Source organism: Gorilla gorilla, chromosome 2 (genome assembly GCF_029281585.2).
Source record: "Gorilla gorilla gorilla isolate KB3781 chromosome 2, NHGRI_mGorGor1-v2.1_pri, whole genome shotgun sequence".
Lineage (NCBI taxonomy): Eukaryota > Metazoa > Chordata > Mammalia > Primates > Hominidae > Gorilla > Gorilla gorilla.
The window spans coordinates 198,747,947-198,892,125 of NC_086017.1; the positions used below are offsets into that span (position 1 = coordinate 198,747,947).

The 144,179-nt window shown below is 43.3% G+C and overlaps 3 protein-coding genes and 1 long non-coding RNA gene across 7 annotated transcripts; 1 reads left to right on the top strand and 3 right to left on the bottom strand.

Moving 5' to 3' along the window:
* Positions 1-4,638: 4,638 nt before the first annotated feature.
* Positions 4,639-6,318, bottom strand: SST (somatostatin). Its single transcript, XM_004038187.5, has 2 exons — positions 5,890-6,318; positions 4,639-5,004 (listed from the first exon to the last, which is right to left on the bottom strand). Exons 1-2 carry the CDS (start codon positions 6,025-6,027, stop codon positions 4,792-4,794), a joined length of 351 nt encoding a protein of 116 aa, XP_004038235.1. The 5' UTR covers positions 6,028-6,318; the 3' UTR covers positions 4,639-4,791.
* A 27,724-nt stretch (positions 6,319-34,042) lies between these two features.
* On the bottom strand, positions 34,043-38,385 carry RTP2 (receptor transporter protein 2). The gene is made up of 2 exons (XM_004038189.5): positions 37,793-38,385; positions 34,043-34,795 (listed from the first exon to the last, which is right to left on the bottom strand). The coding sequence occupies exons 1-2, from the start codon at positions 37,954-37,956 to the stop codon at positions 34,282-34,284; spliced, it is 678 nt and encodes a 225-aa protein (XP_004038237.1). The 5' UTR covers positions 37,957-38,385; the 3' UTR covers positions 34,043-34,281.
* LOC134758123 (uncharacterized) lies at positions 38,195-68,402 on the top strand. Its single transcript, XR_010133026.1, has 3 exons — positions 38,195-38,367; positions 51,344-51,462; positions 68,358-68,402. It is a non-coding gene; the product is annotated as an uncharacterized lncRNA (long non-coding RNA).
* On the bottom strand, positions 57,099-81,503 carry BCL6 (BCL6 transcription repressor). Of its 4 annotated transcripts, none has more exons than XM_004038190.5 (10): positions 81,361-81,501; positions 70,853-70,891; positions 69,514-69,684; positions 67,694-67,915; positions 65,031-66,002; positions 64,319-64,503; positions 62,690-62,857; positions 61,457-61,587; positions 60,751-60,888; positions 57,099-58,320 (listed from the first exon to the last, which is right to left on the bottom strand). In XM_004038190.5, exons 3-10 carry the CDS (start codon positions 69,672-69,674, stop codon positions 58,177-58,179), a joined length of 2,121 nt encoding a protein of 706 aa, XP_004038238.1. In that variant the 5' UTR covers positions 69,675-69,684; positions 70,853-70,891; positions 81,361-81,501; the 3' UTR covers positions 57,099-58,176. The 4 variants fall into 4 exon arrangements, with proteins under 4 accessions (XP_004038238.1, XP_018879714.1, XP_018879713.1 ...); XM_019024169.4 differs by lacking the exon at positions 81,361-81,501 and adding an exon at positions 73,531-77,138; XM_019024168.4 differs by lacking the exon at positions 81,361-81,501 and adding an exon at positions 72,076-73,524.
* Between the last annotated feature and the right edge of the window lie 62,676 nt (positions 81,504-144,179).

A 144,179-nucleotide genomic window follows, 5' to 3' on the forward strand; every position in this document is an offset into this window, starting at 1 on the left:
TGCTTAAAACCAGAGGTCACTGATTTTATTTTTTATTTGTTTATCCATTCATTCATTTAGTAAAGTTAAAGCTATGACGTTGAATATATGAGAAGAAAGGTTACAAACAATTTCTTGGAAATAATGCCCCTAATAAAGTCACAAAATTAAATCCAAATCCCAGAGCCTAAATCACTTTCTCCTCTAACAATAATAGAGTAGTAATACCCATTTGGATTATAAACTGAAGAGCTAAGTTAGATGGCCTAGAGCTGACCTATTCTTAATTTGCCCAGCAAGTTACAATTTTCCTTTAACTCTCCTCTTTTCCCTAAGATACAGTAGGAAGAGCACTGGATTGGAAATCAGATGACCTGGTTTCATCTCTACCTTTAAGCAGCTGGGGACATCTTTGGCAAGTTACTTAAACTCTTTGATTCTCAGCTTCTTCATATGCAAAAGAGAAATATTAACTCATTTCAAGCTAATGTAGATTATGTTATCAAAGTGTATACTACACCATTATACCTATAACTTATTCATTTCATCCAGAATAAAACCACTTAGCCTTCTAAAACATAATTAAAAACTAATAAGAAGAATAGTTTAGCGAGAGAGAGAGAGGAGTCATTGACAGCTTTTCCTAGCTCCTATAGGAGTCATTTCCTAGCACTCTGTACAAACCTCCATTATAGCATTTGGTTATTTTTTATGAATGTGTGTTACCTATTAGACTCAACTTCCTGAAAGCAGGGTCCTTGACATATAAACTTTGTTTCCCAGTTTCCAGCACATCGTTGACACTGAGGCACATTTTAGGTAATAAAAAGCAGAACCCCTGGAATTAAAGCATTCATTCTCATTTACTAAACAGTCAGAGGTGTGATCATCAAAGCGTTTCCTTCTTAGTTTTGTGGTTGTGAACCATGACTGATTTGAAGACTACCTCTCAAGGCACTACTCTTTATTTTAAAAATTTTCTATTTTCTGGGACAGCCCCATTTTTTCCACTCCAGGACAGAAGCATCCTTTATTTCTTGGGTCTAATCTAGTGAAAGACAGTGCCTTGAGTTTCTTTTCTTCCTATTCAATGCCTTTACCACTTCTTCCTAATGTACAAGTTATTTTGTACCAATTGTCTTGTCCCCTTTCAGAAGAAAACAGATTGTTTAGTGGAGGGTAAGGAATATCCAGGAACAAAATTAGTATTCACATCAGACTAATAAAACATAGTAGTTATCCAGAATCGTAGATTCCTTGAGGGGCAGTGTAGTGGAATAATCAAAATAACCCTGAGACAGGAGAGGGAGAGTCTAGCTTTGTTCAAACTCTGTGTCAACTTACTGTTATCTTAGACAGATACCTTAGTCTCTCCAAGTCACCTTGCAGTAACATAAGTGGTGAGGACAATATCATTGCTGAGCCTCCTTTCATATTGGATACTTAGAATTAAAGGTATACGTTGTGTCACTATAAAACTGAATTGTCGGTATGTTGAGAATAGTTTCAGCCAAGGCCAAGAAAATTGGCCATGTATTAGGGTCAAAAATGGATCTACATGATCTTGAAATAAACAAATGTGAGAAAAGGGTTAGTGAATCTAATTTTCTATAACAGTGAGCCCCATAGTTGGTGGACAGTTAAGCAGCCCTACCGAGGGCTTTGTACCATGGTTAAGGAAAATTGAACTTGTTGAAGCTTCCAAAATGACTGAGTCTGCTAACCACATGCTTCAGTGGTTATTAAAATCATAACCATGTGCTATTTCTGTCATGACACTAGCATCACATAGAATGGCCACTAATGTCGTTTTCCTATGCCAACTAAAGCAGTAAGAATGTTGCCTCCTAGTAAACAGAGGTTTATTTCACTAGACACTGTAAGTTCATAGATCATTCATTCACTTTTTCAATGAGCACTGAGACACTATTATACATAAGACACTATATGAGATACTGAGTGGACCATACATATGAATCAGACACATATCTATTCAAAGTAAGTTTACACACAAACACTCACTCACTCTCCTGCATGCATTCATACAATGATCATGAATGGTTCAAAGTGATAAGTAAGCAACATGAAAGAGACACAAATTAAGACACATATCAGAGAAGGCAGATATTCCATCTGAGGGTATAAAGCAAGAATTTTATGGGCAAGAAGTATGTAATATGGACCTTCCAGGCTAGATTAGGTTTGTCCTGTGGAAACAGCAGGAAGTAGCAAAGGCAAAGAAACAGAGGCTGGAAAGCATCCCACGTATGAGAAAAAAGTTGACATCAGTTTTAACATCTAACATTTATTTACTGTTCAGCATGTACTAAGAACTTTAAATACATGGTCTCAGTGAATCCTCATAAATGCAAGGGATTAGTTCTGCTGTATGCCTATTTTCAGGTGGGAAAAGTAAGGTCCAGGAGTAAAGAATACCTAACCCATTTTTTTCCATTAAAAGAAATACCAGGCTGCTCAGGATGACTGAAGCACATGGTTGTGGCATGGAAGAAGGAAAATATATAGATGATTCACTCTGGATGGATAATAAACAGGCTAGAATGCTAGACTCTTTCAGTGAATCAGAGTTAAAAGGAACTTAAATGAACTAAATAGGAAGTAAGAAGTAAGACCCTCTGTATATGTAAAATAAAACAAAGCAAAACAAAGCTATACTCTACATATTAATTAAAACAGCCCAAGATCAGCAATCCTTGAGCACCCTTTTCAATGTCAAAGCACAAAGTGGCAGTCCTCAGTCACAGCTGAAAGAGATGTGAGTGCCTTTTCTAATACAACCCTCTGCTTACAGAAGTGGGCAAACTGAGGCTGAAAGATAGTTGATTATGTTCAGATGTTTTACTCAATTTAAGATTTAAATTAAAAATATGTATATATGTGAGCATATGACTACATAATTCTTGCCAATTATTTTCTTTTTTTTTCTCTTTTTTTTCTTTTTTTTTTTTTGAGAAGGAGTCTCACTCTGTCACCCAGGCTGGAGTGCAGGGGCGCGATCTCTGCTCACTGCAAGCTCCGCCTCCCGGGTTCACACCATTCTCCTGCCTCAGCCTCCCGAGTAGCTGGGACTACAGGCGCCCGCCACCACGCCAGGCTAATTTTTTGTATTTTTTTTGGTAGAGACGGGGTTTCACCCTGTTAGCCAGGATGGTCTCGATCTCTTGACCACGTGATGCACCCACCTCAGCCTCCCAAGCCAATTATTTTCATACTACTATTGAGAAGTGACAGCAAAGATGGTACTAAAAACTCGAAATCCCCTGACACTCATACACAGCCCAGAAAATCATTAAGTCGTGTTCTCATCTGTGCTGTAATTATAATATGATGCTGTTACTCCACTGAGTTTTTTGGTAGCCAGATGTACATGAGGCCTTTGGTACAGACAGATCCCATAAGTGGACATGCATTAATCCCCACACCTAAATGTCTTGTAAATAAAAGGTATACCAGAACATCAAAGGATGTTCTGTTTTCACAGAGATTAGTAAAGTGGCTTGGCTTTTTTTCTTTTGTTTGATCAGCTGTTAGAAATTAACTTCCTCTAAGCCAGCCACATTCAAATGTGTATTATCTAACACAAATATTTTCTATAAAATATTAAGCTCCTCTTAAATGTTTATATAATACTGTCAGTTAGTTTATACTTCAAGGATTTATATTGAGCATACATATTTATGTTTGGTTTTTATTCCAGTAGCTATGCAGAAATGCAGTTGATAGCTAAAACACACATCCCCCAAAGGATATCTCTTTAGGTCTCAGGAAGTTAAATTAGCAATGTTTTCATTCTGTCTTGAGTGATCCCATTTAGCATGTTGTTACAAGACTATCACCTTTACTAAGTGTTTAAGAATAATTTTTGTGTTTTTATTTGACTCCCATATTGATAGAATTAAGAGAAGACTTGAGATATCTCCTTCAGCTATTTCGTAATTATGATTTTGAGCTCCAATACCTGCAATATAGATAGCACTCAGTGAGGTAAGCCAATATGGATTTCTTGCAACCTATAGTACTTCCAGAAGGAATCTTATAATAAAAGTGATATTTCTCCCTGAGAAAAAATATCTTAAAAGCTTGCTTTTAAAACAGTCATTTAGCACTGTTCAATTAGAGAGGATTGTCAAAGAAGACACAAAAGCAATGGTATTTCTCTAGATAAATGTTTACAAACTAGAAACAAATTCAGAACCTCATTTTAGCTATTTAAGTCAGATTTTTTCTCAACCACTAAATGACTTTTTTCCTTCCATCTTTTCATGTTATGTATTTTACATATCAACCTGGTAGATAGTTGGATTTTTCAGCCTAACTATTCATACACACTCATTTCAATAGTCCAACATATAATTTAGGTGTATTTAATATGTAATTAATGTTTATGTCAGCCTCTCCCAGTAATTATCATTGAATTAAAGTTTGAATGCATAGAGTTATGTGAAATTATTTCTGTTTAAAATGACTCATGTTATAATAGTTATCATTTAAAATGTAAACTTTATTGCCACTGAGAATTTTAAATAGATGTTTGTGAACATTGGAGTGCCTATCTCAAATAACTTTACTGAAACCGCCACTCAAGCTTATTATGAATTATTGAACAAAAAGATTTACTCAATAGAAATCAAATTCACATTTTTCATAATTTCACCATAATTTTATTTTGTATTTACAGTTTTCAATTTCTAATGCAAGGGTCTCGCTGAAGATTTGGAGGATTAGGAAAGAGAGATGGGGTGTGGGGGCGAGGGATCAGAGGTCTGATATGGACAATACTAGTTAAGAAAGCTAACAGGATGTGAAAGTCTTCCAGAAGAAATTCTTGCAGCCAGCTTTGCGTTCTCGGGGTGCCATAGCCGGGTTTGAGTTAGCAGATCTCTGCAGCTCAAGCCTCATTTCATCCTGCTCAGCAGCCTGGGACAGATCTTCAGGTTCCAGGGCATCATTCTCCGTCTGGTTGGGTTCAGACAGCAGCTCTGCCAAGAAGTACTTGGCCAGTTCCTGTATAGGGCAGAAGGGATAGAAAAAGAGAGAAAGAGAAGTGGGGAGGACAATGGAAAAAATTTGAAAAGCCTAAATTAAAGAACAGATTTGGTCACACACAAAATCCAGTTTTTACAGCTGCGCATTTTTTGTCACATTTAAAATCAATCAAGGATATAAAAATAAGGGTAGTTGCTATAATTACCAAGTTACACAAAAAGGCTTTAAGAGCTCAAATGTTTCTGCAACCTTTCTGTCCCTGTAGACTTAACACACACACACACACACACACACACACACACACACACACACACACACACACACACACAAAGACCGTTCTGGTAAGATAAAGTGTGTGCCAACAGTTTAATTCAATTTTCACATCACGAGCTACAAAGTAGAATTGTTTTACCATTTTTACCAAGTAAACTGTAGGGGAACGAGAATTCTCACAATCTCAAACCTACGGCGTTCGGTCTTTAGATTGCCCCTTTGCCCTAGTCCCGACGTTTGGAAGTGAGGTACGCTAAGAGGTAGCAGCTTCAGAGGTCTGCCTTTCAGCACCTGGGTCAGCGCTTCCCAGGGTCAGCACCAGGGATAGACGCCATTGTCGCTTCGTGCCCAGACAACTACCCAGATTTTGTAATTTTCTTGAATGCCAAGTATGCCAAGTAAGAACTCACCTGAACTGTGACCGACTGCGCTTATCATGGGGGAAAAAAAGAGTTAGAAGGGGCTTCTAGCCTTTGATAGTTTTCTCAAGAGCTTCGGGAGCTGAGGGACCCAGAAAAGCACCAAAACTCTTTAGAAGGACTGAGCATCCCTTCCGTCCAAACCAATGGGGCGGGAGCAAGGCTTAGGGAGGGCTGGAGAATCCGGGAGACGTCGAGGGAGTCTCCTTACCTGCTTCCCCGCGGCAGCAGCCAGGGACTTCTGCAGAAACTGACGGAGTCTGGGGTCCGAGGGAGCGCCGGTGACACCGCCCAGGGCCAGGACGATGGACAGCGCAGCCAGCGCGCACTGGAGGCGGCAGGACAGCATCTCGGCGGCGCCGGGAAAGCCGAGCTGGAGAGTGGCTGGTCAAACTCTAGGCGCGGATCAGCAGGCAGCAGCGATGGCTCCGAACCTCGCTCCTAAAGCGGCCTGTGTGCTCTCAACCGTCTCCCTCTGTTTTAAACTCTCTCTCTGACGTCAGGCTAGGAGGCGCCCCCAGATCTCACCAGCCCTTTTACGCACCATTAGCCTCGCAAAATCAATCACAGAAGACAGGGGAGGCGACAAGATCTAAAGTGGCTTACTTAAAAAAAAAATACTGCACACGCACAGGCACACACAATTCCACATGCCCCACGATTTATACAATCTTTTATTGGCACTCAGTGCTATGAGCATACACATTCCGCAATTTCACTCCCACACATGCACACTCAATTACACACAAACAGAGGCTCAAACACTCAGCTCTTAAAGAGCAAATACACTATCACCGTTAAATGCACACAAATGTACCCAGACAACTCCATCTGTCATCATACTCTAACATTTTAGGAAGGCCCAACAAGCAAAAGGGCATGTGTATGGTAGGTGGAGATCAGAATCATTCCTCTAATAACAGATTTGAGAATGAAATATGGACAGTAGAAGGACTGAGCCCTCTTTATTTCCTCCATTATCTCATAAAAAGCCTTGAAGATGTAACGGGGCTCTAAAACAACTTCACTTTTCTCTACAATGGGGGAGAAGGTACCTCTGGCTCACCCTCCCTCCCTCTTTCTCAGCAACTGAGACTTCTGATCTACCTGCCTTTCTATTGTGACCATATATATGTATGAGTGTGTGTATATGTACGGGAGGGAAAGAGAGAGAGAGAGAGAGATTGAAATAGACTTCATTTTGGTGCTGAGAAATTTAGAGCTGGGAGGCAATCTAAGAAATTATTCAATAAACCTCAGAATTTGAATCAGTAAGGCAGAGTAATGGTCAGTAAATTGTTCTCCTTCACATACTGCACACTTTGAGCAAAACCAGACCTCCACATTCCAAAGCCAGTGTTCCTTCTACTGAGCTCTGAGTTTTCTAACAGATTCCTGGCAGGTAAGCATAGTTTTATGTCAGGAAGCCCCAGTTTAGACATATAAGGTCTAGGAACTCCCAGAACATATGTGACCACTATTGTATATCTATATGTGGAAAGGATCAAAAGATTCTTGGTTAAATTCAGCTCTGCCTGATCTCCTAGAAACAAAGAAAGTTTAAGAAAACCTGTCCTTGAATTCCGATTGAACTCTGGTTAAATGTTTACTGTTCAGGCCAGAGTTCTGACTGCTTTTATCTAAATAGTTCCTTACTGAGGAAGGACCAGCTAATTTCCTAGCATGGACGAGATGATCCCTACAGGATCTTTAAGAGCTGTTATCTTATGAGCTTCAAAAAAGCCAATATTAGCCAAAAAGATATGCTGCATCTCTGGAAACCATGCGAAGCTCACATTAGGTATTAAAATATTCTCAGTACTTAGTCCTGAACCACAGGGTTGAGAGGCAGAAGGGTTTGGGAAGTATCCTGAATGGCTTGAATAATTGTCACTATTTCCTTTTGTGCCTGTAATCCAAGGCAAAGAGGAAATGCACAGCAAGAAGTGTTAAAATTTCCAGATCTTGACAAGGCCAGCCAAGACCAAGCACAAAGTGGGGCATTAAAAAGTCATTCACATGTGTTGGAGTAGTCTAAGAGATCAATGAATCTGGAGCTGTGGAACCCAGTCCTAGGAAATACATGTTATATTCTCTAAATCTTGCAACTCTCTCTGGCCTCTGACTAAGGACTCAGAGTTTAGTTCTATCACTGTGACTGTCTCTAGGTACCTCCAAATGATCTCATATCTCCTGTACCCAGGATGTGGTCTTTGGCATACCCACTGAGTAGGAAACGAGGATTTTTCCAAAGCAGGAGCCAGCCGAAGAACAAATAGCAGCTCCCCATCTTTCCCTGTGCTCTAGGATCTCTTCTGTCTCCTTCCCCAGACGCTTGCTCCCCTCCTTCCACATCCTTGTCCTCTCCCTCTACACTTTCTCCTCCTTCTTATTCCTCCTTTTCCTTAACCTTTCTGCAAATTTATGTTTCAGGATTTTCCTCACTCAATCCTTCTTTTGTCTCCTCTCTTGACTCTGTATCCTCCTTCCTTTGTTTTTCTTGCTCTTAATCATTTTCTGACTTTGGTCTGGGTCAGCCCGGCTCTTTCCCTGCTTTCTCACCCTGCTTAGCCAGTGCCTATCCCAGTCTCTGCCTCAAGACATCTCTCCCTCTCTTGTCTCTCCTCTTCTCTTTCTTCTTCCCTCCTCAACTGCTTCTCACCAAAAACAAACAAACAAAAAAAAAACCTCATGATCTCTATCTGTTTAAGTAGCTACTTATGAAGAGTAAACAGTTGCTTCCCTCATACCCTGCTGAAGAGCTGAAGCTGTAAATGAGATGACTTAAGGATTTTGCTTTTGTTGTTTTATAACTCCTGGAGAGTTATGAGTCTGAGAACTACTTATCAGAGAAGCCAGGACAAAAAGGGACATAAATTCTCCCTTAAGCCCTCCATGGCCAGTTATAGCTTAAAGGTTGGTTTAGCATGAAGCACTTCAAACTTTCCCAACCTGAGCCTTCTGTAATCAACCCCCAGGGCATCTCTCCCAAGTCTCAAAGCTGGAAGGGAAAAGTGTTTTGTGGTTGTATTGGGGACCCTATTGCCCAGACCAACCAAACTCACTAGGAATCCTTACCCAGTCCTCTGTTGCTCAGAAAACACTTTCTCATCCAACACTTCAGGGCATGCTATTCCCACCTCACAGAGGAGGAAACTGAGGTCCTGAGACCTTCAGTGCCTTACACGAGGGCACACAGGCAGGAAGTGGCATGGTCACAGGGAGAATGTTACTTCACTTGAGAAAGCTTCATGATTCCCTGACTCAGAGATGCCAGAGATTCCCAGCTGAGCAGTCTGCAGCCAGGATACATGCACCTCTAGAAGGCATCCAGGCCTCTTTCATGTGCAGCTTTTTCTGGACAGGATATGATTTCCCACCTCCCTTGTGGAATGTACATTTTGGAGTGACTACCTGCCAATATAAGGAGTAGAAACTTATTTTAATAAAAAGCAACATAATCTGTGAATAGACATAGACATTCAATGTTAAGCAATGCAAGGAAGGAGAAAGTGTCTGTACTGGGAGTCAAGAGACCTGGGCTCTAGCCTGATTCTGCCACAACCAACTGTGGGACATCTTCTCTGGGCCTTGGTTCTTTATTTGCAAAATAAAACTTGGCAGGTCATCTTTGTGGTTCCCTCCAGCTCTGATAATTAATGAGTATAAATTTGAGGAAATAAAAAGGCAAAGTAGAATATACTATTATGTTAAGATGTTATTATTCTCTCAAGATGAGAATTTTATATTGGAAAAGAACCTGGTTTTTACGTAATATCAGAAAGGAGGCTGAGTGCAGAGGACATTTCCCAGGCCTACTAGGAGATGTATTCTTGACTCTTGCTTCTGCTACTGACCTGCATTTCTCACTCTGGACCTCAGTTTCTCCATCCATAAAATTGATTCACTCAACATCTTTCTACAGCTAACTCCAGAGAAAATTTGCTAGACAGATGCCGATGATATAGCAGTGAACTGGATAGACAGAGTCCTCATGAGAAAGACAAAGAATAAACATGTTAATCAACATGTATTAGGGTTAAAGCAAAGTATAGAGCATAATAGTAGGGGAAGATACTTCTGAGGAGGAGCTCTTTGAACAGAGCTCTCTGAGGCAAGGGAGCTAGCCATGCAAATATCTGAATAAAGATATCTCCAACTCAGGTGGAAGGATGATCAATGCAAAGACCTGAGGCAGAAGTATGCTTGGTAGATGCAAAGTGCAGCAACAAGGCAAGGACTTGAACAGAGTGGTTAAAGCAGAGAGGGTTAGGAGATGAGGTCAGCAAGGCAGACCAGGAGCAGATCACAGGAAGCCTTGAAGGCTGTGGCAGGGAAACCATTTTTGAGCAAGAAAACTGACCTGATTTGATTCTTTTAAAAAAAGCCTTCTGCTTAGTGGGGAATTAATTGTAGGAGGGCAAGAGTTCAAGAAAGGAGATAAGCTAAGAGTCTAAGAAGTGTTTAAGAGAGAAGAGGAGCCAGGGCAAAAGGAACACAGATTTTCTTTGAAATGTCTCATGGCCAACTGTGTGGATTTGCATAAAGGGACTTTGAAACTTCCCAATACAAGCCCTTTGCTCCCAACCCTCAGGGCCCATCTCAATTCCCAAGTTCCAAAAGCTGGGAGCAGGGAGGTGTTTTGTGTTTTTTTTTACTGGGGATCCTGTGCTCTAGACCTAGTTCTGGTGACATAAGATGATGTTTGGGGCTAAGGTGGTAGCCATGAAGAAGGTGAGGACTGGTTAGACTTAAAGCTCATTTTGAAGTATAGTAAGCAGGATACAATGATGGTTTATTTGGATATCGAGTTAAGGAAATGAGAAGAGCCATCAGCAATGCCTAGAGAGTCATCCAGATGCTCTCTCAAATGCCTTCAAGTTTAACAAATTCTAGAGAGGTCAGGAAGTGGGTTTATGCTAAAAACTTCTCCTGGACATTTTGCAAATAGAGAACCATTTGATTTTCCAGACAGAATAAAGTGAGGAAAAAAGTCAGTGGGGAGAACAACATGGAACAGCAAAAACAGCCACGGGCTGGGAGTCTGAGGCTCCAGGCTTAAGTACTCAGTTTGTATCTGCCTAAAATGGACCTGATTCTCCTCTGTTTTTCTGAAACAAGATTTGAGAACCAAATAAGACAATGTAAGTGAAAATGCTTAGCAGTCCATAAAATGTCACAGGTTTTATTATTGCTGCTCAGATGGAGGCAACCAGTCCTAAGCCGAAGGTGATTCCAATGAACCAGTCAATCACTTTGGGAGCTGGAGACCCTGCTGAGGCTCTGACCCAAGAAGCATGCAGGCCTTTCTCACTGGGAATGTATAGGGTGTGATTTAAAGGTCTAGGAAGATCTCACAGAAATGCAGCAGATGGGTGGGGAAATCCCTCCATTAGAAAATAGTCTCTTCTTCCTTACATATACTTACCTTGGAGATATAACACATTAAAACTTAGTAACTATTAACATTTTAATGTGGATTCATTTGTTGAATTGTCTTCTAGATTTATAGCTGGCTAGTGGAAGGTTTGATTTAAGTAAGCTGGGAGAAGGAGATCAATTTGGGGCAAGAAACCATGCAACAGAGGGCAGATTGCACGAGATGAGCTGTTGGGGATGGCGGGAGGCTATGAGCATATAGATTCTTCAAGGGTGCTTGGATGAAAATCACATAGGGACCTTTTCTTCTAAGCAACCCCACCATCATGGAGCACAAGAATTAAAACTTGCAACCCTCCAAGGGCTTCCATTCAGCTGGAAAATTCCCAGCTTAAGCCCCTGGAACTGCTGATTGTAGAAGAGCCAGACTTCCCTGCCAAATTGACTTTCACCAACTTCCACAAAGCCTAGGCCGAAGTGATTGCTTTAGGTAATAAAGGGCAAGAGACCTGTAAGGTTACCTGTTCCTTGGAGACGGATGGGTGGTGACATCTCAGGCTCATTTCTTGCAGCAGTCTCCTATCCTGTCACTTTCTAGCTCAAAAGCTGTAAATGAGTCCCCAGTGCGAACGTGTTCAAATGCGCACACAGCAGCCTGACAGTTGTGTTTCCTTTGTGACTTTCCTATGAGTCTGCCTCTTCATGGTTCCTTGTCTGCCAGCCCTCCTAATCCCTCTAACCACTCACTCTTCCCTGTACCCTCCCACCTCCATTTGCACATGCCGTTTCCTCTCCTGGAATATCTTTAACCTGTCTCTAACTAATAAGATAATGTAGCCTATTCTAAGATGTTTCTGAGGGCTTCTCACTTAGAATCAACGGGGCCCACTCCTGTGTCCAAAAGTGTGGCTTTTGTGCCCCTAGTAGAGACCCTGACATATTTCTGTTCCTTGGGACTCTGTATGTCTCATCTAAAAGTGTCAAGGCTCTTGGGAGGCTGAGGCGGGTGGATCACTTGAGGTCAGGAGTTTGAGACTAGCCTGGCCAACATGGTGAAACTCGTCTGTACTAAAAATTTTTTAAATACACAAAAATTAGCCAGGCATGGTGGAAGGTGCCTATAATCCCAGCTACTTCGGAGGCTGAGGCAGGAGTATCACTTGAACCCAGGAGCAAGACGCTGCAGTGAGTCGAGATCATGCCATTGCACTCCAGCCCAGGCAACAGAGCAAAAACTCCATTTCAAAAAATAAAAAATAAAAATAAAAGTCTCGATGCTCACTGAAGGTAGAACCCTTGTCTCAGCTATCTTTACTTCCTCCTCAGTGACTATGAAAATGTTAAGCACAGAGTATTTGTTGAAAAATGATGGTTGAGTTGAAGACAAATTTCTCTGTCCTTATTTGTGGGTCTCTGTGGATTCTGTGAGTAGGACAAGCCTAATGAAAGGCAGCTAACTGAGGTCTGTATTACTTGACACACACAAACACACATAACCCCCAACCCTAGGTGGCTGATACTTTCAGGAACACATATCTACTGATCCCTTAGTCATCTCTGAGCTTCAGAAAGAATAAAAGCTCAGTGTAAATGTTCCTATATATTAAGAACTAACTGAATTTGTCATGTGAGTATGCTAACATAGTCACTGAAAGCATAAGAGTTTTCATATTGATTGGAAGGCCGAGGGAGGAAAGATCTATTTACCACTGAAATAGGCACATGTTCCTGGTGCCATAGAAGTGAACAACAGTGCTAACTCACCTCTGTGTAGTATTTCACAACTGCTTAAGTGTGTTAATAACATAATGAACCCAATCAGGCAAGGAAATGGAGGCCTAAGTTACATAGCTAGTGTGCAGCTGGGCTGATGTCTAAGCCCTCATTTTTGCTCCAGCATTTCCTTTCTCAGATGAAAGGTAAGGTATGTAAGGAAGTTTTGTTCCTAATTCTCTCAGCTTCCCTTTCTCTTTGTGGGTCCATTGGACTCTTCAGAAGCTTCTCACTTGTTGCTCTGATTTCTGCTCAGGGCTTCCCAATTAAATAAAATCGAACAGTGTTCCACCCCACTATGCCACCCAGAGAATATCTCCCACTTTACTTGACCTATTTTCCTTCCTAAAACCAGGCATTAAAACTGAGGTTTTCAAATGAGCCTTCCCAGGGCAGTCAACAGGGGTGGTGCTATCTTGGTCAGTGCAGGGTCTGGGAAATGAGGCCAGAAATCAATCGCCCCTTCCCCTGGAACAGTGGAAAATACATGGCAAAGTTTCCTTTTAAGATGATCCAGAAACCTCTATTTTGAAAAAGTATGATAGAAGCCACATAAACACAAAAATCCCCCATGGAATGAAAGTATCTCTGCAACAGTTCCAATTTTCTCACACCCAAATTTATTAGTACTACTCTAGACAGGTGGTTCCTAACCTTGGCTTCACACCAGGATTGCCTGAGAAACATTTATAAACCATAGATGCTTGGATCCCAACTGAAGTGATTCTGATTCACAGGTCTGGGCTGGGCTCAGATATCTGTATCTTTTAAAAGCTTAATTCTAGTCTGAAACTGGATTTTTACCGTCCTAGAAAACTATTAGGTCATAAACCACTGCCCACTGTCATTCCTTTCTTATCTCACTCAGTTCTGTTCCTTCTTCCCTCTCCCTGTCATCTTTCTCTTATATTTGTCTCTATTTTCTTCCTTTTTTTGCTTTGCTCTTGTCCCAGTCAATCCTCTGTCTCATTTTTCTTTTTTTTTTTTTTTTCTGGCTCCTATTTGTCTCTTCTTACTCAACTACTACTCCCCTTTTCCCTCTTGAGAACAGCAAGGGCGATGAGGTTGGCTTTGCCTTGTTGAGGTTAAAGCACCTGCTTCATTGACTTTCCTGTTATTACCCCTAGAGTTGAGGGCAGGGGCAGGACTGAAGCCAGAAATGGATCCACCTACTGACCAGAAACTAAAAAATGATCTAGTCCCACCCCTCAGTTTACATATGGAAAAACCAAAGCCAAGAGAAGGTAAAGGGCCCTCTCGAGGCCACATAACTAGTTTCAGAATCAGAACCTCTGTTTTTTGTTTGTTTGTTTGTTTTTGTTTTGTTTTTGTTTTTGTTTTTGAGATGGAGTCTTGCTCTGTCACCCAGGCTGGAGTGAAGTGGTGTGATCTTGGCTCACTGCAACCTCTGCCTGCAGGGTTCAAGCGATTCTCCTGCCTCAGCCTCCCAAGTAGTTGGGAGTACAGGGGAGCGCCATCACGCCCAGCTAATTTTTGTATTTTTAGTAGAGACGGGGTTTTACCACATTCACCAGGATGGTCTCAATCTCTTGACCTTGTGATCCACACGCCTCGGTCTCCCAAATTGCTGTGAGCCACAGCGCCCAGCCGAACCTCTGATTTTTAATTCTATCTTCTCTCCTTGACACAAGTACACTGTGAGGTTCCTTGAATCTCTCTGATCAAGTGGTTGAAATACTCTTGCAAGACTGGCAATTCTTGTCCTGTTCTCTATGTATCCGACAGTCAGCCAAATCCCATTCCCTGATAAGGGTATTATTCTACAGAGAAGGCTCTGGGGGTTCGTGTGCAGAGATTTGGAGATCCCCAGGTTGGACCTTCATGCTTTGTGTCTTTATCCTTTTCTGGCTGTGCATTTCCTAATCTTACAAAACAACCAGACCTGTCCTTTATCGCATGCTTCTGGGATGCTTCCGCCCACCAGAGAGAATGCTGTTGTTAAGCTGAGTTCTCCTGCCCTCTGCTGGCTTGACTGATAGAAGGCGCCATCTAAAATTTTAGGGCAGGATTTCATTCATTCTTTTATTTACTCCACCAACTTTCTAAGAGTGTTCACTATTGAAAAGGGTGCTCACTATGCACTATGTTATTGGTGGTGCAGTTGCAGAGAAGCATGCAAAATAAACTCTTCCTTCAAACATTCAATTATTAAACACTTTGTGCCAGTGTCTGGGCTGGTCATTCAGAGACTTGGCTTCAAAAAGAAGTCAAGATTTGGTAGCTTTTATAGATTTTTGTTCTGAGTCATAAAATCAAAGAATCAGCACTAACAGGGACTACAGATACCTTCTAATCCAGTGTATTCATTATAGCTCCTCTAATTAGGTCTAGAGTTCTCTGCACACAGTCCTCGGAGACTGTCAACATGGGGAGGACACCTGTCACAGGGATATTATTTCATTGATTAGGATTCTGCATAAAATCTCACAGAAACAAAGGGTTTCAAGGGGAAACAATGTTCGAAAATTGCAGATTGAATACAAACCCTCGTTTTGCATGTAATCCGAAAGCTTCCCAGCCTCACAAACCTGTACTTACAATCGATGTCACATTTTTAACTGATCTCACTGTTTACTGGCCTAATCCCTTTTTTTTTTCACCCATATCTCACTTTCTTTGCAAGGTCACCTTCTGGCCATGAGGCGGGGAGAGCTCCAAAGGAGGTTTCACATGAGTTGAGCGCTCCCTCTTGTGGCTGTCCAGGACATTGCTTCTGTGCCTGGCCAGAGCTCCCTTGGTCCCAGGTCAATCCCAATGCTATGACCAGAACTGAGGACAATTCCCTGATCCACAGCCCTCTTCATGCTGCTGTAAAGTGCCAGGGTGGAGTCTCATACACCGGTGGCTTTCAAACTTTTTGATGGGAACTTATGTGGGAAAGACATTTTACATCATGACCCAGTGCACTCATGCATGCCCACACATACATTTCTCAAAACAATATTTACTTTTATTTCTTACAATAAACTATGCTATTCCAATTATTTTCTATTTTGTTTATTTTTCTGTTTAATGCAGGTTGTAACTGGGTCATTAAGTGTGTGATCCACTCCTGAGTCACCAACATGAGTTTGGAATGCACTGCCTTGAGCCATGACCCACCTGCATGCACTCGGCTGGCACTTGGAACTTCTAGGCTGCCATTCTCTCCATGGCTACTCATTCCTAAAGAGTCACATGACAACAGTCCTTGCTGCCCTGGGATGCTGGAACTCCCCTCTTCTCTTATTTCTCTCTTCTGCCTTCCATCTTTTTAGACGGTCTCACCGCAGAGCTGCTTATGTCCCTGGTTGTTAAGACAGCGGTGTTTACCAAGAGCAGTGGGCTGAATGGTGGCCCACAAAAGACATGTCCACATTTTAACTCCAGGAAACTGTGAATGCAACTTTATTTAGGAAGAAAACAAAAGGATCTGTGCAGATATAAGTAAGTTGAGGATCTTCAGATAAGAGCATCCTGGATTATCCAGGTAGATCCTAAATCCAAAGATAAGGATACTTACAAGAGACAGAGGAGAAGACACAGACATAGAGACGAAGGCCATATGAAGTCAGACACAGAGTGAAGGGACACAACCACAAGCCAAGGAATGCCTGGAGCCACCAGGAGCAAGAAGACACAAGGAATAATTCTATTCTATAGGGTAAAATTGGAAAGAGTGTGGCCTTGCTGACACCTCAATTTCAGATTTCTGTCCCCCAGAACTGCAAGAGAATATATTTGCCTTGTTTTAAGCTACTGGTTTGTGGCAATTTATTACAGCAGCCACAGGAAACACATATAGCCACACCTATCATTTCCCCAAGCTCCAAGGGGATCAGACAGAGCTGGATTTGAGTCTGTTCCACACCATACCCGGGACCACTGCTCCTTTCCAAACCCCAAGCTTTTACATAGAGTCCGGCCCATTCTACCAAACACCTTCTTCTTAAATATTAGATTAGACTAAGAAGCCCTAGAGTCTGCTCTTGTGATGTTGCTCCTATTGCAAGACCCCACTTCACCACCCTCCCTTCTGGAAGACATGCTTCAGTCAGCTAAACCCCAACTGTGGACACGTTGGAATTTTTTCTCCCAAAGTTTCCTCAGATGTTATGCACATCAGTTTTTAAGGCTGGAAAGCAGGTGTAGCATGTCAGTAGGGATGGTGGGTTAAGTGTGAAGATAAAAGCCCAGAAGAGGGAAATGATTTGCCCAAAGCTGCACAGTAAATATGTGGCAGGTGGATGCTTTCTCTGAATGCTAACAACATAAATAAGGAGAGTTTCAGGGGTTTTTCTCCCTTCCCACTGCATTAAAGGTAAGGTAAGATCAAGCCTACCTTTCTCAGGTATATTTTGCCTCAACTCAGCTTTTGACCTGTTTATATCACCAACTGCTTCGCTTGCTTAAGGGAAATCACTGCTCTCTCCTGTTTACCTCAGCTCTGCAGTTCCTTGCCATAAAAACTTTCTGATAAATTGGTGAACCAATGCCATGCCTTAGAGGAAAATAATAATAAACTATTGGCATAGCCGCATTTGAAAGCAGGAGTCACAGGGAAACAGATGTCAGCCTTGGGTTCTTAACAAGAGAACTAGTTCAGCAGAAAAACTGTGTTCTTAGAACCAGGGAGAGGCAAGATAAACTCTAGTCAGAAAAGATTCCCACAATGAGCAATGAGCGCAGGAGAAAACTTCCCAATCTCCTCCAGTCCTTAGATTCCATGTCTGTCTAGAGCTGTTCCTTCAGACCCTAATCCTCATTTTCTTCTTTAAGAGGCCGGGCCAGGTGCGGTGGCTTACGCCTGTAATCCCAGCACTTTGGGAGGCCGAGGTGGGCAGATCACCTGAAGTCAGGAGCTCAAGACAAGCCTGCCCCACATGGCGAAACCCCATCTCTACTAAACATACAAAAAATTAGCTGGGCATGGTGGCCCATGCCTATAATCCCAGCTACTCAGGAGGCTGAGGCAGGAGAATTGCTTGAACCCCGGAGGTGGAGCTTGCAGTGAGCCGAGATCGTGCCACTGCACTTCAGCCTGGGTGACAAGAGTAAAACTCCGTCTCAAAAAAAAAAAAAAAAAAAAAAGAGGCTGGACCTTTCTGCACACTTTTCACAACTGCAGAGGAGATTGATGCAAAAAACATACACCATCTTCCTAGAACCTACAACATAGGTTCCCACAACTAAATAATTCTGAAACGAGACAAGCTCCTTGTGGTTTGTTGTTGTTTGCTTGCTTATTGCAGCAATTATCTTATTGTCTGTCAATAGCATGTTTGCGAGTCTGGTTCCTTGCAAAAGGCTTTGTTGTAAAAAGACTTTCCTCAACAACAAAAACTGTGCCTTCTGACCAGGAGCTGTGACTCACGCCTATAATCCCAACACTTTGTGTGGCCAAAGTGAGAGGATCATCTGAGCTCGAGAGTTTGAGACCAGCCTGGCAAACACAGTGAGTCTCTGTCTCCATACACACAAAAAATGTTTTAAAATTTAGTTGGGCATGTTGGCATGCACCTGTAAGTTCTAGCTACTTGGGAGGCTGAGGTGGAAAGATCACTTGAGCCAGGGAGATAGAGGCTGCAGTGAGCCATGATTGCACCACTGCACTCCAGCGTGGGTGACAGAGTAAGACCCTGCCAGAAACAAAAACAAAAACAAACATCAAAAATAACTTGTCTCCTGGCACTTTGGGAGGCCGAGGCAGGCGGATCACGAGGTCAGGAGATCGAGACCATCCTGGCTAACATGGTGAAACCCCGTCTCTACTAAAAATACAAAAAATTAGCCAGGCGTGGTGGTGGGCGCCTATAGTCCCAGCTACTCGGGAGGCTGAGGCAGGAGAATGGCATAAACCCAGGAGGCGGAGCTTGCAGTGAGCAGAGATCGCGCCACTGCACTCCAACCTGGGCAGAGACAACCTGAGACAGAGTGAGACTCTGTCTCAAAAAAAAAAAAGAACTTGCCTTCCTGTCATGGCTTCCCTAAAAAATTGTCTGGAAAATACCAATGCAAAATACTTGTGAGACATTGAAGGCGTGTTGACTCTAACCTCTGTTCTTACCATTGTCTGTCCTTCCTTTTTGAAGCCACATCTTACTACTCACTTCTTGTAAATTCTTCTTTAGGTGTGTGTTTCTTCTTAGTATCTCTCCATTGTCATCATAATGGACTACCACTCTAATCCAGGACCATATTAGGTCTCCTGTAAACTATTTTAAAATCTTCCTAACTAGCTTTCTCATCATCGGTCCAACCCTTCCCTCTGCTCTCATTAGCTGCCACTAACTGCTAACCTAGTCTCTTCCAATTTATTCTATACTGTACGGTCTGAGTCCTATTCCGAATACATATCTGATCATATCATTGTCTCCCTTCAAAACTTCAAATACAAATCACTGTTTCCAAAAAAATACCCACACTCCTTATGCAGGTTTTTGAAGCCCTTAAGAATGTAGTTCCAACTTCTCCTTCAGTTTTATTTCCCACTGATGCTTCACCCTTCAGAAAACATATGTGCTCACCATTTTCTAAAATGTTCCACATATTTTAGTCTCAAACTGCTTGTCTTGTTCCATCTGTATGCAATACATTCATGACCATCTCCTTCTATCAAAGTCTACTTGCTCCTTAGGGAGCATTTCCAACTTCATATCCTCCTGGAAGAAGTGGATCCTGATATTTGGAGACCTGGAACTTATACAATTTGGTATGGAGTAGGGAGCTCTTCAGGAAAAAAAAAATACAAAATTATGAATAAAAAAACTCTTCATAGAGGAAGTTTAATAGAGATTCATAGAACAAAAATGTTTAAACATATTGAACACCAAGACTCTGAGATAAATGCACTGGAAAACAGCGAAGCAGGATGATTGTAAAGATAAGTGTAAAATGTTCCTTACCCTCAAGAAATTTATAATAAAGCAGGAGTTTTGGAGACATGATAACAGCTATCATACAGAACAGGATGAGTTCATTAAGTACAGACTCCAGAAACAGGTTGTGGCAACATGCCAGATGATGTTCCGACATCCTTAATTAATGTTGTCTCGGGGTGTCAAAGACTACTTCCTAAAGAATGGCATTTATTGTGGGACTTAAATAAAGGGAATAAGTCAACTTTTGGTGAAGATTGGGAGCCCAAGAATTGAAAGCTTGGAGATCCATGTGTCTAAGGAGAGGGAACAGTAAAAATGCTCAGTGTGTTTCAAAACAACACATGGTGCTGTGTGACCAATGCCCTGTGACTGCTTCTATGTTGGACCACAGTGCCAGCGTACAAGTTGATGACCCAGGAGACAAGCCTGATATATTAGTTGTGATTAGTTTCAGCTTAAAATGACAAATAAATAACCATGGCTTTGAAAGCAGAGAAGTTTATTTCTCTCTCACATAAAATTTCAGGCTGATGGTTCAGGGCTAATAAGGCATGACAGTAGTTACCAAGGTAACTACTATTTTGTTCCTCTCTTCTGTGTGGTTTTGACCATGATCAAAGATGGTAACATCTGTGTTGAGGCAGTAGGATAGGAAAAATAAAGAATAAAGATGAAAGTGAAACACATGGTCATCATCTATGGGAGGTGGTATTTTCCAGTGATGATTATAGTGATGTTCTTACAATATGATTTTGACATATCTTCTATTGAAAGGTAGGGTCTTTGCTCCCAGTCTTTAAAACTAGGCAGATTTTATGACTGTTCTGATTAATAGGCTATATTAGGATTGACACTATGTGAGTTCCAAGCTAAGTCATAAAATAAAATTTTACTTCTGCTTTCCTCACTGAAATATTCATTCTTATTGCCTTCAGCCACTAGAGCAGCTTAATTGCCCCAAGGTGGCCATGCTGTGAGGAAGTCCAAGAGCCCATATGGAGAGAAGACCTGGAGAAGTCTCAAGACCACATGAAGGAAGAGAGTTACCCAGCCAGCCCTAAACGCTGGCTGCAACTGCAGCCACTGTCTGACTGTAATTCCACAAAATACCCACAATCAGAACACCTTCTCATGTTTCTGACTCACAGAAACCACAAGAGGTAAGAAAATGAATACTGTCATTTTATGTTACTAAATTTTGGGATGGTTGGTTAAACAGCAATAGATGACCTAAACATTGTTTGTTTAAAAAGTTTTTCTAAAATTTTTCACATATAACTTCTGTGTAATTTATATTCCATTGGCCAGAATTCAGTCACATAGCCATACCAAGCTGCAAAGGAGTCTGGGAAAAGTAGTCTTTATTCTACAAGGCCATGTGCTCAGCTAAAATCTTATTACTGTGGGGAAAAGGGACTACAGATAGTATGAGACAACTAGTGGTCTTCCACAGCTAGAAAAGTACCTCTTTTAAAAACCAGAAATGTATGAGTACAAAATACTAATTTAGAAAAAAAAACAATTATTTAAATATCACCTAATATGCATCTAAATCTGTATCTGTTATTTATTTCTAATCATCTTGTTTGTTGTGGGAAGTCAGGGACCTTGAATGGAAGGACTGGCTGGAGCCAAGGCAGAAGAACATAAATTGTGAAGATTTTATGGACATTTATCAGTTCCCAAAGTTAACACTTTTATAATTTCTTATGCCTCTCTTTACTGCAATCTCTGAACATAAATTGTGAAGATCTCATGGACATTTATCACTTCCCTAATAATACTCTTGTAATTTCTTATGCTTGTCTTTACTTTAATCTCTTAATCCTGTTGTCTTCATAAGCTGAGAATGTACGTCACCTCAGGACAATCACCTCAGGACAACTATTATACAAATTGGTTGAGAACATGTGTGTTTGAACAATATGAAATCTGATTGTAAAACATATGTATTTGAACAATATGAAATCAGTGCACCCTGAAAAAGAACAGAATAACAGCAATTTTCAGGGAACAAGGGAAGATAACCATAAGGTCTGACTGCCTGCGGGGTCAGGCAGAATACAGCCATATTTCTCTTCTTGCAGAAAGCCTATAGACAGATGTGTGAGTGAAGAAATATCGTTGAATTCTTTCCCCAGCAAGGAATAACCCTGGGGAAAGAATGCATTCCTGGGGGTAGGTCTATAGATGGCCGCTCTGGAAGTGTCTTGTCTTATGTGATTGAGATAAGGACTGAAATATGCCCTGGTCTCCTGCAGTACCCTCAGGCTTACTAGGATTGGGAAATTCCAGCCTGGTAAATTCTAGTCCCCAGTTCTCTGCTCTCGAACCCTCTTTCCTATTAAGATGTTTATCAAGACAATGTGTGCACAGCAGGACGTAGACCTTCATCAGTAATTCTAATTTTGCCTTTGACTTGTGATCTGTATTGCCCTTTGAAGCATGTGATCCTCGTGACCTACTCCCTGTTTGTACACCCCCTCCCCTTTTAAAACTCCTAATAAAAACTTGCTGGTTTTGTGGCTCAGAGTCACCATCATCGTCCTACCAATATGTAATGACACCCCCGGAGGCCCAGCTGTAAAATTTCTCTCTTTGTACTCTTTCTCTTTATTTCTCAGACTGGCTGACACTTAGGGAAAATAGAAAGTACCTACATTGAAATATTGGGGGCTGGTTCCCCTGATACTTGTTTAGTTAAGATTTAAATTGGTTTAAAGGAGTAGATTTTTAACAGGCAAATTAGAAGTAGTAACTTCAGGTTCGAGATAGGGAACTCCGCCCAAGCACCTACTATCCAAACCTCCCAAATGTTCCAAATTCTCTGTGGTGCGATGATAAAAATGCAAAGTAGGGAGAGATCTGTATTTACTGGAAGCCACAGATGCTCAATAGCAAATTTCTCAAATGTTTGGATATGTATGTACTATATAGTGGCAGTCATGATAGGATTGATTTTGGACCAATCTGTGCATCTCCATATGCAAAGGAAAAGCTCCTTATAGGAATAAAAGAAAAAGACCATTTCTTCCAACCCTAGAACAAAAGCACTAACTAATGTTTCCAAGCTGGGAGCGGCAGGGTTTGATATTGTGAAATACATGTTTGGCTTTGTCTCCATTTTCTGATATATATCTCCAAAAATCCTTGGAACCTCTGGAGTAATAAGAGTGTCTTTTGCATGCAAATGAGATGACTGATGGCTGGCAACCCCTAGGTAACTTCAGGATGGAGGTTAGTCACCAGAAAGCCCAAGGTGAGGTTAGAGAGTTGGAATTTTTAGCTCTATCCACCCAACTTCTGGGAGAGGAGAGGGGCTGAAGGTTGAGTTAATCACCAATGGCCAATAATCCAATCAATCAGGCCTACACAGTAAAGCTTCTGTTAAAACTCAAAGAAGGTTGGGCACGGTGGCTCACATCTGTAATCCCAGCACTTTGGGAGGCTGAGGTGGGTGGATCACAAGGTCAGGAGGTCGAGACCAGCTTTCCCAACATGGTGAAAACCCATCTCTACTAAGAATACAAAAATTAGCCAGGCATGGTGGTGCATGCCTGTATCCCAACTACTTGGAAGGCTGAGGCAGAAGAATTGCTTGAACCCGGGAGATGGAGGTTGCAGTGAGCCAAGATTGTGCCACTACACTCCAGCCTGGGTGACTGAGCAAGATGCTGTCTTGGAAAAAAAAAATCAAAGAAACAGGATTTAGAGAGCTTCTGGATAGCTGAACATGTGGAGGTTCCTGGAGAGTGGCGTGTCTAAAGAGGGCATGGGAGCTCTGCCACCCTCCTCCATGCCTCAACCTATGCATCTCTTCATCTGTATCCTTGTAATATCCTTTGTAAGAACCTGGTAAATGTAAGTGTTTCCCTGAGTTCTGTGAGCCACTCTAGCAAATTAATCAAACTCTAGGAGGGAGTCATAGAAACTCCCTTTTATAGCCAGTCACCAAAGTTGCAGGCCACAACCCGTGCTTGTAACTGACATCTGAAGTGGGGGACAGTCTTGTGGGGTTGAGCCCACAACCTGTGGGTCTGAAGCTATCTCCTCCTGGCAGAAAGTGTCAGAATTGAACTGAGCAAGAGGACACCCAGCTGGTGCCCACTAGAGAATCAGCTGCAGATCTGCTGGAGACTCAATTGACTATTGGTGGGGAGAAATCCCCACACATTTTAGTGACCAGAAGTTGTTGTACTCAGAGGAGAAAATAGATTGTTTCCCCTTTATCATCAGACAGGATCTGGAGATGAAGACAGGTGGAAGGACAGTCGATGGGGGCAAATCTCTCTCTGCCTCTAGAACTGCACCAGGTCCCCACACTCAGAGCATCTGGTCACTGCGCTGACTTCCAGATTAAATTCTCATGTAATATAAAGACGAAGCTTCCAAAGTCAGTTCCTAATGAGAGTCTTCATGCCAGTCAGTGAGAGAAGCAGTATCCCCACAACTTGTTCTGCCACAAAACATGAAAAGAAAATGCTTTGCCATGTTCCTATAGTCATGGAGAGAGGCTGCATCTGGGTGAAGCCCCCTCTCTACCACCCCCTTGGCCAGCCCTCTCAAAATTTGGGCAAAATTGGCATTTTCCTTCTCCCTTTGTCTGAGACCAAATAATTTGAAGACATACCACATAATCTCTAAAAGAACTCCCCCAGTTCCACGTCCCCATAAAAATCAGCAGAGAAACTTCATTAAGCATATGAAAAATTATAGTTCAAATACATAAAAACAATCAGAATCAGAGGAAATGTCTCTTTCTTTCTCCTATGGACAAAGTTACTGTAAGAAACAATAAAACAAGAAAAAAACCTTAGAAACTCTCCAGTTTATATTCTTTACAAGCTATGTGAAGCTATTGCACATGTTTGTGTGTGTGTGCATGTGTGTGTGTGTGTGTGTGTGTGTGTGTATCATTACATCAGGCAAAGTGGAAAAAAAAAGAACATTAGGTTGATACCAGAATTTTACTCTGCCACAATAAATTCCAGAGACGTTGAAATAGTGCCTTCTAAGTTTTGAGAGGAAAAGAAGTTAAAAGTGTGATAAAAGAATGTAATGGTTGGCCGTGCCATTTTTTACAGGTAAGAGCTACAGAAAGCCACTCCTAGAGAAGCATACCACCTATGTACCCTCTCTGAAAATGTTACTCACCAAAGTACTTTAAGTAAAATGAAGAAAATAAGCAAAATAAAGAACTCAAAAGTAAAGTGGACTGGTATAAAAATGATGAGGACAAAGAAACCTGTTAAGTTTAAAGGTTCATTACTAAATGTCTTATCAATATTATGGAATATAATGCATTTGTCTAACATAATTTGTGAAAGAGAATGTATAAGCTGTATTCTATGAATTTAATTATAAAATAGTAGATTATTTTGACAAAATTGGGAATCCAGGTTGGCAGAGAAGAAAGTATGTTAAATTCCTTCCCACTTACCAAAAGAATTCATAGCTTATGTAACTATTTGAAATAAACATAAGAATATAGGTTAACATATACATTTGTTTTACAACTTTCTATAGGAAAATTATTTTTTAAAGTCTAACAATTCTGTAAAATAAATTTTTAAAAGATTAAGAAACAGCAAAACAAAGTATTTTTACATGTAGGATTTTCCTTCTCCTTAATTTCTAGATCAGCCACAAATATATTTTGTTTCATTTTAATCCAAATTTTAAAACATGCTTTTAAAATTTCCAGACACTCTAATTTCATTTTATTTTAGTTTGGTTAATTTTTTTGTTTTGATTTCTCTGTTAAATATATTACAGTCAAAAACATTTTTTCTGCATAATTTTATTTCATTTAGGTTCATTGAGACATCTGAGTGCCTCACAGACACTAGAAAAAGAAATATAGCATCCCTTTGTCAATGTCCTTAAGCCAAAGACCACCAGGAACATACCCGTCACTGAACACAGCTGAGTTTTTTTGACTCTTTGCTACAAGTGAGGATGCCCACAAGAACCATGAAGCATTTCAGTAAGAGCGTATTAAAATATACTGTGGCATTTGAGCATATGTTAGGTGGTTTGGGGAAGGTTCACCTAAGCGGGGCTTTGTTCTGAACTGGTTGCTGTCAAAAAGTGAGGATCACTCTATGATTGGGTATCTTAATGAATCTTCCCTAGAAGGTGAGAAGAAGAGCATGAGGCTAAAGCTGTGATTGGTAAAGAAATAGCCACTCATACTGGCCAAGATGCAGGGCTGTTTAGTCATATCGTGGTTTGGACAGTGTTCACGTTTCTATCTGAATTCAGACGTGACTATATAAGGGGGCCTCAGGCTTGCCTTGATCTGTCGTCATCACAGAGTGGCCTTACATGAGGTTGGTGTTCTGTGGAATTGCTCATGTACAACAGGAGAGACCTGCAGCCTGGCTGTGAGGGCCAGGCCATCCCAGGTGTCAGAGCCTGCTACTCTCTTTCCCATCTTTTATATACACACTCTGATAAGTGAGTACAAACACATATTCATATATAGTCATAGGTTTTATATACTTTATTTTCTCTTATTAGGAACATTTAACCTTGCTTAATGAATCTACTTATATAATGTATATGCATATATATATCTCTAAAGAGGTAATTCATTTTTATTGTAGAAACAAACAAAAGGAAACAAAAAAGCAAAAGGGAAGTCATCAATATTATAATTTTCTCAATTGAATTCAACATCTGTGAACAGTTGGGACCAGAAACAAATTGTTTGGTTAGACTGGTTATTAAATTAGTTGGTTGACTTTATTTTTAGCATTAAATAAGCAAAGCTTTATGTTATTTGACCAAAGTTATTAGTTTTGTGATTTGGAGCCCAGATTACCGCTCCCCACAGAGCACTTAAAGAGATCATTTATTTCTGTACCTAAAGATGAGAACTGAAACGATTCTCAGCTATGTGAGTGAGAAACAAAGATGGATGGGAAAAGATCAGAATGGAGGGACTGTTGAATTCTTGCATTAATACATGCATAGTGCCTAGTACAAAATATATGGTCCTTCAAATGTTTGTAGAGGGCACAACGATAAAGTTGTTCAGCACATTATTTTTGGCTTTTAAAGTTCTAAAAATGATGATAAAAGGTCTATCAAAAATTAATGCCCACAGAGTGAATTTACTCCTTTTTTTGAGCCAAAAGACCTATCTTCACCCAACTCCAGCCTACCTTGATGTTTTGCTCTATTTCTAGCCAATGCTTCCAGACTCACAAGCCCCGACTCCGTGGCTCTCGCCCTCCATCCTCCTGCCCTCCTCTGGTACTCGCTTGCTTATTGCTCCTTGAACGTAAATAAACTCTGCCTCTAAGTCTTCCTTCTTCTCCACTTGGCCTGGGATGCACTTAGCTCCCTGTCAGACCAGGAATGACCTCCCAACCTACTCCTCTTCCTCCTTCAAACTGTACCCTTTCCTGAGAAACCATTTCTTTTTTTTTTTTTTTTTTTTTGAGACTGACTCTTCCTCTGTCGCCAGGCTGGACTGCAGTGGCGCAATCTCAGTTAACTGCAACCTCCACATCCTGGGTTCAAGGAATTCTCCTGCCTCAGCCTCCCAAGTAGCTAGGTTTACAGGCGCCCGCCACCACACCCGGCTAATTGTTGTATTTTTGTAGAGATGGGGTTTCACCATGTTGGCCAGGATGGTCTCGATCTCCTGACCTCGTGGTCCACCTCAGCCTCCCAAAGTGCTGGGATTACAGGCGTGAGCCACCACGCCTGGCCCTGAGACACCATTTCTAACACCACATCCCCAGGTTATGATCAGGTTCACCCCTTTCCTGGCGCAGCACTGACTAGCACACATTGGATCCCACTCCACCCACTATAGTCCCTCTAAGTCAGGAACTATGTCTGCTTATCTTTGTGGTCCTGAAACTTAGGACAAGCCAAGAATAAAATAGTCCAGAATAGATATATGTTGAACTATGAATGAAAATTAAGGAAATACAGCTGTATCTTTAGGACATACTCCCTGTCTTGTTTTTCCAAGGTTGGTAATGGGTTCGTCATCCTCATTCCACTGTCCTGTTGTACTGGTGCTCTGATTTGCAGACTACCAGCACAGCATACTTTTGTGTATTTTACTGTCCTCTTCAGGTACTCTGCAAACGACTGCCAACCAGTAATCAGTGAAAACCATATTTTCTTACTCAACGGTGCAAAATCAGCACAAAGATTCACAAGGGGGTTATTAAGCACTGTAACACCTACAATATAGATATAGTTACATGATATAGACAGAAACAAAAATAAATAAGAAGCCACTCTTGACAGGTCACACAAGCCTCATAAGAGGTGGGGAACAAATATCTATTCCATCTTAAAGCAACAAAGGTATATTATCACTGGGTTAATTTCACACCAAATATCTACAAGAGTTCTCTTCTAAACTTTTTTTTTTGAGACAGGGTCTGGCTTTGCTGTCTAGGCTGGAGTGTAGTGGTACAATCTCAGCTCATTGCAACCTCCGCCCCTTGGGTTCAAGGGATCCTTCCCACCTCAGCCTCTCAAGTAGCTGGGAATACAGGCACACACTACCATGCCTAGCTAATTTTTGTATTTTTTTGTAGAGACAGGGTTTCACCATGTTGCCCAGGCTGGTCTTGAACTCCTGTGATCAAGTGATCTGCCCAACTTGGCTTCATCAAGTGCTGAGATTACAGGCATGAGCCACCATGCCAAGCTTCTCCTGGACTTCTTGTCAACTATTGTAGCAAACAATGTTTGCGCATTTCTCAGAAACCTCTGTATCTAGATTTCTAGAAGTCTAACTTCCTTTTCTTGTCTTTGGATATTGGGCTTAAGTCCAGTTGTCATCCAGATATTAGTGGGTAACTCTGCCCTCCAGGCAAGGTGCCATGATCCTTGCCTACTGTCTGAGCTACATCTCCATACATGTTCTTGTTGCTCAAATAGGTTAATTTAGGTGGTTCATGCCTGTAATCCCAGCACTTTGGGAGGCCAAGGTGGGCAGATTGCTCGAGCTCAGGAGTTCGAGACCAGCCTGGGCAACGTGGTGAAACCTCGTCTCTATAAAAAATACAAAAAATAGCTGGGTGTGGTGGGGTGTGCCTGTAGTGCCAGCTACTTGGGATGCTGAGGAGGGAGGGTCATTTGAGCCCAGGAGGCGGAGGTTGCAGTGAGCCGAGATTGCACCATTGCACTCTAGCCTGGGTGACAGAGCAAGACCCTGTATCAGAAAAAAGAAAAATAGATTTATTTAATTTTTTATTTCTCAGCAGTCTGGGCTCCTGTATCAGGTTTAAACTAATTAGCTCACTAGCCTTACAAAACTCGACATCTCACAAAACCTCAGTTTCCCCTCTGTAAGTGTGAATAATTATAGTGTGTATGTCATGGGTTTTTATTAAAGGGAAATTAAACATAATAGCTAGCACAGAGCCAACATTTCCTTCCCGTCCAGCTTGGGGGTATGAGGTATTGCAGTGCATGAAATATATACAACATTGTTCTTAGGGGGAGGAAGGATGTAATAGGGAACATTGCATCTAACAAGACAAGAATTTGGTCAGTGAGCAATTCTGATTAAACAGTTACTCTAGGCCAGGTTCTGGGGATAGAAAGATAAAAAAAAAAAAAAACTGACAGTGATGGGAAGATACACCTGCAAACAAGTAATGACAACACAGCATGCCAAGGGCAGTAGCAGAGGTAGCCTCAGGTGGTGAAATCCCAACACTGCCTGGGGCTGTGAAAGAAGGCTCACAGGGAAGCTAATGCTCAAACCAAGCAAGAGTGAAGGAAAAACGTTTGGAAACCAGTGGGGTAAGATGTTCCAGGGAAAGGGAACAGCAGAATTTGAAGGGCACTGGCTTAACTGCAGTAGCAGGATGGCACAGTGGTTGAAAACTCACGTTTTGGGGTCACAGCAATCCTGGATTTCAACATTAGCACTGAGACTTACTCACTAGGTCACCATGAGCCAGTTTCTTACCTTCTCTAAGCCTCAGCCATAAAACAGGGATAAAATAGTACCTGCCTCAAAGGGTTGTTTTCAGAATTCAGTGAGGTAATGCACATAAAAGTGCTTAGTACAGCACCTCATGCACAGTAAATAATTGCAATAGCAAATATTTATGGGGCTCCTTCTCAACGAATGTTATTTTTTATTATTATCTGGAAATGAAGTGTGCCTGGCTAATGAGACTAAGTTTTGTCCAATGGCAGGAGGGAGCTCTGGAAGAGTCCAAGCACAGGACTGTGTGAATCATACCTGATAATTAGAAAATCACCCTAGGATGGTGGCAGATTGGAAAGTGGATTGTAAGGGAAGAGGTTATAGGCATAAAGATTATTGAGGAGGCTACTAAGGCAAGAGACACTAAATGACTGTGTTTGGGCAGCAGCAGAGGGAAGGAGAGAAAGGAGAGCAATCCCAGAGGTACTTGGGAAGAACAATCAACAGGACATGGGACATGGTGACCAATTATTGTGGGGTGGGGTAGGGCCATGAAAGAGGATCAGGGGACAGTATCCAGGTTTCTGAGAAGTAAGAGAAATGGGTTTGGATGGCAAAGGGACAAGCCCAGCTTTAGTCATGCTGCCTTTGATGGGAGCACTCCGTGAACAGGCCAATTGGTCTGTGGGCCTGGAGCTCCACGGAAATGCTTAGAGAAGCCATGAAGACCAGGAGTTCCTATGGGGTGAACATGATGGAAATTATGAGTGAGTATGTTACTGAGGAAACATGAGCAGAGTGAGACGAGACTCCCAGGATGGGTGAGGGAAAAGCTCCCACAAAGAATATTACAGTGGAGAGAAAAATGAAAGAGCAGATGGAGGAGCAAGTACTGACATGGAATCTTCAAGGAGGGAGTATAAAATGCAGTGGACACATCAAGTAAGATGACTACAGACAAGTGGCCAATGGTTTGTCTCTATCTTAGAATGCCTGTGGTCATTCAGGTGTCTATCATTAGATTGTCTGAGGTCACCCAGGTGTCCCTATCATTAGAATGCCCAGTGTCAGCCAGGAGTGTCTCCCATTAGAATGCCTGTGGTAGGCCATGAGTCTCTATTTTTAGAATTCATGCGGTCGCCCTGTTGCTTCTCTCCTTAGAATTCCGGGGATTGCACAGATGTCACTATCATTAGAATGCCTGGGGTCAACCAGGAGTCTCTTTGACCACAGACAAGTGGCCAATGGTTTGGCAATGGAGTGTTTAGTGACTGTTTCAGAAACATGAAAATGAGATTTCCATGGGTTCAGGAGTAAATAAAGAGATGGAGATAAATGTAATCTACTCCTTTGAGAAACTTGATTTTGAAAGAATTTTCTTTTTAATGAAATGGCAATAGTCCAAGGGGAATGTGGAATCACAGCAGTGTCATTCTAGTTAACTATAGAAAAGACACAGCTGTACTTATATACTGAGAAAATGAGCTGGTAGAGAAGGAGAAGTAGCATATGTTTATCTTTCATTTTCCCAGACCCCGTTTCTTTTCATCTGTTCTAGCCCCCTTGTCCTCACTTCCATTTTCAGTGGCTCATCATCCCCCAACTCACAGTCCTCAACTCAGATGCCCCAGCCTTGCTGACCCTCTGAGGCATGACCTCTCCTTTGACACAATCTTGGCTGTTTAGCCCTACCCCCATGAACCACAACTTCAGTAACAGATGCTGCTGACGCCACTTCATCCCAATCCCGTCCCTTCGTGTTCCTTAAGATTCCCAGGGTTGGCCAAGTTCTCTGGAGATCACTTGACTCCTGGGCTCCTTGACATCCATTTTCCCAGAAACACCATGCATCCACAGCTAGGCAATGGCCCCGAGGGTCACACACCCTGCACCGGCCCTGCTGAGCACCATCTGCAGCTGACGAAAGTGAATCCAGAACCTCATGTTCCTGCTAATTTACAACCACTCCAGCCTGATGCTCTTCTTGTACTCTTTTGCTGAACCCAACCAAATAAAGGCAGAGGTTCTTCCAGATTGCCTAGTTCTTTGCTCTTGCAGGTCCACAGAGAAATCTGACAAGCCACCAGGATTTCTTTGCCAGTGCTGAGTAAAGCCAGCCTGCGGAGACAGACAGCAGGTGGGGCGCAGTGCTCAAAGCTGCCCCTCTCTGAGAACACATCTAACCAAACACTCCATCCCTGAACCTCACCTTCAGCTCTCAGGCCCCACTTGGGGGCTCTAAAGGTGGGCTATAGAAAGATGTGAATGTCGGGACAATTGAGGGTGTGAATAGGAGAATTTCTGTTTCCAGTTCCAGACAGTGATCAACACAGTGTCATCTGAACCCAGCTCATGAGTCAAACTGCCCGCCTCACAGCTATGCCTGAGGGAATGGGAACAGCAAATGCATTTACCCTGAAGGGGTGGTCCCATGGACTAGCCAGAGGGGAAGGTGCTGGGGGACAGGTGCTGTCTGCCTCCACTTGCTCACACCTCCCCTTGGGCATGACCTCCCCTGCATGGAGACACACAACCCTGCTCTCACCTGGAAGATCCACATCTGCAGATCTGCCTCATCTGCCCCTTCTCTCACCATCGCCAGGAACTAAGATGGCTATCAAATTTGCCACAATGTATTTTCATACATAATGAAAGAGGAGCATCTCCCTGCATCATGGGTAGCTAGTGTGTCCTACCACATCTCTGCTGAGCACAGGAATGTATAAACACACTTTAAAACATGTGTATGGGTTATGGGTGGTGGCTCACGTCTGTAATCCCAGCACTTTGGGAGGCCAAGGTGGGCGAATTGCTTGAAGTCAGGAGTTCAAGACCAGCCTGGCCAACAGGGTGAAACCCTGTTTCTACTAAAAACACAAAAAATTAGCCAGGCATGGTGGCGCACACCTGTAGTCCCAGCTACTCTGGAGACTGAGGCAGGAGAATCACTTGAACCTGGGAGGTGGAGGTTGCAGTGAGTCGAGATCGTGCCACTGCACCAAAAAAAAAAAAAAAAAAAAAAAAATGTGTGTATGATCCACCGCTTGTGAGGCTGAGGTGAGGGATCACTTGAGCCTGAGAGTTCAAAGCTGCAGTTAGCTGTGATGGCGCTACTGAACTCCAGCCTGAGCAACAGAACGAGACCATGTCTTAAAAAAAAAAAAAAGACACAACTGTGGCATTTAAGGTCTCTGAACCCTAAAAAGGGGCTGTAAGCAACTGGCAATTGGCACCCCAGCCCTATGGTCTACTTTCTTTCCCAGACCCAGTTGACCAGACCCACTTTCTTCCCCCACCCCCGCTGCTAAGACAGAGTCTTGCTCTGTCACCCAGGCTGGAGTGCAGTGGCACGATCTTGGCTCACTACAATCTCCGCCTCCCAGGTTCAAGCAATTCTCCTGCCTCAGTCTCCCAGGTAGCTGGGACTACAGGTGTGCACCACCACGCCCAGCTAATTTCTGTATTTTTAGTAGAGATGGGGTTTCACCATGATGGCCATCATGCCCAACTAATTTTTGTGTTTTTAGTAGAGGCAGGGTTTCACCATGTTGGCCAAGATGGTCTCTATCTCCTGACCTCGTGATCTGCCTGCCTCAGCCTCCCAAAGTGCTGGGATTACAGGCGTGAGTCGCCGCACCCAGCCCAGACCCACTTTCCATATCCTCTCAGGAAATAAGGTAAGACAACACTAGGACCTGCAGATGCTACTCAAGAGAGGCAGGAGCACAGAGATAATCTATTTATGGTATTTATCTACCTTTACCGCACCCCACACCACCTTTACCTGCCCCAGATGGCTTCATGCTGCACCTTTAAACCTGCACCCACCTCTTGGTGGTATAAGTCCACATACATTTAAGTGGGAATTTCAAGTTCTGGACTGGAGTTCACCAACAGAAATTTCTGTAATGACGTTCTGTATCTGTACATTGCAATATGTTAGCCACTGGCCACATAAGGGTACTGTGCACTTGATATGTGGCTGGTGTGACTGAGGAACTGAATTGTTAATGTTATTCCATTCTAATTAATTTAAATTGAAATATCCACATATGGCTAGTGGCCAACATATTGGACAGTGCAGCTCCAGACAATTCCAGCCAAGCAGACCCTAGCACCAGAGTAAAAAAACTAAGTTTCAGAATGACGGGAGCAGGCTCTCCAGGAGAGGACCAGGTACCTTGTCCCTAAGCATTGAATGGGGCCACTGCCCTCTCCAAAAGAAGCAAGGCAGGATGGGCAGAGGCAGCTGAAGGTGAGCTTAAGGACGAGGCAGGATTAACACAGAACCTAATGGGGTTATAATGGGGGATGATATACGGAAATGAAGCATAAGGAGAGGTAGAGATGGAGGTGGAGGAGGGAAAGGAAGCAGGTCCCTCCCTGTTGACTTAGTACTAGCACCAAGCCTGGCAAGCTCTAAAACCTTTATTACACCCTTTTCCCCTTCCCCCCATTATTGTCACATCCAGTGAAAGAATCATTACATATCTTCTAATGCAATCCTCTCATTCTGCAGATGCATAAACTGAGTCTCAGAGAGGTGACCGGATTGTCCAGTCATATGTTGAATCTGTAGCAGGATCAAGTCCAGACTGTGTCATCCCCACTCTCAAGCCCATGTGCCCTCTCCCACCCTTAACCAGCTCCACTAAAAGAAGACAGGACTGCGGAAGGAGAACTGCAGGTAGACAACGAGCAGGCAGAGAGAGGCCCAGAAGAGGCACCAGCGAAGAGACAAGAAGTTGTAGCCGGATCCCGCCTGGGCCCTCGGCTTGGAGGCTTCAGAGGTGTAGGTAGTCACCTCCTCCACCAGCAGCTTCTCGCTGGGCTTCCAGTGCACGATGCCCTCCTGGCAGGCCTCACAGAACTCTGCACGATGCGGCCCGCTGTCCGGGCGGCTGGCCACGTGGATGCGGTACTGGCCACCATCCTCCTCGTAGCACTGCTCGCGCAGGCTGGTGATGAGGTTGTCCACCAGGCCCTCGATGTTCTCCTCCAGCATGCTGGACTCGTCCAGCCGCGCCGTGCCGCACTCATAGCACAGCTGCTTGAAGACGCGCATGCGCACCGAGCCCATCCGCCGGGCACGGTCCAGATGCATATGGAAGAGGATGACCACGTGGGCAGACTGCCAGGTGTGCCAGCACCAGGAGCAGTGGAACCTGCCGGGAGGAGAAGGAGGGGTGGAGAAGGTGGGCATCCCAGAGAAGCCTGCCCTGAGAAGCTCTGAGAGGGAAAAAAAAGCCTGTGTGCCCGTGCTTGGAGATGGAGGCAGTGTTTACTGCCCTGTGGATTCATTAGCACTCCAAGGCCGGCCTGCTCTCGCCTCCTCCTGGTGAGCATCCCTGGGACCCGAGCAGCATCCTCAGGAGCCAGTGCCAGAGCCATCTGGCATCCAGCAGTGCTCTAGAGCGTGCCTCCTGCGGTCTCAGCTGTCCCCCAGCCCGATGCACTCAAGGCTTGCACCTGGGCGCTGTGCAGGGTCATTCCCCCCTCTCTGGGCTTCATTTCTCATTTGTGAAATGTAGTGTGTTGGGGTCCAGTAAGGGTCCTTCCTCTGTGACCTCCTGCGACTCTAATAAGAAGGATGACATACACCATCTAACTCATGCATCTTGCTTACTCTGGGGAGAAGAGACGCCTCTAACTGTGCCAAGCACAGACTCTGGCACACTGCAGGTCCTCAGTAAACCACTGAGAATGATGGGATGGACAGACCGGTAGATGGGTAGGATCAACTGGCTTTTAGGAGGAACTAGCAAGTTTAGTTACTACATCTTCACAAAGAACACTCCCCAGTCTCTTGACAAGTGTTCTCTAGATCCCACTCTAGCCCTGCAGTGGGGACTGGAAAAGAGGGTACTCATTCCCATTGCCACTCCACACACACACACACACACACACACACACACACACACACACACACACATTTTCTCTCTCTCTCTTACATGCACAGAGGCCACTTGGCGTGACCTGGGCTTTCTAGAGTCCCAGCCTCAGGAAGTATGGTGGGTGGTAGCCTGGGGCTCATCTAGGCAAGCCCCACTCACTCCACCCCCACCACTAGGTAGGGCTCATCTAGGCAAGCCCCACTCACTCCACCCCCACCACTGCCTGCACACCTTCAGTGATGCAGCGCTCCCGACCTCCAGGGCAGTTCTTTCCTTCCCTGAGATGAGCCTCTTCCAGGCCTCTGTTATAGAGGCTTCACAGGCAGTCAGATGTCCACTGGGCTGACCCTGCCCTCATCACTGGCCCTTTCTGGATCCATTGTATGATGGCCTTGAAGGACTTCTGATTAGGAACTCAATTCAATCCAACAGACACCATTCAACACCTCCCATATGCCAAGCACCACTCAACCCAGGCTGTGGGATAGAGGTGAGGCCAAGCCTGGCTCTGACCCCTGAAAGCCTGATCACATGAGCATAGAACAGTACCCAGAATGGCCCAAGGTGGGGTTGGCAGGTCAGAGGAACCTAGTTGGTACTGAACCAGGAGAGGTTCCCCGCCCCCAGTGCTGGGTGAGAGCTGCAGGGCATCTGCCTGTTTAGAGACTGAGTGAGCCTGTGCACAAATAAGCTCATGGGCAGCAGTTCTTCAGCTCTTCCTGAGGCCAGCTGGGAGCCACAAGTCACCAGCCAGGAGTAAGAGGAGCTGACCCCTGAAGCAAGAGGAGACATGAGCTTGCTGAGCTCAGGCCCGAAACTCTGGATCCTGGGCACTCAAGTTTCCAGGCGTCTGCACCTCTTCCACCAGGCAGTTCAAATGCTTTATGTTTTCAGTCTCCTTCTACACCTTTTCACATCAAGCCAACCCAGAATTGCTTCACCTACATCAAGTTAGGCCTCACATCTTAAATTCAAAAATATCAGATCTGGGGGCAGGCGAGCTTAAGAAGCATCTAGTCAGCCCTTTATTTCACTGAGAAGAGACAGAAGCACAGATAGTAAGAGAGGCATCCATGTACACACAGCTAGTTAGAGGCAGAGCCAGTGCTCAGCACATAACAGGTACCCAATAGATGCTTCTTGAGTTGATGGAACTGACATGAATAAGCCAACCTCTGGTTTTCTGTCTTTTTTTCACAAGGCAGGTTTACTCCAATAATTCCAGGTCTTGGGACAAGAGTACAAACGTAAGCTCCCTACCCACATCTTGCCTCCTCTGTTCCCACCCTCAGCACCATTCTGCACCATGAGAAGCTTCACACACATACACGTGAACAACCCAGCCTTTGTGTCCATGTTCTGGCTACATCTCCAGAGCACAGCCACTTACTGGCCTCTCTTGAATCCAAGGACACAGGAAAAAGGCCTGCACAGACCCTACAGATGGACTTGAGGTAGTTTGGGGAGGGCTTTCTGTAGTCCCAGTCCCCAGTCATGATCTAAAAGGAGGAAAGGCATGTGGACTTAGACGGCCTCGTCCCCTAGGCCTCGAGGACTCTTTGCCCTGTGGTAGATGTGCAGCTCCTATAAAGAGTGGGACCCTTGGCTCTAAGTTCCTAAAGAAAGTTTTGCTCAAAGTTAAATCTTTCTATCACAGGTACATAGATAATAGAGCTAGAGTGGATTGGATCGATTATCTAAGACCAACCTCCTCATTTTGTAAATATAAAAACTGAGAGCCAGAAAGGGAAACAGACTTGCCAAGTTTACAGGGCTACTTAGCTATATAAAGCCAGTTCATAGCACATAGCAGGCGGTCAATAAATGTTTATGTATTCAGATCAAATTGGATTAATTCACTAAACATATCTAGGACCAGAGCATAGCTGTACCCCCCACATCCCCCCAACTCCTAGATTAAAACTTTCCCCAATGGATCTCATGGCCTCCTTCCTTCAGTTCCAACTCACCCTAAATGTCAGAGATTGCAGGGACGTAGATGATATTAGAGCTCTTCATTTAATGTGGACAACTAAGACCCAAAGATGGAACATAACTTGCTCAGGGTCACCCAGGGAGTTAGTGGTATTGCTAGGATTAAAAGCAAGAACTCTGTGACCCAGCCGGCTGTTCTTTGTCTTTTTCCCCATCTGAGCTGACACCAGAATAAGCCTGCCCCCGGGACTGGGCTCTGTCTCTCCTTGGAAAGTACCCCACAGCTGTGACCCAGGGGCTGTCTGCAAGGTCCCTCCCCACTGAGCCTCTCACCTGCCTGAGGCGTGCTGCTCCAGGTACTGCTTCCAGCCGGGGGCCAGCTCACTGGGCTTGAGCTTGGGGTCTATGATGAGCTCCCAGCTGTCCGCTGGCTTTGCCACCTCCATCTTCTCATAGAAGACTTTCTTCCACTCACAAGTAGTCAAGCTGGTACACATGGTCCTGCTGGCAGAGGTGGCAGTTCGAGCTCAGCCCCGGTGAGAACACAGAAAGAGCACGGATAGGTGCGGGACAATTCAGTGTCTACGGTCAGAATCCTCATCGGCAGGACTGGGAGGAAACAGGACCCAGCTCCCTCCTCTGTTACCCTGGAACCTGTTACCATGGTAGCCAGGCAGGGCACCAAGAGCGAGGACTGGGGAGAAGGGAAGCCCCAAGGGGGAGTTTCAGGGCCCGGAGTTAGGCTTCAGAGGCAGCGCTGGGTAGGCCTGAGAGGAGCAAGCACAGTGGGAGGCCCAACCTCAGACCACACTCATCTGGATTTCCAGAGGTCTCCAGGAGGCAAGGACTATTTTGTGGCCCTGCTTCACCCAACTGCTCTTCTAGCATTCTCCACATCATGTGCTATGGTAACTACGACACCCTAGGAAGTCAAGGAGAAATGAGGGACAGGGAAAGGCAGAGCCTGCTGCTTCCACACCCTCTGATATGCTGTGACCATCACTTATCATGTGCCTAGCACAAACTGCTTGACCCGTGTGCTGGCCAAGGCAGATCAGATCAGGAAACTGAATTTTATGCAACCCCTAAGTGGCTCATCCAAGATTCAGATCTAGGCCTTCTGAAACCAAGCTCATTTGTTTATTTATTTTAGTACTATTGTGCTCCTAACAGGGAATTGAGTGAGAAGTAACATCTCTTTGCCCAGGGCAATCTTAGACCAGTTGGTGAGCTAGAATGTAATTTCATATGCCATGCAAAACACAGTAATAACATTTCAGATTCATAGCGTCATAGAACTGTTAGAGCCCATATTCAGTTCCTGGTCCCAAGCCAGGCTAAGGTGGCTGCTGGGGTAATGAGTTTGTTCTGTGCTGCAGGCTCCTGCTGCCTCCATTGCTGCTGAGCTGGAGAAAGAGAGCATCTGTAGCTCTGTGATGCCCAATTCAAATTCTTTAGAAACCAGAGGGGAATCTGACTTCAAATTTGATAATCCAAGTGAAGACACGGTTACCTGAAGGGAGGCTGCCTTGAGCATGAAAAAGACCAGGCATATGGCTGCTTACCCTACCTTTGGTCCAACTTCCAGCTGTAATCATCTTACGATTCTTTAACCCGGAAGTCTGGATCCCTAGACATGCAGAGTTCCAACAGTAAAGAGCTTCAAGAAGTGAAACAGGTTGCTAAGAACCGGAAGCTCTTGGTGTTGAGTTGCCAAGTGGTTTTCAGGAAGTGTGAAGTCAGGGACAATGTCACTGGATTCTCTCTTTAAATGAAAGTGTTACTCTAGTGGCTTTGTGCTAAAGACCTCAGAAAGGACACAATTGTCTTTGAAGCATTGACTGATAGCTCTAGAAGATCTCTTTTATTTTTAAAAATCTGGTTTATTTCTTGAACTCTTCATTTCTTAACCAAAATTTCTTGACATTGAATTAAAACAACTGAGGCCTGGAAATGGAAAATTACTGGCCCAGGCTCTCAGGATAGGGTAGCTCAAACCTCACTGGGGATTCCCTTAGAAGCCAGTTACCAGACCAGGTGAGACAGAGGGATCCATGAATGGCCAGGAAATGAACGAAGCTAAGATGAGCTTATGGCCTGGCCTAGACCCTCGTGCCAGGAAAGAACCTCTGAGAAATAGTATACCCTTGTTCCCAGAACAAATGGCAATAAAGGAAAAACAGAAAGAGGATGAGAATTGTCAGGGTTTACCTGTATTTTTTTTTTTCCTCAAATGATGCAATCCCCTTAGGCCTAGTATCAGGTTTAATTTAGCATAGCAGCTTTCTAAGCAGAGACCAGTAGAATTCATCTTTCTGTATAACAGCACTGTTTTCACTTTTCATACAATCGGTAAGCACAATAACTACTTCAGTTTTCCGCGAATGAAACTATCTTATTCCAGAACCCACGATTTAAGAGCTCACAAATGTATACTGTGTACAGCTGTGGCCACATCACAGTCTGGCAGCTTCATTATACATATTTTGTCTAGGCAATACTTTTTCAAATAAAGAAATTGTTATTTCTTTATAAAATAAAATACTGAGCACCTGTATTCTGCAAACAAATCAGCAAGGGGGAGGGGATGGAAAAAAGAATCACTTCTCCCCTTCAATTTGGAATGCAGGTTAATGAAGAGCTTTGTAAAATATTTATTATTCAATTTTACTTATTAGAGTAATGTAAGAAATGCCAGTGTGGAGCTTAAAATGACAAAGTAATGAAGAGTTGAAAAGGTGTGTACATCAAAATCACCTGGGGAGTTCTGAAAACTGTATACACCCCTGCCTCAGAGATTTCAATACATGTTCTTGAGGAGACAAATTTGCTCTCCACCTACTCCAGTCCTGGGAAGAATCCCTTCTATTGCCAGCCATTGTTACTGATGGGATATGTTGTCCCACAGGCTACTGGAGGCCAAAAATGAAAAACAAAAAAAGAAGGTCGAGTAAAATGAGCTAGTGGTTTGTAGTATTTCTTTACCAGGAAATAGATCCAGGACAAATGCAAGGTGTGTCCTATCTTCTCCTGTGTCTCCTCAATTCAAAGAACCATAGACGATGCTATAGGGCGAATCCAAGATCCCCTGGGGAGTATTTTCAAGAGATATTAGGAAGGCCTCTCCATCCCCGGGATGTAGCACTTGGCGACAGCATGGTCCAAGCTCCCACTCTTTGGGTGGGAGCTGACCTCTGAATCTCAGGGGAGGCCACACAGAGCAGTCCATGGCTCTCTAGTAGTGGCACATAGTGGAATCTTCCCAGGAAGATTTCACGCTGCCCTTTTATTAATTGGCAGCAACCAGAGCAACTGCAGGCAAGTGACATTCTGTTTCTGCTGGTGTCCAAGGGCCCAAATTCGGTGCACCGTGCTTCCCAGCACCCCAAAGGCTCTGGAATCTGTATTAAGAGTGACCATATCTACTTATCCTTTTTTTCCGGGCCTTATGATCCTAGGTGGAGATTTGGTGACGAATCTCTTATGGGATGTAAATAAATAAAAAGACAGATGGAAATAGGGTGTGCTCCATGCAAGGGAGGAAAAAAAAAGATGGGGGTTGAGTTAGGAAGGAAGAATATAGAGGGTCTGGGGACACTTTCAGCAGGTACAGCCTATGCTGCTTCTGTCCAAGAGGCTGAGGGCCTTCATCAGAGTTCCTTAGCTATACTCAGAGAACCTGCTAGTTTCTGTTGAGCTGAGGCTCAACACACACAAAAACAGCCATGACTCCTCTCTGGGACACTCCTAGCCATCAAGGCAGGGTGAAAAGGGAGCATGGGATAGATTGTGCTGGCTTTTAAAGCATCCATTCTAAAAATGACAAGGCTGGGGTCAATATCCTGGGCAGACTTTTAAAAATATATATCTTTCCTTTTAAACACACATTTACCCAGTAGAACATTTGTAGTTCCAGGGCTTTCCAGGAGACACCAATTCACACAAGGAAAGGACCCATTAAAGCTGAGTCCATTCCTGAGGCAAGTCTCTCACGATAAATAGAACGAATTTTACCTTGAGTATCTATCTTTAGGAAACAGGTCACCTTCCAAAGACTGACAGGGATTCCTTGATGAGCAGTCAGAAAGGCTGTTTGGCCCCAACACTTAGCTCAGTTAACTTCCTTGGAGACTACATTCCCAGAATTGACTATGTACTTCAATTTACATGGGAGTGAGAAGGGAAAGGACTAATACACTCGTTAGTATTGTATTTACCCTTAAGGCTGGATACTGACTTTACCCTTTTTCTTATCCAAAAATCAAGATAAAATTGTTCAAGTGCATAAAATTGGACAAACATTACATAGATATTGCATAAACGGGCAGTTAAAAGCCCCCAGTAAAGATTTAAACAGACCACTTAGCTCTGACATTGGAACCAGAAGATACACAGTCAATAGGAGTCACAGGCCCAAAATGATCAGGCTTTGCTTAGAGTTAAGTTAAATATGCTAGAAACACTTCAATTTATTTCCTCAGTTGTCAAACAATTGGAAAGAGCAGATCTACACACCATAAAAATGCTTTCTTACTCCCAAGGATAAGGCAGGTAGGTTTTATAGTAAAACAAAGCATATGAGATGCAGATCTTACATGAGATGTAAAACAAATATGTTAAACGAAGATGTTTTACATGAGATGTAAAACAAAGCATATGAGATGCAGATCTTTATATTTCTCAGTAAATTTGAGCTTTCTTGATATATGCTTATTGACACTATAGTTAAAAAACTACATTTCTTGCAAAGTCCCAAGGTAAATATAAGTAAAGCTTGGGAAGAGAGAATTCTACAAGAAAACCCACTGACCAGAATAAAAAGAATTTTAAAACAGAAAGATCCCTTGTTAGTGAAACAAGAAAATGGCCACAACTACAAGCCAGAACAATTATAGTTAAATTTGGATATAGAGTGGGAGCACATGAAGAACCAATGCATGCCTCACTTCATCTCACGCAGAGTGAATATTTCTTTTCTTTTTTTTTCTTGGGACAGAGTCTCACTATGTCAAGCAAGCTGGAGTGCAATGGCGTGATCTCGGCTCACTGCAGCCTCTGTCTCCTGATTTCAAGCGATTCTCCTGCCTCAGCCTCCTGAGTAGCTGGGATCACAGACGTGCACCAGCACACCTGGCTAATTTTTGTATTTTTAGTAGAGATGGGGTTTCGCCATGTTGGCCAGGCTGGTCTCGAATTCCTGACGTCGTGATCCACCCACGTCAGCCTCCCCAAGTGCTGGGATTACAGGCATGAGCCACTGTGCCTGGCCAGAGTGAATATTTCTTTAAACATGACCCACCCCAGTAACAATGAGCACACCTACCACACACATCTGGGTTCCTAATACCATTCTCCAATTAAAACAACAACAAACTAGGTCTTCTTGGAAAAATTATATGAAGGCTCATTCATTCCTATGTCTGGAGGTTGATGCTGCCTGTGAGATGGGACCACAGCTAGGTCTATGGGCCAAAACATCTACACACGGCCTTTCTATGGAGCCTGGGCTTCCTCACAGGATGCTGGCTGAGTTCCAAGGGCTGGTGTCACAAGAGAATCAGGCAGAAGCTGGGCTTCCTTTTATGAGCTACCCTCAAAAGTCACAAGGCAACACTTTCACCATTGCCCAGATTCAAGGTAAAGGAGCATAGACCCCACATTTGGTTAGGAGGAAAGTCAAAGCTATGTTGTAAGAAGATGCAAGTCGGGAGATACCAATGTGATCGTCTTTGGAAAACATGCATTGTCACAGCAGGTAGGGAAGTCAATAAGGCTTCCACAGAAGGAGTGGTATGTGAATAAACCCTTACAGGATGACCAATTGGCAGCTAAATAAAAAAAAATTTTTAAAGGGATGCTTTTCCCTAAGGAGGGGAAAGCATGGGCAAAGACTTAGAAAATGAAATGACATAGAATCATTCTTGAGACCCCATATCATTTAGGACATCTGGATCACACAGAAGAGTGATGGAAGTTGAGGCCTGAAAGATACATGGGACCTGGATTATGGAGTTTTTAACACCCTGGCAAAGTTGAGGTTTTGCCTTAGAGGGGATGTGAAATTACTAAATCGTTTTAGGCCTGAACTACATAATCCTATTTGCATATCAACAATGTGCTATTTAAACGCAATGCTCTCTCTTCCTTTTCCCCATAAATTGGCTGATGTCTAAAAATGCTGTTTCCATGACACACTTGCCGTGAATTCTAATCTGCTTAGCTCCTTGCAAATCTAGATCCCTCTGTAGGAGGTGTGAAAAGGACCTTCACTCCATTATCCAAAAGTGTTCTCTAGGGAGAACACTCCATTGAGTATTCTTTTGTACACTCCCAATTGAAACCTACTGGATTAAGTGTGATGAGAAGATGGAGAAATAGTTTACAATGTTTTATATTGAAAAGTTATTAAGAGTTGGAATATTAAATTTTTAATGAGTTTTTATTGTCAGTAAAGCTTCTATGGACTATTTTCCCTAATGAAGGTACATGTGAACAAGAAATAGATACATTGATGCTTATAAGTCTCCAGTAGTACATCAGCATGTGACAAATGATCACAGACACCTACGGGCTATATCTACCAAATTGCCTTAAATCTCCTACCTAGATTTTTCATGCTATAGGAAGATAGAAAAATCTTAATGTGGATTTATGCTGGTAAGCAGGGGGAAAAAAGGAGTTTGAAAATAATTTACAGTAAAGAGTAAACTCTGTGATGATAAAGTAGAAACTGCTGGTGCCGGTGCCATAACAGTTACTTAATCTGTGTCATGACCTGAAAGGCAATTAAATGAAGTCTGAGTGGGTGAAGAAACTCTTAAGATTCAGTCCAAAATGGTTTCCATGTCCAAGGGGACCCATTGATGGAAGCTGGTCAGGGGACAACACCAAACTCATTCTATCCAGAGAATTTGTATGATGCAAGAAATAGCAAAAGCTTCAAGCTGATTCTCAAGGCATCAGAAGCTGGGCAAAGAAATAGCAGACTAGTTCCTCATCTTAAATACTAGTTGCAGGAGCGGACCTTAATTTAATATACCTTAATTATAATAAAAGGTAATAGTGATAAAGTCCTCACTATGCACTATGAGTTTTTCTAAGTACTTTACATATATTAATTCATTTAAGTACACACAAGAACCCTATGAGGTGGATACTATAATTATTTTCCCCATTTTACATAAGAGGAAACTGGGACTCAGAAAGGTTGAGTGATTTACTGGAGGTCATATAATTAATAAGTGACAGTTCTGGGATTTGGACTCATACAATCTGGCTTACTGGCTATGCATATTTGTCCACTAAGCTATTCCCTAGGCCCAGTTTTTTTTTTTTCCTTTTTTTTTTTTCCTGTCTTCCCTGGAGTAGAACCTAGGCACAGTTTTTAAAGTAATAATCTCATTGTAAAATTTCAAAAGATACAAAAATATATTAACTATTAAATGAAAATTCCATATCCTCTTCGCCCCACTCTCCCTGCCCTTCATTTTTTCCAAGTTACTATTGTTAAACATTTAGAATTTATTTGATTAAAGAATGTATTTGATTTTTTAAAACATTGCAGTGTTTTATAGCATCTCTAATGTTTAAAAAAAGTTATATGGCATTGACATCTTCCAAATTTGGTGCACAATGGCTTGTGAGACACAGATTCGGAGCTTGTTTGTGAGCCTCTATTAGCTCATGAGTGCCCCTATCTGAAACCTGCATCAGCACCTCACCGTGGCTTGCATGTTCCACTGCACAGGCAGTACCTTGGGAATTTATTAAAATACTGTCTCTGGCGGGCACGCCTGTAATCCCAGCACTTTTGGAGGCCGAGGTGGGCAGATCATGAAGTCAGGATTTCCAGACCAGTCTGGCCAACATAGTGAAACCCCATCTCTACTAAAAATGCAAAAAATTGGCCAGGCATGGTGGTATGCCCTTGTAATCCCAGCTACTCAGGAGGCTGAAGCAGGAGAATCGTGTGAACCCGGGAGGCAGAGGTTGCAGTGAGCCAAGATCACACCATTGCACTCCAGCCTGGGTGACACTGTGAGATTCTGTTTCAAAATAAATAAATAAACAAATAAAATACTGTCTCTGTGTGAAATGTTTATCTAAAGAGGGAGGAAACATCATTAAAATTTGAAAAAAATGTTAACATGATGTGAGGACATGCATTGGCAACATATGTATAATGAATAATTTCATATGTCAACTTCGCTTGACCAAGGGGTGCTCAAATATCTGCTTGGACACCGTTTCTGGATGTGTCTGTGAGGGTGTTTTTGGAAGAGATCAGCTATTTGAACTGGTGAATTGAGGAAAGCAGATGGCCCTCCCCACGTGGATGGGCATCATCCAATCCATTAAGGGCCTGAATAGAACAAAAAGACAATGCAGGAAGGTTGAATTCACTCTCTGCCTGACTTTTGAGCTGAGACATTGATCTCCTCCTGCCCTCAACTCCTGATTCTCAGGCCTTGAGACTCAGGCTGGAATCTACAAGATCAGCTCTCTGGCTCTCAGGCCTTCAAACTGTACCACTGGCTTTCCTGGGTCTTCAGCTTGTAGTTGGCAAGACTGCGGGACTTTTCAACCTCTGCAATCACATGAGTGAATTCCTCATAATAAATGTCTTCCTAAATATCCATATATATATATATATATATATATATCATATATTATATGTGAGTATGTGTATATCCTATACAAGCACACACACATAAATATCTATCTTATTGGTCCTGTTTCTCTGAAGAACCTGGGAACCATATGATATGTATGGTTCTCCATATATTTAGGTGTGTATGTATATATATATATACACATGTGTGTATACGATATACATATACATATGTGTATATGTGTGTATATATTACCTAAATATATGGAGAACCATACAAATACACATACACACACACAAACACATATACACACCCCACATATAGAACTTATCAATTCCATTTCTCTGGACAACCCGGATTAATACACCATGATTCTCTCTAAATGGGATTTCAGTAAAAGCCCGAAAACCTTTGCAAACATTTCTGGGTTTTCGACTGGAGGATTCCTGAAAGCGTAGGCAAAAATTCTCTGGCAATGTCAAGGGTCCACTCTGTTGGCACAAAGTTCTCTATGGGGAGTCAGGAGACCTAGATTCTTATCTCAAACTTGTAACAACCCTAGATAAATCAGTTTAGTACCCTGAGCATCAATTTTCTAGGTGCCAAATTAGAAATTTCAAAGGTGCTGACCTCTGAAGCCCCATTCTCTGCTGAGATTTTGGATGTCTAAAGGCACCATGTAAAGCAAAGTGCTCTCACTGATCCTAACACGCATAGCCACCCCTTTTGCTGTTTCTATGCATCTCTATCTTGGTTTCAGTGTGCTTTTGATTCCAATGGCTCAAAGAGTCTTCCAGCTTTGTCTGCGCTTTAGGATCCAAGGGAATATAGGCAGTGTCCAGGGGGGTCTATTTTTAAATGCATTCAGTAAGCATTTATTAACACCTTGTGAGGTGAGGCTCTGAGGCTATCGGCATGACTGAAACATGGTCCCCGCCCTCATGGATTCAGTCTGGGGAAGAGATAGTATTACCTTTATTTGTTTTCAGCCTTGAAACAATCAACACCTGCACCGTGCACTATGTCATTAGGGAACCCACTGCTCTGCTGTTAGAAGTAAACTCTCGGCTTTCCTTGTTTGACCCATGAGTTGTTTTGAAGGAATTTTTTAAAAATGTATAAACAAGTGGAATTTTTCCAGTTCCCTTTTTGTTGTTGATTTCTAACTTAATTGTACTGTTCTTAGAGAATGTGGTCTGTATGGCACCAATCCACTGAAGTTTTCTAAGGCTACTGTTGATCTTTCTTAATTATGCTTTTCTGTATTTAATTTTTAAACATTTATGCTGACTCAATTTAGAGAGATAATATGATAATTACTACCTCAGAGTCTAGAGCCAGATCTTGATTTTCCTCTCAGCTCTGCCAGTGACTGGCTGCATAAAATTGGGTGATGATCTCAGTCTCCACATCTGTAAAGTAAGAATAATAAAAGAGACGATTACAGTGGGTTCCGAAGAGGATCAAATAAGCTTATACTTGCACAGAATCAAAAACAGTTCTTGGCACATAGTGAGTGCTCAGTAAATGTTATTTAATATTATTTTTCTACTTGTATATTCCACTTATAGAACATTCTCAAAAAGACAAAATTATAGAGGTGGAGAACAGACCAGCGGTTGCCAGAGGTTAGAGATGAAGGGAGGGAAACAGGATGACGATAAAAGGGTAGCACAAATGGTCTTCGAGATGATGGAACTGCTGTATATCTTGATTGTGGTGGTGGCCATGTGAATCTACACATACAACAAAATTGCATACAAACACACACACACACATACGCACATACACATACACACGAGTGCATGTAAAACGAGGTAAGTCTGAATAAGGTCTGTGGATTATACCCACTGTGTCAACTTCCTGGCTTGGATATTGTGCTATCGTTAGGTAAGACCTTACCATTGAGGGAAACTTGCAGAAGGGTACACAGGACCTCTCTGCACTATTTTTTGTAACTTTTTGTGAGTCCATAATTATTTAAAAATTTAAAAAACTTTTAAATGCTCCTAGTATATGGTTAATGTCTAATAAATGTTATTTATTATGTTTTGTCATAGCTGTTTTTCAAGTTTGTATGTATATTTAACATATTTTAATTTTGAAATTAAATTCAGAACAATAGATACTATTTTAAAAAAGACAAAGTGTGTCTCAGCAAAGTTCCATATTGTTACATGTAGAGGAACTTTGAGCCCCTTGTGAGCTGAAAAATGGATTAGAATTTCTGATAACTAGTGTCTTTTTGTTAGCCCCTTTTGAATTGTGAAAATATCAGGAGGCATGAATAAGAAAACTCTAAGTCCCGAGTCCATGCATGTTGGTCTCCTGGATGCAGGAAAACTTGGGAACAATAGATGAGAAAGGGCTGGCCCCGAGCAATTAGAACTCTGCGGCCTCAACGAATGATTTATATTCCCGGAACACCCCTAGTGAGAGCAATCTCCTACCTCCATCACTCAGTTACTTTGACCAGAAAAGTCCTTGTCACTGTTTCCAAAAGGGGTCCTGAAGATTATCCTACATAGTCTTTGCATTTGCAATCAGAAGCTGAGGCTGAGGGACGGTAAGTTTCCTGACCAAGGCCAGTAGCTGGTCAACAGCAGAGCCTGGTCTTCAATCAAGGCGAAAGCTGTTTGCTCTGGGTCTCACTGTGGCAGGGCCCAGGACAGCAGGGATTTGATGCTGTCTCCCACCCACAACCACCCAGAGTCATTGAGTGTAATCAGGAGACCAGTGCTTAAGGGGCACCTCCTCAGGCCCTCAGCACTGAAGGGGAGCAGGGAGGAGATTGAGATGCACCCAGCCCACAGCCTAGGCACCAGCCGTCCAGGGACATGGGCCTACACTGTGATGCAGGTGGTGGGTGCCATGGCATGTCCCAGTGGCTTCCTCTCTGTCTACTCCCAGAATTTACAATTTTGACCCTAAGAGAATACCAACCCTAAAAGCCTAAATTTTCTCCTTACACTGTTGTGAGTTGAAAAAGCTGTGCTCAAGGGTACACAAATGTTACCAGTGGAGGGTGTCCAGGTTCTTGGCATTTTGAACAAAGAATTGGACAAAATGCACAAACAAAGCTATGAAAGAATAAAGCAAAGAGAGCATAGATTTATTGAAACGAAAGTATACTCCACAGAGTGGCAGTGGGCTTGAGCAAGCACCCCAAGAACGCTGGTTACAGAATTTTCTGGGCTTTAGATACCCTCTAGAAGCTTCCCGTTGATTACTTGGTTCACACCCTATGTAAATGAAGTAGTGGCTCACAACCAATCTGATTGGACATGGAAGGTGACCAATCAGAGGCTAACGTGAAATTACAAAGTTACACCCCTATGCAAGTGAAGACTAGGCCTACAATCAGTCTGATTGGTTGCAGGAGGGGACCAATCAGAGGTACTTTCATTTTTAATTTGCAAGGCAGAAAAGCAGGAGGGGTGGGGGGAGCAAGTTGCAAAGGGAGTAGCCTCGGATCCTTTTGTTACTTGGGTGTGGAGAGATGGGGTTTTCCTTTTTATTCAGTTCTAGGAAACCAGTGCAAATTGGCCTTAGGTTCTCTGTCTCCAGACCCTATTCTCCTGCCTCACAAAGATAGGTGTACCTTTTTGTTAATTCACCCACTGACACACAAAGTTACTGCCTGTGCTAGCTGAGTGTCTGACAGCAAGTCAGAAGGCAAATGGTCTGTTCTCGGCCCTCACCCACTAGCCAGATGTTCTTAGGCTCTCCTTTCCGAACCTCAGTTTTGTCACTTGCCAAATGGGATATCTTGCTTCCTTAACTGGCGAGATTGTGGTGAGGATTAAGTGAACCCTTGGAGATGAAAGCCTTTTGTGATTTGTAAAGTTTGTTATACTAGACACTAGATTAGTGTCATACCATAAATCCCTGCCTCTCTCCACAGTTCTACTAGGAATTGGCCTCTTTTGCCCAAGAATTGAGATGTAACCCCTTACCTTTTCGAGAAGAGCTAGAAATTCCTGATCCCCAAAGGAATGATTCAGAGTGGAACTTTACACACATTCAAGTAGATCTCCGAAAGAAAGATTTTGGGGCCAGAGTCCCTCAGTCAGTTCTGTTAAATGGCTATGCTGAGATGACGAAGAGAATTTAGAAAGAGAATAGGTACAAAGGCATAGGAGACCAACTCAAAAAATAGCACTGGCCCCGTTTATACCTTCCTGCTTCCCTGGAGCCAGAAAAAGTGGCACCTGCAGCCTTCACTGCTTGGTCTACCCTGCCACCTTGTGGCTATTTGCTAGAATGCACCAGTAGAACAGCCTCAGAGAAAGCAGGGACCAGCAGGAACCCTTAATCACGCACTCACTCCTTTACTCCGTCACTCAGCAAACCTGTACAGGTGCTCACAGTTGTTCAGGCTGAAGAAATTCACAGGCTGGAAGAAGAGAGGGACTGAAGGGAGGGTAAATGGAGAAAAGAGACTTGCTAGGCAGGGGTCTTGGTGTTTGCAAAGACACTGAAGCCTCACAGGTTTGGGAAATGGTGAGCTTCTCCATGTGACTGAAGAATAGGGTGCACCAGGTAGAAATGATGGGAGATAGATTATAGCCTCACTATTAGAAAATGATATGTATGAAACTGTAAGCCTCTGTACGTTAGGGGAAAAAAACACAAACAAAAAACAAAGAAAGACACAACTTGGTCCCTGGAGTGCAGGGCAATTCAGGTTACAGGTCACAGGTTACAGGTTACAACCCCCCGCAAATGGCCCCCAGACTTCCATGGCCCTGCTGTCCTGAGACTCCTAGGAGGAAACACACACTCTGAATCCCTCGCCATGATTAAAATCAGTTTCTAAATGGGGTAGGATCTTGTGTAATCTCAAGTTTGAAAGGGACCTTAGAGTCATTTAATCCAACCCTCCCTGCAAGCCAAGATTGCTGCCAACTCACCACACATCTTAAGCTTAAATCACCTTCAGTGGTGAGTTCAGATGCTCATCCAAAGCCCGTTTCATCTTTAGACACAGGAAATCCTTTATTCTATCAAGCTGAGTTCTTCCTGTTTATAATTCCTGTTCATTGATATAAGGTTCCCCCCGCCAGGGTTCTGTCAAAGAAGTAATCAGATACATGAATGTATATGAAGAAGGTAACCATTTAGTGGCAGCACTGAGGTTTCTGGAAATAGGAAATCATGGTAGTATTATTTCCAAGGAACTAATACTGGCATAGGCCTTGGGGGAGCTGTGTCCTAGTCCTTATAGAATTTCTTTGCTTAATGTCACTTGGCTTCCTTTCCTTTATGATAGAGTTGGATTCGATCAGAATTCTTACCACTGGTTCTAAGTCAGAATCATCTGGAGAGCAAGGAGCAGAATGTCTGAAAGCTCCCTATGGTACAGAACTGCTGGATGAGACCATCAGTGGGGTAAGCTCAAATACTCCATGATAATTCAAGACATGATTAACTATAATAGTCTCCAGTTCTTGTTAAGAGGTTTTTATCAAGCCCATGATGGTCTGGTATGTAAGTTCTTGGTGATTCCTATTTCTTAAAGACCTACCTAGATCTACAGCTTTCTCCCATCTGCATGATCAAAGTGTGTCATTCACAGAGCACAATTATTTTGTTCTGTCATGCTCTTTTGGACAGAGACCCACCAGTGACATAAAAGACAAAACTAGCTAGAGAAGAAAAAAGAGACGTATTGCCTGATCTTAGCCGAGTGCCATGACCTTCTTGTTCCCCATTCACCTCATCTGTAAAGAGGGAAGACAAACCCACTTCAGTGAGTTGTCATGAGGGTAATTGAGACCATGAGTGTAAAGCCTACTGGCAATGAGAAGGCTCTCCAAATCTCAATTCCCTGAGTCTCTGACAGCGAGAAGAAAGTGAAAACGAGAAGCTAGGGTGGTGCCTTTTCTGAGAGCATTTTTCCTCATCTTTCTTCCCATAAACAGCCTCTGTTGAATTGTATCATGTCCCCACAAAATTCATACGTTGAAGTCCTAACTTCTAGTACCTTAGAATGTGACCTTATTTGGAAACAGGGTCGTTGCAGATATAATTAGTTAAGTTGAGATCATTAGAGTAGGCCTTCATCTAACACAAGTGATGACCTCATAAAAAGGGAAGAACTTTGGATACAGAGACACAAACACAGAAACACCATGTGAAGATGAAAAGATTGAGGTGATGCTTCTACCAGCCAAAGAGTGCCAGATTGCCAGGAAATGACCAGAAGGTAGGAGAGAAGGCTGGAACAGATTCTTCCTTACAGCCCTCAAAAGAAACCAACAGTGCCAACACCTTGATCTCGGACTTCCAGCCTTCAGAACCATGAGGCAATAACATTCTATGGTTTAAGCCATTTCAGCTGGTGGTACTTTGTTTCAGCAGCCTTGGCAAACTAATTACACCGCTAGAGGTGACTCCTACTGGTGACATCAAAGGACAGCTCTGTCCAGATGGAAGGAGGCACTGAAGTTCCACAGAACAAATGGGTGACACATGAGAACCCTGAGAGAGCCTCTCCATGGGCCACCAGCTCAACATGGCTGTCCACCTTGTACTGCCGTGAATGGACAATTTGCCATTCTGAACATGCCCCTTCTCAAGATATGCAGAATCCATAGGAACGTCAGTTTTTTAGTATACCTTAAGTTCTGGGATACATATGCAGAGTGAGCAGCTTTGTTATATGGGTATACATGTGCCATGGTGGTTTGCTGCACCCACCAACCTATCATCTACATTAGGTATTTCTCCTAATGCTATCCCTCCCCGAGCCCCCAGCTCCCGACAGGACCCAGTGTGTGATGTTTCCCTCCCTGTGCCTATATGTTTTCATTGAGGAACATCATTTATTAGCCATAGTTTTATATATTTTGGTGTTTCCTTGTAATTTTCCTTCCATATATGTCTATGTTTTGTTTTGTGATTTTGACTACGAACCTTTGAGGGCTGGAACCACGTTACAAACCTTACTGGGAGTCAGGTGATGTTTGATAAGAATTCTTGGTGTGACCTTAAGCATGTCACCTTTCTTTTCAGGCCTGGTTTCCTTGCCTATGGAAGAATTATTATCACTAAGCTCTCTCCAGTTACAATATTCTGTGATCCCAACTCCATATGTATGTACATAACCAACCTGCCTTCTTGGGGTCCTAAAGGGAAAGAAAGACCCAGGAAACTCATCTCTTAGATATGTTGAGCAGCTGTCATCTGGGGTTAAATGAGTCAGCCTCATTTAATAAGGGGCTAGACCCCAAAGGTTTGGGAGCAATGTAGTACTCAGGAGCTGTAAACCCCACTAGGTCTCTTTCCTAGACTCCAAAGTCCTCCTGCCTGGGCATCTGTCTTTCTAGAAGGCCACTTTTTTGTGTTAATCTTTTTTCTTTTTTTCTCCCATGAATCATAGGGAATGAGAGAAGGCCACTTTCTTAGTGAGTGCTGAAGCTTTCTCTTCTTTGGAGGCAGGCCCTGGATGCTATATTTCATGTAATGGGCAGCTTTCCCATGGTAGGGCTGGGCTTCTGTGTACTGTTTTGAAGCTTCCTATCTCTGCTCTGGGATGGGAGGAACATTCACTTTCCAACTGGGTACAGTATTTTGGGTAAATGACATTTTGTTTCTTACCTTGGAGGGATTACAGCATGCCTTGGCCTCCACTACAGAGAAGCTTGGGCCTAGTCAAAGAAGTGTAAGGGTCCTTCTAATGGCAAACTCCCCAGAAGCATGGCTATCTGTGAAGCGTAAGGGTCCTTCTAATGGCAGACTCCCCAGAAGCACGGCTATCTGTGAAATGTAAGGGTCCTTCTAATGGCAGACTCCCCAGAAGCATGGGTATCTGTGAAGCGTAAGGGTCCTTCTAATGGCAGACTCCCCAGAAGCATGGCTATCTGTGTGTAAATTATGCTCCTTTGGTTCCAGGAAATAGACTCATACAAGCCAGTCCAAGTAACGGCAGTGGTGTAGAAATGAAGGCAGTGACCCCATTATACAGTGGTTATAAGAGGGATGGGTTATCCTAGAAATCTAAGACTAGAAACCCCCACACAATTATAAGCTTCATAGAACTAGATCCTGAAAGGTCACCCTAGTTCTGCAGACCTCATTCTGGAGCTTTGCCGTTAATGTGGCCCAACTACTCTTCAGGGGTCAGCTTTTCTCTGCTCCTATTCGTCATTCTAATTCTCTTAGTGCTTACCAATGCATGTCTCTGATAGAATACATGACAACTTATTATTATTATTAATTTTTTTTTTGAAACAGAGTCTCACTCTGTTGCCCAGGCTAGAGTGCAGTGGCACGATCTTGGCTCATTGTAACCTCCACCCCCTGGGTTCAAGCAATTCTCCTGCCTCAGCCTCCCTAGTAGCTGGGATTACAGGCATGCGCTACCAAGCCTAATTTTTGTATTTTTAGTAGAGACAGGGTTTCGCCATGTTGGCCAGGCTGGTCTCGAACTCCTGACCTCAAGTCATCCATCTGCCTCGGCCTCCCAAAGTGCTGGGATTACAGGGGTGAGCCACCGTGACCAGCCTTATTATTAATTATTACTATGAGTGAGACAGAGAGAGAAAATGGAAACCCAGATTTCAAAGAGAATAGCTCATTTCTCCAAGAAGCCTGAGGCCTAACAATTGGATTGAACTGATTAAAGTTCTAATGACAACCATTGTGCGAACTCAGCCTACCCGGACACCTTTAGCTGCGGGACCTTGGACTAGTTCCTGCCTCCATTTCCCCATGTCTAAAACGGAACATTTGCAACCAGGCATGGTGGTGTGCCCCTGTAGTTCCAGCTACTCTGGAGGCTGAGGCAGGAGGATTGCTTGAGCTCAGGAGTTCAAGTGAGCTATGACGGTGCCATTGCCGCACCCCAGCCTGAGTGACAGAGCAAGACTCCATCTCTAAGAAAAATAAAATAATAATAAATAAATAAATATTAAAAATTAAAATGGAACATTTGCCTCTGGTTTTCCTTCCCTTAGGGTTGTGTAAAGAGCAGGAGCCTGTTCTCCACTCTCCACCCCAGGCTCTGGGCGGCAATAGGAAAATGCCTTCACCCCTCCTGCCTCAATCCTTTCATGGGTCAGATGCAAGATTTGAGCTGGGTGATCTTACCACCCCATCCCTTCCAACTACTAAATAGCTCTGCATAATTCTAACCACCCCGCTTCTCTGGGATTACCCCTTACACATCCTCATCACACTGATCCTCAGAAACCTATCCTCTAAAAAATCCCACAGTGCAGAACATCACGCATATTCCATGTATGGGCGAAAAGCTGCATTTACATCTTGCTTTTTAGTAAACATTTTATATTCCCTTTGCCCTGGCTTATCTGCTTAGAGACTTTTCTTTTTAGTTATTATTGATTGTCAATTGGCTGCAGTTACTCACTCTTTGATCTTCCCTTTTGTTTAAATGGCCACCCACGCTATCTGCCCTCGCCCCTCCATCTCTCTATTAAACAGTAATGAAATGCAAACAAACTTGGAGGTACTCTGGGAGCAAAGGGACCCTGGGGCCAGCTTCCCTTAGGCCTGTGAATTGTCATTCCTGAAGCTGTCTGTTTTGTAAGTTCTCCTGCCAAGTTTCTATGGGAGCAGAGGGATCATTTTCTCCCTTTTCAAAGAGCAGGGTGAGTTGAGGCCTCGAGCTGGCAAGTCCTTTAAAGTCATTTTCAAAGGAAACCTGAGCTGAAAGGCCATGCAGCTGGCAGAGGGTGCTGTGCCTTTCTGAGGCTCTCTGTGGGGTGCTGGGTGGTCAGCTCCCATGGCTTCCCAGCACGTGCTCGGAGCCTGCTGCAAAGGCACTGCCAAGGGACACGGCTGCCCAACAAGTGGGCCCATGGCCCTGGGGACAGGCTCAACTCCACATGCTCTCCCCACTGCCACCCAGGAACAGGAAGGGGGGTGTGCAGGCTTCTCCTCTGGGCCAGTGACCAGAACCACACTTGTCCTCACTGTTCTCAGGTCAAACTTGATCCTTGGGGTTTTTTGAGGTAAAATAAAACTAGGTGCCAAAGTAAGCTAGGGTGAACTTGCATCTGAATCAGGGAATCATAAATGGTGTAGTTCACTCTCATGGACAGGTTGGAAAGAGAACCAGAGGGAAAGTGCTTGTCCCAGGTCACACTAGAGGAGGTGGCTGAGTTCTACCGCAGGGCTCTTGGGACAGGGCACCTCTGCAGGGATGGAGGTTTGCTTGGCCACTAACCATTCATAAAGCTTCTGAGTCTGCAGATGTCTGCCAATCACCCAGCAGACACCAAAAAGCCCCAGATGCACTCAGGCTGAGAAATATATGTCTGGGGCCACATGCCTTCATACTGCCCCATGAGCCGAGGAGAGAGAAATTGTTCGTGAAGCCAGAAAGCAAGATGGGCCTTCTCACTTCCAAAACTGGGCAAACTGAGGTCCAGAGGAAGAAGAGATGCCTATCTATGTGTCAGCAGAGCTAGGAGGGAAGTCATTAAATGCTTAGCCTAGGCCAGGCATGGTGGCTCACATCTGTAATCCAAACACTTTGGGAGGCTGAGGCAGGCAGATCACCTGAGGTCAGGAGTTCGAGACCAGCCTGGCCCACATGGCAAAACCCCTTCTCTATTAAAAGTACAAAAAATTAGCTGGGCATGGTGGCGTGCACCTGTAATGCCAGCTACTTGGGAGGCTGAGGCAGGAGAATCACTGGAACCCAGGAGGCGGAGGTTGCAGTGAGCTGAGATCTGAGTCTCTGTCTCAAAAAACAAAAAACAAAACAAAACAAAAGTGCTTAGCCTAGAGCTGAGTGGGAGGTCCTTCCAAAATCTCCCACCTGAGCTCTTCAGAAAGGGCCTGGAGTCCGCAGTCCCTCCTGGTGCTGGGATCCAAATGTGCGTTCATGCCAAGGTACCAGGAACCTAGCCTCATCTCAAAAGACGCTCGTTTTTGAGAACGCAGCAGTCAGCAGCCCCTTCCCTCCAAGAGCCTTTTCCACTAGGTTAGGAGCTGAGGGAGTCAGACGCAGGCCAGGCCCCATTCCAACGCAAGAAAAGCCCTCCAGACCAAGCCAGTTTGACTTTTCAACATTTTATTCTTATATTTGTACAGCTATATTTTACAACGCGGTAATGCAGTTTAGACACAGCCAAACCCTGTCTCCGGAGTAGTTATAACACAAGCATGACGCAGAATGGGATGAGACAAACATTCCCAAAGAGAGTTTAGTTAGTAACAACTTCAAGTCCCTGTGTCTGCCTACACTTCACAAAGGGATGGCGCACGCTCGCCCATCATTGAAAACTTCCGTGAAAAAAGGCACCGTGAGGACACGTTGTACGGGTATATACAAACTGAAAACTAGAACAAAATTACACATTTTTCCTTCTGCAGATTTTTTTGTTCTTTTTGTTTTTTTTTAATACACACTTTGTAAATTGTAAACCTTCACTTGCAAAAAAATACAAATACACTGAGGCATTTTAGACAAAATATTTTCTTACTTATACAGATGCAATACTTAAAATATTCTCTTAAGTGCTCTTTCTCAATAAAGATTCTCAGATCCGTGTCTGCCTGCAGATACAAAATCGAGCCTTTAACGCAGTTTTATATTTTTAATATATCTTTTTTAGGTTTATATATATTTATTTTATATATATATATATTTATATATTTACAACTCTGCCATATATTCCTTCACCTTTGGTTAAAAAAATTAAAGCCCTCTCTTTGATAACATACTGAAGTCTTGTCTTTTAAAAGAATGCACATTTACATACAAAAGAAACATCTGTTCCCACAAAACATATACATTCCTCATTTTGCAGACTAAAGTCAAGTCAGAACTTTTGCATACTCCCCTGCTTTGACATATAAAATGATTTTGCTTTTTGCTGACATGGTTCACCTTACACATAGGAGAAGAAGCAATATGATTTTCTTAATGTTTTATGGCAGTGGGGGAGGGGGAGCTGCTGCGGCTCCCAGTCCCCCAGGCCCCGACCCCCACCACCCCCCACCCCCAGCTATGATTTGCACTAGTGGATGAAAGAGGCACTACATCATGGGATGAACATTGTAAAGTGTTACAGTATCCTTTGGGTAGATTCTGAGAAGGGGCTGGAGACGAAAGCATCAACACTCCATGCTTCAGCAGGCTTTGGGGAGCTCCGGAGGCAGGTCAGTGGCTGACACGCGGTATTGCACCTTGGTGTTGGTGATGGCGCCATGCTTCTGGCGCAAGTGAAGTCGCAGCTGGCTTTTGTGACGGAAATGCAGGTTACACTTCTCACACTGCAGGGATATCAGAGGCAAACTGTTAGCTGTCATCAACCCAAGAAAGGTGTCATTGCTCAAAGACCCAGAGAGGAAGATTCTCCCTACGAGGGACTGGGGCAGCTCTTGCCTCTCCAAGGCCAGGTGAAGAACCCATATGCATCCGGGCTTCTGCCGACAGATAAGCTAGCGTTGTGCAAATGTCCGTTCCCTGCTTTCCCAAGTGTTGTTTCTGTCTCTCCCTTGCTAGAGACGTCCTTCCCTGTCTTAACTCCACAAGTTCAAGTCCTATCCAAAAGTGCAGTTAGATGCAAACTCCTCTAATGATTAAGGCATTTCTGAATCTCTCAAGGATGAAAATAATCCCTGTTTTCCTTTGAGCCTCTAAGATTTCTACCTTTACCACACAGCCCTCCGTGTGCATGGATCCTTCTTCAGTGGGTAACACTTTGAGGGCAGTGGCTATTTTTTCCTAAACTTTATAATCTTCCTAGGACCTCACAGAATATACCTCTTATTCAAATTATGCAATTAATCTGAACACATCTGGACAAATGGACTAGATCAGTCTGAATTCATGGAAATTCTGGAGTCTAGGGTAAATTTTTTTAAATGCAGTTATATTCTTTCCTAGGGTATATATCTCAGATGAGCTAACTAAACATTAGCAAGTGGAGCCGTTTCTTGATTTAATTCAATGAATGGGTAATAAGCGCTTTAGTTTAGATAAAAGTTACTTAAAAGTAAAATGGATGACTAAATGTAATGGGGTAATCTAGATGAGATCTTGAAAGAGAAAGGACATTCTTAGATAAAAACAAAGAAAATGTAAGTAAAGTACGAACTTTAGCTTATAATTATATTATCAGTATTGGTTCATTAGTTGTGACAGATGTACGGAACTAACGTAAGATGTTAACAATAGGATAAAATGGGTGCGGGTAGGAGCCCTCAGTACACTCTTTGCAACTTTTCTATAAATCTAAAACTATTCTAAAACAAAAAGGGTAATAAAATATGTTCAGATAGAGTATATGTTTTCAAGTGAAAATGGAACTAGATGAAGACAAATAAAAAATGAGCAGAGCCATGTGTAAAATCTCTGGTCTTGGGAGACATAGGGTCTACTGTATCTATGCCATTCACCGCTGTGTGTCCCCAGCATGTCATTTCTCTCTCTGGGCCTTGGATCTCCCTTCTGAATGGCCTGGGTCAATACAGGCTGAAAGTCATTCTCAACTCTGATATCCTAGGCATCTAAAATTCTAGCAAATCATTATAGCAGATATTTATTTTACTATTACTATGTGCATGTGCTATCCTCAACACTTTAATCATTAGTTAATACTACAACTCCATGAAGTAGATACTATTTTCAAACTCACTTTACAGATTAGGAAATTAAGGTACTAAGAGGATAACGAATTTGCCCTAACAGCAAGTAAGAAGATATTCACTCACAGCTTGATCAACAAGTGAACAAAAATAACCATGTTTTGCAGGTTAACCTCCGGTATGTAGGTTAACCATTCATTGATTACTTCTTGTCCCCATCACCACCTAGAAGGATGTCATCAACTCCTCAAAGCAACCATAGGCAAAACGTACACAGATGAGCGTGGCTGTGTTCCAATAACCTTTTACTTAGGGACAATGAAATTTAAATTTCATATAATTTGCATATGGCACAAAATATTCTTTTACTTTTTAATTGTAAAAACCATTCCTAGTTCATGGAATGTTCAAACATTGGCACACAGGCTATAGCTGCCGAGACCCCGCCCTAGAACACTCCAATCCCAGTGAACCTATCCACAGTGTCGTGCTGCACGGCTGGCCACCTCTTCTTTCTTAAAAGGACCTTCTTTATGTTTTTTTTTCAATTTTTTCTTGTAACATCATTAATTCTTATAACATTCTTTTTGTTCTCCTCCTCCTAAGACTGTTCCTTCTCAAACACCTTAGCTCCTCTTAAATGTGCATCTAGCCCAGTATGGGGTGTCCAGGAGGCAATCAATAAGTATTTGTGAAATGAATGAATCTAGGTGGAGTGAATCAAGTCTATGTATCCACAGTCTAGACTCCTCTCCTAAGGCCCAGATCACCTAGTCCAATACCTTCATTTTAAAGATGAGTCCCCTAATGCTTGGGCCAAGGTCAAGCGGGGTGTCTGGCCATCGGGCCCAGATCTAGGTCTTCCAACCATTAGCGTAGTGGTTGCCCCACTGTGTGCTTGAGATGGGAGCAAACAGTTCCACTGCCTCCCTGCTCCACCTCCTTCCCTGCGCTCCACCTCCTTCCCTGCGCTCCACCTCCTTCCCTGCGCTCCACCTCCTTCCCTGCGCTCCACCTCCTTCCCTGCGCTCCACCTCCTTCCCTGCGCTCCACCTCCTTCCCTGCGCTCCACATCCCCGCAGGCCAGAGAGCGGCCTCAAGAGGCTTACGTACATGGTAAGGTTTCTCTCCTGTGTGGATTCGCAGGTGGCTCTTCAGAGTCTGAAGGTGCCGGAAACGGGTGCCACAGATTTCACAGGGATAGGGCTTCTCACCAGTGTGGATAAGCACGTGGGCACGGAGGTGGGCCACCTGAACGAAGAAGAAAGCATGAGAGGTCTTCTGGGGTGGGCTGCAGGCCTCTGGGCAGCCCCTCATTAGCACACAGCCAGTGAGTGGGCCTTTCTCCAGGCCGCTCTGCTCACCTGCACACTCTGCTCACCTGCCCACTCTGCTCACCTGCACACAGGGACTGAGTGGGCCTTTCTCCTGCCCACTCTGCTCACCTTCACACGGGGACAGAGTGGGCCTTTCTCCAGGCCACTCTGCTCACCTGCACACTCTGCTCACCTGCCCACTCTGCTCACCTGCACATGGGGACTGAGTGGGCCTTTCTCCTTCCCACTCCGCTCGCCCGCCTGCTCCGCTCGCCCGCCCGCCCGCTCCTCAGCTCACCCGCCAGCTCCTCAGCTCACCCGCCCGCTCCGCTCGCCCGCCCGCTCCTCTGCTCGCCCGCCCGCTCCTCTGCTCGCCCGCCCGCTCCTCTGCTCGCCCGCCCGCTCCTCTGCTCGCCCGCCCGCTCTGCTCTCCCGCCCGCTCCTCTGCTCGCCCGCCCGCTCCGCTCGCCCGCCCGCTCCGCTCGCCCGCCCGCTCCGCTCACCTGTACAAATCTGGCTCCGCAGGTTTCGCATTTGTAGGGCTTCTCTCCAGAGTGAATTCGAGTGTGGGTTTTCAGGTTGGCTGGCCGGTTGAACTGGGCCCCACAGATGTTGCAACGATAGGGTTTCTCACCTATTACCAAGAAAAAGGGAAAAAGAAAAGCCATATTCAATAAGGAAGGTCTCTGCAGTCCCTGGCTCCTGGATTTCTAAGCAGCCTGCTCCTCCCTGAGGCCACTTGTGTTTTCCTTTCCCTTAGGGAATGTGAGAGAGAGAATCCAGGGGCCTGCCCCCACGCCTGCCAGCCCTCTCTCACACACACACCTGCATACCTCGCAGGGGACCAGGGCCAAGAAACAAGTGGTGGCATGGAGTAGCAACAATGCCAGGTGTGGGGTAGGAGAGGGGGGAGATTCCAGGAAGCCTGGGCTTTAGAACCAGCTTTGTCATTAGGATTATCTGCCTGTGGAACCTGGACAAGTCACTCTCCTTCTCTGGGCCTCAGTTTCCCTCTCTGGAACCTGAGGGGCTACTTCAGATTACCTGGGAAGGTTCTTCTAGCTTTTCCCTTGGATAAGACAGATTCACTCATCAACTCATTCACCAGGGAGACACAATCAGGCTGCTCTAGTTTCTCTCTTTTAGAACAAACAGATTTTTCCGCTTGTGGCAACTACAGCTGGATTCCATTTGCAAGAGGGGTGGGGCTTGGGTCTGAGTAGATGCTCAGCAGAGGAAACCAATAGAATGGCTGAACCTTCCTTCATGGGAAGTTTTTGGGATAATAGGGCCATTTACGGTACTAAGAGAGTAGATTTTAAACAACAATCAGGTCATGAGAAGCTACCTGGTAAAGGAATGTGAGTTGATAAGGAACAAGTCATTGAAACAAATCAACAGGCTTTTTTTTCTGGCTTTACAAAAATCGAATCTATTTGTCTTTCCCAGACTTAGTCTCTTCACCTGTACAGTGGGATTAACACTTCTGACCCCAGCAAAGGCAGAAAAGCAGGATAGAGCATCTCAGAGGAAAGACAAAGGATACAGGGAGTGGATGAGTCAAGTCACTAAGCAAAGACAAGACAGGGTTAGACCCCTCGTTCAGGCCAGGATGGGGCCTGCCTCCTGCCTTGCCCCACCAGGTCTCCAGGCCCCACACAGCTTTCTCTAGGATCCTCTCCCTGTCCTGCCCCAATAATTGTGGAGAGTTCGGGTCGTGTGGGGCAGGGCCATACCGGTATGGACGGTCTTGTGGCTGGCGAGGTTGCCCTTGTAGCGGAAGGAGGCCTGGCAGCGGTCACACTTGTAGGGTTTGTCACTGTGGGTCTGCAGCGTGTGCCTCTTGAGTGAGGCCTCCTCAGAGAAGCGGCAGTCACACTCATTGCAGAAGAAGGCCCCGTTCTCTGTTGGAGGGTGGTAGGGGGACACCAAAGTCAGCACGAGGAAGGGAGGTAGGGCTCTAAGGCCGCTCTCCTCTGTAGCTACCCCTTGTGCCAAACTGAACTCTCAGTCCCTCACTCACCCACCCGACATTCATGGGAGCTCGGAGCAAAGGATCTGTGGGGACTTTATTTTTCTTATCATTCAGAGTCTTAGCCATAGAGAAGGGAGAAAGGAGATGGGCTGAATTAAGGTACAGAAGGGAAGCTCAAACCAACAGGTGCTCAGAGGGCCTGCGCCAGTTTGAGGAAAGCTCAACAGAGATTTTCTTTCCCCAAGAGCTCTGAGAATTGATTTTTAAAAATAAGTTTACAGTTTTATTTACATTTATACACAGAAGCCCTAGGGCAAGACCCTTTACCTCTGAGCCTCTCTCTGTATCTCTGCCTTCAAAGTCAGATAATAAATCCCTGTCCTGCCTACCTCACAGGAGGATATTATATTACACAAAATAAAACACAAAGCATTCCAGGAATGTAAGATATAGGTCAAATTCAATTCTACTTTGAGGTCACTGAAGGAGGAATCAATGACGAACACTCTGTGGTCACCCTTGCACCTATTTGGATTTCATGTCTCCAAATCCTCCTGTGAGATGGGGAGACCAAAGCTGATGGTGGAAGTGGGAACAGAGGCCCAGAGAAAAAGAACTGGAGTGCAGAGCAAAGGCAAACTAGCCAGGGTGCAGGAGGGGACAGTCCCCGCTCTCCCATCTATGGGTCCATGACCCTGTGCCAAATCTCTTGGTGTAAGCAGCTGATTTATTTTTTCATTTGTTGTAACAATTTGAAAATGAGAAGTCACGCTGATTTTTCCCTGATTAGGTACTACTGGGCTCTATTACTGTAGCCAGAGCTGGGTGAAGAATTAGACTTTTTTTGTCTGGTAAAAACTGGGAATGCCAACCACCAACTATCCAGAAACTGCAATTTAATAATTCTCTTCAACTCTTTTAACTCAACTAATATTACTGAGTTCCTACCCCATGCTAGGGACTTACTACTACCTATGGGGATGTGAGAATGAATAAGGTCAGATGCTTCTCCTTACAGAATGTACAGCCTGGCAGAGAATAACATGCACACAGGTCAGTCTTAGTCATTTTGGTATTGAGGAATGGAGAAAGCTCTGGGAGTTACAGCCAGCCCCACAAGCTACTTTTGCTGGCGTGAAGCTAAAAAGACTGTATGGTAAGTCTTGATTACCCCAGATCAACTCTAAAACCCCATTCCTTGCTTTGGTTAACCCAGTTCCCTAAGAAGCGAAGCGTGGGATGAACGGCTGGTGACTTGGAGTGCCAGTGGACTTCCAATTGAGGACTGCTCCAATCAGAGACAACAGCATAAGTAAAATGGAGCACAAAACCTATGGAGCAGAGGGGCCTTCCTTCTCCCTGACAAGAGGAGGGAGGGAAAAGGACTCACCACAGCTAGAATCTGAGTACTCAGACTGGGTCTCTCCCATCTCCTCAGGGAACGTGGGGCCAGCGGTGTGGAGGCACATCTCTGCATGCTGTGGGGACTGAGAGCCGCAGGACGTGCACTTTGGGGGGTGCATGTAGAGTGGTGAGTGACTCTCGCTGCTGCTGCGGGGAGAGCCCGTCATGGACCTATGGACAGGAGTAAAGACAGCCTCAGCACCTTGGGCAGGGCCTCAAGACCACCCTCTCCTCCCTATGTGTAGGCAAGCCCAGAGGCCAGAGCTGGGCTGCCCACTCAAGCTCTGAGACCCCAGAGTTGTCCTCAAGTTTATCTCCAAACAGTATCTGTGGAAAGATCACTGACCAGGGTCAAACTGAGCCAGAGCTTCCCTGCAGCCCACAATCTCTCTCAGTCCAAGGGTAGTAGGATGGTCCCCTGCTACACCAAGACCACAGGAAGTGCCTGTGGGATTTACAGAATGCTATTCTGCCCCACAAGGGAATTATCTCTCTTGCTATGAAAAAATATACACTACTTAAGTGTAATATACTTCCTTACTTAGACTAACTCAATCTATAGGCACTGATTCCACACCTCTAATAGGCTCAGCAATTCAGGCAAGAAAAGAAGAAACCCCTGCACCCATCAGAAGAAATGACATGGAACCCTGCCCAGGTAACCCCTGACCTCAGACCCAGACAGTCTCTGAAATCACCTGTTAACGATGTTATTGAGCCGGCTGGCTTGTGGGATGGTGGAGTCCTCCCCGCTGGCACTGAGCTTGGTTGGGGACTGGAGGTCAAGGTTCTCAGGCTCCATGGGTGGCTGGCAGGCAGGTGGGGCCGTGTAGGCTCGTGGGGAAAGGCGGCCCAGCTCAGCCTGCTCAGGCCCCTCTGGTTTGGCATTCTGGTTGAGGCTGTTGAGCACGATGAACTTGTATTTCTTCCAGTTGCAGGCTTTGGGGTCAGTGGGGCTCTTGGCTGGAGGGGAGCCAGAAGCCTGGAGGATGCAGGCATTCTTACTGCTGCAGGACTCTGTGGGCGAGTTGGGCTGGCAGTCAGATTTCTGGGGGCTCTGTGGACTAACCAGACCCTTCCGGTTCAGGGGTGCATTGGGGGGCTCGAAATGCAGGGCAATCTCATCTTCCGAGGAGGGTCTCTCTTCTTCTTTGCTGGCCTTGTCACAAGGGAAGTAGGGGGCATTTCGGGCTGAGGGGGCAGCAGGCTTGAGGCCCTCAGCCACACTGTAGTGCATATCACTTCGTGCCTCTTCTGGGACTGTTTCCTTGGGTGAATAGATATTGCTGTGGCACACATTGGGGGACACCTCCAAAGTCGGCCGGCTGTACTCACCAGGAACTGGCCTGGCACTATCACATGGGAGTGCCCGCTCCTTGGGGAAGGGGTTGGCCACAGGCATCCGGACATCCCGAAACTCCTCATCGGAGAAGAGGAGGCTGCTGACAGGGAGGTGGCTGTACATGGAATAAGAGGCTGGCGGTGTGGACAGGCCACTGTACAGGCTGGGGGCAAAGGCTCTGCTCTCACACCCAGGGGCGCTCCTCAGTGGCAGGTTGTTCTCCACCACCTCACGACCCCGATAGGCCATGATGTCTTGGGGCATCAGCATCCGGCTGTTGAGGAACTCTTCACGAGGGGGCTTGATGGCAGGAACCATCTCTGCTTCACTGTGAAAGAAAAAAAGAGGAAAGACACCGGCCCCAAATCAGAACTGTTAAATAGATGACCTTCCAGTGACACTTATATAACCACATCTGTGTTTGAATTAGCTAGACATAGGTGACATGGCTCTGGAGCAGGGAACCACAATTACAATGCATTTATGCTAGAAGCCTGGAAATCCAGCCTGAAATTGGGAAGACTGAGGCCCAGAGAAGAGAAGTGAGTTACCGGCATGATCTATGCCTGATTAGACATAATCTTGTATGTTTAAGGCACATATCTATGCATGTGTGTGAATCTATAGCTCTTCTGATGTTATGAAATTTTATAGCTCACATAAAACTTTCAAAGCCCTTATCTCACTTCACCCATGCAAAATCCTGAAAGGAAGGAAAGGTGGTTATTATTATCTCCATTTTACACATAGGGAAACAGGAAAAGAATTTATACAATGTTGGTATGACACTTTTGGAGGATCATACACAAACGAGTAACCTACTGAAGAAAGAACTTGTCCCAGATGCTGATGAAAGTTTACACAGAGAACAGGCAGCAAATGCCAACGCATGAATCCCTGGTCTAGAGCAGCCAGACCTGGTTTGCAAACCTAGCTGTGCCACTTAGCAGCTGGTGACATGGAGCCAGTTACTCAGCCATTCTAAGCACAAGGCCTGAGCCACTGAAAGTACTTGTAAATGACAGCAATGATGATCTTGCCACCGTCATCACTCACAGGAGACAAAGAACTCTAGCTGTATATACCTGAAGGAATGTCATGTGGGTGAAATAAATAGGCAAGCTCACCATGATCACAGTTAACGGAGCTAGAACCCATGAGAAGGTTAAAGAGAAGCCAAAAAGAGAAGCTTTCTAACTGTCCAAGGTATGCTGTGTGGTTCTGGGAACACTGAGTTCCTGGCTCCTGGAGGTTTTCAAACACAGCCTGGAAAACCCTTCTGTTTGAGCGAGGATGCAATCACCCTAGCTAGAATGGCTGGATCAAAAGGTTCTAAAGAAGTTAAGCTCTGAGTCTCTGTTGCACTTAGTGAAGCTCTTCACTTCTTTGGATCTCAAGTTCCTCACCTTTAAATGAAGGTCATGTCTTATCACCCCTCAGGTAGGAGATTAAACTCAGTGAACTCCATTCAATTCAATAAATGTCCTGCCTAGTAGGAGCAGCGTGACATAAAAGGTGAGTAAGATAGCCCCTATAACCTTGAGCAGTTCACAGTCTGGTAGGGAACTAAGGCACATATGTAAATAGTTATAATAGAAGTCTAAAGGAGAACTAAAATACATATGCAAATATTAAAATAGAAGGAAAGTTTAAAGCACCGGCAAAATGCTTCACAACACAGAGGAAGAGCTGAGGGAGGAAAAGTGTTAATCAGAAAAACTTCCATGGAAGAGCTGGCATCCAAGATTAGCCTTGCAGGATGGGTGGGAGGAGAGGGTATATTAAGTGAATGGAAGAAAGCAAGATGCGGTAATGCATAGGACATACCTGTATAGCCACAGGAGTTAAGTCTGCCTGGGGCACAAGAGTTAAGAAGAGCAGAAGTGTGCAACAAGAGTGGAAATGTGGGTTGCAGCATATCATAGAGGAATATTTTTCCTGTATGCATGAACTATCAAAGGTTTCCGATCGGGGACTATCTCTTCCATCTCCGAGGCTTCCACCCAGGTAGCAACTCACCTGGCCTTGATAAACTTCCGGCAAGTGTCCACAACATGCTCCATCTGCAGGTACATAGCCGTGGCCATCACAGCCATGATGTTGCCCTCCCGCAAATTGAGCCGAGATGTGTACATAAAGTCCAGGAGGATGCAGAACCCCTCAGGGTTGATCTCAGGATCTAGATTGATCACACTAAGGTTGCATTTCAACTGGTCTGTAAAGATGCTATAGAACAGGCCACTGTAAAACAAACAAATGTCCCACTATAGTAGACATATAGAATCTGTGATCCCTTACAGTCAGCACTGATACTCAGCCCCTTTCCCCTGGGCCTACCTCCAGAACTTCTATGGTAATTAATAATAGCTGCTATTTATGGAGAGCTTACCAAATGTCAGGAGTCATTAAGCACCTTACATACATTATCCTTTGCTCCTTACAACCCTGCAAGTTAGGTACTATCATTCTCTGCCTTTACAAATAGGGGAACTAAGATCAGAGGGGTTAAGTGAATATTCTTAAAGTCACAGGGCCTGTTTTCCTTTTAGTCTTAACTGTACGGATTACCAGAGTTAAATTTAGCCCCCACTTGCAGTAACTATACTTAGTCTACCTTTGTCATAAGCATTCCCTCTTGTTCCATTGCATTTATACTTATTTTTAAAATTCTATCTCTTTTTAGAATTTGGGTATGAATGACAAATAAATAAAAATATGCCTACATCTATACTCTACTGCTTTTATCAAAGTCCATAGATTAACAGAGGGTCTGTTATTCCTTGAAGACCCAAGTCAAACCCCAAGCAATGCCTCCAGGTGCCATGCTGTCTGGTGGTGGAAAGAGTACTCAATTGTAAAGAAGAATTCTGGGCTATCATCTTGATTCTTGATTCTACTTTTTCTGAGTGGGTTGCCAGAAGTGAGCCAGACTTCCACCAAGTAGCTATGCAACTTTGGGTAAGATATTTAGCTTCTCTGCATCTTGCTTTACTCATCTTCAAAGTAGGAGGAACAATCATGTCTACCTTATAGTGTTGTGGCAAGAATAAAAATGTAAAGGATATAGAATGATGCCTGGCATATAGTAAGCATTCACTAAACATTATCTATTATATCTCCATAAGCCTCTGTTATTTCCACTATTAAAAATCAGGTGCTTAGAGTAGTTGTTGGATAAGTTTTCAAATAGCAATAGAGATCCCTGATTCTGCATCATTTAACCTCCCTGTGCTTTCCTTTTACCATCTATAAAATGAAGGCAATAGTGTAATGCATAACACTGAAGACTACTAAAAAGATCCAGGGAGATGATATCATGTAATATAAAATTGCTCTGAAAACTCGAAATACTTGATAAACATGAAGAATCAGCTAGTTCACTCTCACTAACTCTCGCATATACTCTGAACACCCATGGAAATTCAGTTGTAGCATAAAATAAATACATTTATAGCATAAAAGAGCAAAACATTTCAAATTAACTTGCTTAAGCTACTTAAAGACAAAGAAAGTTCATTTGAAATCTTTTCTCATTTTTTCACTGGTTGACTGAAGTTATTCTCCATGTCTGCCCCAAACACATCCTTTCTTGGGGCAGTATATAATTTTTCTCCCTCTATGCCCACGGAACATGGCTCTTTCTTTTCTAAAAGTGCATTCATCCATTCATTCATTCATTCACTTGGGAGCCTACTGTGCCACGCCATGGTGCTGAGATCTGGAGACAAAGCGAGACGTCATCCCAGATGCAGTAAAAGGCCCACATGTTCTGCCTTGCTTGGCTGCCAGCACCATCACCCCACTTTGACTCACCCACCCTTTCCTTTCAGATCCCTCACCTGCAGGCCATGAGGACCGTTTTATGGGCTCTAAACTGCTCACGGCTCACAACAATGACAACATCAGTCAAGATGTCTCGACTCCGGAGACGATTAAGGTTGAGAAGAACATCACTGGCATGGCGGGTGAACTGGATACAGCTGTCAGCCGGCGAGGCCATTTTGTCTTCACTTGAAAAAAGAGGCCAAAATCCTGTTAGTCCTCCAGAACCTGTTTCCTACTTGCCACGGGTATCAGAGCAGGTGGCTCAGCCTGCTAAGGTACAGAACGCAACTCAGTTCCCTTGTGTTTGATCTTTGAACAATTCATAGTCCAACTCTGGCCATTATTCTTCATAGTTTTAAAATAGGGAGAATAACTTTTATCCAACAAGTTGGGATAGAAAGCCCTTTAGGGGAAAAGCAAAGGGAATGAATATTTGTTGAGTGTTTTTCCCACATACCAAATACTCTGCCAAGCACTGACAGGCAGTGAGTATGTTGCAATGGAGAGACACTGTGTTTTTTGTTTTTGTTTTTGTTTTTTGAGACGGAGTCTCACACTGTCACCCAGGCTGAAGTGCAATAGTGCAATCTCAGCTCACTGCAAGCTCCGCCTTCCCGGGTTCAAGTGATTCTCCTGCCTCGGTCTCCTGAGTAGCTGGGATTATAGGTGCCTGCCACCATGCCCAGCTAATTTTTTTGTATTTTTAGTAGAGATAGTGTTTCACTATGTTGGCCAGGCTGGGTCTCAAACTCCTGACCTCGTGATCTGCCCAACTTGGCCTCCCAAAGTGCTGGGATTACAGGCATGAGCCACCACGCCCGGTCGAGACACTGTGTTTTAAGATTATCAGGCTAGACTTGCCTTTTGCTAGCTGTGGGACTTTAAGCAGGTTGTTTACTGGTTTGGGGCTTTGGTTTCCCCAAATGGAAGTAGTAATACCTATGTGGTTATAAAAGTTAGAAAGATATTCCTCGTTCATAGGAGGTTCTCAAAACTCACAGCTATTCTCATAGGTATCTTATTTCATCATCTCAGTCACCATTGGTCTCTCTCTACTGCTAGGCTTTAGAGTTGCTTGACTTTTGTACCTCGAGGAGTTAGCATATTGTTGGTGCACATTAGCTGGCTAAATTAGTTTGTACAAAGAAAGAGTAACATAATGATTGACCATGCAAGTGTTAAGACAGTCTAATACAGAGGTGAAGGGTGAGGACTAGGAGTGATGTAGAGGGAACTGGTCATCCTTGTCTCATATAATGAACAGTGGCAAAGTTCACAGAGACACATGTATTGGCAAATTCAAAAGAAACAGTTTGTCCCAACATTTTAAAGCATATAATTTTATTTACTTACCCAATGCCTTGCTTCACAGTCCAAAATTTTGCTCAAAACCTACAGAGAAGAGAAGAAAGCAAACAGAAATTGATTTAACGAATGTAAGATTGTCCACTATAGTCTTATTTTAGGACATACACATTTAGTTTTGCTTTGATAGTTGCAGCTTGCCAGCTGGTGTGGTTTTACCACAAGCTAACAAACATTTTCCAGCTCTGCTCTTACGGAAACAACAGGCACCCGAAGCTATGAGATAATAATGTTTTTATCCGGAGTACTGGGAGTACAATTGCATACATTAATTAGTTATACATACATACATACATATATTTCCTTCTTCAAAGAAAAAATTTATACCATCCAAAGGCCACTAGAGTTTATGGGAAAGAAAAAATAAGAAAAATGGTTCTGTCAACATTAACAATAACGATTCGTCCGTGGCCTAAAACCACTGGACGTCATTCAAAACCTGCTAAAATATTATCTTTCAAGTCTTAGAATGATTCCGCAAGGACGATAGGGCCAATATCTTTATCCTTATTTCACTGGCGATGAAACTGAGACTTAGGGGTTCAAGTGGCTTGCTCAAGACATACAGCTAGGCAGTGTTTCCTGCCCATCTGAAACATTAAGACTGAATATAGACTCTGCAGAACACAGCCTGAGATGTCATGTCTACGTATTCCTTGAAAACCTTTGTCTTCTTTTTCAAAGTGTTCTCTCCCTTCCCTACTGGGTCTAAGACCAGACAGAATGCCATTGCTTCTAAGTTTGTGCTTCTCCCTGCTGGTAAAAGACTTAACTATGTGATTTAGCTGAGAACTGGCCAGGGGGCACTAAACCTTAAAGAGATTTAATGAAATATGTACCTCCTTCCAAACCGGCTTCTCTAAAACAGAATCATTAAAAGCACAGGTGTAAGACCCTCATTTATGATCCAATGTGGGCTGCAAAATAAAACAATATTTGAACTGTCTTCCCCCTTAAAAAAAAAAAAAAAAGCAGAACCTTTTAGAGCTATTTTCTGGGTAAAGAGGCCTGAGGCCAACAAGGTCATGTTGGGCCATGTACATGGTTGGTGACCCGGCCCTAGGTCTTCTGGCTCAAATTCCTGTCCCCTTTCCAAATCAGCCTACGTGCTGTAGAACATGCAAGACAGCACCCTGATGTGGGTGAATCTCATTTTTAAGTTCCTTCCCCCACACAAACACTTTGCCCCATTCCAGGCTGCTGAGTCTTACCAAATGAGCACTCTAAAATGAGAGGTTTCCTTGAGTCTGTAACCAAACACTCTGACATTTCTCTGTGGTCCCAAGTGCCAGTCACTCAATCCCATCGGCTCCAAGGTTAGTGTGTGCATGTGAGTGAGTGGGGACTGGAGGGAAGGAAGTGGGGAAGGGAGAAGACAGAAAAAGACAAAAGAACCTATCTCCTCCTCTCCCCAGCCCAACTCGAGATAGGCAAAGAGAGATAGACTAACTTGGTCTTTACCAAACTTCAAGGATTTTCTCCTTTGCAAAAGAAAGCTGAAGACACATGGGAGGTTTACTTATAAGCTTTCCTCTCTTCCTTCATGGAAGGGATCCTCAAACACTTCTGGAATACCTAGGCTGTTCTTTAACCAGCTTCAACCACCAGCTCACTTGTGGATTTCCAGTCGCAGGCTTCTGGAACCACAGGAAGCCCAGATTTGCCATTTCACCATGACAAGTGGCAATGACTCACTCCAGATGCGGATTGAAACAAACAAACAAATTCCCCTGTGTCCACTGTCAGCTGGGCCTTGGGCTTTTCACCATAAGCCTCTGCCTGGCCAAAAACAAAGGTACGTACACGAGGCGCAGGTCCTTCTCAAGTTCACTCCTTTGCAAGCCAACTCGTCTTAAGAACCAGCCCCCCCAACTCCTGAGTGTGGGCAATATTGTCACCACCCCCACCCCAAATGCCGCAGGTGTGGAAGCACCACCAGCATTTGGTTTGTATTTTTACAGAGCTCTTAGTCCTTTCCCACCTCCTCACGATTGCATCTTATCCTTATAACAGCCCTGCTTTATTAGGGAGGGAACTGAGGCTCCGGGTGAGAGGCCTTGCCCAAAATCTCAAAACCAATTTCCAGCAAGTTCTGGACATGCCGCGTCTCCTAGATTCAGCCATTCCACCAATGCCACACAAAAGACTACCCACAAAAACAATCTCCAAGGAGCAGGGCTGTCAATGAGAAACTGACAACTGCTGGCTGCCCCCAGACCTGGACTTCCCATCCCAATCTCCCCGCACCCACGCTGGGTCAGTAACCACCATGGGAGAGTTAAATGTTTTCTCTTCCCTTCCTCACTTTAGCTCTTTTGGCGCTTTCCTTGTGCATAGCCAACTAGGCTCCTTGAGAAGACAGTTCCTTTAAAAGAGCTTTCCATTGAAGAAGAAGACAGGAACCAAAAAAAAAAGCAAAGAGAGAGAGAAGACAGCAGAAACGACAGAAAGAGAGAGAGAGAGAGAAAATGAGAGAAGAGGGAGAGGCGAGGTTAAGAGCCAGAGAGCAAGCCAATACATAAGACCCCATCCTTTTCCTCCCTCCTCCCCTGGGCTGGCACCAGGAAGCCCCATTTTCTCGCTCACACATAAGAGCACAAACACCAGCCCTGCGCGCCGGGGCAAGCCTAGGCAGACTTCGCTACCCCACCCCGACCACTCCGTACCTGTCTTCCAGGGACTGCCCGCCCCTGGGCGATCCACCTCGAAGCCCCCCGCAAGGCGCGACGGAGGCTTTGTGGTATGACCGTGGCGGCCCTTAATTTAGTTACATTCAAATAAAACTTTTCGTGCACCTCGGTAGCTAACATTGTGTGCATGCCTTTTTTTTTTTTTTTTTTTTTTTTTTCCTGTTACGCCGTCAAGGCAGCAAGCAATGAGGGGAATGACACAGCCCTCTCATTCCCGGAACGTAGTCAATCTCGGCTCTGCGGATTTCACAGAACACACTTTGCCTATCGCCGGCTCCAACAAGAAGTAACTTTCCAGGAAGCTGCCGGGCCCCGGCAGCCGCCAGGATCGCTGCCTGCGCTGCGCTGGCCGCCGGGGATTCACCCGGGGAGGCGGGGCCGCTGGGGAAGGCTCGCGGGGAATACAGCACACTTTCCCCTAAATCCCTCGTCCGCGCCGAGTGCAGGGCTCTCAGAGTTCACCTAGTCCAACCTCTCACCCGCAACAGTTTATAAATGGGGAAGGTCAGACAAGTTAGTAGCAGAGCTGGGTCTAGAACCCAGGAGTTCGAATACAATCCGAGGCTCATATCCAGACTTTAAGTTGTCCGATTCCGAAGTTTATTTGCTTTTTTCCCTCTTTTTGCCTTCCATTCTCCCTCACCCCCGTTCTTTTAGGGGAATGTTTGAGCGAGACTTCAAGGTCAAAAGATGGAGTCCCTAGGGGCTGAGTGTCTCCATCATAGGCGCCCCAGGCAAGGTTGGAGAAAAACTAAACAGAAAGCCCCTTCCGCCTACGTTGGCAAGAACGGGAACCCAGCTCCACTTGGTTTCCGCCCAAAGTCTTTAGAATAGGAGCTGCCAAGCCGTAAGGATTTCCGAATCCGATTTCCCCGAAACCGTAGAGACACAGCTTGGACTCGGCAAAGGCCGGGGCCCCGACCCCTGCGCGCGCACTGGCACTCTCCAAAGTTGCCTCGCCTTCCTGTGGCCCTCCCGGGAATTATAACCCCCGGGTGCCATGTCCTAATTGGTCTCGGTAGCAGGCTCCGGGGTGCGCTTTCGGGGGCTAGGGGACAGCGAAAGACTCAGCCACAAAGGCCGCAGTCTGGTCCTAAAACTAGCCAGTGGCGTCACACTGCGCCGCTCATCCCTTCTGCGGCAAGCGGAAGGGTCAGAGTCGGTCTGCAAAGACCGAGCCTTTGGCCTCAAAATCCTACATTGAGGCTTTCTCACCCGTTCGCCCGGTGGGATAAAGGTGAAAGAGACGGTTGGGATTTAATATGGGGTAGGGATGAGAATCTGGGAAGTTAAAATGAAGTAAATGCATTTATTGGAAATTAGGAGTCCCGTGGTTCCGGGAGCTCAAACCGAATGGTGTTTTTACCGCTGCCTAACGCTAGAGAGAGCCCTCCATCAAGGTTTGAAACCGTCAACCCCTTTCTCGCCCCTCCCCTCCTTCCCATTGACCTAGTTTGGCCAGAGCCTCCCGATTTGGAGAATGCCTTCCGCCCTTCCCCCCTCCTCTCCAGCCAGAGAGGCTAGAGAGGCTGTTGGATTATTGGTAATCTAATAACTCCAATAACCCGCTGAAAAATCCAAAGGGAAATCTGAAAGTGTAAAGCACTGTTTAGGGACAAGGACAAGGAACTTTAATAAGGCTGGAACTGCCGTAGTGAACCCCGCATCAGGGGCCCTGCCGTGGGGCTCCCGGTCTCAGCAGTGTTTCAGCCAACTAGCTGCACGGCTGCAGACACCACCGTGGTCCGGCGGCAGGGGGTGAGGTCAAATCGCGGAGCTGTTTTTATTCTTGGGGGAAAACACTCTTCGCCCTCTTGGCTGGGGAACGGGAGGGTGCAGGAGACGACAGTAAATAAAAGCGAATTTGATAACGCGATGGCCTCGGCAGCCGCTTTGGATAACCGAGGTGTTCGGGGACATTGTGTCCTGACTTTCATTTCTATCACGTTTCCTGCCAACAGTGCTCTTGCAAGCCTGCAAGCTTCTAGGAAATGCAGTAAAACAGAGGGATGTGTTTTATCATCAAGATCTGAAGAGGAGTTGCAGAAGGGACGTTCCCCATACGCTCAGCGCGAGACAGCCCTCCAGAAGGGCCCGAAGACAATGCCAGCAAATCGCGTCCCGGAGCAGAGATCCCTCGGCCGTCCTGGCTGGACTGGGCTCAGCCTTTGCAAAAAGGCTGGCGGGGGAGGGGAGAAGCATGATCTCCTCAAGCAAACAATGCCTTTAAAAATCCGATCTGGAAAGAAGTCAGCCAAGGTCCTTATTCACGTTAATGAAGATGGAAGGCACTAACTGTCCTTGGAAAGCGATGAGTCAAACTTGACCGCGCTTCACACTCGTTCCCAGATTCGTTTCCAGTCCGAACAGAGGCGCGTTTCTCCGACGCGGCCTCCGACGGCTCCCGCAGTGGGAGAGGCCGAACTCGATCCCCGCCGACCCGGGCGGGGGAGACGGCGCTGTCTCCCCCTGCAGAGCGCGCCTGCTGCCGCTAGGGGCCGCCAGCATGCGGACGCGCGTTTGCCATCTTAAGTCACGAGCTCGGAGAAAGAAAACTTTACGGAGGAACTGTTGTGGCACAAATTCTGGCCTATCCACATGACCCCCACCCCCTCACACACACACACCCGGTTTCTCGCCAGGCTACTATGCAGAGGATGTTAGGAAGGGGAAGAGAGCGATTTCAGAATCGAGGCTCGCCCTGCAAGTCTTTGGTCCAGGCCTTAACCCCCCTCTTAACACGCAAACCCCCGAGCTCCGAGACCCGCACCCTTCAGCACCATCTAGGCTTTCGTGTCATTACCGAAAATCTTAGGCCATATTTTCTTTAAAAAAAAAAAAATCCTCCAAGACTGCTGGGGAGCGGTTTCCAATGAACACTGGCAACAAAGGTGGCCTAAGAGGTTAAACTCATGGTTCTGGCAGCCGCTCCTTTCTCATAAATACTTCAAAGGAGCTGAGATAAACCCGCCTTTGACTTTCAGTCACTGACATGAAATTCAGAAGTTAAAATCTGGTCCTGGTTAAGTCACTAACTCACCACTAACAAGCCTCCTCGTCGGACCTGTTTCCTCAACTGTAAAACAGAGTTGTACGTCCCAAAGCCCCTGAGCTCCTAGGTGGCATCCTTCCACTACCGACTTCCCCTAAGAAGGGCCACAGGGACAGGAAGATGGTGTGTTCGAAGCGGGTTATTTGTGGTTTTTCTTAGTGCAAATAGATGCTCATCGCTGAGTGATGGGCAAGCAGCGAGGCCTTTCTGATTTTCATCCCTCTTGTCAAAACTTTGGAGGTTGTATGCCGTCCCCATTGGAAGGTGCCCTCCTTCTGTCAGTCCTAGCATCTGGTCAGGGTACCGCCGCCCGGGAGGTGGAACGGCGAGCCCACCGCCCATGGCCGCGAACTCGATCTCAGCCCACCGCTAGGTGGCAGGCCAGCCCGTCCGAGAATCGCCGCGCGGCCGCAGCTTCCACACCGGTCCCTACCCGCCCCTCTTTATTTTCTGTCTGGTGGGGGCGAGGGTTGGGGGTGTGATTGCCTCTAAAAGCAAAGCTAGAAAACATTTAATTTAGTGTATGTAATTCCGTTCCTCCCGATGCTCCCGCCTCTAGCAACCACAACGCGGTATCTGGAGCTGGTTTCATGTATCATAAGTTGATTTCTCCCCCAGCCTCCGAAAAGCTTTATGTACTGGGAAGGGAAAGAAGGTGCACTTGTCTTCAAAAGGCAGAATGGCACTCGACGGTATTGGCAGAGATTCTTGCCAAACACTGGTCATCCAGCAAAGAAAGTCGGGAATAAACTGATCTTCTCGGAGGAAAGGGGCTCTGGGGGCCGAGTGCTGGATCCCACTCAGGCTCACTGCGCCTGGCAAAGCGGGGGAGTGGGGAGTCGGGTATGGTCTTTTGGTGAAGTTGTGGGTCTCGGAGTGGACATCGGGAGGGTTGGGAGGGGCCGTTCCTGGTTTCCACTGGGGCAAAGAGAAACCAGCCAGTTCTGCCACTACGCTGCACCCTCGCTGTGCTCGCGGCGGCAGCGGCGGTCCCACTTGTTGCGCAGTGCTGGAAACCGGCACGCGCCATTCGATGTTGACTCACAGAGGGCTACAGACCAGCCTACCATTGCTCCACGCCATGCACAAACCTCCTCAACACACCCCCTACACATACGTCCTGCCACCGCCGGCAAAACTACAGCATTTCCAGCCACTATGGTGTTTTACACCAAAACATCCCTCACTATCTCGGTATCAGACAGGCAGCAGAATTAAGATGCCCTGAGAAGTCAATCCAAGGGGAAGGCCGGGCTACCTCCGCCTGGAGAACTCTTCCACTTAAAATCAACCAGGCACCCTCCCCCCACCAAAAAAAAAATAAATATCTTAGAACCACGTTGCCTATTATAACACCATCCTAGTTGGAAAGCAACATTTTTCTTCCCTACTTGATAAACTTCAAAGTCCTTTTTATCCGTTAGTTTTATCTCCCCTATTTTTTTTAAATCTCTGGGGGAAAAAATGTTTCATAAGTTCACTTCCCAATATTTTTCAAAAATTGACTTTTGCCAATAGTTTCGCCCACCGAGGGGTGGCGCTGCTGCACCGCCTCCTCTATATCTCTTAAGTTTTTCACAACAAAGTGGGTTGTGAGTGTCATTACCCTGTAGGGGATAGAGGGAAGGAAGGGTTTTGACATCCAGCCATGGCTACCATTTACTCAACCAATAACTGGAACTCTTCAAGGGCTCAGCAAACGACAGCTTAAGCATTTAGAGTCCCATCCCTATCCACCAAACCCAGAATAAGTTAGTCTTTTCAAGAAAGCATTGGTATAAAACCCTTCAAAACTGAAAAGAAGAAAGGGGCAATTGGAGAATTCCCACTTTTTCTGGCTGTCTCCTTCAAGTCGCCTAGTTTTTATGAACAGCATCTAGCCTTACTGTCACTATCAACAACCCTTAAAACTAGCCAATGCTTCGGCCTCTAGTATTGGAAAGTCTTCCAAATAGGATACTGGAAACTTCTATTTATAAGCTTGGGGTGGCGGGCGGGGCGGGGAGGTGGAGAGAGAGTTGCCATCTACAGGTTTCTATTTTGGCCTGAAGACTCAACTGCAGTCATTAGAGTAAGGGAATGCCCATCTCCTGGTACTTGTTCGCCATTTCCTCCTCCCCCAGAAACAAATATCTTTTCGTCTTTTTTAAAAAAGTATATATTTTAAAGCAAGAATGTGATTTCATCTCTCTCCTTTGAGCTCATGTTTGCTACCTCCAGGAATAGCGTGTGGACTAGGGCCAGATGAACTTCAACTTGGGCTGCAGATTTACGAGGTTCTGTTCTAGTGCCAAAGGCTCTTGGTAGTAAATAGTGAGCAAAATAGATACCTGTCTCCTGATGGATCTTGCCGCCCCCTCTTTTTTTTTTTTAAGTTATTTATTAAAACCACACACACCTTGCAAAGAAAAAGGGAAACTGGCAGTCTCTGTAGAGGAAGCCGGTGGCATCGCTCAGAGCCACAAACTGTATTTCTAAACAGCCCTTTCCCTGGTTCCCTCTCTCCTGCCCCACTTTTTTTTAAATCCAGACTGTAAAAAACACATCTACTGACACTCACTTTACTTTAAAAAAAGAAGAGAAAAAGTAAAGCGTTACAAGACTTTCCTCCTGGAAACTATAAACTGATTGAAAAAAAAAATCCATAAAAGATTAAATCCTGGCGGGTTGTGGGGTGGCGGGGGCCGGCGGGGAGGGGGCGCGGAGTGGAGATTGGCTCTTTGAGGTGGTCAGGGGCCCTGTAACAGCTTGGGACTTTCAGCACCTGGTTTGGGGTCATTTATCTGCTCAACTGTCAGGACCCCCCCACCCCCAAACCCCAGCCACCAACTCAACCATCGTAGGAGGGAACACAACACAGAGGGTCTTTTTTCATTTTTTTAAAAAATCGGTTTGGTTGTGTTTTTGTTTTCCATGGGGGAGATTTAAAACTCATTATTGCAACACTAGTTCCATTTTTCGCCAGGGTTCCAATAACACGGCATCATAAAGGCAACGCAACCCACAGTTCTCAAGACATTTACCACGGTCACTACATCCGGCAGCGGGGTGGCCCCTAGCTCCTGCTGCCCCCCCGCCCTTTCTCCTCGCCCGCCCCCGGAGCTCAGCCGATTTCTGAGGCTCCAACTCTACCCACTCCCTCCCCGGGCCGCCGCCGCCGCGCCTTCCCCCATTCTTACTCCCTCGAGGAGAGCCACAGGTTGCAAATCCAACCAACCTCGCAATCTATTTTTGCAAAATCACTCACAAAGATCTCCCTTTCGCGCCCGCGCCCGCTCCTCCCGCGCCGGGTCCCCTCAGCCACGGCCACAAAGTGCCCTTCTCTCCTCCTGAGTCTTGCACATAAGGAACGCGGGCTGGGGCTCTGTTCGTCTTTCTCCTCGCCCAAGGTAAGGACCTCGGGAATCTGAAGCCTGGCGTCCACTACGCTCAGGCCCGCAGTTCCCTTTTTACAGAGCTTGCACCATGGGAAAAAATAAAATAAAATTTAGGAAAGGGAGGCAACAGCCATTGGGAGCCAACACAGAGTCACGCAGCGCCCAAAATACAAACACCGCAGCGGCCAGAAATCCCGCCACCTTTCTCGTTCTCCCAGGCTGTCCTGTCGAGGTTCCCTGAGTCCCCCCGCACACTGAAAGGCATCGCAGGTGCAGTGCGCACCCCTTTCCCACCCACCCCAAGAAGCCCTGTCCCGCCATCAGTCTCTCTCCTCGGGATGAGCAGGGAGAGCGCGCGGAGGTTCCCGACTCCCTCGACTACAACCAAGAAAGAATAATTTTCAAAGTGTTCAACATCCCCGCCCCCAAGCTCCCCAAAACACAGGGGCAGGGAACACCAAAACACTCGGCTCTCGTTAGGAAGATCACGGCTCTGAAAGGAAATAGTAGACACGATACTTCATCTCATCTGGATTTATGACCAAAAAAAACAAAAACAAAAACCCAAGGAGTTCGCTTGCATTTTTTCCTTCCAAATCTCGGTTCGGCTCGAAGGCAGGGAATCTAAAAGACCGAGGCCGATGGAAGAGAGCCAGCGGGGCGAGCGAGCGGGCAGCCTCCCTTTTTGCCTCCCGGAGTTACCCAGAAGGACAGGGGAAGGGAAGGAATAAGAGGCGAGGAAAAAGAGGAGGGAGGGAAGGGGAGGCCAGGAGCGACGGAGCAAGGAAAGCAGTTTGCAAGCGAGAAAAGAGGGAAAAAACACAGCCGCACGAATCCAGAGAGATCACAAGCCGTACGCAAGCAGCAGCAGAAAGAGCGAGAGCGCGAGCGCGCGTCCTCTCCGCGGTCTGGGGCCAGACAGCCCCCAGACTAGCCCGAATCACCCCCCAAGCACTGTCTCGTCCTCTCTGCTCCGGCCGCCCCCTAATTCCCCTCCTTCCTCTCCTCCACCTCCTTTCCAAAAACCAAAACAACACAAGGGAGGGTGGCAAAAGCCTCCCCAAACCGGCCGATTCACTCAAAGACAACAATAATAATAATAAATACATAACAATCTATATCCTAGAGTGGGAGAGACGTGGGACTAATCTTCGGCATTTATTTTAACACCTGACAGCTAGAATAAATAAATATATACATTTATATCAATAGATACACATAGAAAACTTGGAGCCAAAGCATTTGGCAAGAGCGGAAAAAAAAGAATTAAAAGGTAAAATAATGATCATGAGCAGCGGCGGCGGCAGCGGCACCAGCGGCAACAGCGGCGGCGGCGGCAGTAGCAGCAGCAGCGGCGGCAGCAACAGCAATAATCACCTGGTGTCCGGCCTTTCCTAGAAACTTCTTGCATCACCACTTCTAAGAACCCCAGTTCTAAGAATCAACAGAGCTCAATTCTCGGAATTTGAGCTTCGGACTTTACCACTGCTACGTGGCAGGGGAGGACTTGGTGTCAGCTCTCCGAGATTTTTACTGCCCCTGGCCAACCAAAAGCCCTCAAAGCCACAAGATTTTTTCACTGGCCGGCATATTTCGAGGTCCTCATAAGCAGAGCGTCTCGGATTTGGAGGTTCCGGTTCGAGGCTCGAGGGGCCTGAAGGTGGCTCTCCCTCCCCGGGCCCAAGACGATGGTATGGCCTGCTCCGCCACCGTCACGTGGGCTCCTCCTCTGTGACGTCGGCGCCTTCGCTGTAGCAAAGCTCGGCCTCTGGAATTCTGAGAACTAATTTGCTATTCGGTGACATAAGAGGGGGAGTGCGCTTTGCTTTCCCGGGGTCTGGGGCTAATTCCTTCTTTCTTACCCATAAACTCAGCAGATCGAGCTAAATGCACAAAAGGGAGCGAGAGGTTTGAACCACTGGGAAAAGTATGTTTTATATATATAGTAGGGTTAGAGAGGCGAGTAAGAGAAAAAAAAATAAAATAAACATCACAGCTCTTTCCAACTAGAATATTAGGCACCACGAGAAAAATATTTGCCAAGCAGTTTTCGGTGGGTTCATTTGCTTTATTTTTATTTAGGACAGGGGTTTTTGCTGTTGTTCTGGGTTTTTTTCTTTCTGGTGTGGTGGCTTGGGATTTTTGGTTTCTGCATTTTGATGGTTTATGGATTTTTGCTTCTGATTTTTTGCCTTTTGCAAGTTTGTGGTGTTACGTAAATCACAGGATCGGCATCGGTTGGATTTTTTTGTACGTGCCTTTTCTTTCCCTATCTAATCCCTCAAGGGTTTTAAAGATGTATTATTTCAATACTAATACTATTGAAAGAAGCTTAAATTTTTGGCCATATGTAACAATCCCAGCCCCCACTTTTTTTTTTTTCCTTTGGTGCAATTTTCTTTTTCCCCTTGGACTTTTGCTGAAGTGTGTCTCACCTGCACTTGAGAGAAATGTTCAAAGGATTTGTTTTGGTTTGGTTTGTTTCTTTCCAGGACAGCAAGTGGTGGGTTTAATCTGTTATTGTTGACTCTTGGGAAATTTCTTGTTGCAAGAAACGTGTGTGGGGGGGGGAGGGTGGGGGTGGCGGGGTGGTATGTGTGTGTTTTCTACAAAATTCTGTGAGCCAAATACCTGTTTGTGTTTTGTTTTCTCTTAAGGTCTTGAGATTTTTGTTTTCGAGGCTCGTTTCAAGGTCGTTGTAAAAAAATCTCTTCAGTCTGTGTTTAAGAGATCAGCCGGAGGGAATTCTAAAGGCCTGCCGTGCCAGTATCACAGATACTGCCTGTATTTAGAACAGACTGCCACAACTACAATGCACTACACGCAACACAGTCTTCTTAGCTTTGAAGCTGAGTTGGGGGGTGGGGTGGGGGGGGGGGGGTAGAGAAGGAGAAATTCTTTCCTTCTCTTTTTCTCTATTACTTTCTTTTTAAAGGCAATTGCAGTGCAGAATCATTTCATTGTGGGTCCTAGTTTGTTTGTTCAGAGCTGCTAGTTTCCTTATTTAAATGTTGGTTCGGGTTTTTTCCCCTCCTACTCATCCCTGAATAAGGGAGACTCTTGTTTCTTTTATGTCTCTCTCTTAAAAGAAGGGTGTGAGGGGAAAATAATATTTCAGATTCCTCAAGAATTAGCCCAAAATGTTTGGACCAGAAGCAGCTTTCAAAGGTCAGGCTGTTCTGAGCCTTGGCTATGAGAGTCCTTCAAGCGACTTATTAAATTACAGATGAATTCTTAAAGGTTCCACAAAATCTCGTCACTTGTTAATTTCTAATAAAGATATGTCTAAAATAATCTACCTATCTCAACCCAAAATTTGGGTTTATAATGGAGGAGTGATCAGAGCTGTGAAAGATTGCTGTTTGCTGGGATATTTGGAAAATCTCTTTCATTGACAGTCCCGTAAGAAGTTCCATCTATCACCGAAAATGTTGTTGGCAATGCACCCCCCTACCCCGCAACACACACACATTTTTAAAGGCTGTATTTTAGGTTTTAAAACCCAGAAAGGTGCAAAGAAGTTGATTATTTTCCACAAGGGCTGGAGCTTAGGAAATATGCGTGAAAGTGTCTGTCCCTGTGAAATCTGAATATTTTAATACTTATTGACAGATGGATTACTGCAGCCTCTGCAGAAAAGCCTGTCTTGTGAACGGTTTTTGAAAAATATACATAGGCCTAATCCTGTCACTGTTGTTGAAATGTACGTTTTACCCCCAAAGACACATGATATTGTCAAGTTCAGATTTATTCTGCCAGAAGGCAGACTATCTGCTTTTTCATTTGAGTCCCCTTCCTTCTCATTTTCAAAGAAATTAAAATGAATCCCGCTGGATGCAAAATGACACCCCGATTTTGTGGAAGGGATTTTCTTTGTGTGTTTATATGTGTAATTTTTTCTTTTATGAGCAATTAGCACTTTAGGATTTCTCAGACGTATCTATATGGTTTGGAATGTGAATTGTATGGCTCTGCCCTACTATTGGGCCCTCAAAAGATTATTTTTATGATTTTTGGTCACTTTTTTCTTTGTCAAAACTGCCATTCAGCCTCATCCACCGCCCCCCTCAACCTGAAACACAGCTTGTCCCTCCTGTGTTCCCTTTGCCACTCCACTCTTAGCCCCATGGGGGCGCTGCAGAGCAAAGGGAAATCTGCTCTCTAAGGCAGTAGTAGAACCAGCCAGAGTGGGGGCTGGGAAGGAATTCACCCTTCTCATACCTCAGCCCTCTTTAATTCTCTGCAGTGAGCCCCTAGAGGGAGAACCCACCAGGGCTGGTTCATATATAATTAACCTCATCACCAGGGACCTCAAATCTTCCCAGCACATTATTTCTGGGACCAAGTGCCAGAGTGCCACATTTTCCTACTGCTTTTTGCCAAATCAATGTGTTTACACTGAAAGAAATTGACCAGAACAGAAGACCAGTTAGAAAGAAAGAGAAAATCATTATTGAAAATTTTCTAAAGATAGGCACTTACTTTTCGGTGAGTCTCTTTTACTTTGAACTGAATGAATGGTGAGGAAAATTGTGCACCCGCCTCTCAATCTCTTTTCAATTCCTAGGAAAGTAACTTTGTCAAATATTATACCAGTTGAATTTCTTCCAGAATGTCATTTCTTCTTTCATTCTTGACCTCTCCTCAGTATCCAGTTGGCATCACTATGTGGGCCTCCCTCACTCCCGCAGTGCCGTGTTATAGGATTAAAGAAAGGGCTGACTTGAACGTATTCTGATTCTTTTAAATCATCCTTAAGAAGCTCTAAAGAGTGATTCCATGTCTGGGGTCATATGAATAATTCCTGCAGACTTGGGGGCACTACATTTCAACTAGTCCCATGATTTAATTGTTACTGGCTGCTAATACTCAATAGAGGACCAGGCCAACCTCTTTGCCTCATGGACTGGGCATAAGAATAGGTCCCTGATCATTGCTGCTGGGTAAATATAAGCTTATTACAAAATAAAATAGCCTGGTCCTAATATTACATCTATTTGAGGAAAAGAACAGACTTCACATCCAATTCCCCCTTGCAAAACCTTCCCCACAATTCAGTCATAGCCGAAAAAGAACCTATCCTTGGAATAAACACGGTTCTGTCCTCTTTCTAAGGGGGCTCACAAGAGGAAGTTGGTTTCATCTGTCAGGAACCTCTGGCACCTTGGTAGGTCTTTAAGATACCACATCATAGGACTATAGATTTTAAAACTGGGAAGACTTTTTCAAATCAATCACCTTCTCTAGGCTTTCTTCTTTCAGGATTATAGGCTGGGTCTTCACTAGGAGCATGTGTGACCCCAGGAACGCAACTGAAAATGGGTCTGCATGATTTGCTGGCCCTCTGTCATTTTAGAGGATCAGGGTAATCTGACAACTTGAGTCTGTAGGTGGGTATCTTGTGTCCTCGTAGAACTGAGGGAAGCAAGGCTGCCATGGTCTCTTTGTAAACTGCAAAACTCAGAGCGAACTCCAAGTCATGATGAGTTTTGATGGTCATTTCGGTTTATTTATGCCTCTCAGCTACATTGAAGTACTTGGCACTACTTTTGATAGATTTGGGAGACACTATCTATCAGACTTGTTAAATTTTACCTGTTCATTTTATTTCAAATCCTTCATTTAGAACTGTTGTGAACAAGCTCCTTGTAGTATCCTTGGAGAAAGAAAGGCGTTTTTAACATAGCAAGATGAGCAGAAAGTTTTGAGACATTAAAAAAATCTATAATTTCCAGCTACTGCCTTCTGAAAAGGAAGTATCAGTGTTTAATTTTCATCCATATGCTGTCTGCTTTTAGCCTTTATTGTTCTGAGATTTTTTTTTTTTCCTTTAGAAACCTTTTCAGCCTGGCTCAGAGTTTACCCCTAAACACTAATTTTCCACACTTTTCTCACTTATTTAAAATGGAAATAAATATCAGAAGCTTAAAATAGAGAAGTGATGGGGGTTAGGGGGTGTGTAATGATTTGTTTATTGCATTCGATCGCTGTTTTGAATAGCAGAGTTTTCACTTCCTATGAAACCTTAGCATGAAGGAAAGCAGCAGCTGGACTCTGAGAGGGATGAGGGAAGGAAAGCACTTGAGTGTTTGTAAACTCAGGGTGGCTGGTCCACCCGCTGCCGTTGCCGGGCTGCTGGCTGCTGTACTTAGCTGTCTCTACTACCTAAGGCTAGAAGTGGAAAAACTTGATTTGCGTGTTGTGCCTGCCTTTTTTTTTTCTTCTCCCCACCGCCCTCTTGTACACCTGACCATGCAGAAGCCTATCTGAAGCCAGCTCGATGGCAGGGAGAGCTGGAGAGCGGAAGAATGTGCGGAGGGAGGGAGGGCTCGGTACTTTTCCATTCACATCTCCACAGTGGCTTTTCTTGTTTATTTCAACCTCCACCGGCAGAAACCTTTCAGCTGCCTGAAATTCAAGTCATTATACTGTTACCTGAGGTCAAAGACAGACACTTTGGTGCACGTTTCCTACATGTCAGTGTCTGTGTAACTTATGTACGTACAGAGACACAGACACACAAATGTGACTCCACGGGGGCACAGTGTAGGGAGAAAGAAAAAAAAACACTGTATTTGTTGCAAACACACACACGCGCGCGCGCGCACACACACACACCCTTGGTTTCTAATTACAGCTGTGCCTGAAACTCTTTATGGGACATTGAGCAAAGCCACTTGTGAGGACTCCGTTTCCTCAGCTGTGTGAAGGAATAGCCCCGATGATTTGCGGGATCCCGGTCTGCGCTTAGTTCTGTACCTTTACATTTCAAAACATATTTACAGAACTGTGCGAGAGGAGTGGAAAGGAGCTGTGTGTATATGTGTACCTGGGGCTAGGGAAGGAGTTAAAATGTAAACTTCTAAGTAAAGAAGGCAGTCCCAGAATCCTCACTCTATCAATTTTTAACCAATTGTAGACCAAAGTCTGGGATTTTGCTGAGTGGGTTCAAAAGCCAATTGAAGATTTTAAACGTTAAGAGGTGGAGGAAGTAGGTTCTAAGACCTTGCACCTTTGATCTCCAGCATTCATAATCAAATGTGACAGTTCCCAAGTGTCTTTTCTGCCCTTCATTTCCTTTGTTATTTTCCTTCTATTTGTTTTTGGAAATTGTCCCCATCAATGATAGGAAGGAGATGACATTTGTACACTGGGTAGTATATGGATGTAAAAAACACATCATAACATTCAAGGGAAGGAAGGGAGGGAGGGAGAGCATAAGAGAGGGAGGCAGAGAGGAGAGAAGGAAGGAAGAGAAAAAGAAAAAAAGAAAAACCTAGAGAGAGATTCCTGGTAAGAAACGTAGAGGTGGCTCAGCCATCACTGCATTAGAGGTAATTATTTGAAGTCAGAGGAAAAAGCAGATGAGGAGTTTTCCCTTACTAAAGGAAAAAAAAAAAGAGGAAGAAGTCTTGATCTATCAGAACATGAAACCAATGAAAGAGATACTTTCCATCAATATTTTTTATACTTTTTTGATCTTCATTCTTTAAAAAGAAAGGTCTAAAGTTTCTCAGGCCCGATTGTCTAGACAATCTAAAGCCTTTAACAGGCCTTGGCATTCCCAAAAAATAATAAAATGACTCTGATTTATTAGCCGCGACCTCCACACCCCCATGCCTCTACTGGTTTAGACTTTCTGGAATATTAGGCCTGTATACAAAGACTAGTGGAGCCAATTGTATTCCCCCAGTGTAAGTCTGTTGAAAATTATAGTGTGCTAGAACTGGGAGGGCCTTTAGCCGTAATCCAATCTGATGTTCCTGATTTTGTATCATTGGAAATTGAGGCGCAGACACAATCCACTTGCTATATATGCTATAACACTAACACAGCTGGATTCAGAACTTTCATGCCCTATTTCTAAATCCAGTATGCTTTTCTTATGGCATATTATGGAAAGAGTGTAAGGGGTTGGCAGCCTTGCAAGAGCCATTTATTGTGGCCACACATCCAAAGAAGGCCTCAAATTTGGACTTTTGGGCCAGACACAATGACTCACAACTGTAGTCCCAATACTTTGTGAGGCTGAGGTGGGAAGATCACTTGAGACCAGGGATTCAAGACCAGCTTGGGCAACATAGACCCTGTCTCTAAAAAAAATGGAAAAAAAAAAAATAGCCAGGCATGATGGCACATACTTGTAGTGCTAGCCACTTGTGAGGCTGAGGCAGGAAGATTTCTTGAACCCATGAATTTGAGGCTGCAGTGAGCTATGATGGCACCACTCCAGCCTGGGCCACAGAGTAAGACCCTGTCTCAAAATAAAGAAAGAAAGAAAGAAATAAAATTAGACTTTTAATATTATCTCCACTGAGGCTATACATCTCTCTTTCAATCCTAACAGGACTGAAAGAAGATGACTATCATATGCAAGTTTTGTGTGTGGGATCCAGTGTAGGACCACGGGCTCCTATGACACCATGATTGACTGTTGTTAATAATCTATAATTGTTTTATGAATAGTGCAATTGTATTGTAGTTGTGTGGGTGCTGGTGTTAAAAACATAAGATTTAAAATATATTTGTCGTAGCAACAAGCACACCTGGTGCTCAGATCTCAGTTTTGTTTTGTTTTTGTGTTTGTTTTTCTTTTTGACACAGAGTCTCACTCTGTTGCCCAGGCTGGAGTGCAGTGGCGCGATCTCAGCCCACCATAACCTCCGCCTCCCGGGTTCAAGCGATTCTCTTGCCTCAGCCTCCCGAGTAGCTGGGATTACAGCCCTGCACCACCACGCCCGGCTAGTTTTTGTATTTTCAGTAGAGACAGGGTTTCACCATGTTGGCCAGGCTGGTCTCAGTTTTAATGCCATTTCTCAGCAGCTGGAACCAAGGCTTCTTGGAGAAATTGTTGAGTTCTAAAACTGGGGCAGGAAATACACAAATGAGAATGAAAGATCTTGTAGCACCTTAAAGTAAGGAATTATTCAAAAACAAAACTACATTGGTGAGGGATATTTCAAAAAGACACAGGAGCCACTTGAAGAGCTCCCAGTGGCCAAAGCTGCAACAATTTGAGCAACAAAATAGAATAGTATTTTGCATTATAACCCAAAGTATAAAATAAATATTAATGAGTCCAGGGCTGGGTGCAGTGGCTTACACCTGTAATCCCAGCACTTTGGGAGGCCGAGGTGGGCAGATCACTTGAGGTCAGGAGTTCGAGACCAGCCTGGCCAACATGGTGAAACCCTGTCTCTACTAAAAATACAGAAATTAGCTGGGCATGGTGTCGTGTGCCTGTAATCCCAGCTACTCGGGAGGCTGAGACAGGAGAATCCATTGAACCCGGGAGGTGGAGGTTCAGTGAGCCAAGATCGTGCCACTGCACTCCAGCCTGGGCAACAGAGTGAGGCTCCTTCTCAAAAAAAAAAAAAAAAAAAAAAAAAAAAGTAATGAGTCCATACTATTATAAATAAATTATTAAGTAAATTAATAAACCAGAGAGAAAAGACAAACATCCCGTAATTCCAAATTTATTTATATAGATGTTCACAGGGATTCCAAATAATTTATAGACATGTGCCAGCCTTAAGGAGGAGAAACAGAAACCCCCACTCTTTAATTGTGGGCTGTAGATAGTAACTTCTTCCCGGGGAGTATATTCCGTATGGAAAGGTAGTCAGGGGAAAATAGCTTAGGAGAAGCCTGACAAACACTCTCTCAGCCAGGGGATTAAGACCAACATCAACAATGATAAATCATCTTGATAGTATATACTCTTGATATGATGTGGTGAAAATTGTTCTTTCTCTCTGTGGTCCTGCTCTCATAATATTAGTCTAATCATAAGAAAAACATCAGACAAATTCTAGTAGAGGGGCGTCCTACAAAAAACCAGTAATCCTCAAGCCCATCAAGGTCATCAGAAACAAGGAAAGTCTGAGAAATTGTCACAGACAAGGATTAGCCTAAGGAGACATGACAACTTAATATAATGTCGAATTTTAGATGGAATAATTGGCCACAAAAAGACATAAGATAAACCTAAACAAATCTGAATCAATGATGAACTTTAGTGAATAATAATGTACCGATATTGTTTCACTGTTACACGTGTACCATATAATGTATTATGTTAATCATAGGGGAAACTGGGCACAGGGTTATTCTCTGTACCATCTGCTCAATTTTTCTGTGAATTGAAACATGTTCTTAAAAATTAAGTCTATTACCTGGAGGAGATATCTATATCTCTATATATCATATAGATATATGATATAGATAGATATCTATAGAGGTATAGATAGATATGTATATCATATAGAGATTTTATATATATATATATACAGCTGGAGGATATATATATATATATATATATTCAATACCAGAAACCTCCAAAAAGTGACCCAGATCTCTCCTGAAATCTGGGAGATCCTGCTTCTCACTCATTTTCCTAGAATAGAGTCAGAGAAATGGGGCACCTCATTTATTCTTTTAGTTTACTAATTTACTCAATTTCTGTATGCCGCCATCTGCATAACCATCAGGAGAATACTAGAGAGGCACCAAAGGCCAAATGTTGTTGTTGGGGTAGATGGCTCAAGCCACTTCGTGGACCCCATATTCAAAATTTCTCTGTGGAAACCTGCTAAGGAAACAGTGCTCTCAAAGATCTTGTCATCAGTTTATATGGGGCGTACAGAACTTAGAGATTCATTCATGAAGTTGGGGGAGCCCCAAGAGATTCCAAGAGTGTCTGCTATTTCATTGCACAACTCCAATAGAACTGTGGATCTCATCAGAGTTATGAGTCTGGGTGTCTACAGAGGAGAAGCACCTATCAGACCCCTTAACCCTATGAGTTTGTCTGCATTATCTGAGTACAACCCAGTACTCTAAATTCTGAAAGCATCTATCTTCATCTTTCGGCTTACCAGTTCTACAGTTGAGAAAGGTCCAGAGAGGAAAGTAATTTGCAAACACCACTTAGCAAATTAGTGGCAGAGCTGATTCCCATCACCAGTTCACCCCGAATCATTTATTTTGTTGCAGTATCCACTTTGGTAAACTGAGGCCTGTTATTGTATTGATGTACATTATGACTTCAAAGATGCTTTTTTAATTTCTAACCAATTGTCAGTTATCAATGGCTTTTACTTCTAATGCTGCACTTGAGTTTTAAGTGTCTCTTCTCTTCTTCCCTTCATGTTTTCTGACATCTATTGGCCTCTCTGCCAAGTAGTTATAAGATCTTTGAACTAACACTTATATTCACTATGAAAGCCAACATTTAAATAACTCTTGGTGAAGTGCAGTGAGACTAGGTCCTACTGTGTTGATTAGTATGACTTTTTCAGATATACTGGCCACATATACCAAGAATCATAAATATAGTCAGACCCTTTGACCCAGGGATTCCACTTCTAGGAATCTATCTTTAATGCATAATTCAACATACAGGAAAAATCAATGAATGAGTATATGCATCCTAGCGCTGTATTCTAACAACAAAAAATTTGAACAACCTACATGTCCTATCATGACTAGGCTGGAAGAAAGAATGTTGGGTGAAGAATGATTAAGTAAATTACAATACAACTAATTTCAAAAAATTAGAATTGAAAAATACTTATGGTAATATGTAAAGTGGAAAGAAGTAGAATATGTATATAGAGATATATGCATATTATATATCTATATAATATTTGTATACAGTATATTCACAGCAATTTTTAAAAATATATTCTTTGTAGAAAATAGACTGGATGTAAATAATGGTACACAATTGACAAAAATATTTACAGTAGCTCTCTTAGAGTAGTAGGATTATGAATGCTTTTCTCGCCTTTATTCTTTTTTTATCTTCCAAAATGCTTAATATCTATTATCTATCTGTCTATCTATCTGTCTGTCTATCTGTCTATCTATCTATCTATCTATCTATCTATCTATCTATCTATCTATCCCACAAACACACACTCAAGAAATAAAAAGCCCTAATTGAAGTCTTTTAAATGCAAACAATTAGTCCCGTTATTCACAGGTTTGAATATCTGACTTAAAGTTGAAGCCACCTACATCTTTAGGGTCTACAGCAAAAGTCAAAAATATCCACACACGCTTGGAGAAGACGTTTCACTTTGGGAGACATTTGTCTCCATGCCAACAAAATGTCACTCTTTCTGAACACATTGACCATAATGAGATGCAGTAGACTCTGTAGGTCTTGCACCCTTGATCATACTGTGATTATCTTGTTTTTTGGTGTTTCATGGCATTTGCAAATGTTAAAGGTTTTCCTGGTTATTATATGAGGCCACTCATGAGCTCTCCTTGTAGATAGAACTTTTTGGGGTCTATAAGTGACTTTTTAACATTTTTATAATGTTTGGTCAGTGAATGCTGAGGAAAAAAATTTCAAGTGAACTATCTCAATGTGTTTTTCATCAGAGAATCACAGAGCTGATAAAAAGACCCATTCATTGGGTCTCTGGTCTTAAAGAAGGGCATAAAGGTAGGCATCAGAATCTAAAGGCTATGGTAAAAGAAAAGTGTGAGCAAATAAAAAGAAAAAGAAAGAAAAGAAAGGAAAAGAAAAGAAGAGGAGAGGGGAGGAGAGAAGAGGGAAGGGGAGGGGAAGAGAGGAGAGGAGAAGAGAGGAGAGGAGAGGAGAGGAGAGGGCAAAAGAATCTAAGGGCGAGGGTAAGAAGCATATGGGCCTGATAAGGCCCTTTTCCCTTCAACTGCTGATGGGATTCTGCATGCTCAGGTCATTCTCTTCACTCTCACATTCACTCGTTCAAACAACATGCATTTCACTGACTGTTGCTTGTGAGGTAGACACTGCGCTAGATGCTAGTGAAACAAATATGAATAAAATACGGGCCCCTGACTCCACAGGGCACATAGTCTACTGAGGAAACAACAGCCCAGAAAGGTTCTGAAACTTGCTTTAGGTTATGCAAAAGATAGTCCTTGAGCCAGGATTGGCCTCCAAATGTCCGGACTCTGCTCCCAGTAAAACCCTATAGCCCCTTCTCAGAGGCTGTTCCCTGACCCCAATCCCCCATCAGGGTGAGGCATTGAGTCCTTCCCTGTGCAGGTTTGGCCACTTTGAGTGGTTCATCTAGTATTTATTGGAATGATGGATAACCCAGCCACATCAACATACCATTGAATGGCAACCAACACCTAATGCAGGAAGATTTGCAAACAGGAAGACACAACAGAACCTCAGCTTTCTCTACACCATCATCACCATGTTGTCTCAGCCTTTGGACCAGAGCCTTACTGCAAGAATGCTCATTCCCCCAGTGAGACTAGAGCCCTGTATTGGACTGCAGGCCTCTACTCCTGCTTAACTTTTGTCAGCCCTCTCATTGGAGAGCCTGGATCCTGATTTTGATAGCTTCTTGTGTTTGGTACCCATCAGGTTCTACCATGAACAGACAGATCACCCAGCATTATGCTATTCCAAAGCACACAACCTCAATTAATGTCCACAGTCTGGACTCCAGAACCAAACACTACCCCTAGCAGGGACTTGACACATAGTAGATCCTGATGCCTACTCAACTAAGACCAAGTTCACCTCAGCTGTCTGGGCATTCCAGACCTTTGGGTGATAGACTGACAACAGGTAATATCTCCAGGTGCCAGGTCTGCACCCAGACCAATTTCCACAGCATCCTATTTTCCATGGCCCATCCTGCCTCAGGGTTGGGTCTGTCTGCCAGAAGTTGTAACCACTTATTTTCTGTGGCCAGGCAAGGGCAAGATGACATAATGGCACATGCATAATGCCACCAGACAAGATTTAAGCAATGTTACAATTAGCTGAAGTCCAGCAGCTTTCAATGTCTAAACATCAGGTTGTTCAGACCAACCTTGCCCTTTGGAGGCACTAGCACTAAAATGCCAGCAAATTGCTCAGTAGAAAATGGGACAGAAAAAAATATTAGTAATGATGCTAATGAAGGCCACAATTTGGGAAGGCATATAAAGAAGACTTGATGATTTGACGATGAATTAATCAATCAAGCCCTCCAGGTCCTCTCACTTCTTTCCAGTCTTATCTTCTACCACAATTTTCTACACCAGATTCCTCAGCATTTTCCAAGGATCCATGCACTTTCTTCCTCTCCAACCCAAGCCTTGCTCTCTGCCTTTCTTTGCTAAACTATAAGCTTCTCAAGGACATAGGTACTTTGTTTTCGTTTTCTTAGAATTGTGTTCATTACACGGTGCTCACTTAGAAAATGTTGATTCAATTAAAGTAGGTAAAACTGAAATAGAATTCAATGTGGGATCTGAGAATCTGGGTTTCAGTTAAATCTCCACAACTGACTAACTCCTGTGGGTCTCAGTTTCTTGTTCTCTAAAATGGTACTTTCTGTAAAGGGAGTACATTGTAGGATTTTCATGGGAATCAAGCACAATGGAGGAGAAAATACCTTGAAAATCATAATTCACAGTTCTAAGTGACTGATGAATGAATGAATGGACTAATGAGTGAACTATTGCAGTTAAGTAAAGCCCTCGGGTTATTAAGTAACAGAGTCTGAGGCTTGGATTGTATCTGGAGAACAATGTATTTAAAGTGTCCTGTCTTGACTTTGTAACCATCCTCAGATACAATTATTTCACTTCCCAAAATCTTTTAACCCTTTAAGTATAGGAAGACATATGTTGCTACTAAGGATTCATACTGATCCAAAGAGAATTAAAAAAAAAAACCACCAGAAAGCCTTCTTGTTCTTGAAATGCAGAATTGGAAATGAACCATTTCCCAGTAGTGGGAACTGAAATCCAGTATTAGATCCTCCTTTTTGGTACCTTCTTCCTCTTTCTTCCCCCTCTTTTTACTTTAGCTCCTCCCCATCCCTCTCCTCTACCCAAATGGAAAAAAAATCAGTTGTTTTGAGCTATCTTCAGTTTTAGATAAAGGTATAAGCAAAAGCCAAATTTATTAGGGCTGTTTTATAAGATCAACAAGGTGGTTATTTATAAATTGTTTAAGCAATTGAGTTGATGAGTGAGTTATCAAAACAAAGAGGTAATTTCTTATCAAAAGCCTAAAAGACAGGAAATGCCCTGGTCCTGCTAAGAGAATTCCTAAATCTATCCTTCCAACCTCTGCAACAAATGCAGAGTGGATCCCATGAATGTCAAGGTGAATATAAGAAGGGATTAGGAGCAAGTTGGTTTTGATAGGAATGAAAGAAAATACGAGCACAAGCCAGAAAACGGTGGCTCATGCCTGTAGTTCCAGTGACTCGGGAGGCTGAGATGGGAGGATCTCTTGAGGCCTGAAGTTCAAGGCTGCTGTGAGCTATGATCATGCCACTGCACTTCAGCCTGAATGACAGAATGAAACCCTGTCTTCAAACAATGACAGCAAACCCAAAATGATGAGTACAGGGACTGGAGAGAAGCAGTAAGGACTTTTCATTCCAGTAACGGAATCAGGCAACCAACAGGCAGATGAAGCAACAGACATTTATTAGTGTTTTAAGAAAAAAATAAAGAGAGAAAAACTACTCAAAAACCCATTTCCTACTTTCTGTAGTCTGTAACAGTAGGTAACTAAATGGAATAAGAAGTCCAGTAGACTCAACAGGAATAGGTACATGACAGCTTCCACAGAGACCAGGCATGGCAGGTGGTCGTAGCACAGGAAAACTCCTGGAATCAGGAGCTGTCTGCTCATACTTGCTAGTTTTGCCAGCACCAAGCCCATGCTTATTTATTTTTGGATTCCTAGAGGTGGGAGGGAGAGAATGCTGATGTATATGGCATAAAAACTGCAATCTTAAAGATTAAAATAAATTAATGAAAACTCTTTTTAAATAAACATAAAAATTCCAAAGTGGATGAGCTGGGACAAAATAAGGAATCCTGGGCAACATTCATGCTGAGTGAGGCTAGGCACCTCCTCCACATAGTTTCTCTCTTTCTTTTCTTTTCTTTTTTTTTTTTTTCCGTTTTTCCACCCATTCTGTTCCCAACACCTCTCACCCAAACATACCTGTGGAAGCCACATTCCTTCACAAAGCTAAATATAGCTGGGGGGAGCAAAGCACAGGGGACATCATACCAAACTTCCCTACTCAACCCTGAAAACCGGGAAGGTTCAGTAAGAGAATGGAGGAGTGCTACAAGATACTAGGAGTTAAGAACTGAAAAAATTAGAGAAACGGGGCATAGTCAACTCTATTTCCTCATTCATTGCCCACTTGATTGCACTTTTTCAGCATGGAATAAACATATATTCATATCATTAGATCTTACTAACATGCACACACAAAGGTTATAAACTTAACCACCAATCATGAATTGAGCACCTACTCTATGCTAAGCACTGGGATAGACTTTGCAGATGCAAAGAACAATGCAGACCCATTCCTAGGGTAGCTCAGAATATAGTTGAGTAGACAAGCATTACACAAGCAAATCCACAGACGAGTATTTTATTATGAAGTATGATAACTGAGATACAGGAAATCAGGTGCTATAAGACGAGGGAAGCGCCGGGCATAGTGTCTCACACCCATAATCCCAGCACTTTGGGAGGCTGAGGCAGGCGGATCACCTGAGGTCAGGAAATCGAGACCATACTGGCCAACATGGTGAAACCTTGTCTCTACTAAAAATTCAAAAATTAGCTGGTTCTGATGGTGCACACCTGTAATCTCAGCTACTCAGGAGGCCGAGGTAGGAGAATCGCTTGAACCTGGGAGGTGGAGGTTGCAGTGAGCAGGGATCACGCCACTGCACTCCAGCCTGGGTGATACAGCAAGATTCCGTCTCAAAAAACAAAACAAAACAAAAGACAGGGGAAGGAGATAAGTTACCTACATGTACAGAGCTCTCTAGTAAACTTTAAACTGGGATTTGAAAAAGGAAGATGGGTTAGTCAGGCCAAGAGTGAGGGGAAAGTGTGCCAGGCAGAGGAAACAGAGACCAGACAACACTAAAGTGGGTAAAATTGTGACATGTTCAGAGACCTGAAAGAGGCCAGCATGGTGGAAGATAAAGTTGGAGGGAGAATCAAGATCATTTAGGCCTTCATAGACCGTGGTCAGGAATTTATAGTTTAAGTGTATCAAGAAGCCATTTAAGGGTTTTATGCAGGATGGTGACATGATTGACATGATCTGTTTTACATTTTAAGAAAAGGATCAGTCTGGGTGAGGTGGTTCACACCCGTAATCCGAGCACTTTGGGAGGCTGAGGCGGGCAGATCACCTGAGGTCAGGGGTTTGAAACCAGGCTGACCAACGTGGAGAAACCCCCATCTCTACTAAAAATACAAAATTAGCTGGGCATGGTAGCACATGCCTATAATACCAGCTACTCGGGAGGCTGAGGTCGGAGAACCGCTTGAACCCGGGAGGCAGAGGTTGTGGTGAGCCGAGATCGCACCATTGCACTCCAGCCTGGGCAACAAGAGAGAAACTCCCTCTCAATAAATAAATAAATAAGAAAGAAAACGATCCCAGCTATTGTGTAGAAGATGAATTAGAAATGGACAAGAGGCAATTTTCTAAGTGACTATTGTAGGAGTCCTAGTGAAAGATGAAGGTAGCTTGGACTACACACCTTTGACATATAGGTGGTGAGGTGTAGAAATATTTGAGAGCTGCTTTGAAGTTAGAATTGGCAAAATTTAACAATGAATCCGATTGAGCCAGAGTGTGTGGTAAAAGAAAGAGAGGTATCAAGAATGAATCCCAAGTTTCTGAATTGGGCAGCTGGGCGAATGTGTTTCCACTTACTGAGTTAAAAAACAAACAAACAAACAAACAAACAAACAAAAAACACTGTAAAATGAAAATCTTTTGGAGGTGGAGAAATTGTTGAAAACTCTGGTTTGAACAACTGAGGTAGATGGCAAAGTAGGCAAGGTGATATTCAAGACTTGGATTCAAAAGAGATGTCTGGCTTTGAGATATGCATTTGTGATTCATCAAAATAGAGGTAGTATTTGAAGCTAGAAGAAAGAGTTGGCTTTCATATCAGACCAGGTGTTAAAAAATAGAACCAAAAAGCAGTGAAAGTGGAATGGTCCTTAGAAATACTCAAGTTCAAACTCATTTCTCGATTGATAGTGAAATCGGGGCTTTAGGGAGGAAAGTCACTGGTGGAAATGGGGTTGGTAAGAAACTAGGTCTCCCTTCTCCTGGACCAGGATAGTTTTTGTTGTTTCACAATATTTTCTCCACATTTGACATCAAAATGGTTGAGACTGAGAAGCACTTTCTATGAGATATGTTCTAGAGACGTGGCTTATGGTCTTACCTCCTCATTTTATATTCTCACCTGCTGTATTGCGAACTACCACACTCTTATAACTGACCTGTTCCCCTCTGCCTTTAGTCAACTTGGAATCTTTTTCCCTGGTTCGTTACTTATTGAAAAAGAAGGTACAATCATCCTAAATGAACATACCTGGGCAATTTGATGTTGAGAAGGTCCAAATCTTAGAGAGATGACTGAGCTGAACACACATCGCTGTGCTATTTCATCCTACTCAGCTTAGCACTTACGACCCCCTGTGACTATTTAGTAATTGCACTGTCTCTCCTCTTGAATGTGAGTGCCTGGAGGCCAGTAGCTATTTGTTTCTTCTCCTTGGTATCTTAATCCTCTCCTGGTGCCTAAGATAAGCAACTTACCCATCTCGCACATGTTTTGAAGGAAGAGGACCCAATAGACTGAGACTTTTACTGGAGTTTATGCACCTTTATTTATCTTCCCATATTTTCAAGTAAATACATTTAGTTAGCACATACTCTGTGTCAGGCAGAGTGCAAAAGGTTGTAATTTTGTTCAGTCTGAAAATGTAGTTATTATGTAGAGGGTGTTATTAGCTGTTATACAATATATTTAGGTTTATTCATGTGTATACATTTGCTTTGTATACCTTCCATCCAATTCAACAAATATTTAATGTACACTGACCATGTGTACGGAGGTAAAAGAGCAAACCTCTGTCACTTAGGGTCCCAAAGCTGGTGGGGGAGGGAGATATAAACAAACACACAAGCAATGACCAGAGCTACAACTGAGCTACAATCAATATACTTTGGTTGACTTCGAGAACATGATTGCTTCAGAGATATAAGAAAGTTTCTTGGAGGGGTGGGGTTTGAACATAATAATAAAATAATGCAAAATGATAAACATATTCTTGAAATAATGGACATCAAAACAATAAGCATAGCCTTGAAATAATTATGGCTAGCATTTTATATAGTATGGAGGATATACTGTCCTAAGTACTTAACACTTGTTAATTTAATCCTTACAACAATCTTATGAAATGGGTATTTTTTTTTATCCCCATTTTACAGACTGGAAACTGAAGCACAGCAAGGTGAAGTAGCTTGCCCAAAGTCAAGCAACTAATAAAAAGCAGTGCTGGGATTTGAACCCTAGCAATCTGAAGACTTTAATCTTAGCTATTAATGTTTTACTGCCTTATGAATGAAGGATAGAACTTCAACACACAGGTTAAAGAGAGGAAGTATGGGGAGGGAAGGCTTTTCATACAAAAAGAAGGGCTGAAACCATGGCACAGGGATTAGACATACACCTAATAATGCTTTATTTCGTTTGAGCCATCTAGTTTTCAAAGGACTTTCTCAGCCATTCTTTGTTTCTCATCATGACTCTGTGAAGTATGTGGCAATTAGTACTCTCATTAGAAGATAAGAGAATCTGGACCCAGAACGGGAAAGGCACTGGGCTAGTGAGCAGCAGAATGAGGTTCAAAACCTGGTCCTTTTACTTCAAACAAGAGTCCCAACAACTAATGCATTTGCTCAATGCTCTGAGCAAAGCTCTGTGCTAACCTTTTCCTGTATCTTCTAATTTCGTCCCCATGATAGCCCTGAGAAGTAGATGTTATTGCATTTCAAAAGGGGAAACAGTTCAATTCCGCCTCTGCTAGGAACCCTGAGAATGGAGTATTACCTGTGCATTAGCACATGCAGCTTCTCTGAGAATGGAAAATCCCAATTAATATCTTTGCCAAAATCTTCCAGTCACTCCTGCATGTGGCCAACTTTCCTGCATGGCGAAAGTCAACATTCAAATATGAAACTCGGCTTCAGTTTCCAAAAACTGATTGCATTATTAAGAATTAGTTTCTGAAAGTGGGCTTTGTGAATCTATGTGGGAAGGGCTACAAATCACACTGGCTGATAATTTGGTGCAATTGCTAAAATACTTGATGCAATTCTGGACTGCATTGGTGGCAATATCATCTCCAGCTCAGTGAGCACCCATTGTGTAGGGCATGGTTCTAGGCCCCCAAGGGAGAATATAAATCAGTGTCTTGAGAGAGTGGCTCTATCATGGATCCAGCAGCAAGCATGTCAAATGCTAAAAAAAGACAGTCAGGTAGGAGCTGGGTAAAAATTCACAGCCAGCCCCACAGCCTCAGGCAACAAGGGCTGAATTCCCAACCATCAGCTTTGTTTATGCATGTTCAGTCTGGGAACCAGGTATGGAAGGCTCTGTGTTCAGTCCTGTTGTCTTCCAAATTTGATTACGGTTCTTAGGAGACAGAGTCATGACCTCAGCCTGGAAGGGCAACGTTTAAAAGAGACAACAAAAAAGAAAGATAAGATGACTAAAGCTCTTAGTTTAAGAGGAGGTAGAAGGGACAGAGTGAATTTGGGAAGTCTACACTCGATTTTTAAGGCCAAGGGTATCATGAAGAGCCTTGTGTTTGAATGCTGTTGTCAAGCCTTTAAAAGTCTTCCCTGCGTGCTGATTGACAGCCAGAGGTGTGGGATTATTTCCTCTATGCCTGTTGCCTTGGTTTGCTCATTTGTAAAAGGTGAAAGCAACTACTGCTCTGCAGGTATTAAGGATTAAATGTGGCAAAGCATAGTAAATGTCTTGTAAACATAAATGTGTACAAAGTAGACTGTTTTATATACTGTCCAGCTATCCCAGCTTTCTGGTAAAAAATGGGACTAGACAGTTAGACTCATTGAATGGAATCTTAGATATTGTCTGATCCAACACCTGAATGTAGCAGATGAGGAGGGGAGGAAGCAGTCTGTGCCTGGCCCGAGGGTACCCAGGACATTAGAGACAAAGGGAGAATTTGTGGGTATGAGGAAGAATGAAATACTGAGAAACAGTGTGAGCTGGTACTCAGTCTGCTGAGCCCCTTCCAATGTAATCTCATTTCATCCCGACAGGAGACATGCAGTCAGGTATCTCCATTTCATAAGTCAGGAGCCAGAGGTTCAAAACGCAAATAGACTCCCTGAGATGAAGAGCCAGTAACCAGATGAAGGAGGTTCAAACCCAGGTTGAAATAAATCCAAAGCGCACGCAATTGACTTTATACCGTCCTACCAAATTTTCCGCATCTTTGCAAATACCTATTTCTGAGGATATCCATAGCACCTACAGAAAACAGTGGCAGCTAGAGAGGGAGTTTTTTATTTCTATTTTTTTAAACATCTGCCTATGAATCACTGTGTAACTTTCCTTTATGCAGCTCAATCTTCAATCTAAAATGGCTAAATGCACCAGATGACCCAGGCCTCCTTCACCCCTCACATCCTGTGATTGTTGAGTCACACCAAAGGGAAAACAGTCCTCCTTTGCCTCTAAATTCAAGCAATTCTAAACTATACAAATGATTTATTTAAAATTGTATATATGCCTTTTGTGGTTATCTGAGGCAAGTGCAAAGAGATATGCCTTCTATTTCCTTTCATCAGCACCCAGTAGGTACCCTGTAAATTTTCTGGTGCATTCACTTTCAAAGTAAGCATTCTGTCAGCTTCCTATACATGATTACAGGCTATTTTGGGAGACATTTCTCTGACATCTGGGCCCTGTATCCATCCATCTGTACATTCATCATCTATACAAATGAACTTACATACATAATTATCAAAACAATACCGTTACTATACATGCTATATATATACATATAGATGTATGCATATATTCAGTGAACATTTATTAAGCCCTGTTATGTGACAGGCAGCAGGTAACTTGCTGCAAAAGTGTTGCTAGTTAAAATCTAGACTAGGTTTACTAATTATTCAAAATAATCATATTTCTTATACCACTGCTTTTATTTATTTTTTTTTTTTTTGACAGATTCTCACTCTGTTGCCCAGGCTGCTGGAGTGCAATGGCATGATCTCTGCTCACTGCAAGCTCCACCTCCCATGTTCAAGTGATTCTCTGCCTCAGCCTCCCGAGCAGTTGAGATGACAGGTGCCCGCCACCATGCCCAGCTAATTTTTGTATTTTTGGTAGAGATGGAGTTTCACCATGTTGGTCAGACTGGTCTCAAACTCCTGACCTCAAATGATCCACCCGCCTCAGCCTCCCAAAGTGCTGGAATTACAGGTGTGAGCCACCATGCCCGGCCTTTATACCACTGCTTAAAAAAAAAAAAAAAAGATTCTGATGCTTAGAAAGACCACTGGACATTGATCCAACTTTATTATTCTTACGCTCTTACTAAAACTTTAACTCAAAATCTTGGTTTCTTCTAAATTGTTACCAGGCACTGCTGAAAGGAAGCATTCATAGCACAAGGCAGTGACCTAGACAAGGGTTAGGATTCATGGGTTTAGAGGCACACTGACCTTCCTTTTCACTTTCAGAATTGTGTTTAATAGCTCAGTCTGTTATCTGCCTGGGCTCCCCAATGTTAGACTTATGTATTATTCACTTGCCCAAATTTAGGTAACTGAGATAGTGCTGCTGCTGCTGCTTAATTATTTGCACCAAGGTGTCTGAAAAGGTAGCCTACTGAAAGAGCAAGGCTCTTGAGACAAAATGGTTTCTTCTGACTCTGACACCAAATAGTTGTATGACAATGAGCAAGTTACTTAACCTTTCTGAGCGTTGGTTTTCCTACCTCTAAAGAATGAGATACTAATATTTAACTCATAAATTTTTTGTAAGGGTGAAACGAGAAGAATTAATCACTAGAACCTGGTACACAAGGGATAAATCGCTCCTCATTTGCACACTGACACATCCCCAGGAAGGTACATCTTCCAGTTCCTCCTCCCATGTAGCTCCCATATATGAAAGCTGAATGATGAAGGATTTCTGAACTAGTCACCAATTGGAATCCTCTAGCCCTTTCCATACCACTATGGTGAATAATCTGGACATGACTCTGAGTAATTATTTCAGCCATACACAGATGCGTTTTACTAATCCCCACTATAATCATCCAACTTTCACTGTGTGAAGCATTTTTCCATTTGTTGCCTCATTTGATCTTCACAACAGCCCCAAGAGAAACACAAGCCAGTGTTGTTATCCTTCTTTGACAGATGGGCAAGCAGAGGGTTAGAGAGGTAAAGTGGCTTGTGACACTTCTAGATTCAGGTCTATGACTCTGAATTCCATCCATGAACTTTCTATTATACCAAGAAGCCACAGGATTGTTACCACATCCTAAAAGACACTAGATATTCTGGAAGAAAGAAAACCAGGAAGGTGAAGGCTGATGGAAAACAGGTCAGTTAGTCCAGCCCTACCCATCCCCACTGGGCTCCCACCCAGGCCTTTGCTCAGTGTCCCTCTCTCCCAAGCACTTCTTTCTCAGCCTATTTGTTTGCTCAGATCCTCTCTGTGGCCAGTAACATAGCTCAAACCCAGGCTCCTCCATGAAGCTGTTGGCCAACCATCCAACCCAGTTCTTCAATTAATATTTACTGAATGCCCTCCACTGCGCTCCACTGCCCATGTGGAGTTTTGTTCTAGTGGAAGGAAATAATCAATAAATTCAATAGTAGATATGTATGGTTTTGTTTTGTTTCTGAGAATGGGGTCTCACTCTGTCACCCAGACTGGAGTGCAGTGGCACAATCACTGCTCACTGCAGCCTCGCCCTCCCAGGCTCAAGTGATCCTCCCACCACAGCCTCCCAAGTAGCTGGGACTACAGGTGTGTGCCACCATGCCCTGCTAATTTTCTTGATTTTATTTTTTGTAAAATGGAGTCTCCTATGTTGGTTGGTCTTGAACTCCTGAGCTCAAGCGTGAGACCAACCTGGGCAACATAGGAGACCAAAGTGTTGGGACTACAGTCAGGAGCCACCATGCCTGGCTTGTATATTTTTGATGGTAATAAATGTTGAAAAGGAAAAAAAAAAAAAGCAGGGAAAGGGGGATAGGACATATATGAAGGGACAAATGCAATCTGAGATCAGATGGCTAGGAAAGGCTTCACTGAGCATCAGACATTGGATTAAAGACTGAGAAGAGGTGAAGGCAAGAACCATTTGGACATCGAGGTAAGAACATCAGGCAGAGGGAAGTGCAAGGGCACAGGCCCTGGGCCAGATTATACCTGGAGTGTTCGGAAAGGCTGGTGTGGTGGGGGCAGTGAGAAAGGGCAGAGCAGGGGGAGATGAAGATGGAGAGAAAAAAAAAGACACCTCATATGGCTTTGGAAGCCCTATCAATTTGGATGAGGTGGAAGGCCACCGAAGGTTTAGACAGAATTTAAATTTTACTTTCACAGAATCCCTCTGGGTGCTCTGTTGAGAAGGACAAGGTGGAAGCATAGAGGCTGTTTAGGAAGAAATTATCATAATCCTGGAGAGAGACAATGGTGGCTTGGACTGGGAGGTAGTGAGAAATGTTTGAATTCCTGCACATATTTTCAAGTCAGAGACAATAGTATTACTGATAGATTTGAAGTGGGTTATGGAGAAACAGGAGTCAAAGATGGCTCCAAGTACTTGCACCTGAGCAACTGTAACAAATGGGCTTGTTATTTACTAACATAGGAAAGACTTTAGGTAGAGCGGGTTTGAAGGAGTTAGAAGCATATCAGGAACTCCCATTTGTGTATGTTCAGTTAGAGAGGCCTAATAGACATTCAAAGGCAGATAACTCAGCAGGCAGATGGATTTCTGAATCTAGAGTTCTGGAGAGAAATCTAAGCTGGAGATAGAAATTTAGGAGTTCTCAGGGTCTAAGATTTTATTAAACCTATGAAACTGAATAAAATCTCCAAGGAAGTGAGCACAGAACAAGAAGAGGTTCAATGGCTAAGCCCTGGGCCACTCCTTGTTCAGAAGTTTGGGAGAGGAGAAGGCACTAGCACAGGAGAATGAGAAATAGCCACGGAGATAGGAGAAAATCTTCAGCATCCTTTCTGGAAAATCTGACCAAAATTTGCACCTCCTCTTCAACTATTGGTTTATATTTCCTTAAAGGAGGCAGATTAGAGAGAGGTATCTTTAGAGGGAGAATCATGCCCCTTCTCTATGCTGTATAGTGCTTAGTGTCCAAGAGCTCTTCAGTTACATTCAATTAATGTGTTAATTTACAGCTGAATCACAAAATAATAGAATATAAGGGACCCAATAAATCATCTGTATTTGTGATTTCCGAACTGAATTCTTTGGAGCAAGTCAAAGGACTTATTTTCTGTCTGCATTGGGAAACCTATAAAGCTGTGACCTTCCTTTCCTAGAAGAGCTAATAAAAGCAACAGCATCCAGGCAGTCAAAGACACAGGCCTCGCCCCTTCCTTCTAAGAAACGGTTGTGATTTTCATCAGACCTCAAACCTTTCAGAAAGTTCCAAGGGCTTGGATCTAGTAAAGAATATCTACAGGGCAGAGGGGCCAAGGGAGAAACACACTGTACTCTGAGAATTTGGCCTCATTTCAGGCTGATGTGAGAAGGGAAAATACCATCTGCCACATTCCTTCCTCTTAATACCAACTAAAAGCCTAGAATCCTAGGCAGGATGGTAGCCATCATCTAGTTTAATCACCTCCTAAGAAGATGAGGAACTTGAGCCTAGAAAGGCCCTATATCTTATTCAAAATCACATATCAAGTGTGCTCCATCCGAGATTAAAAAACCAGGTCTCAACTTAAAATTTTCTGCTCAGATTCAGAATCAATTAAACTCTACTAGCATTTACTATATGCCTGGAAACATGCCAGGTGCTTTTACATGTTATTCTCTATCCTCACCACAATCTGCACCTGTAAGACTGATATGATTATCTCTCTATTACAGATGAAAGCATTGATGCTAAGACAAGAAAGTGATGGGAAAATCCCATGTCTGTTTGATTTCATGTCTAGTGCTTATTCCAGCACACCTGCTACCTTCCTCACCAGGACTCATTTCACAAGCTCATGCACTCTCACAGTGCAAGCAACTAACAAATACCCTGCCATCCCACCAATAGATTAGGCCTCTCCAGCCTGGTACGTCAGTGAATGACTTACCTTGAAGACAGAGTGTGGACTTCATAAACAAACTGCCTAGGTTTGAATCATGACCTTGCCACTTATTAGCTGTGCAACTTTGGCTCATCCCTGAACCCCAGTTTCTTTATTCGTAACTAGGAATGATATACTTACCCGCAGGGAGTTAGGATTAAGTAATATAATACATGTACTAATAAATCACTTAGCACAGGTCTGACATGTATAGTATATGTTCAATAAATGTTAAATGTAATAGAAAATGGCTGATTCTTTTAAACCCTGTAGCTGTTTTGGAACACACTGTTCAGTGCTTCAAAATCCTTTCTTGGAAAATGTCTAGGTGGAGAACCCAATACCAAAACCCAGATGTGACAAGGCTTAGGAGTTTCAACCACTCTTTGTACCAGCAGGGTTCAATCAGGAAAGCAGAACCACAAATAATACAGAATAATGGATTTATTATAGGAATTAGATCTTATACAATTGATATGAGGCCAAAGGTATATAGTGAGAGTAAGTCCTAAAAAATCTTTTGAAATCTCAATGAAAAATATTTTTATATATACTTATGGTGTAAGAAGAACCAATCAGAGTAAAATTTGGACTGTCTCTGGGAAAGAGGAGTCTCATACTGGAGAACAAAAAAATTCGGCTCCTTGTGACACGGTTTGAATCCTGGATCAAGTCTTACCTGGTCTGTTTACTTACATAAGACAACAAATTCTCTTTTTTTGATTTAAAAAAATATATTTTTATATATAAAATAGATACACATAGATATATGTGTATATCTATATATAAAATGTATGTGTATGTGTGTGTATATATGTGTATATATACATATATATGTGTATACATATGTGTATATATATATATGTATATATAGAGAGAGACACTGGAAGAAAACTTACAAAAATCTTTATAGTGGACATCTCTGATTGATGGGATAATGGAGAGGTTTTATTTTCATTTTCATTTACTTGCTTTCTAATTTTGTACACTAAACAAGTATTCAGGCCGGGTGCAATGGCTCATGCCTGTAATCCCAAAACTTTGGGGACCTAGGCGGGTGAATTGCCTTAGGTCAGGAGTTCAAGACCAGCCTGGCCAACATGGTGAAATCCTATCTCTACTAAAAATACAAAAATTAGCCAAGTGTGGTGTCGCACACCTGTGATCCCAGCTACTCAGGAGGCTGAGGCAGGAGAATTGCTTGAACCCAGGAGGTGGAGGTTGCAGTGAGCCAAGATAGTGCCACTGCACTCCAGCCTGGGTGACAAGAGTGAAACTCTGTCTCAAATAAATAAATAAATAAAAATAAAAGAAGACAAGTATTCAAACTAGAAATTATTTGTTAATATTTATTGTTAATTTACTTCTTAATCTGCCTTGCATTCTTTTTTCTCTGTAGAAAACTCAGAATAATGTATTATAGGCACTTGTAATTATAAAGTTAATTATGGGAGAGAGACAAGGTAGATAGGAATTAGAGAATATCATGCCTGGAAGTGTCAAAGGCAGTATCGTCCAACTCATCATTTAATAAATGGGAACATTAAAGAGCACAAAGTCAAATTGTTGTCCAAGACCACAAAGAGCCTGGAGAGAACCAGGGACTCCACGCCCCTTGGCTGAGTGTTCCTTCTTCGCCGTACTTCCATCTCTCTAAAGTCACACCCACGGTTGATTTTATGATGCTGATAATGATCATGAGGAGGAAAGAGGAGAGAAATGGTCCCATAATTTTGGCCTTATTTGCAGGAATTGGAAAATTTCTCCCACAGCCAGGCACACTCAATTGGTTAGTTTTCTTCAAAACCCTGCCCACAGCAGCATTCTGATCAACATCCATCACTTTCCTTCCCAGGATTTCAGAGGAGATCCAGGTGGTGATCAAAGAGGAGACCCTGTTGGCAAAGCTCCCTTCTGGCATTGATGAACTGGATGTAAGGTCTATCTCTTGTCCCTCTGAATGATAACAAAAATACGCTTACCTAAAGTTGCTCCCTGGATCTCAACAGAAACTTCATAACTGGTCATTGCTCCCAGAAAACCTTCCTACCATTCAGGCTTACACATAGCTGGCCACTCAGCTAAGACAAGTAATGGGCTGAGAAAAATCAAATAAAAGTGTGTAGTTTTGATATACGCATTTTATAACTGGCATTAGTCAAGTAATCATGGGCCAGTGAATTTTCAAAGCAGCCTTTTAATACTCAGTCACAGTGCAGAGTAAGAAGGATGAGAATATGACCTTTTCAAAGCCCCATTTTTCTTAGGCCTTTTAGTAACTCCATGGCCCCAACTCTGGAATCTGAAGACTTAATCTTAAAAGATTATGTGGGAAGAGGCAGCAAGGTGTAGATAAAAACATGCTGAGCCTAAAGTCGAAAAACTGGAGTCTATATTTTGATGCTAAATATCAGATGTATGACCCTGGCAAGGCATTTGACTTTCTGGCCCTGGTTTCCTCCATGAAAAACTGGGATAATATTCATATTTGTCATTTGTAGCTACTACTGTGTTGTTCAAAGGTAAACAGAAAGGGTATAAGATATTCGAATATTGTTATTTTCATTAACTGTAATTATAGTATTAGTGCTCAATTGCATTAGGCTTCTCCTTAAAACAAAATTGCTTGTATATCTGAATGGATCAGGAAAAGAAGATGGGAGGGGCAAAAAAAGGAAAGTCACTCTTTTCCTGGAAAGCGTTGTTGTTTAATTCTTTTCTTGGAGTAAAAAATCCCAGCCACGCCGTAGGGAACAGAACATAGGCTTCTCTTTGATGTCACCCCTCACCCAATAGTATCACTTCCCTTTTTTCACCAACCGCTTCAAAGATCTTACGTCTGGGCTTCTGTAGTGACCACGCCAAACATTTGAATCCCCCACTTCAACAAGTACCAGAGACGAAACAACCAAAAGAAAGACAAAGCAAGAGGAGAGAGGGTAGAAAGAGAACAATACAATCGTGTTCTTTGAAAGGATGATGGTTAATAAGACTTACTTTAGTTTAGAGCCAAATAGTTTTCTTCCAACAGAGACGGTCATAGCAAACCCAGACAGGAGCAGGCAGGAGCAGGGACGTGAGCCCTGCTCTCTAGCTAGTGGTGTTATCACCCATTTGTGGCTCCTGAGAGAGAACAGTGGGGCAAGCCAGGCCTTAGCACTGTGCCTTGCATTAATTAACAAGCATGGACCTGGCCTTTCAGGTGCACCAGGGATGGGCCTCTCTCCCTCGTCTTAGGTTCTGCCGGAAGCCAGGGTGAGTCCTGTACAGATTCTGAACCCTTCTTTATGTGCACAGACCCAACTCTCACGCTTACCGATGTTGGTCTGTGCTACTCCTTCATCCAGGCAGCAAATCAGCACGGACCCAGGGTAAGTCATAGAAATCAGGAAAATGAGGAAGGTACAGAGCCTGCTAAGGAGCCCAAGAAGTGAGAGTTAGGGCAGAAAGCCTCTTCAGTCACTCCTTCACCAGGCCATTCTTTTATTCCTGAGTCACCCTCCACACCCCAGCATTCAAACTGAGACCCATCACTCTTACCAGGTATGGACAGATGCTGCAAATGCTGCCTTTTGTACGACTATGGCAATTTGACACGATGTTCTTCCTGTTGTGTTTGAAATCTCTCCATGCACTTCCTTTCAAGTGGTTGTTTCTTAGCTGGATCGAGGAAAGACCAGCCTTGCATAAGACAAAGCCAGTGATCATTAGCCAGTATGGAGCCGTGAGCAGTGCCTGCGTAGTTATACTAATTGGTTGATTGATGCAGGTTCTGTAGGAAAATACTGCATTTTAAGGAAGTGCAACCTTTTAACTTCTGACATGGAGTAGGCAGCATGCCAAGAGAAGGACTGGACTAGTCATAGAACAATCCGTTGAGCCGTGGGCACTGAATTGAGCACAAAATAAACAGGGTTCACAGATTCGCAGAGGACCCAAGGAGAAGAGAGCCAGCCGGTAATTGTCAGGTACCACAGCAAATACCAGTAAGGTGATCTTGGCCCCTCCTGTTTGCCAGGTCCAGGTTTGGGCATGTCAGTTACCTCTATTACACATTTTTTTCCCCCAGTGCTGCCATCTATATTTAATTAAATTGCATTATGCAGAACCCCATGGCTCAGAATCCTGGAATATTAGTGTCTTTAGTATTAAAAGACTCAATTAGCCCATGTGCACAGCGGGCTTCTCTCTCTTCCCCAAAAGGGTAGGACAACTTGTTGTTTTTGTTGTTTTTTAATATATCCAAAAATAAAACTCATTACTCACATTCCCAGAATTGGCCTGGTAAGAGTAAATGGAACCAAAGGATCATAAAATTTTTGGATTACTCCATATCTGAATCTCCAACATATAATGCCCCTACCAAAGTGTCTATCCAGATTTTTCTTAGGTATCTCAGGGCAAGGAACTCTCCACCTTCCAAGGTGGCTCATACCATGGTTGATCACATTTAGAAGTTGAACAGTTTAAATTTGGACTTATTTATTTGTTCAATTATAGGAAGAAATTTACCACAGCAAATTAGCACTTACCAATGATATCTGGGGGCTATGGGCATGGCTACTGACCTCAATGGATGCAAATAGGATCTATGACTACAGAATATACCCCCACTCTCAACTTATATGTAAGTCTTTGGTCAGCAAAATGGATAGACAAAATTATATGCTGCACACAGTACACATCTATTGACAGGACTAGAGGAATATTTATAAATCATAGATTTAGGTATTGATGATAAAGGCTTATATGGGAATCTTCCCTTGGTCACAGAGAAGGGAGCTGGATCTGGTCTACTTTGATTTTGACTTGTAGGGGATCATGTGAAAACCAGGTCAATATCACATTCTTGGAAATGAGATGGACAGTTATTATGTCCTAGCTCCTTAGTCATTTTTACAGGTTTTTCCTCTTCTCTTTTGTCTTGAACCCATGCCCTAGGTCAGAAAATCATAGAATTAAATTCCTAATACAGTTTTGGAACTGAAATTTTCCCAGAAGAAATCTTATCTGATTTTCTTATCCTGAAACTAGAAAATCGAGGCCTGGAAAAAGTAGGCAGCTAGCCCAAGTTCACAGAGCTCTTTTGAGATGAAGCCAGAACTAAAATAAGTCTCCCAGCACCTAGTGGAGTGCTTTACTCTTTATTATCAATGATAATATGTTGAGTATGTACAGGGTGTGATGGTTTCTCTAATGTGCTTTGGAGCAGGAACTATAGAAAGTTTTGTGGAACAGAGAAATGAGCCAACCCTGTAGTCTCCCCAGGTGGCAACCTTGTGGAGTGAGGATTGCTAACAGGCCTTTTAAATGATCAAAACACAACAGATAAACACATGCAAACACTGTCTGACTGTATCTGCATGCAAATAAATCAAAATGACCCCCCGATAAGATGCTAGTTATTAAGCATCTACTGTGATCTAGCCACTTTACGTACATTATAGCGCTCATCTTCCCAATGACTCTGTAAGATTGGTGTTATTATGCTTGTTTTTCAGCTGAGTAAACTGAGGCTCAGAAGACCGATAGCCCATATAGCAGAGATAAGATTTAGAGGCCGGTCTTCTGGCCTCAAAATCTGTGCTGTTTTTCACCATGTCTACCATGTTCTCTAGATTTCTCAAACCCATTCTGTGTCCCATCCACCAACAAAGCCCACACATTTTATATGGCTGGTGCTAGTATGGAAAAAACTTGAGACTTTTTAAAAATTCCATGGCTATTAGTTTAATTATCTCATCAGTCAGTTAAGGAAGTATCTCCTTTATTTATTGGTGTGTTCCTCATATTTAATGCATATTATTAATGTATTACATTAATAATAGTAATGCAAATTAAAACTGTAGCATCTGGTGTTAAGCGGCAATGTTTGATATACAAACTTAAATAAATAAATAACATTCTGAAATATTTATTTACCAGTCATAATTTTAAAAATTGTTTATACTAAAACATGTTCATAGTAAAGACTATCTGCAAAATTGAAAATCAGAACTTGTGGGATTTTTTGCAGTAATGCTAAGTCCAGCATTTGGTTATAAATTCTTTGCATAAATTTTTTTCTTTAATGTATGCATTTTAAAAATATATATTTTGATGTTTTAAATAGAAAACATGGATTAAATAAATATTTGCCTTAATAAAGAAAGAGCTACTTTCCAGGTTAGAGTAATATTTATATACGAACAATAGATCATGGGTTCTAATAGTTCCAATGGTCCGAAAGTAAAAGAAAATGAAACATAAGATTTTAGCAGAATCCTTCTATTGCTGCTGTTAAAGTCTTGGGTGAAAGTCCATAAACATAAAACATAATGGTCCATGGGGAGTTCTACTGCAGAGGACAATTATGTGGCAGTTTAGAGAAGCCAGTCCTTGGGCTGATGAAAGAAGGTCATCTTGTGAATAAAGTTGTTATGAGATGTAAGATGTATGATTTATACTCTTGTTTCATACCCAAGTGATATGTAAGCATCTTCTCTCCCTTCTAAAACTCACTGAGAATTCTTCATTTCAAATATACAAACAATTAGAGTCAGCAATAGAAGCACAATAAAAATAGCTAACCTCCAGTGAATGCTTAGTACAAGCCAGGCACTGTTCTATGCACTTACAGCTATTAACTCTCAGTCTTCATAATAAGTCGGTGCATAAGGAACTGTTATTATATCTACTTTTACAAATGCCCAAGTTTGTACAGCTGCTACATGAGGGAGTCTTTGTTCAGAGCGAGGCAGCAGCTTCAGCGCCTGGGGTCTTTTTAACACAATGCTTCACTGCCTCTATCAAGTCGTGGTCAGTGGACAGGTCTTCCACTCCAGAGACAGTAGCCCAAGTAGCAAGAGTGAAGTCTGCTATGTGGTAAGTGTTTGAGGAGGATCTTTGTGGTTTCTGCCACCTCAATGCCACCATCTTCCTTACCAGAGAGAACTTCCTATTTTGATGGGTGAGTCATCTAGTTATTCTTCGTGATCTTCAGTTCAATTTCCTCTTTAAGGAGAAGCTTATTCATGCTCAGAATTAGACTTGTCTTACCGGTTACCTCTGAATATTCTGTTGATCATTCTCTGAGGTTGAATAATCTTTTCTCTGCCAACATCTACCCTTCCCTAAACTTGAAAAATACCAGTCAATGCTCATCTTCCCAAAATGTAAGCCCCCAAAAAACAGGACTCACGTCTGTTGAAAAATGACTCACCTCTGCGGCCTTCTTGTCTCAGCAGTCCCCTAGACATCTGCCCTAGTATAGATCCTTTCAGTCATTGAACTCAGCAAACATTCATTGTGCAGTCACTATCGAAAGAGGATGTGAGGTCCTGCACATGGAGTGAGAACATTCATACTAGAAGATTCACACTTTCTTCATTCATGTATTTATTCATTCACTCAATTAAGAAGCATTTATTAAGCACTTCCTGTGCCAAACACCTACAATAAGTGGAGGCATGGATGTTAAGAATTAAGGATTTACACTGGAAATCCCTGGTTTCCAATTTGACTTCACCTAATACCTGTGAACTCTGGCAACTTTCTTAACCTCTCTGGGCCCCTGTTACTTCATTTCCAAAATGAAAACTACCAGTATCAACAGCCTTATTTAGCTGTGATGGTTAAAAGAGATCACACATGTTAAGTGTTTGATAAATGTCATCCATTAGGTAATGGGCATAATCCTTGTTCTCAAGGAAACAACAAACTCAGGAGAAGACAAATTATTAGAACGTGAAGTACAAATAAAGATGATAAGGGGCTGGGCACAGTAACTCACACCTGTAATCTCAACTTTGGGAGACTGAGGTGGGAGGATTGCTTGAGACCAAGAGTTCAAAACCAGCCTGAGAAACACAGTGAGACCCTATCTCTAAAATATATATATATATATATATATATATATTAGCCAGGTGTGATGGCACATGTCTATAGTCTCACCTCTTCAGGAGTCTGAGATGGGAGGATCACTTGAGACCAGGAGTTTGAGGCTGCAGTGAGCCATGATCATGCCACTGCACTCCAGCCTGGGTGACAGGGTGAGACCCTGTCTCTGAAATAGATAAATAAATGAATGAATAAATAAATAAATAATTTTTTAGAATGATAAGTAGTGCTCAGATTAAGGTTGAGATGACTTACAACAGAGAAAATCAACGAAGACTTCCTTTTAGAAGGAGGCTGCGTTTGAGCAGGTCTGCACACACAGACATGCAGAGGACAGGCATTCCAGGAGGTGGAGATGCCCCAACAAACAAGTGGAGGTATTAAAGAGTAAGTTCATGTTCTGAACTCCTGAGTCACTGGGTGATTAATTTGACAAAAGTATAGGAGACATAAAGGGGATAGAATGTGCCAATCCTAGAGAAAAGAGTTGGAAATATCTTGGTGAGCACCATGAAAACTAGTTGAGTAATTTGGGTTCCTTACAAAATGGGCCAGGCATGTAGCTGTACATTTATGTGCATTATTCACTAGTTTCTTTTTTGTTTTCAACTGTGGATGGGTGTGACATCTGTATTCTCACCTTTAGATTTTAAGTAATCTATTCCTTCACGTTTGGGGAATTTGATCAGCTCCCAATGTGTTTAACCATCCATCATGTCACTTGAGCGATTAGTTGCCCTATGAAGAAGGCTCATGGTGGAGATGAGCCCATTTTACCAATGAAGAAACTCACATGGAGAGGTGAGATAACCCGTCTGTTCCAACAGCTGTTACTTGAATGGGTTGGGGTGTGAATTTCATGGCTCCTGACTCTAAGACCCTTTCTGATTTCTGAGGTGGAGGGATGCAAGCCCACTGCGACAGGGAAGCTGAGGCAATGTTTCCTTAGTGCCAAGAAGAGAAATTTTGACAACAGGGCCCTCCAGCTTGGGGTTGCTTCTGCCACCACTGGCTACTCTCTTTTGCTGCAATTTGCAGCAATGAGTGCTATGCAAAATGAAATTAGCTATAGATATTTCCTTCCTCTCCTGGTTGGCCTACTGGGTACTTTTCCTCTGGCCATACCCCAGGTTTCCTAAAGGCCTTTGAAAGAAATTGTTATTGACTAAACTTTGGAGTTAGCTATGATGAAAATCCAGTCTCTCATTTCTTTTGTCCTCCATGGATGAGTTGGGCTCTTAACATGAACCTTGGGAAATCAGAGGTCCAGTTTGCTTTATTTAGATTTCAGGACACTAGACTTTTTTGTGTGTGAAGAGCTCAAAGTTCTACTGAAGGTAAAAGTATCCTATGTCCCAGTGTCTCGACCCATTTAAGTAATTCATCTTGCTCTGCTCCAACTCCTAATTTCATATCCCCTGAGGCTGGACATTCTCCTTATTCCTTTCCTTAAGCAGTTACATAAAAGAGCAGTTCGGATAAGAACCAGTTTTTAAGCATACCCCCACAGGCAAGTTGTTCGAGTGTAAATTATTTACATAAAAAATTTAAGTATATAGGTAATTATCTAACAATTTATCTGGAAATTTGTGAGGTCTAAAAAGGAGGCTCTGTGACTATGTGTTCTGTGTTGTCTAAAGTGTGAACAGCAGTCCTTGCACATATTAAGCTACCAATCATTTTTGGTAAATGAATCAGTTAATAATTGTGCATGTGTTTCTCTATACGAAGTGTAGAGCTACAGGCTGTGATCCCTTACAATGGTTTTCTTTAGCTTAAATTTTCTTATGCATTCCTGCCTGTTCCCCTCCGACCTTCTGCCCCCTACACACACACAAACACACAGACACACATATACACACATCCACTCATTAGCTTTCACATTTTGCCTGTGTTGTATTGTGCTGAATACCTTGATTGAAGGCCATTTAAGACCTTTTGAGAGTTTTATTTTTACAGAGGTGCTATAAAATAGCAGGAACATCACACATACTAAAAACTTGTCTTTTTCACTTAACAGTTATGAGATCTTAGTCAAGTTTCTCAGATGCTTTGGGCTTTAGTTTCCTCATCTCTAAAACGGAGATAATAATGAAGAATTAACATGAGATCATGAGAAATAAAATACTTATCCAGTCTCTGGCAAGTGCTCAGTAAATGTTTGTTAAGATGACAATAGTGATTCTTTTTTGTCTAGATGAAAGAAATGATATGATAATATTATAAGCTGTAAATTAACTTCCTCTCTTGTGGTAAGAGACTAGATATAAAAATCCAATAAAATATTTTAATTATTCATGCATTTATTGTACACATAGATTATTTATTTAACTAAAGTATTTGAGAAGGCTTACAATAAAATAGTATAAACAATATTATAGTCAACATTTGGATTAGTGAAAACATAAGCCAATTATGGAAACTTAATATTTATATAGTCATTTACAGACTACCTGAGGTATTTCCAAACACTATCTATTTTAATTCTTAATTTCCACAACAACTACGTTAGGGAGGTATTATCATTTATCCTATCTGAGAGGGAAAGAAGTGACTTGTCCTACTTCTCACTGTTTATATGTGGTTAAGGGATGCAGAAATGTTCAGGAGCCCAGGGTCACAGCGTTATTTCTCTCAAATAAAAGAGCTAGGACTCAATTACCCCTTGGTGTTCACTTAAACCACTGAGTTCTCTTTTCTAAGGTCAAGGCTATGCTGAAGAGGGAATAAGGCAATAACCAGCTCTGGTACTAGATAGGTCTGATTTAAATCCTAGCCCTACTGCTGTCTAGGTGTTATGACCTGAGGCAAGTCACACACAGTTCTGAGTTTTAGCTGACTAGTCTATACGATAGAACGATGACACCTCACTGATTATTGTGAAGTTTAAATAAGACAGTGCTTACCATGGGGACAGACATGTAGCGCACTGGGCCCTTGTGTATGTTGGGCTATTTACAAGTCCGACTGTGGCTTTGATGGCCCTGGGGCTAAACAGTCTTGACTGTCAGAAGGTACAATGCAGAAAGAAGGTATGTGTTTGGGAGAGAGGGATGTTTGAAAGGAGGAAAACCAAGGTAAACAGAAAGAAGGAGAGCTTATGGAAGGAATCGGAGTCTGTGGCTTCCCAGCCCATTGGACCTGGAAAGTAGACCACAGAGTATGGGAGAAGAATAGAATGGGAATCAGGAGATATGAGTTCTAGATATAGTGTTGCTAATTTAATCAAGTGACGGCAGATTCCTCTGCTTTCTGAGCCTCAGTTTATTGTCCAAAAAAAAAGGTGGGGGGCATCAGAGAATCTGACCTCTAAAGTTTCTTTCAGGCCTTATATTCTATCACAGGTTCCCAGAAACAAAGGTTTGGCTAGGGACATAAAAGGGCTGAACCCAGAAGGTGTGGGTGTGTCTATTTTGGCTCATAAATGCTAACTGATTTGAAATATTAAATACTTTAATTTTGTGTCTAAACAAATTTTCCCTTAATTATATTCAAACCCTAAGAAAATAAAGGTTATTATTCACCTTGATTCCATTCTATATCTTATGTATAGCAACAAACTGGAAAAAACGTCATCTAAATCAGGCAAGAGTTGGATTTACCAGCAACTCTCAGCCTTCCTGTGCCACAATAAGGGAACAAGTTGGATCAAAAGATTTCCAGCTGTGCTGTCACTTTAATGATCGGACTAGATCAGCTAATTATGATAATGTCTCAGTGATAGACAGCAGGGCTTCTATCAAAACAAAGAGTGAAAAGGAAGAGAAGGAGCAAGAAGGAAAAGAGAGGAGGGGGTGAAGGAAGAAAAAGTAGACAGAAAAAGAGAAGAAGGAATTGACATGGATGGCAATTCATGATTTACAAAGCACCTAAGCGAAATAATACATCCCATCTTAATCCTCGTAAACACCTCATAATTATTACATGATTGCAGAAGAGGAAACAAAAGCCCAGAGAACTGAAGTGATTGCCATAGGCTAAATGAATTGACTCATTTTCTTTTCACATATCACCTTCTGTACTGTAAAAGAGTTCATATGCATGGTCTCTGAGGATAAGACCTGGGTTACATTCAGGCCTCTTCTCTCTGCAGAATCTGAGGTTCAAAATCTTGCACATAGTAGGTGCTCAGTAGATGTGTTTTGGACAAATGAGCATATCTGCAGAAATAGATTTTTTTTTTAAGATAAAGTTTCACTCTGTCACCCAGGCTGGAGTACAGTGGTGCGATCTCAGCTCACTGCAACCTCCACCTTCTGGGTTCAAGCGATTATTTTGCCTCAGCCTCCCAAGAAGCTGGGATCACACGCATGCGCCACCACGCCTGGCTAATTTTTTGTATTTTTAGTAGAGACGGGGTTTCTCCGTGTTGACCAGGCTGGTCTTGAACTCCTGACCTCAGGTGATCCACCTGCCTCGGCCTCCCAAAGTGCTGGGATTACAGGTGTGAGCCACTGTGTCTGGTCCCAGAATATATCTTAAAGTAAGATGTTGTAGAGCTGGAATTCTTTCTCCCCTGATTTCATTCTTTTGGTGGTGGGCAGGATGTAGCTGGGACTGTCTACCCAGACATGAACACTCATCTTTTCAGGAATCAGTCTAAGAAGTCAGATAAAGGCTTTCAGTCATTTACTGAGCAATTTCATGGAGTTGTACACACTTTGAGAAACTCTCAAACTGGTTATCTTATGCCATGAGGTGGTTAAGCAGGAATTGTTTGTGACTCATATTTTGCAGAAGAGAAGACTGTGGTCTGAGGAAATTAAGTGGCTTGTTTGAGCTCACCCAGTGTGGAGTGGTTGAGCCTGGATTTGAAATCTTCCACCGAGGCTCTGGGCCCTGTTCCCAGAGTTCTTACTCTGTGTACATCTCTGGCACCTCCTGATATCTCAGCCAGCTAAATAGAAATGCTGCCTGCCTGAGCCCAAGCCATCTGGTATTGTTAACACTCATAGAATCAGGATAATATGACAGCCTTACAATCTAAAGAAAATGCTTTACATCGGTGTAGTCACTGTTGGATGACATAGTTACTTAGCACCTCTGTCTGTAGAACTGTTTAAGTTTCTCAGGAGAAAAAGAAAGCGTAAGTCATTTGGACTCTATAACTTGGTAGAAATGGCCCCATGAGGGTGTGACAGGATGAGACTCCTCAAGTCTACTGTACTTTTTCCAGTTGACTGCTCTGTCGACCCTTTGGCAGTGCCCAGAAATTTGCCATGTTGACTATGATCTTAAAGGGATAGTTGATTTTTAAGGTCATTATTTTTATATCTGAGAAAACAATAAATGTTTCCTAATTTGAGTTATTCCGTCAGAGAACATACACGTTGCCTCTCAAAATAAAATAATTATGTATAAAAATATACAGTATTTGTCTTTAAAAAATAAATGTTAAAGTGGACAAAAGATACATTTCAAAAATAGAGTCATCATGTGAGAAAAGCAGCTCACTCTGAATATTCATTCAATAAATATTTATTGAATGCCTATGATATGTCACACATACTTCTAAGCACTAGAGACAAAAAACGGACAAAATCTCTGAACTCATAAAGCTTTATTCTAGTGGGAGGAAACACAAGAAAGACATGAATAGGAAATAGAACAGGGTCTGCTAAATGCTGTGCAGAATAGTTTAGGAAAAGGAGATAAAGAGCTAAGGGACACAGGGGGTGATATTTAGTATATGTGATATATGAGTTGAGATCTGAAGGATGGAGCACACCTGTGGCTATCTAGGAATAAGTGTCCCAGACAGAGGGAACATAGTTTGAAAAGGTCTTGTGGTTGGAGCAGACTTGGGTGTCTTTTTTTCTTGTTTTTTTTTTTTTTGAGACAGAGTCTCGCTCTGTCGCCCAGGCTGGAGTGCTGGAGTGCAGTGGTGCAATCTCTGCTCACTACAAGCTCTGCCTCCCGGGTTCACGCCATTCTCCTGCCTCAGCCTCCCGAGTAGCTGGGACTACAGGGGCCCGCCACTACGCCCGGCTTATTTTTTTGTATTTCTTAGTAGAGACGGGGTTTCACTGTGTTAGCCAGTATGGTCTCGATCTCCTGACCTCGTGATCCGCCCGCCTCGGCCTCCCAGAGTGCTGGAATTACAGGTGTGAGCCACCGCGCCCGGCCAGGCTTGGGGTGTCTTTAGAACAGAAAGGAGGCCAGGGTGACTGGAGCAGAGAGTGGGAGGTGAGGGGCTGGAGGCAGCAAAAGGGCCTGTCAGGCCTCATGGGTCTAGATGGGACTGTGGCTCTGACTCTCAGGGAGGTGGGGAGCACTGGAGGGTTTCCATCGGATCACCCTGGCTGTTCTGTGGAGAACAGACTTGGAGGAGTGTCAGAGGAGGAGGGTGGGATGGGGTGAGGAGAAGGGAGATGGATTAATAGGCCAGTCCAGGAGTTTAAGCTGGAAATGACTGCGGATTGGACCATAATAGTCTATACTGTTGGCGCCAAATAAAGAGAAATCATTGGGTTATGTTTAGGGATAACTTAAAGGCTTGAACCATGAGACAGAGAGTTTATGGAAGTTTAAACTCAATTTAGTTATGTGATTGTTTCTACCTCTCTAGAGTAATGCAAATAAATATTATCTTTGATAAATATATAGGCAATTTTTCCTTCCAGCTGTGGAAAATAATGTTCCATATGACTTCTCTTAGTTTTTTGTTTTGTTTTGTTTGCTTTATTTTTTATTTATTTATTTTTTTAAGATAGGGTCTCACTCTGTTGCCGAGGTGCAATCACAGTTCACTGCGGTCTTGAACTCCCGAGCTCAAGGATCCTCCCACTCCTGTCAGTGTGCACCACCATACTCAGCTAATTTTATTTTTTTCTACTTTTTGTGGAGACAGGGTCTTGCTTTGCTGTCCAGGCTGGTTTTGAATTCCTAGGCTCAAGCAATCCTCCCTCCTTCGTCTTCTAAAGTGCTGGGATTACAGGCATGAGCCACCGAACCCGGCCGGCTTCTCTTAGTTCTTAATGATTTGAATCATTAAGTGAGAGTTAAGCTAAATAATTTAGCTGATTCTTAAGTGTTAAGAGAAGCAAAAGAAAAAATCCTTAGGACTTCACAGAAGTTAATGGTAGAGTACATTACAATCAGAAAAGCTGAAATTCTCTCAGCCACATCAATATTATGATCTTAACCTATGAAAGAAGCAGAGGTTGTTAAACTTGGAAGAGATCCCACTTTGTAGGTGAAGAAACTGAGACACACAAGGGAGATAAACAGTCCAAGTTACATGAAAGTTATTGAGTTTGGACCAGAATCTGATTCTCAGTCTCACATTTGCCTTCTCCATTAGAAGTTTTCTTCATAAATACACAAGTTGAACAGCCCTAATCTGAAAATCTGAAATCCGAAATGCTCCAAAATCCAAAAGTTTTTGAGCACTGACATGATGCCATGAGTGGAAAATCCAACACATAAGTGTTTAACAAAAACTTTGTTTCATGTGCAAAATTATTAAATATATTGTGTAAATTACCTTTAGGCTATGTGTATAAACATAAACGAATTTTGCACTTATACTTGGGTCCCATCCCCAGTATATGCAACTATTTCAAAATCTGAAGAAAAAAAAATTGAAATCCGAAACACTTCTGGTCCCAGGCATTTTGGATAAGAAATACTCAACATGTGCTTTGTTTCTGATGTATTAGAGGGTTTCAAGTATATCATTTAGAGCTGCTGGCATTAAGAACCACAATCTTCTCCATTTGTTTAGCACCTAACAAAGACTCCTCATGCACCCTAGTCTGGTCTCACCATCCTGTTTCCTTGCACTCCTCTCTCTGTCTCACACTTTGCCTCACACAGCCCCATGGGAATGGAAGCTCTTTTGCTCCGTCTGCTCTTTCTTTTCTCTTCCTTTTTTTTTTTTTTGAGATGGAGTCTCCCTCTGTCACCCAGGCTGGAGTGCAGTGGTGCAATCTCGGCTCACCACAGACTCCTCCTCCTGGGTTCAAGAAATTCTCCTGCCTCAGCCTCCAGAGTAGCTGGGACTAAAGGCACATGCCACTATGCCCAGCTATTTTTTTTAATTATTATTTTTAGTAGAGATGGGGTTTCACCATGTTGGCCAGGATGGTCTCAGTCTCCTGACCTCATGATCCACCTGCCTCGGCCTCCCAGAGTGCTGGGATTACAGGTGTGAGCCACCGCGCCCTGCCTCTGTCTGCTCTTTCTTTGGGACTCTGCCTGACAGTTTTATGCCCTCACTTCCCAGAAATGGAGAAGCTAAGCAAATAATTTCTTGATGTTCTGATGGGTCAGGAGGACCCCCAAATTGTAATGTTTTATTTCCTTCACAAAAAAGATTTACATTTTCAAATCTTGGAATTTCCAAACATGACTTTATTCCTATTACTTTATATTTTCTCATGCATTTATTTACTGAGGCAGGAATACAGTATATATTCAAATGTCAAAAATGCAAGGGATTCTTTCTTTTGTCTATGATAGCACAACTCTGAAATAAAAAGCATGAAAACAAGGATCAGCTGCCTTGAAAAGGCACTAGCAATCTAGACCCAGCCCTAAAGCTCAGTGGCCTTGTCACCTCCATCAAGCCCATTTTCCTTCAGAGTCTCCACTTTCTAACCTGTGAAATGAAGGAAACAGGAGATGAGGGCCCTACTGCCAGGATCTGCTGGGGAATCTCAAAGGCTCATTCCCATGCCAGACCTTTTTTTCATGACCTCAGGTCCTTTTCTAGTCCCTTCGTCATCCTACAATTCCAACACCCTCCTTGATAGTTTCAAATTCTGCAATTCCCATTCAGATCAATAAATATTTACTAACCAATAAATATTTCTTTTTATTGCTTCCCAGTGCCCAGGACAGCATTGAGAAGTCCTGGGCACAGTGAAGCAATAAAAAAGACACATAAGACATCATTTCTTCCCTTAAGAAAAACTAATTGGAAAGAGAGAACTGTTTGTGTTAGTGAAAAGTTGGCATTATAGTTTTTTATAAAAATGCAGTTCTAGTGTCTTTGTGCACTTTTAGTAATTCAAAATAAGCCCACAAAGCACTGCTTAGGAAAGCACTTAGAGGAATGCTTTAATTAATCCACTGAAATTCTTTGAAATGAACATATCAAGGGCTTCTTTGTAAATGGGAGGGATCAGAGACTTGGGAAACAATTGATTCTCTTAAATATTTGAAACATTTTTGTCATAGTTTCACAATATTAATTTGTCCTATTATAGAAGAAAAATGTTTTTAAAAAAAGTCTAGAAACTTTCTGAAGGATCACATTTTCAGAATGATTGGAATCCAAAATCTGAATGAAAAGTAGAATCTCTCCAGTGAAATGCTTTGTTGTTCATTTCTACGTGTCAAAATTCTAACCATCATTGGTGGTCGAATTCTAATATTACCTCATTCATAATAATAATAATGAGTCTCTTCTTTAAGTCTGTGTGGTTGACCATCTGGCCTGCCTCAGAGCTCTCATCACCTCTTTCCTTGCAATAACAATGTGTGTATTTGCCATCTTTTGCCCTGGGCTGGGCTCCCTGAGAGCTGGCAGCATGTCTCCTTCACCTGCTAGGACTACGCCTTGTAAGTAGCCAGTTTTTGTGTGATGTTAGAGCAGTGGTCAGGTTGCCATTCTGTGATAGATTACTCTATCCATTAGAAAACAGATTCACTTGTTCTAACAGAGGCCCAAAATAAAAATGGCTGAAACAAGTTAGATATTTCTTTCTTGTTTACGTTAAAAAATCACCCACCAGGAGACAAGTGCTCATAGAGTAGCTCTGAGGTGTGGGGAAGCGAAGTTCCTCCTAACTTGTTGCTCTATATGATCTACACGATACAAAATGGACTCTCCACCATGTCTGTGTTCCAGTCCACTGGAAGGAGGACAAGTGGAAGTGGAGCCTCCTATTTCTACTTCAGGCACAACTGGGCAGTTGCATGCATTGCTTCCACTCACATCCCATGGAGAACTTTGTCTTATGGTCCTGCCTACCCAGTGGTGTGCTGGAGCTCTGTCCTAGGGTTGTGTGAGAGTGGATTGTGAGTCATGTGATAGCTTGAAGTCTGCCATGGGAGAATTAACACCACAGAATTGGCAAGTGCTACATCTTATTTTTCTTCCATGAGAGCTGGTTGTTAAACATCTATCAGCAATCCACTTCACCTAGCTGCAAAATAAGTTGAAATATAGAGTTGTTGTTGTTTTTTTCGGATAGCTAGATGTCTAGCTAACAATTCTGTATTTAGGAGCAACAGGTTGTACTTCTATAGAAGAAGCTAAGGATGGATATTTGCAAACAATTAGAAGTCTCTATAAACATGACATTATCTGGAAACAGAGAACTTTGGAAAACCTGTGCATTTTACCATGAGAGAACAGATATGTCTATACCTATATATACATGAAGATTAATTGCTGTTGTTATCCAGTTGTGAAGTCTGTGCTAGAGAGAAGTTAAGCTTATTCTATGTGGGCTCAAGGTACTTACCTCTAGATAGAGGTTACATGAGCCAAATTCTGCCCCCTATTGACTATAAGCACTGTCTAGAAATGCAGCTTTGGTTCCCATCACTGCAGGTGTCCACGCAGGAACTGAATCATTTATGGGGTTTCCATAGAGGAGATTCATTCTGACTGAAGGTTACCCTTGCCATTTCCAAGTCTCTGTTTATTCTTCACATCTCAAGGACGCTGTTCCTGACCTTTGAGATTCTTATGGCTTCCAGGACTTTCCTTTGCTCCACTTACCACAGTTTGTAATTGTTAGGATAATGGTCCAGTTAATGTCAGTCTCCTCAACTAGACTGTAAAACCAGCAACTGTGTTGCTTTCTTACCGTTGTATCTGCTGCACAGAGCAAAGTGTGTGACCACAGTGGGCACTCATTAACTATGCACTGAATGAAGGATGGTTGCGGTGAGAGAGCAGTGTGAAAGTCCTTGTTAACTGATCATGATAATTATTATATCTAAATAAGACATTGAGATATAAAACAGAACAGAAAACAGGTGAAGGAAGTGGCAGTAAATACTACCAGTCATCTAGGGGGAACTGAATTTGATACTAGGCTTCTCGGAAACTAAACACAAAAAGAGAACATGTTGAGTTACTAATTTTTTTTTTTCTAAAGGGATAAAACTTATGGAAATCATCTGAAGAAGTCAATTCCTGGTGATTTATTAAAATTAGATTATTGTTTATTTCTAGTTAATATTTAATATGATTAAATATCTCTTAACTTGAAAGAAAGGGAGGAAGAAGAGAGGAAGGAAGGAAGGAAGAGGGGAAGGAGGGAGGGAGGGGAGGGAGGGGGAGGGGGAGGGAGGGAAGGGAGACAGGGAAGGAGGAAAGAAGGAAGGGAGGAAGGGAGGGAGGGAAGAAGAAGGAAGGAAGGAAAGAAGGAAGGAAGGAAGGAAGGAAGATGAAACAAAACCTCCCTCTACCGGCCTCCAGAAATTATCCTACTACCCAAATTCCTTCATAGATTGTCTGCACTTACTCTGTCCACTTCCTTACCTCCTATTCATGTTTGTTTTGCTCCTACCTTCACCATTTTATCAGAGCTGCTGTCAAGAAGGGCAACAGTAAATTTATCCTGGCTCTGTCTCCACTTCGATCTTTATTACAGTAGACATTTCTTAATTCTTTGAAATTCTTGACCCTGACTAGATCATGTCCCTTGGTTCTGTCACATCAAATTTCACTGGTTCTCTTCTTGTCTTCCTGGATGTTCTTTCTCAGTCTCTTTTAAGGGCTGCTTGAGCTCTGTTATTCTATTGAATGCTGTTCCTCCGGTTTTAAAAATATTTTCTTTAACCCCTTCTCACTCTACAAGTTCTCTCTTAAAATATTATATACTCGTATGGCTTTAATTACTCTCTTGATTCTAATGACTTCCAATTTTAGATTTTTAGACTAGATTGCCCATCTGAGTTTCAATATAAACTGTGTGTATAAATTCCTCCTGGGTATCTCATCAGCACCTTGAATTCAGCATGCCCCAAGTGCAGCCAATATTCCCCCCTCTCCTTAACCTTTTATTCCTCCTGTGTTTCCATCTGAAGAAAGGGTCCTGCCCTCCCCACTACCTGTCTCTCAAGGCAGAAACATTGCTATCGTCTTTAACCCCCGCTCGCTGTGACTCTCCATCCCTAAGCACTCAGCCGCCAAGTCCTATCAACTCTACTTCCTAAATCTCTCTCAAATTTGTCTACTGAGCCCTATCCCCAGTGTCACTGCCTAACTGCAGTTCCCAGGATTTCTGCCACAGCTCTTAACCCAGCTTCCAGCCCTGGGTTTGCTTTCCTTCTGGTCTCCCACAAAGCACCCCAAGTGGTCTTTCTAAAGCACTCTCTGAACTTATATTTGTCCTGCTTAAAACTTTTTTTACATGGCCTTCAGGATAAAGCCCTAACTCTACAGGAGGCTTAAGTGGCCCTGCCTGATCTTATTCCTGCTCACTTTCCAGCCGTATCTTCTCCTTATCCCAAACCTCACACCTCACTTCACTCTCCCTGCAACTGAACAGCATCTGCTTACCAGGACACCTGGACCTCTCTTGCCTCAGGTCATTGCATGTGCTGTATCCATCCCTCCACATTTGTCCTGGATTACTCCAATCATCCCTTCACTCTCATCTTAGAAGTAACATCATTTGTTTATTCATTCAACAAATATTTACTGAGCACCTACTATGTGTCAGGCACTTGTAATACAACAGTGAGCAAGAAACACATGGTCTCTGCCCTAAGAGGCCTTCCTTGACTTTCTAAGACTGAGTTGTCTTCCACAGAACGCTGTCCTTACCCCACATGGCACTGTCTCCAGTGTATTTTAATGACTTTTAAACCAGTGTCAACCAACATTTTATGTAAACGGACAGATGAGGAACAGTCAACATTTTGGTTTTGCAGGACATAAGGTTTCTCTCAGAACTATTCAATTCTGCAGCTGTGGAGGAACAGTGGCTAAGAGATATACATATAAATGAATTGGCATGGTGTATTCCAATAAAACTTTATTTATAAAACAAACAGTGATCCAGAGATGGCCCACTGGCCATAGTTTGCTGACCCCTGGTCTAAACAGCTAAACTAAGATGTTTTTATTTACCTTTGCATCCACAGTGCAAGCATAGCATTTGACATAGGGGCTTCTCCATACAAGTTTGTGGGATGAATAAGTGAACGGTAAATGAACAAATTAGGATGGACCTGTTTTGCTCTTTTTCCTCTGTGGCCATATCTTCTTGGTCACAATATGCTCCATATTTATTCTGTGTAGTCGGTGACACCCCCCTCCCCTCACTTCAGATAGTTTTCATCTCCTGTTCATCTAAACATTCATGTTGAGCAAATACCATATCAGAAATGTGGGTTACTTTGGTGGTCATTGAGATTTCAAGCCTTTGTTACTACCTCTCAAGCATTCCCCACAGCATCGTGTTTGTTTTTCTTTTAGGTATGATAGTTAAATTTTGTACTGTGTAGTTATACTTCATATATTGATTATAGACTTTAGTAATTCTGTGTGCGTATAGATGTATTCATTCCTTTGTTGCATAAATATTTATTTAAATCTACCTTAAAATCTTTCTGGAGCATGTAGGATATTATAAACAAACCGCAATTAAATCAATGTGTAAAGCACTTATTATGTACAGGGCACGAGGAGAAGTTTCAGTGTGCAGTGGGGACAAAGATAATTCAGATAAGGTATTGTCACTAAGGGGCTTATCTGTTAGAAAGGAGGTAAGAAAATGATTACAATACAATGTAGAAAGTGCTAACCTCTTTAAGAAAGGAACCAGAAAATCTTAGGAGTTAAAATTATCTTGGGCCAAAGAGATCAAAAAAGGCTCAGAGGGAGAAGTATTTGATCTGGAAATGAAAAGGTAGGTATTCAGGATACTGATATGACACTGAAGGGTCTTTGAGACAGAGAAAAGTATAGGCACATCCACAAGTTACTAGAAAGCAAGTTTTAATGAAGCTACAACCAGGGACTGGCTGATAAAAGTGAAGCCAAATCCCTTCAAGAAGGTGCCAAGTCCATTCTGGTCTGGAATGCATTGATAATTGGGACATTATGCTCAGAGACTCCAAATTGACATTCTGTCGTCATCCCTCTTGGAATAGAAACTCTGATCCTTTAAAGTAATTAGCACCAATTTGGAGCATGTGTGCAAAAATAAATCACCAGTGTCCAAAAACAGATACATTAGGTTCAATGGTTACGAAGCAAATGTTCTTATTAGCTCCGCCTACGTAAACAAAATCAGAAGTAATTAGCATTTAAAAATAGAAGAGACAAGAAGAGATCACAGTTCCCACTGGAAAATTATTATTTATATAAAGGTCCACAATGCTGACACACACGACTTGCTCTTCCTGGTCTCAGTCCTGTTTTTCAATGGCTACAGGATCAGTTTTCTTTCCTGAGGGACAGGAGAAGAAACTGTGATTGTGTGCATTTCAAACGTCTTGGTTGAAATTGAAAAGTGTGTGTTCTCCACCAAACAAAAATGTATCTTTGCTCCATCTCCTCCTCCCTACCTCTTCTTTGTGCCTCATCCCATCCTCTTCTCGGGTGGGGAGAGTTTGCTGTGTCTCGAGATTGTGAGCAGAATCTGCCTCCAGATTGCAGGAAATACTATTGGCCTTTGCACACAAGACACCTACCTGTTGGAGAAAGCGTCAGTAGCCCACGTTGAAAGGCAGCAGCTCTCATTAACTCACCTGTGCACACTTCGAAGTGACCCTTGACATCTTCTCCAGAACATGTTACATCTCTTCAAGGACGGAGCCTCATGGCGTTAGGTGTCAGAATGGGGAGGTGAACTGGCCATGGAGCTCCTGAAAAGCTGAGGAGGAGACATGAGCATGTTTGGCATAATAAAAAGAGCACTGACCAATGGCCCAACAAGCCTCTGAGTCCCAGCTGTGCCACTGACATGTTCTGTAACCTTAGCCAAGACATGTGCTTTTTCTGGGTCTCAGTTTCCTCAGGGGCTGAACTGCGTCATCCTCTTCATCCTCTTGCTCTAGGATGCCATACAGATTTCTACCCTTTTAAAGACATAACTTCAGTCTTTTATCTGCCTTTTTCCATCTGCTGTCTTGGAAAGATGTGAATAGCATGATTTGGGGTGGGGAGGGTAGGACTTGCGCATTTCTCTAGTCCTCATTTATAAAATGTGTAAAAATATGCCCCACACTTCCTTCCCCAAAAGACTGTGGCTTTAGGAACACAGGACAAATAAACATGGAAGACACAGAAGGTCCTCTTCTCAGGGTCATGGCAGAACCCAACAAATCACTCTCAGTCCTAGAAACAAACATCACATTTAAAGCTGAGGGGAACTTGGAATATAATTGAGGACTAAAGAGGGAGAACTTTGCTCAAAGTAGCATGTTAAAGACAGAACCATGTTTCAAACCTTTTGGTTCTCAATCATCTTTCTAGAATGTCATTCTTCTGGCTTTTGGATGTCTAACCTTGAATTGGGGCTGAGGAATTGATTGGCATACATCCACTTTAAGTAAAATTATCAGTGGCATTGGAAGGGGAGAGTGAGTGGATTAAATCCTTGACTCTTAGCTCTCAGTTTTTGTTAGGGTTTAATTCATTTTTTGTGCCTTTTCCCCAGATGATTTGTGGTTTTTTCCTTTTAATTAATACCAGTCCCTCTGGCTATCTTGCACACCTGCTAATGATTGGGTCTTTTTGTTTCTGCAACAACTGAAGACTTGGCTCAAATATCTTCTTCTCTGGGTATTTTACCGTCTTCCACAGCCAGTCTATATTCCATGGCACTTCATCTGTATTTTCCTTAATAATTACCTCAAGCTTTTCTAAGGTCCATCTCCTCTGTTAAGTTGTCTGCTCTTTGAGAACCGGGAACACCTTCGTGTCCTTGTTTCCAATGCCGGAAATGCTATTCAGTTATGCTTATTGAATGAATGAATAGAAGAAATAAGAACTTCGTCCGTAACCTGATTGTGCCCTAGGAGCCCCTCAGAGTGATGGCAAACATAGCAGTGGCCTCCGCTTCATTCTTTGTGAAGAATCAAGAAAGGTCAAATAATGGGCAGATCTGTCTTGGCTATATCTGATCTCTTATGTTGTTACACCTATGAATTTATAGCACTCATCCGTGACTACTCAAGTGTAGCCTGAGTACACAGAGTGACCCTGCCTAGGCTCAAGAGGTGAAGGAAAAGAACAAAAAGACAACTTGCAAACTTTGGGTTGCCAGTCTCAGCATGACGGCCTCCCAGAGCTAACCCCCAACTGGCTCTGGCTACAAGCCCGGATCTGTTGTCTGGGCACCGGCACTGGTCAACTTGGTTATTGCGAGTGGAATGTGACAAGGGTCAGACACCAGGGGTGGTACCTGAAACTGTTTTGGAAAGAGTGAAAGACAATGTGGCCTCTTTGCTCAAACACTTGAAGGAGGAGAGAAGGGGAAGATTACACAAATAGCCATCTGACTTCTATCCAGTATGGCAGGCAGGAAAGCAAAAGAGAAATTTCTGAAATATTGGTGAAAGATTGGAGAAAGAGGGAGAATCTGGAGTGAGGGTACTGGAATAAGGAAGACAGAGACGAAAAAGACAGAACAAATAAACATGGGAAGGAAGAGGGAGGAAGTAAGGAGGAAGGGAGGAAGGAAAGAAAAAAGAAAGGAAGAAGAGAAGGAGGGAGGGAGGAAGGCAGGGAAGGAGTAAGGGAGGGAGGGAGAAAAAGGGAAGGAAGGGAGGGAGGGAGGAAGGGAAGGAGGAAGGAAAGAAGGAAGGGAGGGAAGATGGGAAGGAGGGAGGGAGAGAAAAGAGAAGGAAAGAAGGAAAGGAGGAGGGAGGTAAGTCAGTTAAAATGAGAAAAGAGAACAAAATCAGCTAGGGAGGGGGTGAGAGAAAAGTTTGGAGAAAAAAAAGAGAAGTGGAGAGCCATGAGGACAAGACTCAGGACAACTTGAAATGTGCCAGACCTGCTCAGCTCCGGAAACTTCCTTTTGTAAGCCTGGCATGGGGAAGATCTGTGCACAGAGGAAAATGTGCCAACTCCTGCCCAGGGCCTGTCAGAGGATAGAAACAGATCAATTAACCTGGGTGGGGCTCTCCTGCCAGTGCTCAGGGCCTGGCCAGGCCAGACCAAGCCAAGGACTCTCACGTGATCATTAGGCTATTAAAGGCCATCAGCTTCAGGCTAGAGTCAGCCTTTTATCCTGAGAAAAATCCTCTTCCTGTACCAACATCATTCTGCTGGCCCGGCCACCACCTCTCTGCCAGGCCCAGCTAGGGACACAGTTAGACCAGGCACTTGGCCTTGGAAAACAGACACATTGGAATCTAGGCAGGTTTTGAGGACCCTCTGTGGCCAGCACAGCCTGATGTAACCAATTGGTGGGATAATCTTGGGCCATATTTGTGGATCGAACAACAGGCATTTGGAGCAGAATGTTTCCATAGTTCTTAGACCTGGAACTCCCTCATCATTCAACAGATGAGGAAATGGCAAAGAGAGAATTAGTTGTCTAATAGCAACAACCTAGGTATTGGCAACATTGGGACCAACACTCCAGATCTGTCGTCACTATGCGATAAGATGTATGTATAGCACATGAAGTATTCAGGACAGTGCCTGCCATGAAGTAATGCTCAGTAAATGTTATGGCCATTATCAGAACATACTGGCAATATTGGGACTCTCAGAAGCTCTTAACAACTGGTTTAGTGTGGAAGATGAATTGGAGAAGAGAGAGAACAAAGGTGAGGAGATTCCTGATGGGTCCTCCGAGGCTGGGTTTCCTGCACCTTCTCTCTTTCCCCCCTCAAACTCTGTGCCTGCCTCCTGGCAACAGTGTTGATTCATTGTCCACCGTAATGCTGTCCCTGGAGGACAAGAAAATGAGAAGATGTGTTCTCTGACATCAGAGACTGATGACCTATAGGCCGAGATGCTGTAGTCACCCACAAACACCCCCCCAAAAATTTGATGTGATAAGCTTCCCAGGTTGAGATTCACTTAATCCATCTGTTGTTTAATGCCTGAAAGTTACCAAGGAAAAGAAACAATTGTTTCATCATTAATTACTGTGTGATTTTTTTTTTTCCCATATGAGTCTCATCTCCTTACCTAGGATAAGAACTCCTTAAAGGAAGAACTATATCTTAAACTTTTGTATCATCCTCTCCACTAGGACAACTAGTGAGCCGAGGAGCATGTCGCAGGCACTCGATACACGCAAAGTGTGAAAAAGTCAAGGGACTGGTTTTTGATGTGATTTAAGGAAATCAGTCCTTTTGTCTTAGATCCATGTGATTCATCTAAAAGTACATTTCCACGTGATTTCTCTAAAAGTTAATTTCACCTTTGCAAAATGATGAACTACCCTTAGAACTACCTCTAGGCTAAAATTATGCCACCCTCTCTGCTGTACAAGTTCTTCAGGCGTGCTTCGTATTCTGCAAGTTGTGAATCTGGGTAGGCAAGAGAGAAATGTCTTGGAAAATGGGATTATAGAAGGTAACAGCCACTGGAAGAATTTGGCCCCAAAGCCGAGGACTTTTCAATCAATATGCATGACTTTTAGAATTCCTATTTTAATCAGAGAAACGGAAATGAAATTCCCAATGTAGCTTTTAGTTAAAAAAATAAATTACAAGTGGTATATGATATTCATGCATACCATTTCCTCTGAAATTCTTTTTAAGAATTGAAGAAAATAACTGTATAACATACTGGAAAGAACACTAGCTTAGGAGTTTCATGCCCTAAATTTATCACCTGGTAGCTATGTGATCAAAAGCAGTCAGTTCTTGTCTTACCTCATTTCACTCATATATAGAATAATAATAGGGCTGATGATATGTAAGCTCCCCAATAATAAATGAGTCTATAATTCTGTGCTTATGTTGAAGACCCATCCATCTATCAACCCATCCATCCTCTCCACAAATATATATTGAATTCCTACTTGGGCAATGTCCTTGTCATTCGAGCCCTTCTGCTCTGAGTTGATAGGTTGATGGCATCATCACGCTTCCAAGCACCCAGACTCAGTATCTCTACTCTCTGCCTCCTCGCTTACCCTCCTCACCTCCAACCAATCCCTGATACCTCCTTTTTTTTTTTTTTTTTTTTTTGAGACAGAGTCTTGCTCTGTCGCTTAGTCTGGAGTGCAGTGGTGCCATCTCGGCTCACTGTGACCTCCAACTCCTGGGTTCAAGTGATTCTTCTGCCTCAGCCTCCTGTGTAGCTGGGATTGCAAGCATGTACCACTGCACCTAGCTAATATTTTTGTATTTTGAGGAGACGAGGTATCACCATGTTGGCCAGGCTGGTCTTGAACTCCTGATATCAAGCAATCCGCCTTCCTTGGCCTCCCAAAGTGCTGGGATTACAGGCATGAGCCACTGCGTCCAGCCCGATACCTACTCTACCTCTGTTGATCCTCGCCCTTCCGTGCCCACTCCACTGCACTTCTTCCAGACTTAACAGTTCTCACTTGAGCTATTGCAAAAAATTCCTAAGAGGTCTCCTAGCCTTAACACTCTTTGTTTCCTATCCACTATACTTACTATGTCTGAAGTTATCTACAATTTCTTATTGTTATCCACATTTTCTGAAGTTTTGTTGAATGACAGGCACTGTGCTGGGCTCTTAAGGAGCTCAGAGTCAAGAGAGGAAGACAGGCATTAATAGACAAGCACAAGATGATGGAGGAATGATCAGGGTGTTAGGTTTCTTCTTTTCCTCTCTTAAAGCCTTGCTCCTTAATGGTTTCCTCTTTCAGGCTTTTAGTGTCTCACTCATCACATCCTCTTACAGTTTGTTCTCTACCTTGTTCTTGACCAGATGGAGCAACTTGATAGCAGGAATCTCATCAATTCAAGCCATCCTTGTACTCAGAAACATGAGTGCCTCCCTTTTGCTCTCAGAGGTAAGTCCAAACATTGCACTGGGCATTTCAAACCCTTAAGAATTTGATGCTGTTTTCCAATTAACTCTGCTAATAATCCCATACTTAATTCCACCCGTATCTCAAACCCTTTTCTCTCACACCTATTCTACCTCTAAAATCTCACCCTTCAGCGACACAAAGGCTTAGCCACACCCAGTGCTCTCACATTCACTGCCTTTTGTAGGGTAAGCCATTTCCTCTTCTGGGCATGCCCAATACACTTTTTTCCCCTCCTCCTCTGCCTGCAAGACTTGCCTCAAAGATCCTATCCCCTTTTCGTGCTCTAGCTTAAATTCTATCCTTTCTAAGAACCTTTGCCGATAATCAGCTCCACCATGCAGAATTAATGTTCATCTGCTCCTCAATACTTTTTATAATAAATGTTCTAACATTCTCCCTCCACACCTCCCTGCAAGTTGAGGGAGCCAGCTCTGGCCTTGGCCAGCCCAGAAAGGGTCTCCCACAGTGCAGTGGCGGGCTAAAGGGCTCCTCAAGTGCCGCCAAAGTGGGAGCCCAGGCAGAGGAGGCGCCGAGAGTGAGTGAGGGCTGTGAGGGCTGCCAGCGCGCTGTCACCTCTCAACATGTCGTGGTCTATCTTTTGCAGAGGTTTTGTGAACGTTTCTACTTGCTATATTATGAGCTCTGTGGGAGAAGTGCCCATGTCACTTGAATTTTTGGATCCTCTGCAGCACAGAGAGCTTAGTGCCTGACACTTAGGCTAACTCTGTACTGAGCAATTGCCATATGCCAGGTACTGCACAGGCTGTGCGATACTTCATCCTCACAACGGATGATGAAACTGGGCTCAGAGAGTCTAAGTAAACTACTCAAGGCACCAGCAGGTGATACAACCTAGTTTTAAACAAGGGTGCCTCTTAATGAACAGCCTACACCACTTTCCCACAAGGGGCCACAATGCATGCTGAATGGTTTTGTAACCATTTGGAGAAGAGGTTGAAGATGTACTGAACAAGCATTTTCTGATTACCTAGGGAGATTTCTAAAGATTTTTTTGAGAGTTGGCGTTTGCTTTTATCCCCAAAAACTGAATAGGAATTTGACCAAGAAAAAAAGGTAAGGATATTCTAGTAAGAGAATAAAATTTGAACTCAGTCTTCCATAGAGTGTAAGGGATTTTTTTTTTAAGGGGTAGATGAGAACTATTTACTGATTAATTTCCCCAGTCAGACTGTCAGCAATAGAGGGAAGAAAGCATCTGGGTCTTGCTCAGGGCTGTTTCTCTGTTGCCTATGGCAGAGCCTAATACAGAGCACATGCTGGATAAATATTTTGTCAAAATTAACCTATTCAATAAATACTATCTAAGCAATTCTTGCATGCATATATTTTAAATTCACTCTTGGCCTGGAATGCTAAACCCTAATTGTCTTAATGAAGGCTTTAAAAGCCCAAACCAAAACTTTTAGACCCTGAAAGTGAAACCTCCAGTCCCTAGAAAGTTCACTGACCAACCCAGTTTCACTGACTGGCTGAGTGAAAAACAAACATTAAACCAACAGAACAAGCTATGGAAATCAAATAAGAAAGAAAAAAAAAAAAAAGATTGAAGTTCCAAGAAACTTAGATATTTTCAGTAATGTGCCTTCTGCAAGGAAACTTGAGGGCTTCAATGACGTCAGTTTCATTTCCAGTAGAGAGCTTGTACCTTTTATCTCTTCAAAAAGAGACTAAAAGCCCCTCTGTCCAGCAGCTAGCTGTGCCGTCAGTCTGGGTCTAAAGACATCAAGGGAACTGAGGCAGAATCAACGAGGCTCTTCTCACATTGCATTGGGTTTTTTCACGTCTTCGTATTTTTTTTTCAATCTCCTCATTTTTGTGTGAGAATAAGCTGTAAGCAAGTCTGTGTCAGTGAGCATATTCAGATCACAACATTTATTGAATCAGTGAGTCAGAAAATGGCTCAAAGCTTAGCATGATGAAGTAGAAAATGCATTCTCCTTAGGGCAGGAGAATGGGCCTGTTCTTTCTCCAACATTTATTAGCTGGGTGACCTTGAACAGTCACCTCTTTTCTCTGGGCCTCAGTTTCCCCTTCCAGCTATGACATATTTAGCAGATCCTCCTTATGATAGGAGAAAAATGTGCTTGCAAAACATCTATAGTTGGTTTTAGAAATGAGACATTATGAAAAGCTTTCTAAGTGCGTGGTGATCTGGGAATTGGAGGTAGGGTTTTTGTTTTGTTTTGTTTTTTGTTTTTCCCCCAACACAGTTTCCCCACCTTGGCACTCCAGACATTTTGGCCTGAATAATTCTTTGTTATTGGGGGTGGGGGTGGTGGCTGCCTTGTGCATTGTAGGATGTTTTGTAAAATCTCTAACCTTTAGTCACTAAATACTAGGGACACCCACTCCCTTCTTTCCAGTTGTGACAACACAAAATGTCTCCAGACATTGTTAAATGTCCCCCAGGGGCAAAATTGCCCCCAGTTGAGACACAGCACCTCTGTTGCATTTTCAACTAAAATTGATGGATTCCTTAGAAGAATGTAGCTGAGACTGGACTTCAGAAGGTACAGTAACCAAACAAAGAGGCTCCCTCCATTTCTGTTGACCTAAAGATGTGGTGTCCCTGGGAGCTCAAGAAAGTTAGAAGTGCATGAAGTCTGGAGGCAGGAAACCAGCATCTGAGTTCCTGCGTTATCTTTGACAGCCTGTGTGAACTTCATCATGTTGCTTGACCTCTCTGAGCCTCAGGGACCCCATGAATCTAGAGGAAGTAATTCCTCTCCTCCATGAGCCTTCTTTGTGCCATATCCCCTCTTGCACACACACATCACCACAAGGTTGTTAGGAGACCAAAAGTAATTTACGTGAAAGACACTGTAAGCTAAAAGGCACAGAACAAACATGTGGTATCGCTCTGAAGATTTTTCTTTTTCCTGAGAGACCAAAGAATAGGAACTTTTATTCCAGGATAATTTTTCTGTCAATCGTGGTGATGGTGACATCGCAGGTGCCACCACAGCAGTATTCAAAACAAACAATGGAGAACATTCTCAGGGAATACGAGCATGACACCAGCTGCAAGACTTGATTCCACTGGGCTATGAGTTAACTTGCATTTCTCCAGTAAGAATGAGTCTCCTCTAAAGAAGGCATCATGGTATTAAGCAAAGACAAGACTGTTTTATTTGGCTTTTCACATACCTGGAAGTATATTGGCCCGCTGCTGCCTCTCTTCAGCAAGGCCATCAACCTGGAAGACATCTAAGTGGCTCATGTCTTCAGCAACTGAGAACTTTAGAACTAAGAGGGGCTTCTGAATGCTGGTGGTTTCCTCAGAGAGGAAGTCAAGGAGCTCTGGTCACAGTCAGACCTAGGGTGAGTGGCCCTCCCAATGCCTCAAGCCAGGCCAAATCAGGCTGGGTCCTCCAGTTTGAAACCCACTCTTGAGTTCTGAGAGTGTTCACATCTAGAGTAACAGCCTGGAAATCAGACTAGATACCAGGTCAGCAGGCTACTGACTATCCAGGAAGCTCAGAAACAAACTAGAATTTTAGATCAGAAAACTCTAGGGTCCAAGTGTCAGGTTTAAGTTAGAAGGAGTAGTATAATTGACACTTGTAAAAGTGGTTTATGGACGACTTTTTCATCCTTTGAGGGTACTATACAATAGCAATCAAGGGCTTTCCTTCTGAACCCTGGATGTGTCTCCTGGCCCTGTTCCTGCTAGCTATGTGACTGTGGGCACCCAGTGGGTGTGATGTAAATATTAGCTGTGCTATTGGGTGCACCGCTTGATCCTCACAGCAACCTCTGGGGCCAGTGGTGCTATCAACTTCACACTGCAGCTATAGAATCTGAAGTTCAGAAAAGTGCATCACTGCACAGCAACCCACTTCCCTTTGCCCTTCTCTTTCTTTCAGCTCACTCTTCTTTTGCTTTCTGCTGTCTAAATGCCATCTGTCCCTCGAAGTCTGTTCAAATGCTACCTCCCCAAAGAATTCTGCCTCCAGAGTGGAGTTAATCTCGGCTTCCTCTAAGCCCCATAGCATTTTGCTGGTATCTCTATCACATTGCATCCTCACCTGGGCCGTAGTAGGTAAGAAAGGTCCAAGACAAGGACATAACATATTGCAGAGTGTGACAAAGGACATGGAGAGAAGCAAGGTGAAGAATGCAGAAAGTGTAAAGGAAGGAAAGTTTCCTTCCTGTTTCTCCCATCAGAGAGTCACTATATCCCATGCTATCTTTTAAAGGTATTCCCTGCTTCTCCCACCTGATAGTCATATTGCGTCATGATATCTTTGAAAGCACTCACCACTCTCTGGCTCCAGTCAAAGCTAACTCCATATATACTGTCTCCCATCCAAGACTCAGCATCTTGGTGGGTGGAACAGTTTGGATTCACTTCCGCATGCCCCATAGCACATGGCTCTATGAGGGGCCCAAGGTTGCAGGTGCTTAAAAAATGCATATGGCACTGAACTGAGAAGAGCTTGCTGACAGTGGGTGATGGTGATGGATGACGGAAGATATGATCATGATAACGAGGAGGTTATCTGAACCGAAACCTAGCCGCTGAAACCTAGCCGTCACGAAGGGTGATGTACTCACGATGTTTCACTATGACTGAGTGAACTACAAGAGATCCACGAATTAGACCTAGAAACAGCCCACTCACTGGCAAACTGAAAAGAAACTGGAAAAGGAAAAAGGCATATGGGTGGAGACTGTTGTATCAGCTCGAGCCCTGATCTATAGATTAATATAGCAGTGGCGTATGAAAACACTGTTCTCCCTGATTGTTTAAAAAATGCAGTTTATTAACACTGGTACAGAAAACCAAACACCACATGTTCTCACTCATAAGTGGGAGGTGAACAATGAGAACACATGGATACAGGGAAGGGAACATCACACAAGGAGAAGGGGAGCGAGAGCATTAGGACAAATACCTAATGCATGCAGGGCTTAAAAGCTAGATGGCGGGTTGATGGGTGCAGCAAACCACCATGGCACATGTATACTTATGTAACAAACCTGCACATTCTGCACATGTATCCCAGAACTTAAAGTAAAATTAAAAAAAATGCAGCTTATAAAATCATTGAAAAAGCCCTATTTATTATTATTATTAATTGAGGAAGATGTAGAAAATATCTAAAAGGAAAGATAAGAGAAACAATCTCATTCCAAGGAGTTGGTGCTATTTAAATTTTATTGTAGTTTCCTTCTTGTATATGTCTGATTTTGTGTAGTTGAAATCATGATTCTGTATATTACAAAATACATTTTGTTGATTTTTATATAGCTAACACACGCATAAGGTACAAAATTCAAAAGGCACAAAAGGGTACGCAATGAAAAGCCAGTTTCTCTCTCGCCCCCTGCCTCCCACAACCAGACTTTCTCTTAAACGTCTCATAAATCCTTCCAGGGGAGTCCTACGCCTACCATTGTACATTTTGGAGTGAGTTAATAGCCCTTAATCCTTCAAGGTTCTCAGGAACCAAAAATTGCTATGAGAAGGAAATACATCCCTAATGCAATGTATCTGTGCTGATAAAAGATGCAATTATACTACCTCTATGCCAGTTACATAAGCAAATTTATATAGTACAAGTCTTTCTAAATAATGTTCTCAAATTGACAACAGTAGTTGGAGGTACTCAACCGAGACACACTCCCTTAACAGGCATCCATCCCAAAGATTTCCCAAAGATGTCCTCAGTAACCAAAGTGATTCGAAAAGCTCAGAAACATAGATATCAGAGTCTGCAGTTCTCGGCAGTGTAGCGACTAAGACACTAACCCCCATGCCAGGCTCCTAAAGGCAGGCTTCACCTTCTTCCAAGATCAGACCTGGCAAGTACTCTTCCTCATCTTGTTCTGCCCTAGGGTGCTGGGGGTGGGCAGGAAGCGTGGGAGGGGTGGGTGGGGGAATTCCAGTTCAAATGAAGCAGTTTAAAGAAAGTCATTTCCATAAAATCTTGCTTAAAATAGAGAAAGCCATTCTATGCTTACCGAAACTCTGTCCTCTTCAAACTCACCCCCAACCCACCCCCAACACATAAAGAAGAGGAGGAGCGAGATCCAGGGTTTCCCTTGAGGTCTTGGGCCGTGTGCGCTGCCCCACGGGCTTACACTGACACAGATCCTCCCACCTGAGTCTTCACCACCCACAGTCTCATTGTGGATCTTCTTCCCAGTAGGCAGTTTCAGGAGTTTTTCAGGAATCTGCTAGTTTGGAAGTTTATTTACCAGTGAAGTGAATTTCCCTGTCTGCTCTCCTTCCTCTCCTCCCAGTACCCATCTGATAAAGTTACAGAAGGCATCTCGGATTCACAACAACCCTCACCAGCCCCCCACTGAATAGCACATCGTCTGGCAACAGGAGGCGTTTGATTACATTTGGATGGAACGCCTGCATCAACTCCAGTTGTCCCTGAATTGGAACTGATGGGCCTCACGTGCTACAGCCAACAGTTTGCCTTCACCCACTCCCCTCTCCGAAGGGAACCTTTCTTTGGGAAAACAAGAAACCTACGTGCCATCCTGGGTGAGAGACTAACAGGAGCTGTGTCCCAGCATTGCCTTCCAGGCGAAGCAGACAAGAGTACACTCTCAGAGGTGTGAAACTGCGAGCCGTGCTTCAAGCATCCTAGAAAGAACCTCTAAACCAGGGGACCCAAATGCCCTCTTCAAAGTACCTCTATGCCTCTATGTTCATTTCAACTCACAGGCATTGAGTTCTTACTACATGCAGTATAAGGCATTCTGCTGTTGTCTCCTTAGCAAACCCTCATAGCCTCCCCTCTCCCATTCTGACTTATTTACTCAGACACTATTCTGTAGGCAGAATAATGGCCCTACGAAAATGTCCATGTCCTGTCCATGTCCTAATGCCCTGAACTTGTGAATATGTTATATTACATGGTAAGGGAGCATTAAGGTTGCAGATGAAATTAAGCTTGCTGCAGCTGACCATAAAACAGGAAAATTATCTAGGGTTATTCATGTGGCCCCAGTGTAATCACAAAGACCCATAAGTAGGAAAGAGGGAAGCAGAAGCAGAAGAGGCAGAACGAGAGTGGTGGTATCTTGAGAAAGACTTGAACTGCCATTGCTGGCTTGGGGGATGGAGGAAGGGGCCAGGAGCCAAGGAGTACAGGCAGCCTTTACAATCTGGAAAAGGCAGGAAAACAGATTTTTCCCTACGGATCTGTTGATTTTAGTCCAGTGAAATCCATTGTAGATTTCCGAGCTCCAGAACTGCAAGAGAATAAATTTGTACTGTTGCAGCAGCAACCCATTCACTGTAGACCTCCTATGTGCCAGGCCTGATACCTGGTGCTGAGAGGGCATTCTCACAGCAAGGGATTTGTACTTTGTATCAGTCATCAGGGTCCCACTAGGGAAACTAAAGCTACTCTAAGTGTCTAAGCAGAGCGAATTTAATGTAGGTCACTGGCTACACAGGTGGTGGAAGAAGTTAAGAAGCTAACCCAGACATTAGCAATAGCAGAAGTTATTACGCTGGTGCTGCTAGACTAGGCCAGAGAGATAAAGAAAGGAGGTCATGTTACTGGAATCCAGAAGCCAGGGTCACCTGGTAGAAACTTGACCACGGTGGGCCTGTCCAGTAGAAGCTGGAGCTATGGGTGGGGATAGAACGAGCCAGAGGTGCTGGCGAGGCAGAAAGGGAGAGAAATAAACCCAGCTTCTTCCTGCCTCCTGCCCCTCTGTCTCCTGACAATCTCTCCCACTGGCTGTGCCCAGGGGAAGCCAGCTGATGTGGGTACTTGGGATACACAAGGGTCATCCCTCTGCGGTTGAGGGAAGAGCAATGAATGGATTAATGAATCCGAGGATAGATTCATTCATTCCTTTGTAGTTAGGTGTGACTGAGTTCCAGCTAACGGAACATGAGTGGAAATATATGTGCCACTTCCAGGCCTGGCTGTGAAAACCTCCCATGCACACTCCAGCATGGTTCCCCCTCCTGCCAGACTGGTATCTATTCCTTCTCTGTGTTGGTCGCCATGAATCTTGAAATATAACTTATTGTTTAAAATCCAAGTTTTTACCATGGTTTCTAAGGCTCTTCATCATGTGGCCCTTCCCTAGCTTCCCACTCTCATTCTGTGTGTCCTGCCCTCATTCACACACCACACTGGCCTTTGCTTTGCTCTCAATATGCCAGGCACATCCCATCTCAGGGCCCTGCACTTGTAGCTTCTGCTGGACTCCTCTCCTCTTGTCTTTCTCTTAACTGATAACTGTTCATCATTTGGATGTCAGCTCGACTGTTATTTAGTTAGACGACCACTTTCTCCATCTAAGAAAGGCCCCCTTCAGCTTAAATGACAGTCACATTTCCTTATTTTATTTTCCTCATGGTACCTGAGATGATTTTGGTTATGTGTTTATTTATGTAGCATAACCTTCCCAAACCTGTAAGCCCCTTGAGGATACGAGCATGATCTTCTTATTTGCTATATCCTTGTATCAGTCAGTTGGATGTTCACCAAAATCTTTCTTTTTCTTGAAAATAGAGCAGGGCTAATTTCAGATTCCTTTGTAGTTAGGTGTGACTGAGTTCCAGCTAATGGAACATGTGTAGAAATATATGTGCCACTTCCAGGCCTGGCTGTGAAAACCTCCCATGCACACTCCAGCATGGTCCCCCCTCCTACCAGATGATGACAAGGCCCCAGGGAATAGTAGAGGGACGAGATGAAAGAAACCTGGCCTCTTGAATGACTAAGTGAAGGAGAGTTGCCCCAGCAACCTACATTCTCCTCCAAGACTGTTATGTGAGCAAGAAATAAGTTCTGTGTTGACTCATTACATGAGGCTACCCTAACTAAAACAATGCCCAATGCCAAGAGCAGTACCTGGTCCATAATTAGCCCTCAATGAACAGTGATTGAATGACTGACTATTACACACTTAATAATGATGTGTTCAGTGATGAAATGTCTTTTCCCAACACTCGTTCTTCATTTATTAAGCTCCCTGAGGACAAGGATGTTTTATCAATCTCTATACACTCTGTGCTTTCCACTGTACCTAAACCTTAGTAGTCATTCAATGAATGTGTGTTGCATTGAGTTTCTAGGCAATGTAAGGGAGACGATGACTGGCAAAGCATGGTCAAGATGCACGAGCATGAGGAGGTGTTAGACATGCCTGTGACCACCAATGTTGGTGCAGTTCTTGCAAGCTTACCAAGGGCTCTTCACCTGCTTCTTATTTGTAACAACAATTCTGAAATGTAATAACTTTTATAATTCCCATTTTAGACATAATAAATATGAGTTCACAAAGGGATCTTTGCTCAAGATTTTACTTTTTAAAGTGATAAAGCTAGAATTCATTCATTGTTTTGTTTTTTTTTTTGAGAGGGATTATCACTCTGTCACCCAGGCTGGAGTGTGGTGGCGTGATCTCAGCTCACGTCAACCTCCGCCTCCTGGGTTCCAGCCATTCTCCTGCCTCAGCCTCCTGAGTAGCTGGGATTACAGGTGCCCACCACCATGCCCAGCTAATTTTTGTATTTTTAGTAGAGATGGGATTTCACCATGTTGTCCAGGCTGGTCTCAAACTCCTAACTTCAAGTGATCCACCCACCTCGGCCTCCCAAAGTGCTGGGATTACAGGTGTGAGCCACTGCGCCCGGCCCAATTCATTATTTAAGAATACTTATTGAGTGCCTAAGATGGGCTAGTGCCCTGGATGAATCTTCTGCACCTACTAGGGGCTTAGGAAATATGAGAACTCAAAGTTCTGAAGAAATTGGAATTACCTCCCAGAAGACAAATGGGAGGCTCCAGGCTCCAGCCGAGGACTGAGAAAATTGCCTGTGTCATGCAGCTGACGTGTTGAGCTGGGATGCCACTGCTGCTGCTGTGTGCCTTATGCAAGTTTCTGGGTGGTCTGCCAGACTCTCCTGGAATCAACAACTGCGCAGGGACCCCCTTTGCAGCTCTTCTACTTGCCCGGGCTAATGGCCCTGGCATTCTAAGTCTGCCCTTTTCCATACATTCTTTCCTCCTTTCTGTGCCAGGATTTCAGTAGATGATTTAGAGTGAGTTCCGGGCCATTTAGCTCAGAGATTTGGGTGAAAGTTTCCTCCCACCCATCCCAGGCCTCAGATAGCCCATCAGGGTATGACCAGTTCCTGTGAAGGAAGGGGAAGAA

Excerpts from the sequence above, each read along its gene's own strand:
- SST (XM_004038187.5), bottom strand. The coding sequence starts at position 6,027 with ATGCTGTCCTGCCGCCTCCAGTGCGCGCTGGCTGCGCTGTCCATCGTC. Across the intron at positions 5,005-5,889 it reads CTGCTGCCGCGGGGAAGCAG|GAACTGGCCAAGTACTTCTT; the intron begins GTAAGGAGACTC and ends TGCCCTATACAG.
- RTP2 (XM_004038189.5), bottom strand. The coding sequence starts at position 37,956 with ATGTGTACCAGCTTGACTACTTGTGAGTGGAAGAAAGTCTTCTATGAG. Across the intron at positions 34,796-37,792 it reads GAGCAGCACGCCTCAGGCAG|GTTCCACTGCTCCTGGTGCT; the intron begins GTGAGAGGCTCA and ends TCCTCCCGGCAG.
- BCL6 (XM_004038190.5), bottom strand. The coding sequence starts at position 69,674 with ATGGCCTCGCCGGCTGACAGCTGTATCCAGTTCACCCGCCATGCCAGT. Across the intron at positions 66,003-67,693 it reads CGGAAGTTTATCAAGGCCAG|TGAAGCAGAGATGGTTCCTG; the intron begins GTGAGTTGCTAC and ends TTTCTTTCACAG. Across the intron at positions 64,504-65,030 it reads CTCAATAACATCGTTAACAG|GTCCATGACGGGCTCTCCCC; the intron begins GTGATTTCAGAG and ends TCCTGTCCATAG.